Source organism: Sminthopsis crassicaudata, chromosome 2, assembly GCF_048593235.1.
Source record: "Sminthopsis crassicaudata isolate SCR6 chromosome 2, ASM4859323v1, whole genome shotgun sequence".
In the NCBI taxonomy this organism is placed as follows: domain Eukaryota; kingdom Metazoa; phylum Chordata; class Mammalia; order Dasyuromorphia; family Dasyuridae; genus Sminthopsis; species Sminthopsis crassicaudata.
In genome coordinates this window covers 137393941-137527035 of record NC_133618.1, presented here as the reverse complement: position 1 = coordinate 137527035, position 133095 = coordinate 137393941, and the positions used below count along the sequence as shown (strand labels likewise).

At 36.1% G+C, this 133095-nt stretch overlaps 2 protein-coding genes and 2 long non-coding RNA genes across 5 annotated transcripts; 3 read left to right on the top strand and 1 right to left on the bottom strand.

Annotated features, from left to right (window-relative positions):
- Nucleotides 1-11633: 11633 nt before the first annotated feature.
- CHRNA6 (cholinergic receptor nicotinic alpha 6 subunit) lies at nt 11634-18454 on the top strand. Its single transcript, XM_074285041.1, has 4 exons — nt 11634-11675; nt 14042-14151; nt 14253-15237; nt 16211-18454. Exons 1-4 carry the CDS (start codon nt 11649-11651, stop codon nt 16340-16342), a joined length of 1254 nt encoding a protein of 417 aa, XP_074141142.1. The 5' UTR covers nt 11634-11648; the 3' UTR covers nt 16343-18454.
- Nucleotides 18455-22383: 3929 nt separating this feature from the next.
- LOC141553275 (uncharacterized) lies at nt 22384-34148 on the top strand. Its single transcript, XR_012485364.1, has 3 exons — nt 22384-22444; nt 28916-29159; nt 33812-34148. It is a non-coding gene; the product is annotated as an uncharacterized LOC141553275 (long non-coding RNA).
- On the bottom strand, nt 29153-67572 carry CHRNB3 (cholinergic receptor nicotinic beta 3 subunit). The gene is made up of 6 exons (XM_074285040.1): nt 67429-67572; nt 50487-50638; nt 49698-49742; nt 34675-34784; nt 32565-33447; nt 29153-29771 (listed from the first exon to the last, which is right to left on the bottom strand). Exons 1-6 carry the CDS (start codon nt 67481-67483, stop codon nt 29637-29639), a joined length of 1380 nt encoding a protein of 459 aa, XP_074141141.1. The 5' UTR covers nt 67484-67572; the 3' UTR covers nt 29153-29636.
- LOC141553274 (uncharacterized) lies at nt 58303-78478 on the top strand. Of its 2 annotated transcripts, XR_012485362.1 has the most exons (3): nt 58303-58532; nt 74576-74698; nt 78327-78478. It is a non-coding gene; the product is annotated as an uncharacterized LOC141553274 (long non-coding RNA). The 2 variants fall into 2 exon arrangements; XR_012485363.1 differs by lacking the exon at nt 74576-74698.
- Nucleotides 78479-133095: the final 54617 nt, after the last annotated feature.

The following is a 133095-nucleotide window of genomic DNA, read 5'->3' as shown; positions in this document are numbered from 1 at the left end:
TCTGCTTGGAGTAGGGCTGTTGGATGATTTGGTACAAGTAGCGTCTGCCATTCCTCAGTCATATATCTTTACCTAGAAAGAGAAGTCAGAGAGTGCTTTGATAATGCTGATGGAAACGTGGCAGATGTGCCTGCTCTCTGGTCTGTATCTCTGGTTGTACGTATTCATATCTTTCTTTAAAGGTAGGTTCAGATTAACCCTCTTTGTTTCATAACCCTGATTTCAAACAAATGTATTTAATCTTTCCTTTCTCTAGATGTTTTATTTAAACATAGATGAATGAAGCATTTAAAAATTTAGTGTGTTACAATTTAAGCAAAAGAATTATCATTGCTGTATCTATTGCCAAATATGTATTAGTTTCTATTAATTAGCCAAATGTTGGGACAGAATTGGGGAAAACGGTAATATCTAATGGAATAGTATGCTTATTGCTTTTTTAGTTTTAATTTTCTCTTTAAAAAGCTTTATCTTCTGGGAATATAGCACTGAGAGGATGATTAATTCCAAGAGTTAAAAACCACAGGCTAGGAATGACGTTTCCTACTGATGTCTCTCATGGGATATATTTGCTGCTTGTCTGATTCTAGTTCTTGTTAAAAACCATTATCCAGTTGTCACTCAATCAGTTTTGTGCATGATCATCTGTGTCCGAAGTCCTTCCCCCTTACAAGGTGAAACTTTTTTTAAAGTTAAATATTAGTAAAGAAAATGAATAGGATGCAGTGAGCCCAGCTGTAATCTCATGTGCTGCTAGATTTGCTGAGGAATGTCTGTTTCATATCAATGGAGGTATCCTATAATCTTGTAGAGAAAAAGATGTATTTGCTCTAAGTAATCATGAGTTTCCTTTTTCTTCTAGTTTCCAACTTGGAAACTTCATCCTCATTATTACTTATGATGACAATAAGGAAAACACTGTGTTTATAGAGTTTTTCTTTGTTTGGAACCACCTGATTGTTCACAGCTGGCAAGACTGTGATAATTACTCATTTTATCAACAAACTTTATGAGCTTAAAAGAAAGGTTTTTTTTGAGTTATTTATTTTATATATATTTATATATGTATAATAACATTGATAAATTAATAGAATAATAATGTGTAAAATTACATTTCATAGGTTCATCTTAAAGGAGATTACTGAAAATTAATTAATCAAGCCAAAAGAAGAGCTAAAATGACTATTTGGTTTTTTGTATATGATCTTTCATGTGTAGTAATGGATTTCCATCCATTAGTCAGTCTCATAGTCAGGCATCCCTGGGTTCATGGAGAAGGATAGAAGTGGAAAGAAAGAGATGAAAAGAGAGGAAAGGAGATGAAAACAAGGGAAGGGAGAGGAGAGAGGGGAGAGGAGAGGAGGGAAGAAGAAAGAAGAGGAAATGAGGTGAAGGAAAGAAGGGAGTGGAGAGGATGTAGGAGAGAAAGGGAAGGAAGGTGAGAAGAAGGGAAAGGGGGAAAGTAAAGAAAGATGAAGAGAAAGGAAGGAAAGGGGAGAGGGAAGGAAAAAAGGAAGATGAGGGGAGGGGAAGGAGAGAAGGTGCTGAATTTCTTAGTACCTGTACTTAACTACTCAAGTATCTCTCAGAGTACCAGATCTGCATTGTTAGAGGGAATTTCCTCAGTGGGAATTTCTCATACTAATGAAATCATGAAGACAGTAACTAAGAAATTTGATGCATATTGAAAAAAAATGCTTCTAGCAATGAGTTTTTGAAACTACTGCTCAAAATAAGTAGATGTCAGGTTTTAAAAAAAAACTCTTTAGAAAATGTGTTTTTTAAAAGTAATAACCCCTTCTGTATTTCCTTTTTTTAAATTATTATTATTCTTGCAAAACTTCAAATTAATTAGATTTCAATGATTATTGTAAGAAGAAAGGACATTTTAAGGTGACATCACTTGTGATATTTTCTTTGTTTTATGACAGTATTGGATTGCCTTGCTAAGCTCCTTATTTATTTTAAAAGCAAGTCAGCCTGAAGACAAGCAAAAGCAGGACTTTTCTATGAATAATAGAAATCTTGCTATTAAAACTTTTGTGAGCTATATATAGTGTCTTAACTAGAAAATCTGAATTCTCTTAGCCTCCTTCCTATCTTCCCCCCTCTTTTAATTCCTTCCTCCAACCCCAAAATTCAGACCACAAATAGCCAGACAAGGTAAGAGAAATAAATGGATGATAGAATGGAAGGTATGAGAAGGTTCTAGTTAAAAACATGGTAAACTAAGGTGAAATTCTGAGCTAAATTTTGTAACTGGTTCAAATGCACACTAGGGTTTTAGTACATTTGAAGGCTTTACAAGAGCTACCCATTCCAAAGAAAAAAATCCTTAGTTCATTTCCTCAGCCTTTTTGGCCCCAAGTCTTTCATTAAAACCATAAACATCAGAAAACATTTAATGAGCGTCTACTCTGGGTGAGGCACTAAAATGAGTGTTGGATTTTAAAATCTAGACTTTATTATATTGCTTATTTTGTCCATGCTGATCAGCTGATTACTCAGTCCATAAATCTTTATTTTTTTCCTTGCCATGTGCCCAGTATGCTTCAATTTTTCTTGGTTCTATGATCTTGTTACTGTCTATCTTTTCCCCACCAAATAAAAATTGTGACTTCTCTATGAGTTAGTTGTTGTTAGTCTTCATAGTTACCCTGGCCAAAATACTTATCCCCTTTGTGATGGAGCCAGGGTGATGAGGACCTTCTCCAAACATGATTGGGCAGGTTGATCCTGAAATGAAAGCCTTACAGTGTCATTGGGTTCAAAGTCAAAGCCTTTTTGGCTTAGCAGCTGAGGGAGTTTATATTCTACAGGTACAACCTTCAAGAACCCAGTTTTACCTCCATGCCTTTTCTGCCACGATTAACTAATGGAGAAGTGAGTGGAGCTTGTATGCTAGTAGAAATAGTCTGATGAAAGAGATTTTCTTTTTCAAAGTATTAACAAAAGTATACTTTAAAAAGATTAGGATTTATGATTACCCAGATTACCTCGTTTGCTTCAGTTTCTTCATCTGCAAAATGGAGATCATAATAGTATCCATCTCCAAGGTTGTTGTGAGAATCAGATGAGATAATAATTTTAAAGTGCTTAGAACAGGGCCAGCTAGATGGTGCTGTGGATAGAGCACCAGTCATGAAGTCAGGAGGACCTGAGTTCAAATCTGGCTTCAAACACTTAACACTTCCTAGCAGTGTGACCCTGGGCAAGTCACTTAACTCTAATTGCCTCATTAAAAAAGAATTAATAAAAAAAATAAGGTGCTTAATACAGTGCCTAGTACATGCTAAGTCTTTTTTTTTTAATTTTTTATTATATATTTTTATAATATTATCCCTTGTATTCATTTTTCCAAATTATCCCCCCCTCCCTCTATTCCCTCCCCCCGATGACAGGCAATCCCATACATTTTACATGTGTTACAATATAGTCTAGGTACAATACATGTGTGTGAATATCATTTTCTTGTTGCACAATAAACATTAGATTCCGAAGGTACATGCAACCTGGGCAGACAGATATTAGTGCTAACAATTTACATTCACTTCCCAGTGTTTCTTCTCTGGGTGAGGTTATTTCTGTCCATCATTGATCAACTGGAAGTGAGTTGGATCTTCTTTATGTTGAAGATTTCCACTTCCATCAGAATACATCCTCATACAGTATTGTTGTTGAAGTGTACAGTGATCTTCTGGTTCTGCTCATTTCACTCAGCATCAGTTGATTTAAGTCTCTCCAAGCCTCTCTGTATTCCTCCTGCTGGTCATTTCTTACAGAGCAATAATATTCCATAACCTTCATATACCACAATTTACCCAACCATTCTCCAATTGATGGACATCCATTCATCCTCCAGTTTCTAGCTACAACAAAAAGAGCTGCCACAAACATTTTGGCACATATATGTCTCTTTCCGCTCTTTAGTATTTCTTTGGGATATAATCCCAGTAGTAGCGCTGCTGGGTCAAAGGGTATGCACAGTTTGATAACTTTTTGGGCATAATTCCAGATTGCTCTCCAGAATGGCTGGATTCTTTCACAACTCCACCAACAATGTATCAGTGTCCCAGTTTCCCCACATCCCCTCCAACATTCATCATTATTTGTTCCTGTCATCTTAGCCAATCTGACAGGTGTGTAGTGGTATCTCAGAGTGGTCTTAATTTGCATTTCTCTGATCAGTAGTGATTTGGAACACTCTTTCATGTGAGTGGATATAGTTTCAATTTCTTCCTCTGAGAATTGTCTGTTCATATCCTTTGACCATTTATCAATTGGAGAATGGTTCGGTTTCTTATAAATTAGGGTCAGTTCTCTATATATTTTGGAAATGAGACCTTTGTCAGAACCTTTGTTTTTAAAAATATTTTCCCAATTTGTTACTTCCCTTCTAATCTTGTTTGCATTAGTATTATTTGTACAAAAACTTTTTAGTTTGATGTAATCAAAATCTTCTATTTTGTGATCAATAATGATCTCTAGTTCTCCTCTGGTCATAAATTCCTTCCTCCTCCACAAGTCTGAGAGGTAGATTATCCTCTGTTCCTCTAATCTATTTATTATCTCCCTCTTTAGTACATGCTAAGTCTTACATAAATGTTCCTTGTTATTATTAAGAAGACACTAATCTTGTTTATAATGATCTTATAAACTAGTTGTGGAAACAAGACATGTATACATAAAAATGATAACTAATAACAGAATTTTGTTGTTGTTGTAATATTTCAGTCATGCTTGACTCCTTATGACCACATTTGGGATTTTCTTGGCAAGGATATTGGAGTTGTTTGCTTTTTCCTTCTCCAGCTCATTTTATAGATGAGGAACAGGGTTAAGTGACTTGCACAGGGTCACACAGCTAGTAAATATTCAGGCTACTCTTGAACTCAGATCAGCTCTATGTCCATTATACCACTCAGACGCCCTAATCACATAAAGCCATATAAAACTTTTGACTATCTGCTAAATGACTGGTTAACAAGTGCTACTTTTATTTGGATAAAGATTGCTCTGGGCTGGAATGGTCAAGAAAGACTTCTCAGAAAATGAAGGACTTGAACATGGTTCTGAGAGATGGTTAGGATTCAAGTTTAGAATGGATAAAGGCATTGTAAAAGTGAAGAGTGACAGAGATGACAGAAAGTACAAGACTGGACAAGATATTGAACCTTCCTCGGACTCAGTTTCCTGATCTCTAAAATGAGCTTTTTGAACCAGATGAGAACCCTTTCAATCTGAAATCTATACAATGCTATGGTTGAGGGAAGTGAATAAATCATTTTGGCTAGAGATGCAAGTTTGTGTACAGTGATAGAAGAATAACAGTTTGGAAAGATAAATTGGACATGGATTATAGAGGACTTTAAATGCCAAGGAGCTTAATAAAAACATAATATCTGACATTAACATGTTATTCTGAAATTTACATAAATTATCAAACTTCAACTAATCATAATCAAATTATTACTGAAGATCAAAGTTGGAAGAGGAATCAGAAGTCATGTAGCTCAACCTGTCCATGAGCACGACATAAAATCATGGGATTATAGATTTAGAGCTAGAAGGGTTCTCAGAGGCTATCCATTAATTTTTAGATGAGGAAACTGAAGGAGGCCAGAGAAATTGTGACTTGCCAAGATCAGAAGCAGAAGCAAAATTTGAATGTAGGTCTACTGCTTCCTAATCCAGCTGTCTTTTATATCATATATGGTCATTCAGCCTTTGCTTGAAATACTCTATTAAGAGGGAATTCAGTATTTCCTGGGATGGCCAATTTCATTTGTAGAGCTCTCTGAGTGAGGAAGTTGCACCTTATATTGAGTCTGAATTTGTCTATATGTGGCTTTATCTCATTGTTCTCCAAGTTATGTCCTCTAGGCAAAATAGAAGCAATCTAATCTCTCTTCCATGAGATGACTCTTTATATTCCCTCTAAATAGACTTTTTTTTTTTTTTCTGGTTAAACATCCCATTTCTTTTTTGATCCTTATATGACATGAATGATTACTTTCATGATCCTGATTACTCCACACTAGGTATTTTCTAGCTTACCTATCTCCTCCCTAAAATATGATGCTCCAGAGGCAGGCTATCGAAGTAAATGAATTATCCATCACTTTTCTAGTTTTGGATACTATCATCTCATTTCAGTGAAACATTCTATTAACTTTCTCTACTGCCCTGTTACATTAATGATTCATATTATGTGCAGTCCACTGAAATGTCCAGATCATTTTCAGATTGGTTGCTCTCTGGACACCTTTCCCATATGATGTGTTTGTAAAATCGAATTTCTGAATCCGTGTTAAGTAAGGTTTACATATCTCTAGTAAATTTCGTCTCATTTGATTTGGATTCAGGTTCTTACCTGTACCAAAAAGAATCAAAGGTTCTTTTGAATGCTGACTCATCATCCAACAAGTTTACTACACAGTTTTGTGTAGTGGAGAAATAAGGTATTTTAACTCATTTTTTCAAGTCATTGATATTTCAGACCCCACTCAGTAGCAGAGGGTATCCTGGAATAATTCACTAGCATTCCTATGTCCTTTTCAAGCTCTCAGAGCATTGGGTTGTCACCCAGTTCTTTGGTTTTTCCCTTTTGTTTTCATTTTCAATTCAATTTTAAAACATTTATTAAGCATCTCTAGTATGTGCAAAACATGATGCTAGGTGTTAGGGATGAAAGACAAAAATACAACAAAACAAAAGGTCTCTGTCCTCAAGAAGCTTACATTCTACTGAAAGAATAAACAAATATGCATATGAGTAAATACAAATTCTTTTCAAAATATATACAATATAATGGAGGAAGGTACTAATAACTGAAGGAAACAGGAAAAGGCTTTTTTTTTTTTTAAGGAAATTGAGATTGAAGATGAGGTTTAAGGGGAGTCCCAGAAGGCCCATAAAGTGACTTTCCCCACATAATACTGTCAACTTAATCCATATCTTTTGACTTTGAGATCTAGGGTATTTTTTCCTCTACAATATTTTTCCTACAGTCTAAATAATAGTCCATTGACATCTTCCTAACATGAGCATTAAACTTTGGTAGTTACTTGACCATCAATATTCCCTTTCTTTAGAGTACAGGTCTATCACCTCTCTTACTGAAGCATCTTTGATTTGCTGGAATTGTGATTTGTCATTGTATTGATCTAACCTGGTAGCATTCTGCAAAAGGAAATTATGTTGTGAGTTCTTGAAAATTAAGCAATGACTCATCATTTCAGAGTTATCAAAGAGGGAATTTCTGCATCAACAGAACCTAGGGTTCTATAAAATATTTTCCATTCAATGGACAAATTGTTGTAGTAAAAAGTATGGCTTTAGTAGTCTTAAAGGGTTAGAAGATGTGGCCAAGAAACTTTAATTATGGAAAAATGCCCATCATTAAAAAAACAACAACAATGCAGGTAGAGATATTTTGAAAGAAATCTGTAGACTGCTTCCAAACTCATCAACATACTTAAACTCAGTCAATTAGCACCAAGATGGCAGCTGTTCTCAAGCTGGATTTTTTCTCAATGGGATTGTAAAAATCTTGTTGCTATAGATGTGCCCTCCCAAACTCTGAAATTTTCAGGCAAAAGCAAATTATTTCAGAAGCCATTTTGAAAAACTTTGCACCATTTGGTCTTTTAACCACAAAAGCTTTATACAATGCCTTACTTAAATTAACCCCATTTTGTAATATCCTCTGGGATCTTCTGTTTATGCTATTTTACTTTGAAAGCTTGTAAAATACTGCATTTTCTTTTGTTTGGGCCAATGCAGGTTGTACCACTTGTGAGTCCGAAGAACGCTTGTTTCATAAGCTGTTTTCTCATTACAACCAGTTTATCAGACCCGTAGAAAATGTGTCTGATCCTGTCACAGTGTATTTTGAAGTGGCAATTACCCAGCTGGCTAATGTGGTAAGTGACACTGAAGGAAATAAACTTTACTTAGAGCTTGGATCTGTTCTAACTCTTTATCACTAAAGAGCTTAAAGTATTATCCAGATGTTATCACAATTTATTTAAGAGGTGTAAATTATCAAAACTTGCTTCCCTTTCTTTAGTACTTGAAAACTTTATGAGAGCACCTTCTACAACCTTCCTTGAGGTAGAAACTGCAAATATTATTATTTCCATTTTACAGATGAAGAAATGGAAGTTCAGAGAGATGGAATGACTTACAATCACCCATCTTATAAATAATGGAATTAGGATTTGAATTCAGATTCTAAAACCGTGCTCATTGCATTATGCCGAACTATAATATGAGACTAATTTTCTATTAGATATACATATGAGTTATGTATATCCTTCAAAGTTATCTTAGGATTCTATATGACTGCTGTAATAAATCAGCAAGGTGACCTTGTATATCTCCCTCACTTAAATCCAATTCACTTGCATGTTATGACATCACCTCCCTGATGCCATGGGCCTCTTCCAGAACCAAAGACAACCAACAGCAATTGTGCAGTGGAGAGAACACAGGATTTGGAGTCAGGGAATCCAGCCTCAGATATTTGCTAGCTATGTGAACCTGGGTAAGTCACTTAACCTTGCTTGCCTCAGTTTTGCCTCATCTGTAAAATGATCTAGAAAAGGAAATGACAAGCCACTCCAGTATCTTTGACAAGAAAATCCCAAATGGGAATTGTACATGACTGAAATGAATGAACAAAAACAAGAAACATGGGTTTGAATTCCACTTTTGACACTTGTGACATTGAGTATCTCTCAAGACCTCAGGTCCCTCATCTGTAAGGTAAGAGAGATGGACTGGATCAGTGAATAGAAACAGAGCCATTAAATTATACATAAAGCTCCCTAAGTCATGTGGACCAGGAAAACCACAAATTAACATCATCTGTGTTCTATTATTTTTATTTATCTTGTTAATTATTTCTCAATTACATTTGAATCTAATTTACAATATTCAGGAATATTGTGGACTCTGTGTTTGACACCTGAGGACTAGATAAGTTCTGTCGTATCTCCCTTCATAAGATTGTGGTAAGACTCAGATACAAGTTTTTTGGAAACTAAAGCATAATATGGGATATCCCAAAAATGTGAGTCAGCTGCAATAAGTATGGCAAGCCACACTAAGCCTATTGGCTTAGTTTTTGTTATTGTGTTAATTATTGATATAATGGGTAGTAAAGAAAAGATCAATTAGCTTCAGAGATCTCATCCAGTCTAAGAAAGCATACCAGATTCATCCATTCAAAGAAATTCAAATTTTTAAGTATGTAAAGCAGTATAAGTGAGTCATGAATTTTTTGGTTTTTTGTTTTTGTTGTTGTTTTGTTTTTTGTTTTCTCTTCTAAAAACTGATACTTTAGTGAGGAAGACGTTGACACAAATAACTATGACACAAGGCAGGAAGGGATCAGTGTCTTATGAATGAGAAAGAAATTAAATAATGAAAATTTCTATAGATTGTCTATAGATTACCTTTATCCCTGGAGACAAGGCATAGTTTCTTTGTTGTTTGACTTTTACTTAGTGGTAGGTAGGATAGTATAGTGGAAAGAATACAGGAATTAGAGAAACAAAAAGAGAATACAAATCCAGGCTCAGGTATACTATAGGTAAGTTACTTTTCTTGGGTCTTGGTCTCCTTTCTAATGAGTAAACTGGACTAAGGAAATTGGGGATATCTACCCCAAGCAAGTGAAGACTTCCCATAGTGGGATGGCTGGTTGAGAACAATTTATTCCAATGGCCATGAAGGTGATTTAAGCAAGTTCTGTGCAGTGCTCAGAGCTTGGTCAGACATTGAAGACTCCAAGATCATCCACTACATCTTGGGCCATTGCCAACTGTTTTGACTTTTGCCATACCACTGGACTTTGATGATTCTGGAAGAGAGAGGGAGGCTTATGACTTTATGCAATCTGCCTCACTTAGATCCAGTTCATGAATGAGTCAAGACATCACCCCATGATATCAGGGTCTTCTTCTAAAACAAAGGACAAACAATTTGGAACAGAAATTCACTAAGGTTCTTTTCCAGCCCCAAATCTATGATCTGTGATATCAGTACCAAATGCTTCTATCAAATGGTTTTGTATATTTCTTGAGGAATTTAAAATTTTAAACTAGGTGGTACAGTAGAAAGAGACGTGTGTTCAAATCCAGCCTCTGACATTTACTAGGTATATGACCCTGGTATTTGACTATTATCTGTTTTGTCCTTATCTGAAAATGGGAATAATAATATTTCCCAGAATTTTTGTGATGATAAAATGAAAATCTTAAAGCACTATATAAATGCTAGTTATTATTATTGTTGTTCAGTAGTTTCAATCATGGCTGACTCTTTGTGACCTCATTTGGATTTTTTTGGCAAAGATACTGGCATGTTTTGCCATTTCCTTCTCCAGACCCTTTTACAGATGAGGAATCTGAGACAAACAGGATTAAGTGACTTGCTCAGGGTCACAGAGTATCATTTTGAACTCAGGAGGAGTCTTCCTGACTTTAAATTCAGCACTCTATCTACTGCCCTACTTATTATCATTATTTTTAGTGGTAGTATTTTGAGTATGGAATTTCTAGTTTTTGTCACTAAAATTAGTTGCTTATTTTTAGAGAATTTAACAAGTTTGGACCCCATTAGGAACAACTTGCTCATTTTTTTTTGTTAGTGTAGGGAGGATGATTACTTTCTACTACTCTAAGTCCAATACTCCAATGGAAAAAAAGAACCTTTTTTACCTTAACTGTTTGGGAGAAATACTCAATGAACTTTTATTATATATATTGACTCTGTGCAACCCATTATACTAAGTACAATTACTTAGGGGACACCAAGAAACATGTGACAAGGTCTTTATCTTCCAGAAATTTCCTGTCTACTTGGAACTGAGACATAGAATATAAGAAGCAACTAGGCAGTATATGACAAATAATAATAACAACAGATTTTAAAATACTACTTAACATTTTTGAAAGAACTTTGAGCACAATATCTCATTTGATCCTCACAACAACTTTGTGAGGTAGGCAGGGCAAATATTATTATCACCATTTGACAGATGATAAAACTGATACTTAAGTTAATAATAGTTTCAAATTAAATGTCTTGCCTTGAGATAACATGATTACCAAATGACAGAACTGAAATTAGAACCCATTTTCATCCTAGTCCAACCCACTCTCCAGAACACTAATAAGTAGATAGATAGGTGCTTATTTTGTGTCAGTTACTGTGCAATAAAGGCACAATAAATATTAGAGAAATTTGTAGAAGGGAGAGAGTCCTGTGGGCTGGACTAGGCTGGTCAGGAAAAGCAATACTGGAGAGCTGGGATTGAAACCGACTGTACCATCAAATTTCTTTTCAGAGCCAGTGGGGCTAGAGCTACCCTTGGAGGGAGATTAATGGGAAGGAGCCCAAGAAAACTGAACTGTATATGTGTCTTTTTTCTGACTATATGTCTAGAAAAATAAAATATAAGAAGGTTTTGTACGATTTTTAATTTTATTCATGACTCTTCATTCCATTTACTATGGATAATCCATTGTTGATTGTTTTGGGGTCCTAATTCTTATGCTTATATGCATCTGCGTTCAATAGCATTTGTGATGACATGGAGGTTATTATTATTTTTCTTGCAGGATGAAGTTAATCAGATCATGGAAACCAATCTGTGGCTGCGCCATGTAGGTATCTAGGTTATTCATCTATCTGTTTCTCTCTGGATTAGCAATGTCTGCTTTCTGAAATACATTGACCCTTTCTATTCTACACCAACAAAATATTCTGCCATCCATAATTTCACCTTAAAAAACCCTAAATGTCACATATAACATCTGGTTTAATATGAACTTTATACAAGAGGCTATACATCAGCTCTAGTTCTAGCGTATCATCCTACATGAATCCTTTTGTATCCCCCCAGTTGTGAGCACTCTCCCTGATCTCTCTGCCCTTTCCAAATTACATTCTGTTTATTTTATATTTGAGCAGCTAGGTGACACAGAGGAGTGAGCCAGTAGCCAAGAAGACTTGAGTTCAAATGTGGCCTCAGACACTTACTGTATGATCCTGGACAAGTCACTTCACCCTGTTTGCCTCAGTTTTCTCATCTGTAAAATGAGCTGGAGAAGGAAATGGCAAACCACTTTAGTATCTTTGTCAAGAAAATCCCAAATATGGGTCACGAAGATTTAAAGTGATTGAAATAACTGAATAACAACAAATGATTTGTATTCATTTATCTACATGCCTGTTTTTACTTTTCTATTCAAAAGAAGGTAAACACTTTGAGGGGAGAAATATTTTTTGTCTTTATAATCCTAGAACCTTGTATGGTTGTCTGCCCATGATGGGTATTTCATAAATAATGATTAAATTGAATTGAATTAAATAAATGATTTATCTTATTTATTCCTGGTCAGAAGACTTGTGTTCAAATTCCATCTCTGATAATGAATGATATTAGGCAGGTAACTTAACTTCTCTGTCCTCATTGGTAAAACTAAGGGGGTTCACCTAGATGACCTCTAAAATCCCATTCAACTCTAAATCCTCTGGGATTTTTTTTTTTTTTTATGTGTTCTGATGTTCACCCTCAGCCCGAGTTCCTAAAACTGTCTTTGATCTTTTTGATTCTTGAACTGGGAGCAGCTGGGTGGCGCAGTGGATAGAGCACCAGCCTTGAATTCAGGAGGACCCCGAGTTCGAATCTGATCTCAGACACTTAAGACTTCCTAGCTGTATGACCCTGGGCAAGTCACTTAACCTCAGCCTCAAAAAAAAAAAAAAAGAAAAAAAAAAAAGAAAAGATTTTTGAGCTTCTTCCCAGTTTTATCATATTAGGCTTAGTGACAGTCAGCTACTTCCCTTCCCTTTGGGATTTAACAGCCTTCTTGAATAGTACAAGACAACAACAAGCATATATGACTGAACTTTTTCATTGGCCTAAAAAAATTGATCACTTTCAAATATAGATTGTTCCTAGATTTCTTAGAAAGCAAAAACACACACACACATATCAAAAATTACTAAAAATGCAATTATAAAATGAATTCAGATTTTTATAAGCCAGATTTGAAGAAAAGACATAATCTATATTTGGTGCAACATTACTGACTCAACATCAGTAGAATCATATGACTCATAGGACCAAGGAAGGAACTTTAGAGATCATCTAATCTAGCCTCTTCATTTTAAAAATGAGTAAATTAAAACATGAAGGAGAAGTAATAAGTAGCAAAGCTGGGATTGTTGCGCTATTTTTCAAGTAGTAGTATATATTATGTTTATTAGGCATGCTTTTTTTTTTTTTAAACCTGATTTTACCTGTAATCTGTAACATGTATTTGTGATGACTATCCAGTTTTCAGTGGTCATGGGGAAAAGGGTAAAAAAAAAAAGTATAATTCTTGGAAGAGTGATTGGACATAGTCTGCATAACTCCAAAGGTTAGAACTAGAACAAATTAATACATGAAAAGAGCTTTCCAACAAGTACAACAGTCTCTGGAAATGGACTGACCTTTGTGGGGAATGTTTTTCCCATCACTCCAGTTATTGTTCAATTGTGTCCAACTTTTTGTGATACTATTTGGAGTTTTCTTGGTGAGGATACTAGAACAGCTTGCCATTTCCTTCTTCAGATCATTTTACAGATGAGGAAACTGAGTCAAACAGGATTAAGTGACTTGCCCAGGATCACACAGCTAGTAAGTGACTGAGGCTGGATTTGAACTCATGCAAATGACTTCCCCTGATTCCAGTCTTGGTATTCTACCCATTGTTCTGCCTAGTTCCCCAAAAGTTGAATGATCATCTGTCAGGGATGTCAAGGGAATTCCTGTTGATCACATTCCTAGGTAATTCAGACCATGGCAGTTTAATAGAGATGAACTTCCTTTCCAAGAACTCACTTGAACCTATTAGCATCCAGACACAAATAAATACTATTAGTGTTAATACTTCTACACCGCAGTGGAAATAAAATTGATTTTGATGCTGGAAGAAAGTTTCTGAACACCTAATATGAAAAGGATCATGTTCTCTTTTAGATCTGGAATGATTACAAATTACGTTGGGATCCAGCAGAATATGATGGAATTGAATTGCTTCGTGTCCCTGCTGATAAGATTTGGAAGCCTGATATTGTTCTCTATAACAAGTAAGACATGTTTCTCTTTCCCTTTCAAAAAAAATCTATCTTCAATTTAATCCCACATCACCAAAGGCCTCAGTGTTGATGTTGCCTGGTTTCATTTTCAGTGCTGTTGGAGATTTTCAAGTTGAAGGCAAGACAAAAGCCCTTCTTAAATATGATGGCATGATAAGCTGGACGCCACCAGCTATTTTCAAGAGTTCTTGTCCTATGGATATCACCTTTTTCCCTTTTGATCATCAGAATTGTTCCTTGAAATTTGGCTCCTGGACATATGACAAAGCGAAAATTGACCTTTTAATCATTGGCTCGAAAGTGGATATGAATGATTTTTGGGAAAATAGCGAATGGGAGATAATTGATGCTTCTGGCTATAAGCATGACATAAAATATAACTGTTGTGAAGAGATCTACACAGATATTACTTATTCCTTTTACATTAGGAGACTACCAATGTTTTATACAATTAACTTGATAATTCCTTGTCTCTTCATTTCATTTCTGACAGTTTTAGTCTTTTACCTGCCCTCTGACTGTGGAGAAAAGGTGACACTTTGTATTTCAGTTCTACTCTCTTTGACTGTGTTTCTGCTTGTAATCACAGAAACTATCCCTTCTACTTCCCTTGTAATTCCTCTGGTAGGTGAATACTTGTTGTTCACAATGATTTTTGTGACACTGTCCATTGTAGTGACAGTGTTTGTATTAAACATTCATTATCGCACTCCTACAACACACACAATGCCCAAGTGGGTCAAAACGGTTTTCCTCCAGATGTTACCCAAAATCCTAATGATGAGGAGGCCTCTGGAAAAGCAAAGAGAGAAATATTCTGATAAAAATTCAAAAGGGCTTTCCAGAAAGCCTTCCAAGATCAAATTTTCTGAATGTGAAGATCCTAAATTATTTGAGGAACAGGAATGTTGCCACTGTAACAAGTCCAATGAGCCAGCTACCAACAAGAAGAGATTAAGTTATCAGTCTTTAAAATGGATGACAGAACATTTGGAGTATTCATCTGAAGTCAGAGATGTAATTGACAGTGTCCAATTCATAGCAGAAAACATGAGGAGCCAAAATGAAACAAAAGAGGTAAATGCATGACTTTTAAAAAAAATTCAATTTTATTTTATTTCAGGTCTGCATCCTCTCCCCCTCCCCTTTAAAGAAGCAAGAAAAATAACCTGTTATAAACATATATGTGTGTGTGCATATATATATGTTTATAACAGGTTTTGTGTGTGTGTGTATGGAGAGAGAGAGAGAGAGAGAGAGAGAGAGAGAGAGAGAGAGAGAGAGAGAGAGAGAGATAGTAAAGCAAAACAAATTTGGAAATTAGTCATTTATTTTCTCTTGTACCTCTCTCCCAGTACCTCAATCTGTACTTTAAATCTATCACCATTTCTCTGGAGTTGGGTAGCAAATGCAAGACTTTTTTTAGCTTATAAGACTCTCATTTAAAACATCACTGTTAGCACTGCAAGAAAGGGAGCCAGAAGCAGGCAGTTACAATCAGTAACCTCAAGGGTTCTAATCTCTCCTACACTGGGGCTTCCTGCAACCAATACACACACACACACACACACACACACACACACACACACACACACACACACACACACCCGGCTTCTACCGTACTTGGAAACAGTGAGATTCTTATGTCATCCCCTTTATGTCTGTGAGATTGCTAAAAGTATTGTTCCATGGAAGGTTGTGAATTCCTGACAGCGAAGTCAAATCACAGGGCACAGTATTGGCTGTGATGAATCTGCTGACTTAGATTTCCAAAGTCTGACAATATCAAAAACTAACTATGGAGCTGCCGTCTTCCCCTTAAATCACGTTGATATCAGAGATCAGGGACTCTAATAATTACTATTTATCTTTTTTTATTAGTCAAAAGTATGAGATATTCAACAGGAGTAGATTCTATCATTCTGGAGTCCTAGACATACAAGGCCACTGAGGAAAGGCCGTAAAAACAGATTATATTCTCTAAGCTGTTTTTATATTTAAAACAGCAACAACAACAATAACAACTCATTTTTCTTTGTTTGGATTTCAGGTGGAAGATGACTGGAAATATGTGGCCATGGTAGTAGACCGAGTGTTTCTTTGGGTGTTTATAATTGTCTGTGTATTTGGAACAGCAGGATTATTTCTACAACCACTTACTGGGAACACTGTAAAGTCTTAACTTTATCTGCTCTCCTTTTTTTCTCCCCTTTGAAATGTAGACTAGATTTGCTCAATATTAACCCCACACAAGGAAGAGGAGATGAGACCATTCCCCAAACCCCAGAACAACATATATCCTCTTTCCCTCCACATCCTTCCTGCACTGGCTCCATGAATTAGGAAAATCTATTAGTTTGAGAGAGGAGACTCTCCTAGCTGGAAGGTCCTTTTCTGCCACAGTAGAACTCCTTTGTAGCAATGGGGCCAAAAGACAGAACTCTGACCTGCTGTGGTCTGGGTTCTACTGAATTTGTGCTGCTTCTCATTGTTCTGTTTCAGGGACTAGATTTGATCCATACTATGTCTGAACCACATCACATCAAGCAGTGTTCTTTTGGGGTTCTAGCATAAGCTATTGCTGTCTGTCAATGTTGTAACACTTTCTGGTGTTGAAATCACCTATTTACCCTTCCTGAAGATTATAAGACTTGTGAAATATTGTCAACTATGTTGCTCTATGCACGTTCCTACAATATGATTGAAATAACTTAGTAGTACACAGTAAACTAACAGGCAAAACCTAGGGGTGGATAGATTTCTTCTTTGAGTTTATTATTCATTGATTCAACACCTTTCATTTATTCATTAAATACCTGGTATAGATGAAACACAATGTTGGGCCCAAAGAGGAATAACTAGAGGGATAATCGACCTACTATATGCCAGGTATTTTGCTAGGTGCTGAGGATACAAAGACAAAAATAAAATAGTACTGTCTTCAAGGAAATTACATTCTATTAATGGAGACATATGAATAAATGAACATATATATACATATATGCATTCATATGTGTATATATATGTATATCATACAGGGTAACTACAGATCGCTTGAGTAATAGTACATATATGGCCTCTTACCCTTCAAAAGCCTTTTCATATACATTATTTCACTTCACAATGACTTTGTGAGGCAGGTGATCCTGATACTGCATTTGTGCAGATGGGATGAAGGAAGATGATGGTAGTTAAGGCCGTTTGCTCAACGCAGAGAAAGAATTCAATCCCAGGACTTAGAACTCGCAAATCCTTTGTAATTTCCATGTTTGACATATAGTAGGTGCTTAATAAATATTGATTGGTTGACTATAGCAATGATACCACCGAATCTAAACAGGCTTTTTCTCTATAGACAGAAGATATTGTTTAATCAATGTCATTGCACAGACATTTCCACAAACCCAATATGAGATTCTGATTCTGGGGTTGGAGGTGATGGTATAGGGAAGCCCCATTGGAACAGCTCCAGGTATGCTACTGAGCATATAGAGTGAATAGAACAATCCCTTGTCCGGGGAGTACATAGACATGATTCCATTGTGCTGAAGATAACATTTGAATACGTCAAAAGAAAGAGATTTTGGAGTATTTTCATCTAGAAATTTCTAATTATTTCCTGTATTTAATCTTTAGAATTAAAATATTTATGTAAGAAATTATGACCTGCTTTTATTTGGGACAGTGGCTTCCTGAGGACAATGTGGGGGTGTCCCCCCTCTGATAATTAATGCTAGGAGTTTATGAGGCAAAGCATTGCTTTACAAGGTGCTTCCTCTTCCTGTCATGGTGCGGACTGAGAGACATAACATTTTATAATGCAAAAATTGATGAAGAGGACTTTGTATTAGCTGAATGAAAAGGACTGAACAGTGGTATAACTAGGTTAGAGAGGTCTGAAATTATATATGTATGTATACAATTCAATCCATTCTAGAACTAGGAGGGACTTAGAGATCATCTGAGCCAATCCCTTCATTTTACAGATGAAGGTAAAATGGGGGGGCACAAAATAGCTTTTGTTTCAACAGGAGGCAGTGCAATGGAAAGAGTAGTGGGCTTGGACTTACTAAGGTCTGAATTTAAATCTCTCCCCAGACACTTTGCTATATTGCCCTGCTATATTAACTCCCTGTCTGCCTCAATTTCCTCATATGGAAAATGGAGATAATAACAGTATATATCTCCCAGAACTGTTGTAGGGCTCAAATGAGATCATTTGCCCTCCTTCTTTCTTTTCCTATATTCCCAGAAAGCTGTCTGGGCTTGTTGCCTCCAATTTCACTCATCTCACTTCTCTACCTTCTGTATTTTGGCTTGGGAGAACTGGTTTCTATTCTTGATGACATATTCTCCTTCCCTGATTCTTAGTTACTTCTTTTATAAATATAAAGGAATTGGAGGAGATTGCCTCTAAGGCTCTTGCAACTCTAACATTTGAGGATGCTCTACTCTTGCTTTTTACCTTTTGGCAATACAAATCAACTCCCCTGAAAGAGAGGGAGAAAACGAAGTCATTTACTTGGCTTCTTGGGAAGATCCCTTTCTTGGAGACAAGGAGCTCAGAGAGGGAAAGGGAGTAAAACCTTAAGGAATGACATCAGAAACAAAACTCCTACTAACCAATCTACACACAAAAAGATGGATAGCCAGTGCAAGCAGCTTTCCTTTGGGTTTTGAGGTGTCTTGTGGGTCCTTCTCCCCAACTCCTATCCTATGGCAACGATTTGGTCTAAAGCCTTTAAACCACATAAGCTGGGGCTAATCCTTGCCTTATCCAGCTGTGCAAATGTGGGGAAAGGGGAGAGGGCAGGGAGGAGGAGAGTATTAGCATAGATAACTTTGGATAAAAAGAAGTCTTTCTGGGACCCTGGGAAAGGAGATTGGGAACCTAGCTAGAGTTATTAACTTCCTTGTGAACCTTACTCTGGGTGACCTCCTATAGCTTCTCACCTCAAGAAGGTTAAGCTCTTCCAGCAGGAGGACATACCTCAGAGCTGGAAGAAACAAAGATCAAACAATGAAGAAGAAAGTTGGAAATAAGAAAAAGGTCAAAAGGCAAACCGTTTAAAAGAGAAAGTCTGTGTGATGCCTAATTAATAAGGAGATAAATGACTTGAGAAATTCATAAAGACAGATAAAACTTTTCTAAAAGGATATGATATAATGAATAAGTATTATTCTTTGAAGGAAAGTGAACCGTGTACCTTATAGTTTGTACTTTGGGTTAATAATAATAATTTTAAGAACTAATAATAATAGCTAATTTTGATATAGAGTTTACTATGTGTCAGGTACTTTATTAAATACCTTATAAAATTTTTATCTTTTTCTTCCTCACAATCAACCCTGGGAGATAGAAATCTTACAGATGAAGAAACTGAGGCAAGTCATTTAACCAAGGCTAAGTGACTTATCCAGGGTAATACATTCAGTAAATGTTTGAAGTTGGATTGGAATTCAGATTTTACTGATTCCAATCTTACTCATCTATCTATTGCACCATCTAGATACCCCTGGGTTAAAAGGGGCTATTGAGATATGGGATGGAAAATGCCATCTGCATTCAGAGGGATAGGGAAACTAAATGTGGATCAAAGCATACTATTTTCACCTTTTGTTTGTTTGTTTGTTTGTTTGTTTTTTGTATTTTTTCTCGTTTGTTCAGGTTTTTCTTTCACAATATAACTAATATGAAAATATGTTAAAATGATTATATATACATAACCTATGTCTGATTGCTTGCTGTCTTGGGGAAAGGGAGAGGTAAAGGAGGAAGGGAGAAAAAATTTGGAATGCAAAATCTAACAAAAAAAAATTTCTGTACACAACAATGGCAAGAATGTATATGATCAGCAGTTCAGTGATCCAAGGCAATTCCAATAATTTAGATAGAAAAATGCCATCCATATCTAGAGGGAGAATTATGGAGACTGAATGTAGATTGAACATACTATTTTCACCTTTTTTTCTGTTTTTCTTTCTTTCTAATGGTTTTTCCCCATGTAAAAGATGAATATACATGCATAACCCAAATAAATTAATTTTAAAAATCTGTGAGTGCCACAGAATCTTGATTTCTTTGTACTTTTTTGTCAATTGTGTGATGGGAAGACTGAATCTGTTGTAGACAGAATTACATCAGAATTGATCATTGTATATAGTCTTGTTGCTGATACAGTGATCTCCTGGTTCTGCTCATTTCACTTAGCATCAGTTCATGTAAGTCTCTCCAAGCCTCTCTGTATTCCTCCTGCTGGTCATTTCTTACAGAGCAATAATATTCCATAACCTTCATATACCACAATTTACCCAACCATTCTCCAACTGATGGGCATCCATTCACTTTCCAGTTTCTAGCCACTACGAAAAGAGCTGCCACAAACATTTTGGCACACACAGGTAGGTCCCCTTCCCTTTTTTAGTATTTCCTTGGGATATAAGCCCAGTAGTAGCACTGCTGGATCAAAGTGTATGCACAGTTTGATAACTTTTTGGGCATAGTTCCAAATTGCTCTCCAGAATGGCTGGATTCATAAAGATAGTTTTCAACATTCATTTTTGTAAGGCTTTTTTATTTTGTATTTGATCCTTGAGGCAATAGGAACTGACTGGAGTTTATAGAGTAAGGGAGGTTGACATGAATGGACCTGTGCTTTAGGAAAATCATTTTAGTGATTGAATGGAGGATGGATTGGAGTGGGGAGAGACTTGAGGCAAAAATACCCACCAGTGAGTTATCACAGTAGTCCAAGCATGAAGTCACTAGAAGGGTGTCAGTGCCAGAGAGAGAAGGGACCATATTTGAGAGATATATCAAAGGTGAAATCATATGGTCTTGGCAACAGCTTGGATATGGAAGGTTAGAGATAGTGAGGAATCCAAAATACTCTTAGAGTATGAGCTTAAGGGACTGGGAGGATGGTGTTCCTCTATAAGGAAGATGGAGGAGAAGGTTTGGGGAAAGATAATGAATTCCATTTTGAACATATTGAGTTTAAGATGGTACTGTCTGTGAATTCAAGATATCTGAATGGCAGAAATATGAGAATGGAAGTCATCCAAAAGGTTAGGGCAGATTTGAAAGTCATCAACATTCAGATCATAATTAAATCCACCATAGCTGATAAGATCACCAAGTGAAGGAGTAAAACCACATCATTGGTTATGAGATTGGTAACATCACAGAGTTAGGAAATTACGATTGTTACATTAATGAAGGTAGGCATAGGCGTATATTCAATGTCCACCCACTTCATTCTCTAAGGAATATCTTTGTGAATTTGTGGTGTCTAATTGCATCTCAAGATCATACATACCAGACAAGAGTACCAGACTTAGAGACACCTGGCCATAAAATAAAACTACTTGGAATTTATAAGGATGGGGGCTTAGGATGGGACAAGGTCAATTTAGCCTGGTTCTCAGGATGGCTCACAGATCTTCTCAGAGACTGAAGTTATGTGAAATAACAAGCCACCTTTGACAGAATTAATTTACAGGTGGTACCAAGATAATAATTTCCACGTTCAGAGTTTCTCTTTAATTAGTAGTATTTATGGGAAAGTTATAACCTATATACTAAACCACAGAGAGGAAGAGTAAACTTTGGAACTTACGAGCTGCTTTGCTTAGAGATAAAGAATTAGGCCTATTACACAGAATAGAATTATTACAGAGCGGAATATATTTTATTCCATGTATATGAATATACAATTCCAAATATCTACTTCTTTCTCTGTCAGCTGAATCTCTGACTCAAGTTCAGAGACAAAGGGTCATTACTGATAGAGTTACAGGACAAAATCAATTTTGTGTATAGAATCAATAAGGAAATGAAATAGGATTGATTTTTAATCTTCTCTGTAAGGAGAGAAAAATTATGAATCAGTTTTTGAATTCATTGAGGAAGGAAAGAGAATGATCTGAAGGTTTGTAGACAACTTCAGTAGCAGGAATTTGGGTGGTGGAAGAAAACATCGTGAACCTCAAAAGAAGAAAGATTACTGAGGAATGAAAGAAAAGGGAAAACCTTAAGGTATTGATAGGGAACAAGGACTATTCCATCTCCCTTGCTTTGAACAATGAGCTGAGAAGAACAAATAAAGGTGCAGCCAGTATTAGAAAGGGTGGCTAAGGAGACTGTCATTGGTGGGCAGCCAGGTTTCAGTAAAAACTAGGAGTAGGCAAGGAACAGATTTAAGATGAAATAGTTTGCTGCTTATGGAGCAGGCCTTCCAGAGGGCACAATGGAAGTACTGGGCAGAATTAGGGTGAAATAGAGGTGAGAGAATTAAAGGGGAGAGAAATGAGGAATCAGATTATGGATGGTGGTGGTGGGGTTTAGATGAGGAATTGAGAGTCACTGGCATGGGAAGATTATAATCAGGGGGCCACTCCTTTTCCCTCAAAAGACAGGTGCAACGGGAGATAGGAGGCTGAACTTGAAGGGAGGGTTGTCCTTCTTTTCATGGCTCAGAGAATACCATATCTATGTAGGAGACAGTAGTCAGGTAATTCAGAGAAATGTAGTTTGAGGAAAAGCGTAAAGAAAAACATATCTTAAATGACACAGACATAGAAATGCATCATTCAAGGCAGTAAATAGCTCTTATGAGTGCCCTCTGTCAGTGGTAAAGAGAAGTTAGTAAAGATAAATTCTTAAAAGAACCAATTTTGGTGACTGTAGGTCAAAATAGTCAAGGAATAAGGGTCTGTTAAATACTTGCTATGTGCTAGATACTGGAGATACAAATATAATGAATGAAACAATTCTTACTCTCAAGGCATTTATATTTCTTACCAAGATATGAGAGCTCTATGTTCTAAGATGAGAAAAGTATATGGCATTAGAGGCAGAAGAGATATTAACAATCACTTAGTACAACTCCTGCATTTTACAGAGACCCAGTGAAGTTAAGTGACTTGATGTAAAGACCCCAGGAGCTCCCCACCTTGCTAAGATTCCAAGGAAGCTCAAAACTCTTGGATTACTCTGTCACAGTAAGATCTGTAGTCAAGGGCAAAGCCCTCTTTCTCTAAGGGTGAAGAACGCTGACAGGGGGAGGGAGAGGAACAGAGTTTGAATATCAACTGATCATGATTTGCCAATCAGGCTTCCCTCTCCACACTAACCCACCTACAAAAAAGTTAGCCCCAGTCTCTCTCTTTTCTCTCACTTCCCAGTTTTACTCATATCAGACTCTTCACGATCCTTTTTGAGGGTTTTCGTGGCAAAAATACAGGAATTGATTTTTCATTTCCTTCTCTAGCTCATTTTATAGATGAGGAAACTGAGGCAAAAAGGATTAAGTGAGTTTTCTGAGGCCAGATTTGAACTCAAGAAGATGAATCTTTCTGACCCCAGACCTGGTACTCTATCCATTGTGGCCTAAGCATTCTATAAAAATCCAACAGATTTTGTTGGTTTGGGGAAAAAGGGTACCCCATTTCCTCTTGTGCCCCAATAGAGTGCCTAATTCCATTCAGATCTCAGAAGGTCTGACCTAGTTCCAACATCTTACCTGATTATTCTCCACTTAACAAAGCTGGCTTGTTTTGCTGCTTTATTGTGTGTTCCATATTTCTTTCCCTTATTCTAGACTATTTTAACTCTGTATTTTCCTAGGTCTACATCAAAGCACTTTGCAAGGTCACACAAATAATTAGTGTTCAAACCAAGATTGGAACCCAGTTTTCTAAATTCTTATCCAAATAAAAGAGATATAAAAATGATTCTATAAGGGTCCATAACACACTTTTTAATGTAAATACAACTTTCACATAATTATGTGCAGTTTGCCTAAAATTATTAGTTATAATAGGTGTCAAGAAAGCATTTAATTAACATTAGTTTTATGAAATTTTTTTCTTTTTAAAATATTTATAAGGCATTTGGAAATGTGTCTTTAGTTTTAGGAAGTTTGAATACACACTTTTTCCTATGATAAATTTCACTGTAATAAAAGATATCCAAAATAATCTGACTCATTTTTCTTTTCAAAAGCAGCCATTGGAAAATTACTGTCAAGATATTAGGAGACATCTTGTTTTCTAGGCTTAAGGCCCAGCAAGCAGGCTGTTCTCAGAGCTTAGCACAGCAACAGTCCTTTGCATTCATCCTCTGGATGATCTCAGCCATAGCAAAACCCCAGAACTAGGATTTATGATTTCCCTTTTCCCCAGAGAATCCTGACCTGAGAGCTGAACTACAACCAATTGCTATAGCAGAAATTGATCAATCACATCTCCTTGCATTCTAAACAGTCTTGAAACTGCTAAGTGAACTGAACCAAGTACTGCACTTCTATTCCCACCATGCTAACTCTGATTCTGTCCCCTGCTAAATAATCACAAGACTCAATGACCCAAAAAATCGCAAGGCTCAAAAATTCTAATAACTTAGAGAGGGGTTCTGAGAATACCTGTGTTGTCCCCAAAATGCCAGCTGTGGAACTTGTTTACTCAAATTGTTTTGGTTCTACCTTTTTGTGGTTTGCATGCTTAAAGATTCTATCCTAAGCCATAAGTCCTCCTTTTTGAGTAGGGAGACTTGCTTGGAAGAATTTTCCTCACTTTGAGATTAAACTTCTATTTGATTACTGACTCTCCTGTCTCTAGCCTGCTTTGTTTGGCTCCAGTTCCCACCGGTTGGAGGTTCCGTCAACCCTACTTATTTAAAAGCTTTAGTGAGGAATTTTAGTTGTGAAGGTTTAGAGAAGAAAAATCACTATTCTGTTTATTTTTTCTTTCCTGATTCCTCCTTCTTTATAACCTTCTGACATTAATGTCAACTTAAAATTTAAAAAAGAATCCTTAATGGGAAAGCTTGAGGTGTATATACATATATGGTAGAAGTTCTTCTAGGGAAGTTGTACTTTGTTTTGGTGATTGGTTGACTGGATAATTTCCTCCTGTCTTCTCTAAGTCTTTGTCCTATCAGAGCCCAGAAGCAGAAGTGAAGAATGGATGTTAATCAGATAGCCCAAGGATAAAAGGAATGTCTCCTTTTTTCTTTTAATATTTTTTTTCCAGGGGGAGGCAACCAGAGTTAAGTGATTGGCCAAAGGTCACACAGCTAGTAAGAGTCTGAGCTGGATTTGAACTCAGGTCCTCCTGACTCCACTGCACTACTTAGCTGACCCTCATTTAGGTCTTCCTTGAATGAAACAAGTAAAAGAAATTCTTTTGACAAACTAACAAGATTCAGAAAAAAATTTAAGGCAGTTCATTTTATTTTAATGTCTAATAATAAACATAATTTCATTTTTGTAAATAATCAAGTTTACATGTTTATTAAATACATTAAATGTATAGTACACTCGAATGTACACATAGTCAAACATGGAAGCTTACAATATGTGTGGGAGCTAACATGTACAGGTACATGCTAGCACAGATATTTAAACACATATATGGGAGCTAACATAAGTTGTTAGGTACAGTATATGAATTTTACCACTGCTGTTCAATGGCAACAGATCTATTAGTTCTGTTTTGTTGACACCAAAATCAAGTTTTCTAAAGTCTCAGTACTATGAATATATCTGAAAAAATTACCTTGCAGCTTTTTTATGGTTTCAGATAGGGCAACTCACCCTTTGGCACCCCCTATTATACTATTTATTAGTCCCTTTCCTCAAGTCTTCCTGAGAGTCCTTAGACTCTCAAAGGAGAATACCGATTTTGGCAGATGTTACCAAGCTGGAAAGGTTTCCAAGATAGGTCCAGAGGAATGTAGGTCTGTCTTGCCAAAGATCAGTTTAGCTCAATTCAGATTGGCTGTGGTTGATGATTTCTTTGGTAGTTGCAGCAACTCTCCAAGATTGTTTACTAAATCATGTAGGCATTGTAGTTTTACTCAAAATTGAAAATTTTATAAAAAATATTTTTTAAATTAAAGTAACTGAACATTCCTTGGATTCCTTGGACACTCAGGATAGTCTGTAGAAAATCTCCATATTGAACTATCTTTTTTTGTGATTTAGTCAGCATCTTTTTCACCAGGTTTTTATTTGATTGGAGGGTTTTCAAATCAATGCCATAGGTAATGGTAATCAAACCTCTTTGAGGGAATCAATATTAACTTGAAAAAATTGTGTTTACAGGCAAATTAAAACAGAAAAAATTTCCAGAACCACAGATTCATGATCATATTAAAATTTATTACACAATTAATAAATGAAATTAATTCTTTTTTTTTTTTTTTTTTAAGGATACTAGAATTTAGATGCAATTAAGTAAACATCACCACCTTCCCTTTGGATGCTATGTGCATGTTCTAACAGTTGTCAGTCAAAGCAGTTTTTTTTTTTTTTTTTTGTTTTGTTTTGTTTTGTTTTTTTTTGCTGAGGCAATTGTGGTTAAGTGACTTGCCCAAGATCACACAGCTAGGAAGTATTAAATATCTGAAGCCAGATTTTAACTCAGGTCCTCCTGACTTCAGGGCTGGTGCTCTATCCATTGCACCAACTAGCTGCCCCTCTCAAAGCATTTTTAAAACTTCTGTTGGAATTTTTTTGAAAGCTTTTCATGGCACAATGCAGAGAGCACTAGATTTAAAGACCTGAGTTCAAATCTCATCTCTGTCCTTTTCTACTTGTATGTTCTTGAGGAAATGGATAAAATTCATGTGCTGTGAGTTTGGGAGGAACATCTCCCCAGTAAAAGTAACAAGAAGCTAAAGGAAGAGAGTTATAGGGTAATGTAAATAGACATACCCTCATTCTCTATATATATTTTTCAGCAGAATAAGCTGGGGTGAGAGATGACATCTTGAAGGAGATCTCCAGTAAGTTGGAGACTTCTGGTCTTACCTAGACATTCTGATTGGATTTAACAAAAGACCTTCAGTCCCCACCGAGATGGTCAGAAAGGATTCATTATAAACATCTCCTCCAAAACGTACCTGATCTTTAGCAGGTTAATAAATTACAAAATCAACGTTAATACATTCTCTTCCAACTCCAATAACCTAATATTTTGTCCTTATCACTAACCCTACAAAATAAGGAAAGTGACTTAGTAGCCTCATTTGTCAGACTTCTTTTGTGGTCTGTAATGTTGCCTCAAGGAATAATTCCCCAAGTGTGAGACCTGAGACCTCAATTTCCTCCTCTATAAAATGTGGGAGTTGGAGTAGATGGCCTTTATGGATATTTCTAGGTCTAAATCTATGATCCTTTAGCAAATTCAAGTTTTTTGGCATTTTCTCAGCAGTGACAATTAGTTCGTCATCATTAGAGGGTAGATTTGATTTGGAAAACAATCAAAACTCATAGAAGGCCAAGTTTAATGAAAGGAGGTGGGAACAGGAGGAGGTAGAAAAACCATCTTAGAGACTACCATGTTGGATCAGGGGTGAATTTTTCCTAATTTCCAAAGGTGAGGTATAAGAACACTTTGGGGAATGATGATATTATTGGAATAGATTTACCAAGGTATTTGATTTGAAGGGCACCAATCATCAGGATGTATATGTTCTAGTATGTATTTAGAATGGGGAGACCTATGGTCAAGATTTAGCTCCAACACTTAGAATTTTGTATGACTTCTAGAAAATCTCAACTTCTCTGAGTTGCATTTTCCTGATTGGAAGGCTAGAGAGTAGAGCACTAAACTCCTCCCAAACCTTTCCTTTAGAGATGACAGAAATGGGACTTTCATTCCTCCACTCTCCATCTGCAGCTCAGTCTGGTTTCAGCTCCACTGAAGAAGTACCTTGCCAGTACTTCCTGGTGTCTCTCTTCCTTTCCAGCTTCCTTTGATATGTTGTCTTCCCCCATTAAACTTTTTCTTATTTGTATCTCAAGTACTTAATACAGTTCCTGGCACATAGCAGGCACTTGGTAACATTTTTATTGAATTAAATTCTTTATTGGTAAACTATGTTGGTATAAGGAAAGATCTTTGCAAACTATAGATAAAAATTTGTGCATATAAATATATACACATATATATGTGTATGTATATATGTGTATATAAATTCATGTCTATATATGTATATGAGAGAGAAAGTGAGAAAGAGAGAAATAGAGAGAAAAAGAGACAAAGTGAGAAAGAAAGAGAAAGAGAAAAAGCAAGACAGAAAGAGAGAGAAAGAGAGAAAGGGAGAGAAAGATATTGAGGGGGAGAGAGACAGAGAGAGAGAGAGACAGAGAGAGAGAGACAGAGAGAGAGAGACAGAGAGAGAGAGAGAGAGAGAGAGACAGAGAGAGAGACAGAGAGAGAGACAGAGACAGAGAGAGAGAGACAGAGAGAGAGAGACAGAGAGAGAGAGAGAGAGAGAGAGAGAGAGAGAGAGAGAGAGAGAGAGAGAGAGAGAGAGAGAGAGAGGGAGAGAGAGGAGAGAGAGAGAGAGACAGAGAGAGAGACAGAGAGAGAGAGAGAGACAGAGAGAGAGAGAGAGAGAGAGAGAGAGAGACAGAGAGAGAGAGACAGAGAGAGAGAGAGAGGAGAGAGAGAGAGGAGAGAGAGAGAGGAGGAGAGAGAGAGAGGAGAGAGAGAGAGAGAGAGAGGAGACAGGGAGAGAGAGAGAGACAGAGAGAGAGAGACAGAGAAGAGAGAGAGAGAGAGAGAGAGAGAGACAGAGAGAGACAGAGAGAGAGACAGAGAGAGAGAGACAGAGAGAGAGAGACAGAGAGAGAGAGAGAGAGAGAGAGAGAGAGAGAGAGGAGAGAGAGAGAGAGATGAGAGAGAGAGAGAGAGAGAGAGTGAGAGAGAGAGATCATTCCTCAGGTTCTTGGTTCTTTATCAGGTGACTACACTTTGGACATCTATATTCCTAACCTGTTTCCAATATCAAACTGCTTCTGGGTAAGAGAAAAGAACTTAGAAGTGGAAGCAGAAAGATGACTGGCAATTTTTTGTGTCTGCGATAAGCAGAACAAAATATACTCTGAAAATGCCTTCAATTCAGTTCGGAGGAGATAGAAGAAAATACCAAGGCTACTGCTGGGGAAGGAGGATTCTTGCTGATTGAGCAGGAGTGAGCAAATAAGGTAAGGAGGAACTGAAGAAGAGTTCACCTTAACCACAGTCCCCATGGGGAGGTATTTGGTCATTTAGTAGCTTATTGTTTTAATTAATTCTTCCTACTAGCTAGATAGATGTTCAGCTCAGTTATTTTTATGCTACTAAAAAACTAAAAGTATTATTAGTGTTCTTCTAAGTCTTGCTATTCTTGACCAAAGTTATGGTTACTCAGTTTTAGTTTTAGCTTTGCCTGGGTGCCTGAGGAAGTTTCCTCCTTTTTGTGCCTACTTCAGTCTAATAGGGATCCAAGAATATGAAACCATTTATTGGTAAATCCAAATTTGGGAAGCTTCTCTTCTGGGCAGGAATTTATTCTGAGCTTAGGATCAGGGCCATTTTATAAGTATGCTCATTATGCTGCTGAATACATGCTAATTAAATATTGATTCTAAGAGATAGCTCCATCCTTATAGCATTATTGAAACTACCACAGAAAATGATTTCTAATGATAACTGTTTAGCCACATCTGCAGAGCTGGAGTGAATATCAGAACAGAACCTGTTATTGATACTAGCAAAAATAGCCAAAGGAAGATACGATCAAGGACTTGAGCCACAAACTTCCAGTCTTGGACAACCTGTAAGAGAGAAAAATGACATTTTAATAGAGTGAAGTAACTTGCCTGACTTCATTTACGGGATATTTGACCGTAAGTTTCAGATTTAAAGTGCATCTGTTTGCAATGAGCAGCAGAGTGACATAGTAGAGAGCGTGCTGGACTTGAAAGTAGTCAATAAATATTTGTTAAGCACATACTGTGTGCCAGTCAGAAAGGCAAAGACATCCCCTAGTCCAAAGGACCTCAAGGTCTAATGAGGAAGACAAGCAAACTATGTACTAGCAAACTATGTAAGCAGGATAAATCGGTGATAATTAATAGCACATTAACAGGATTAAACCAGAAAGGTTTCTTGTAGAAGATTGGGATTTTATCTGAGATATGAAGGAAGTGAGTGAGGAAGAATCTTCATGAGTTTCAGGTTGCTCTCTCAAATCTCAGGTTTTAGATGGATAGTGGATGAGTTATAAATGAGCCTGTTTTGATGGAGGGATTTCCCATCATGGTTTGTAATTTATTTTCTTATATTTAGTATGCCATATTGTGAGGCAGTTAAATGGCACAGTGGCTAAAGCACCAGGTCTAGAGTCAGGAATATCTGAGTTCAAATTTTGTCTCAGATATTTACTAGTTGGACAAGCCACTTAATCTCTATTTATCTTGGCTCTTTATCTATGACTCTGGAAAAGGAAATGACAAGTCAATCCAATATCTTTGCCAAGAAAACCCTAAGGACAACATTCATGGGGTCACATAGAGTTGGACACAATTGAATGACTGAACAACACCATATTGTATTGGCTTAATCTAATATTGTATATTCAGAGTTTATGGCACTGGATTCATCTGAAAATACTCTGCATAAAACAGCTATGACCAATGGAATTCAGTCAATTTAGGCCAGAATTTTTTTCCTGTTTTAATGAGATGTTCTTCTAAATATGTTAACAAAATAATGTTGATGGAATGAAAAAATTCAGAACCTGGATTCCTGTTGAGTTCTTAGTTTTAAATCCCGTTGATGAAATAACTTGTTATTCTGTGAAAAATGAGAAATCACCAAGGATTTGGATAACCAAGTTAACATGTAAAATTAGATTATTTAAAATTAGAATAAGGATTGATCAAAATAAACAATTCCTAACCTTAACCTTTTCACTTTTCCTCACATTGGTTTTGGAATTTTGAGCTTAAAATTCTTGGGTTCATCCTATATTTTTTCAAGTTTTACTTGATTTTTAAAAAAATACTATTTCAGGCAATGGAAATTATAATGGAATTATAATAATTGGCACTGCTATGATCCTTTAAGGTTTGCTGAGTGCTTTTCATATATTAAATCATTTGAGGCTCAGAAGAACCCTGTGAAATGGTACAATGAATAGTCTGGAGTCAGGAAGATTCATGTTCCTGAGTTCAAAACTCCTAGGCAAGTCACTTAACCCTGTTGAACTCATCTGTAAAATGAGCTGGATGAAAAAAATGGCAAACTACTACAGTATTTTGCAATAAAACTCCAGATAGGATCACAAAGAATTGGACATGATTGGTCAACAATAAATGATATAAGGGCTCAAGGACAGGCTTTGGAGCCAGGGAGATGTCTTCAAGTCCTACTTTCAGAAATTAGCTACGTGAGCAAGTCACTTAGGAAGTGCTCTGATGTTTTCTACACTGATAAAATCATAGGTATTATTCAAATAAAACCAGTATTAGTCATTTTATAAAATTTTGTTTGGATTATATGAGGTAGATATATATATAAATAGTGAAGAGTGAATATAGTTAGGCAACCTGAGTTTAAATTCCAGTTCCAACATTCCCTATAGTACTTGTGTGGCGTTTTTATTCAGTTATTCAGTCAGGTTTTTGTTGTCAAAGATAACAAAGTGATTTGCCATTTCTTCTTTCAGCTCATTTTACAGAGGAGGCAACTGGCAAATAGGGTTAAGTGATTTGTCCAGGGTCATCGTTAGAAAATGTTTAAGTCAGAATTCAGGTCAGAATCTCACATCTCCTTCACTGCGAGACCCATGCTCTATCCACCTGGACTTGTTGTTTTCCATCTATGAGAGAGAGACAGAGACTGAGACAGAGAGATGTAGACAGAAACAGAGAGAGACAGAGAGAAAGGCAAGAAAGACAGAGAAAGTGGGACACATGCACACACAGAGAGACACACACACATACAGAGATAGAGACAGAGAGAGACAGAGACAGAAACAGAAAACAGAGACAGAGAGAGAGACAGAGACACAGAGATACACACACATACAGAGATAGACAGAGAGACACAGACATACAGAGACAGACAGAAACAGAGAGTCTGAGACAGAGAGATAGAGATACAGGGAGACAGAGAGAAATTGAGACAGACATAAAGAAAGAGAGAGAAAGAGAAGTAAAGGGAGAGGGAGAAAGAGGAAAATAGAGAAGGAGAAGGAGAGGGAGAAAGAGAGGGACAGAGAGAGGGACAGAGAGAGGGAGAAGGAGAGAGAATAGAGTGCCAGGTAGAGTCAAGAAGATCTGAATTTGAATCTGACCTTGAACACTTACTAGCTTTGTGACTCTGGGCAAATCACTTTACTTCTTTATGCCTTAGTTTCTTCAACTATAAAATGGGAATAATAATAGCACCCACCTCCTAAGGTTGTTGTGAAGTTCAGATAAAAAGATAATTTTAAAGCGTTTGGCACAATGTCTGATACATATGTACACTATATAAATGCTGGGTTTTATTATTAATTATTATTATTATTAATATCACAGTCTTAGATGGCTCTGACTTCTATATTTTCAGGGTTCACTTACCTCATTGATGAAATGCTCTTTTTTCACATGCCTAGAGATGTATCTAATAGACTCAGCAGCTTTTTCCAAAAAGGCAACCAGTACCTTTTCTCCATCTTTCATTTGCTTCTGCTTCTGCTTTGTGGGCATTTTTGCTTTAGCTTCTGGCTGGCTTTCTACCACATCTGGGAATGGGTCGCGATCAATAGGGCCCTTCATGCAGAGAAGTTTTGGTAGTTTTTGGAGAAACAATCTTTTTACCCAAGGGGCCATAGGATGGTAAGTGGAAGAAGAGCGGTGGTGAACATTGATAACAAAGACTGTGACAATTATGGAAAGGGTGACAAAAATCATGATGAATAGTAGATATTCTCCAATCAGAGGGATGACCTTTGAAGACGATGGAATGATTTCTTCAATCACTAGTAGAAAAACTGTCAGAGAAACTAGAACTGAAGTGGAGAGTGAGAGTTTTTCTCCTTCATCAGAAGGCAAATAAAAGACAAGGACAGTTAGAAAAGACAATCCAAGACAGGGGATGATGAGGAAAAGGGTATAAAATAGAGGCAGGCGCCTCAGAACAAAAGAATATGTAATGTACGGGTAAGAATACAAACCCTCCCTTCTGTTTCCTTTCATGCCTTTGGCATAGAGTATTTCCCATTCTCCATTATCAAAAAAGTCATTCCTGTCAACGTTTTCATCAATTAAAACAAGGTCGACCATAGTACCATCATAAGTCCAGGAACCAAACTTCATCGAACAGTTCTGTCGGTCAAATGGGAAAAATGTCACATCCATTGTGCATGAGCTTTTGTAACTGGATGGAGGAGTCCAAACAATGGTTCCATTGTGTCTTATTATGACCTTGGTCATTAGAGAACCTTCAAAGCGTCCATCAGCACTGAAAGGGAGACAGTTGCTTTTAATTTGAAGATTTGTCATGTGTGGAATGATTGATTTTTTTCTTTCAACATCATCTGAATTGTGAAATTACTCTTCCAACTATGTAACTGAGAACCTGGCTCTACTACTTGCTGTGTGATCTTATGCAGCTCATTTTATTTCTTTGGGTTTCAGCTCTCTTCCTTGTAAAATAAAGGGGTTAGAATAGATCAAAGAATCATGGAATCTTTAGGGTCACCTCCATTTCTAAATCCTCCTATTTTTTTCATAGAAGCCTTCTCTTCTTTTTAAAATAATGAAATCATTGTTTTGCAATTATTTTAATAATGAGAATAATTTTCTTTTTTATTTTCTCATTTCAGATTTAGCTCCTGTAAAAAGTCAGTCCCTGAAGAACATGACTGTTGAGATTATCCTAGCCCCCAAGGATTATGTTTGAGTTGGAGAGCTTACTACTGTTCAGAGAATAAACAGAATCCAGTGTGGCTGACTTCTTATCCTGTTGAGAAGAAGCCCTGAACTTGTACCCCTCCATTAGAATTTAGGATGACCCCCTTCATTAAGGAAGAAACCAGCCAGAGTACTCTGGATGAAGATATATTCCTCTGTCCAGATTATTAGAGACTGCTGAGTCTCATGATCAAGCCATATAGTCAGCAGGAAGAGCTGAAGACTTCTAGCCCACCTCCTCATTAAATGTGCACCAAATAGGATTTTCAGTTGTCAAGGGAATTCCTTCAAGTATTATTTAAAGCTTTCAGGCTCTTCATTTCTTTTACCTTTGATTACTCAGGGAAAGCACTGACCAGCAATTTATTGATTGCTGGTTAGCCTAATTAATAAATTGATTATTAATTACCCATAGATTCGATTTCTTGCGGTTTTTTCATTTGTCACAATAAAGCTCAAGCATCATTTCCTACAGGAAACCCTGATCCCTCCAAATGCTAGTCCCTTCCTTCTCAAACTACCTTGTGTTTAACCATTTTGTATTTATTTTAATTTATTCTGTATATACTTATACAGGGTGTCCCAAGAATCTTAATATAGTTTTAATCTATTAAATCTTATGAAAATTATGAAAAATATATATGGGCATATTCATATTTGTTTTTCTCTTGAAAAATAGGGTAGTGCATTTTACATTTTATATTAGTAGAAAAGCAACTTTCCCTTTTAGTATTGAAATTAATCTCTTTAATCCATTTCCCTGTAAGATACTTACTTTTCAAAAAGAACTATATCAGGAAGCCAAAGAGATTCAGATGGCACTTTAATGGAGCTGATTCCACCATATTCATCAGGGTTCCAGCGTAACTTATGATCTATCCATTCCTGTAGAGAATCAATGAAAAATTAATTAGAATTTTGACCGTATTGATTATCAATCCTTCCCTAAAACACCTACTGGGGACTCCCATGATGTGGAGGAGAGCAATTTCATGATGAGACCTGTCTAAGCTCTAAGGAAACTGAGAAGCCCCTATCCTTGTCCTGAATTTCTAAAGTTTTTAGAATTGTCATATTTAGCTACGAATTTATTTAATGGTCATATTTAACTAAGTAATGTGACATAGGGAATAGGCTACCAGTATGGGATTCAAATCTTGACTCTGTTACTTACTATGATCACAGACAAGTAAGCGCTCACTATGTGTACCAAGGACTATGAATCTCATGGGGTCCAAAGTGACTTTTCTAAGACAATAAGTCACAAATTTCTGAGAATGTAAACAACTTGAGGCCAGAGACTGTTTTTGCCTTTCTTGTTATCTGCAGTACTTAGCACAGTACTGGTGTTTAGTAAGCACATGATAAATATTTGTTGATATGCTGATCAATTGATCTATATCAGGGGAAAGATTTTTCATAACAGGATTTCCAAACATTGATAAAACCATAGATCCAAATTAAAAAAAAAATTAGTTGTAGTTTAAAGTGATTTTTATATGGTCAGCTTTCCAATGGCTTACTCAACAGGATTGCAAAGCATAAGTAGATGATGGATGGATATCACAATTATTATGCATGTAGATTTTTATAATACTTTAGATACAAAATCTCATAGAATCTGACCTGAAAAGTAAATTCTTCTGCATTTCTGACTATTGTCTGGACAGTGAGCAATTATATAGTCTCTGTAGAACGACATTACACTGAGTTAAAGAGAGGGGCTCCATGTGATTCCATCAGAATCACTGTGACATAACCCTTTATAATTGAGTCCAGAGTAAACAAATGGATGATAGAACTGTGATAGTGAAATATTCATGAAATCTGAAGTCTGATAAGAGCAATACAGCCAAGTCATCATCATGATTAATATACAGTATGTCTTGAAATTTTCATGGTGCTCTGCTCCATCTTGGACAAACAAAGTAGAGTAGATGCAGTCCCTTAAAGAACTTGTAATTGCAGACATAAAATTTGCATGACTATGGGAAAGGCCTTCCCTGGGACTGGCAGTTCTCTGGCCCCATCTCAGAGTTTTCTGTGCTTCTTTGAGATGACAGGACACACGGCATACTTTTTTCTAATTTTTACTGAAAGGATTTTCTCCCCCTTTTCTGTAGAAGTGATAATACTCTGGTAAAAATATCTCATTGATGTGGACATTCTCTCTAGTGATGGAGATTACAAGCTATCCATACCTACTTGTCTTGTAACACTTCTCCACATCCATCCTTAGATTTATCACAAGTAGTTCCCTCAATGTGCTGCAGTCCTTCCTTGCATGTACTCAACATCTCCCTCTTCCATGTCAATGTACCATAAAGATAAATTATTCTTCATTGTCTCTATGTGATCACCCCATCCTTTTTAATGGCCACATGAATGAAAATTCTCTTTAAAAATCTAATCTCTTGGATCTAGATATGGGCTAGTTCTTATGGGCAAAAAGCTCAAATATTTCTCTCATAATAATTTAGGGTGTTATGAGCGAGGTGTCATGATGGATAGAATACTGGGCCTGGAGTCAGAAAACTAGACTTCTTGAATTCAAATCTGGTCTCAATCCCTTTACAAGCTGTTTGACCCCAAGCAAGTCACTTTTACCTGTTAGCATTAATTTTCTTATCTGTAAAGTGGGCTAGAAAAGGAAATGGCAAACCATTCCAGTATCATTGCAACACAAAAACAAAAAAACCCAAATGCGGTGGCACACAGTTGGACATAACTGAAAAATGAATCAACAACAACAGATTTACAATGAAGCCTCTTCTATTTGGGGATTATATGTGGGTAGTTTTTAGGGCCCTTTGAAATTCTCACTGTGCTAGTGGACCCTTTGGGTACTTAGTTACTCAGTATCTAAATCTAATTCATAATCAGGAATGTTGATTCAACATTTTTTTTTCTCAGTAAAAATCTTTGTGTTTATATTTGTTTTGTTTTTGGAGTTGAGTCCTCAGGGAGATAATATATTTAGAGGAATGAAATTCAGAAAATTTAAAAAATATAACCTTTACTCACACCTCCTTAATCACAATAACATAGCCAATTTTCAGGGTTTACTATAGTCAGGATAACATCTCCCCTTCTCTTGCCTTTGGTTTAATAAAGAAAATGTCTATCCCAATCCAAAATGGGACTGGGACATCTAGTTGTATGCTCCACAGTTACAAGATTGGAAGACAGATGGTTGGAATGTAAACTAGTCTTCATTTAATTTCCACATAAGTAGTTCCTTAAAGCAAGTGGCATTTCAGAAAACATTTGGTAGAATGTACATTTATAGGATAGTTTGATTCAATTCAACAAATATTTTTTGACCACCAACTAGATATAGGACATAACCTAGTAATAATGTTTAGCCACATTACTCAAAGAAGAAACAAAGCCAATCTCAAGGAATTTATAGTCTAATGAAAGAAAAAAGACATATTCATAAGTAATTGTGTAGAATGAGGGAAAGAAGTTCTCTTTAACCCATTAATGAAATCATAGAATAGGCAACAGAAAGATGAGTTATTAATGGGTTAAACAAAATATACAAATATGTCTATCCTTGTTACTCCTTTATAAAGTGTGAAGGAGTTCTTCCTAATGGCACCAGAGGGGTAACTTACCATTATTAAGATTTAGTATTTAACCAAAGATCGGGCATAATTTTAATGGTTTGCCAATTTGAAAGTTGAGTTAAGAGTCCACCACAGCAGGAAATAGTTTTGTGGAATAGAACTTCTGCACTTTTATCTGAGGAAAATGGAGGGAGAAAGAGTATCTACTTCTCTTCCTCCATTGATCATGGCATCAAGTAGCAAAGCTATGCATCTAGTAGGAGGTGAAAGGGGATGAGTTTTGAATCAGTAAAACTGTCTCCAAGGATGTGACCCTTAGTTACAGACAAAAGGAACAATTATGGATTCAAGACAGAATTAACTTTTCCAGTTATGATGAAGAGAGCAGTAGAACCACATAACAACTGAGCAAACTACCCTTTCTTTATGCTCCATCTACGGGGAAATAAAATGAAAATACCAAAAGGGAATAGACATGTAAGTCCTATGGTACCAGAGGCCTTGGCCATCTGTGTTCCCTATTTGTATGCTTTACAACCAGTGTAGCCTAACTTTGTGCCCATTCTTCCCACTGACAATGTATGTTTTTGAGGGAAAGTGTGTCAAAAATTTATGGAGAAACATCTTGTAGGTACCATCATTTAAATGCTTTTGCTTTAAGCTAAATATGTCTATTGGCTGACTACTAAAGGTAAATGCACCAAACAGAGGTCTTGTAAAGACAATTGTCCCCAAAACACTTATTGCTACTTTGAGGGGCATATCTGAGTCACAGGTCAGTAGAAAATAGCAGAGAAGAAGAAAATAGTATATAATAATGAGTTCCAAATACTTTCAAGAAGTGTTGTCATATGGATGGGATTTCAACTTTTTCTGCTTTGTGTCAGAAAGCAGAACAAGCAACAGTGGGTAGAAGTTAGAGAATGGTAGATTTAGATTTAATGTAAGGAAATATTCCTAGCCGTTATAATCATCCAAGAATGGAAATGTTTGTCTTAGGAGGTAGTTGGTTCCATTTCAAGCAGAGACCAGTTAAGGATATGGTAGATGAGTTTCCCAAACAAGTATGAGTTGGACCAGGTGGCCTCCAAGTTCCCTTTCAGCTAAGATTCAAGATTTGGGGGACTTTGACTCAAAAAAATACTTTAGTTCATGAATTTTAGCAGGATGAAATATCCTTGTGTCATGTTCCATGATGGATATTCTTCCCGTCAAACTCTGTGTTCCACTATCTAAAAGTCTAAGTTGAACCCTGGGCAAATCTAGTCATGCTAGTAAGTCCCTATATACATTTAAATTTAATTTTCATTATTAACATTTTCTCCATGTTCTCCTAAGTCTCTAGACAATCAACAAAACAATACATCAAGACCCATTTGAATCTTTATTGATTTTGTTGTAAATAGTAACAATGTAACAATTGGCTCTTAGGAGCCAAAAACCTTTGTGGAAGATTAAAGAGGTCAATGCAGAATGACCAGTGTTACAGTAGAGTTCTTGGCACCTTATAGGGCTTTTCTATGGGGTCTACATGTGGTCAGAATGTAGTAGCTGGCATTCACCACAGAAGGAGCAAATGAACTCTATTTACTTACAGCCAGGGGCATGAGCATTTTGTTTGTCTTATTTTAAATTGTGTTAATAATCATTTCCTATACAATTCATCAGATCAACCTTGCTATTGATTTAATTGAGCAATTATGGTGGCTAAAAACTCTGGACTGACTCCTTTTTTGATTCAAAAATTTTTATTGCATAGACTCAACCACTAAGCCTCTTTAGTTTATTGATGTTCTGAACCCTGTGATTGATACTCAACTAAGCACCTTGAAACACATGTAGAATTCTATGATTTCATGTTAAGCTGAAAAATCTTAGAGATTGATTTTAGATTGGCAGTATCCATGTATCTGGATTTCAGAAAATTATCCTGGAGAAGCTATTTTTTAAGAGGAGAGAGTTTCATAGTCTGCCATCTTGAATTCAGAATCACAATCTCTTAATCATTTGAGAGTTCGAAGTCGTCTAGTACAATCTGTACATGAAAGAAATTCAGAATAATTTCAGAAAGATTCCTTTTCTGAACTAATTTACCATTCTCATCCCCAATCAAAATGTCAAAATATTTACTTAAGAGGGGACTAAAATTTATGAGTAGAGACACTATGAAGGCAAGCGTGGACAGTGAAACTTCCACCCATTTAAAATTCTTGAAGAAAATAATAGTAATATGGGTTTGGGTCAGCACAGTTCAATTGATAGAGAGCTGAATTTGCAAATCCTGCCTCAGACACTAGCTGTGTGACCCTGAGCAAGCCATCTCTGTTTGCCTCAATTCTTCTTCTGTAAAATGAGGAGGTTGGCTCGAATAGTCTCTAAGGTTCCCTTTCACCTCTAAAGCTATAATGCTATGATGATAATCCACTTGGTAATACTGTGCAAAGGACTACCAGCAATAGCACTGTCATTCTTGCTACCAACCTATCCACAATGGTGGTGAAGAGACTTCAAGTCACAACTCCCCAGGACCCATTCTCTTAAAAGCCCCAGGAAATTGTTGGCAATATCCCTGCTCCTGACCCTTGATCTCCTACAGCTCTGGAACCTCAGGAGGGCTCCTCTCCTTGGTCTTCTCTCTTGCCAGTGGCACCTTAAAAATAACATCCCAGGTTTGTGCAGCCTGTTCCAGTCAAGACTCCCAAAACTCTTTTCAAATATGAACTCAGGGCTATTTAACACCAGCCACAATAGGAAATGGAATAAGGGAAGAGGTGGCTAGACAGTAGAACCAAATATTAAAGTTAATCCACAGGAAAAAAAAATCTTTGATTCTAAATATGTACTATAACATTTCCACCTTCATTTTCTTTCCTTGCACATTTACATAAAATAACCTTTGCCTGGTGAGGTTATGATGATCTGAAACAATATTCCACTTAAACCCTACTAAATTGGATTTTTCTCATTGTAAATAACTCAACCTTTAAAATTATTCAGTTTAAAAGTTAAATCAAATATGGATGAGGATCAAATATGTAATTCAGAGTCATAATATCAGCACTTTAGAGATAGATGAGACTTTAGATATCAACTGGCCCAACACTCTTATTTTTCAAATGGCAAAAATGAGGACTAAAGATGGACCCAGAGACTAGAAATGATTCATCTAAGATCATATGATGGAGCTGGGATTCAAATAGTGATGCCAGAACTAATGATTCTGTCTCCCTTCTCCCTTCTACAATGAGCTCTCTCACTGATTCCCAAACTTTGTAATCTAATAAGGTGACTCAGTTTATAAGAGGGTAAGTGCATTGTGAATTTCTCAAAATAAAATTAATTTTGTTTCACTTTAGTTTTAAGGTAAATATCTGCCAAATGGCCTTTGGGCCTATCTGGGGAGTCCATCCTAGATGAGATAGTTGAGCTGTCAGTTTAGGAAATAAGAATTATAAATAGCCTTTGTTTGTGGTAAGGAGAAGGGGCAGAACCAAAGGAACCATGTCAAGAACCAAGGAAACATGTCAAGATGGTCACAGCTGAAAATTGAAATGATTTCAATCCATTCCATTAAATAAAAGTAGGAAACTCTGGATATATTCTCAAAACCCTTTGGTTTATTTCTAAAAGTCAGAAGGCTTGGTTTTAAATCTAATTGAAAATTGGTTTTGAATTTCCTTATCTGTAAAAGGAGGAGATTGGACTAGATGAATTTCTGAAAGGTCCCTTCTAGTTCTAGAGCTGTGGTGATCCAATGATTTTAGAGGCAGATGACTGGGTTACTTGGTTCTATCTTGTTTTGTTCCTCCTTACTAAAAACAGTTGTTATTTATGTAACACTTGATATAACTTGAGGTAGAATATCGATATTATTGTATATTATTTGGATATTATTACCACCATGTTACAGATGAAGAAACTAAGTCTCAGAGAGGTCTCACTTATTACATTGTGTGACTTTGTCCAAGGTTACATAGCCAGGGGTAGCATAACTCCAAATCTTGTATTTTTTGCATGATGGAATTTCCTCCATTATATATTTTTATAGCATATCACATTTTAGTACATGTGTGTTCAGTTTTTTCAGTCATGTCTAACTCTTCCTGACCCCATTTGGAGTTTTCTTAGCAAAGATTCTAGAGTGGTTTGCCATTTCCTTCTGCAGCTCATTTTACAGATGCAGACAGGATTAAATGACTTGCCCAAGTCATACAACTTGTAAGTGTCAGAATCCAGATTTGAACTCAGGAAGATGAGTCTTTCTGATAGCAAGCTCAGAGCTCTATCTATTGTGCCACCTAGCTGCCCACATATTATACTATCCTATCCTATAACAGTTACATATTACAATTATCTAATATATGCATTTTATTTTCCAACTAGATTATAAACTCTATGAGGGCAGGGACTATGCCTTGTAAATTTGTATCAGTCCCAGCTCTGGGCATACAATAAATTTGGTAAGATCAGGGTTTCTTATTTTCTGCAATTATTTTCTCTAAAAAACAACAGAGCTATTCCTAGAATTTGATTCACCCTTGTCTCCTTTGACATACCTTCCTGGTCACCTAAATGCATAGAAACTCTGATTTGTTGGATTTCTGAAGACCACATGAATCATAATATCCTTTACCATAGACTACCCTAATGACTAAATGTATTTCCATATGTTGAAAAGTTGTGTGTGTTCTGGTGCACTCAGAAAAACTAAATATCTTCTGTATCCTTACGCATTTATTTGTGCCTGAGCAAAGAAATCTATCTTTTTGTTAACTGCTCAGTGATACTTAAGCATCTCATTTCATCCTAATGTCAAACTTGAACTTGAAAGTACTCATATTAGTCACCTTCAACAATAAACCCTAATAAATGTTTTATTGAATTAAATATTCTTTGTACTCTTAGTTGATTTAAAAAAAAAAACAGTTATTGGAGAAACAATTCTGACTTGAAGTACCAAGCTTGACAAATAGCTAACCAACTTTATTTTTCTTAAGATGGATGGAGATGATAAATGACCAAAGCAAGTCTCAGTTACAATGGTACCAAGCTTGCACAGATTCCCCAGAGGTAGTTTGAAAATTCCAGTATAAAGACCCTAGGGCACCTAGGCTTTGCCATAATATATAAGGTCCTTAGCTGGGACTAGAAGGATGGATGATGTACTCAAGTGACCATGATGGCAAGTGATCCAGCTTCCCAGTTTTAATGGGATTAGATCTGAGGAAAGAAAATGATTTCCAAGTTTTCTGTGACTTCTGACACAAATATTCTGAAAGTATAAGGAAAGACTCCAAAGTTGTAGGCAAGTTTGTGACACAGTCTAATTGTCAATCCCATAGTGTGCCAAAGTCCTCTAAGCAGTTTACTTTATCATAGAATACATTAAAACTTATTCCAGAGACACATTATACACACCACAAAGCAACACAAACACAGGGAAAGTCACAGATAGTAAGATTCCATAAAGTTGTGCTTGTTTATATGCCAACATAAGGCTTCAACCATCTTTTTTGCTTCCCCTGAATCAATCAATCAATCAACATTTATTAAGCACCTACTATGTGCCAGGTTCTGTGCTAAGCCTTCCCATTAATCTACTCAAGCTTATGTTATAAGGGCTACTTTAGGAACTGCAATCCAAAGATCCTAGAACCTTCTTGCTATTATTTGCTGCTAATAGATGGCCTTAGAATGAGAATAAATCTAATTCTCTTCTTAGAATACATGTTAATAATAATAATCATAATAATAGCGGACATTTATATATTGTGCTTACTGGAATAGTTAAGTACTTAATTGCTATCTCATTTAATACAACAACTCTGGGAGGTAGGTGCTATAATTATTTCTATTTTACATATGAGGAAATTAAGGCAAATAGGGGGTTAAATAACTTGTCCAGGATCACAAGGCTAGTATCTGAGTCAAGTTTTCCTGACTCCTGGCCCTGAGCACTATTCTCTGTACCATATAGCTGCCCTCTTTTTAAAGGCAGAGCACTGAAATGAATATAGGAATACACACACATTGGAGCTGTCTTTAAACCCACAAACCACTTGGTCCTATTAGCAATAATCGCTGCTTTCCTGTCTCCTCGAGCCCTGCTCCTATAACTTATATTAATAATAATAATAATAATTCTTGCCCCACTTAAATTCTCTAATTCTCTAAGACTAAAACGAATTTTACATATAGAAGTGATATATTCTACAATCATAGACTATTATCATTAATCATCATCGTTATGATTTTAACTTGTGGTAGGAATGTTAAGCACATTGCAGGCATCTGAGAAATTACTAGCATAGTGCTTAAAGAGCATCCATTTACCTTGGAGGACCCTTCTCCAGTCTGCATTTTTAACTCTTAACTGCTGACACATCTGTGAAAATTTTCACAGGGATAGAGGAGTCATATATCTATAATTACACTTACCTACTGAACTGTAAAACTTGGTGACTCAGAAGATGAATTTTTTATTCTTGCTGACCCTTGTCCCCTTAGGAAAGCTGTCTTATAAAGTCTTTCTTTCAAGTTTGTTCTTACCCAATGCTTATTTAACTCCTTTAGGCCTTAGTTTCCTCATCTCTAAATCAACCAATAACTATTAAGCACCTACTATGTGCTAAGTGCTGGTAAAATAAAATAAGCTTTGAGCTTGGGGAACTTGGATTAGATGACTTTTGGGGTGATTTCTGACTCTAAATCAATGACAAATACTAATCTACACATTTCTTCCATTTATAAAAGGAAGAGCTTGACCTCAGTGAGCTCTAAGGCTCTTTGATATCCATAGTTCTTTGATGTGTTCCATAGTTCCTGTCAAAAAGAGCCAGATTTATGTCACTGAAGGAAAATTGGGTTCAATTTCTCATTTGCTTCTAATAGTCTCCCTGAACTAAGGTCTTTTTAACCTTGGAGTGGAGGGAGCAGAAATCAGGAGCTCAGGACATTAAGTAGTTTCTCGTGCTGACTCAGTGAGTCACTATTAATAATATATTTATCGTTTATGGGTTTTGATTACTTCGTAGAGTGCAAAGGAAAGAGGAAAAAGTATATGCAAAGTAAAATCAATATAAATAAAAATAGCTCCCCATTGAAGTCTGCTTTGAACATTTATCTAGGCCTTGATGAAGGTCTTTGGTGGGATGACTCTGGACAAATCATTTAACCTTGTTTACCTTAGTTTTCTCATCCATAAAATGATCTAGAAAAGGAATCAATAAACTACTCCAGTATCTCTACCAAATAAACTGCAATTGCAGTTACAAAGTATTGGACACGACTGAAATGACTGAACAAAAATAAAAGTCACAGAATTACAGACTCTCACCTGGAATCTGTATTCTGGGTCTTGGGTCTCTAGAGGAAATTCCTATTCATAGAACATTAGCACTTGGAAGAAACCTTAGAAATAACTTACACAAAATCCTTCATTTTGGACATGAGGGAATGGAGGCTCACTTCCTTTCTGATGTGTGCATTTTGATTTGATTTGTGAAAACTGGAGGAGTTGAGTAATTGCAGCCAAAGTTACATAGCTATTTTCACTAGGATTTGAAATAAGGAAAGGCTGATGAGCAATTATTATCTCATTTGATCCTCACAGCAACCATGGAGGTAGGTGTTATTATTATTCTCATTTTACATATGGGAAAACTGAGGCAAGCAGGCTAAGTGACTTGCCAAAGGTCACACAGCTAGTGTCTAAGGCTGGATTTGAACTCAGATCTTCCTGACTCTCTACCACGCCACCATCTATCTCTTACATTAGTCAAATCTCTATATAATGACTCCTAAGTCCAGTATTTTCTGAACTCTTCTCTACTGCTGCTGTCATAGGAAAATACATTTAAAATGAGCACAGAAATATTATCAGTGGTGATTGGCTGTAGATAAAATGATATAATTAGTTCTCTACTTAAGCAAAGTAGGAAAATGAAGGCAGGATGTGATCATTGTCTCTAGACAATTGGTTGTGAGAAGGATTAGACTTGTACTGCTTGGCCCTGGAGGAACAAGGGAGATAGATACTTCCTACAATATGGTTATATTTATTTAATATATTTATATATATTTTACACTTAATAATACATCTGTACATGCTGTTTCCCCTGATAGAATGGAAGTTCCATTAAAGCAAAGATTTTTTTCCTTTTTTTTTTTTTTTTTTTTTACAGGCATTGTAAATAGTGACTGAAACATAATAAATGCTTGTTGATTGGCTAGATATGCTATGGCCTACTTATGTCCACCATCTGTTTTCTCAGTGCCCTTTGAGTGAACTGCCATTTTAATTCTTCACATGATGTGGTATTTCATGATTTATAGTCAACATTATCCTTGGATGAATACCAATATTAAAAAGATGCGTCTCTGTTTCAGGGAGAATCCAGGAGTCATTAAAAGCACAGGACAATTTCCCAAAAGCAATCTAGGTTCCTAGCTTTCTCCTATTTAATTGTAAACCCAGTTCACTTTCTTTTTCCAGAGTATGTAACAGATTTGAGTGCATGATAGACTAACTCTTTGAATTGCACATCAGTTGTACAGCTGAGACAACAAACATCCTTCATTTAATTATTTCTTCTACTGAATCTCAAATATTTACCCAGGGACATAATATATGATAGTTGAATACTAGGATAAACTCTCTGAAAGATAGGATATGGTCATTTAAATCAGTGGTGTCAAATTTAAATAGAAATGGGGGGTCACTAATTTGTACATAAGAATCCCTTAGATTTTAAAATGTAATTTTATTTTGTTAAATGCTTCCTATGCCTTTGGGAATTTTGCAGCTGAGCCCCTGTGTTTAACACCTCTGGTATAGATCCTGGGCACACATTAACTCTTTCTGGACAACTTTGGTTGTGAGTAAACTAATAATCAGTTTTGACTATTAAATCTTTTCACTTCTTGCTAGCAATGCATGCAAGAACTTTTTTTTTTACTAATCTAAGTAGGAAAGGACCCCAGGGTTCATGCAGGAACATTTTTTCTGTAGTATTCTGTAGCATTCCTGACAAACTCTCTTCCAATCTTTGCTTGAACACCTCCAATGAGGGGTATTGATAGAATATGCCATTGACTGCTTATACCAACTATATGTTTTGCCAGTGCCCCTAGAGCCATTTGCAACCCAAGACAGTTTATTCTTCTTGGAAAAACTTTAACTCTTGGGATACTTCTCTTGATTTGATTCCAACTCCCATCCATTGCTCCTAATCTAGTTCCATGAATCCAGGAAAAGTATTCTTTCTTTTATGGAGCCATTCTTTAAAAACTTGAAGACAGTTATTGTGTTTTCTTTGCATCTCCTCTCTTCAGGCTAAAAATCTCTAGTTCTTTCAACCTAACCTCAAAGAACATGAATTAGAAGTCCTTTGATATCATGGTTACCAAATTCTGGGTATTCCTCAGCTTATCGATGTTCCATACTAAAATGTGCCACCCAAAACTGAATACAGTGTTCCAGATGGAATCTGCCCAAGTCAGAGCAGAGCTGGATGATCTCGCTATACCTTTCTTAATTCAGCCCAAGATTGTATTAAATGTCTTGGCTGCCATATCATGTGATTTACTTACATCAAATTTTCAAATGACTAAAACTGCAGATCTTGTTCAGAACTTACATATAGCCATGCCTCCCCCATTATGTACTAGCAAAAATGGGTTTTTTTGGGAGGTCCAAGAATAAGACTCCATTTACTCCCACTGTCTTTAATCTTATTAGATTTTGTTCAGCATTCTAGACAACCATGATTTTTTTTTAATCCTGATATTTGCTTGTGTATTTTTTTAGCTAGTCCTCTAAGCTTTGTGTCATCTGCAAATTTGACAAGCATTCCATAATTTTATCCAAGTCACTAGTAAAAATATTAAACAGCATGATATGCCCAGCACCATGGTGTCAAGCACAGATTCCTCTACTGGAGATTTCTTTCCAAGTTGTCACAGTTCTATTAATAACAACTCTTCTCTTTCCAGCCATTGAACCAATTCCAAAGCCTCTACTTTACCTTTTTTAACCTACATCTCTCCATCTTGTTCATAAGAAAAGCATGAGAGACTCTGACAAATTCTTTGTAAAATCCAATTAAAATATATTTACAATGTTCCCTTGATCTACCAGTTTAGTAGCCCTGTCAAATAAGAAATAAGGTTAGTTTGGAATAACCTGTTCTTAGTAAAGTCATATTGGCTCTTTGTAATCATTGTTTCCTTTCTAGAAATTCACTAACTCTGCCTTTAATAATATGTTCTAGAATTTTCCCACGAGTCAAAGTCAAACTCACTTGGCCTAGAATTTTAGACTCTGTTCTCTTCCAGTTTTTGGAAATTGAAGCTTTATATGTATGTGTGTGTGTGTGTGTATATATATATATATATATATATATATGTATATATATGTATATATATATACACACACATACATATATATATATATTAGCCATATTTTAAAAATCTGATATATATCTCAGATTAAAATAATTATATTCCAGGATGTGTTTCATCTGGGTTAAGAATCCTAGAAAGACAACATGAAAAAAAAGGAAGGTGAGAACAATAGTCCTTTCACTCTCCAGTTATGTCACTGACTGACAGAGGTATCAGTCAATAACAAGTCAATCAGATGATTGATTATAGGATTCAGAGCTAGAAGGGATCTTGGAGGTAGACTAGTCATCCTACTTTTTTTTTTTTTCATATGAGAACAATGTTGCTCAGGGAGATGAAAAGATTTGTTCAATACTATATAGCTAGGAAGTGGCAGATCTGAGATCCAAACCCACATCTTCTATCAATCCTACCTACCACAGTGTGCATGCAACTTTGTGGCTTGTAAGTAGAAATAATTGAGCATAATGACACCAGAATATCATTTATTTCATTAGACTTAAGTGATAGAAGAAGTTAATGTACTACCTTAGTATTTTTTCCTAAATATTTGTTTGCAAATGATCTGAAAAAGTGAGAGGGAAAGAGAGAGGGGGGAGGGAGGGAGGAAGTGAAAGAGAGACACACTGACTGAGACAAAGACATAATGAGAGAAAAGAGAAAAGAAGGGAGGGAAGGAGAAAGATGAAGGGAGGAAGGGAGAAAGTGGGAGTGTAATTGAGAGAAAGAGAGAGACAGAGATAGAGACAGAGACAGAGAAGTGGCAGGGGTTGGAAGGAGTGAGACTAAGCAGACTTTTTTATTTTAAAGTAAGTTCATTTCAAATATTTGAATTTTAAACATGTTATTTTATGGCTTGTTAAGATACTCCTTGGTATAATGGATAGAAAGTCAATCTGGAAGCCAGCTAGGTTTGAGTACAATTCTGCTTCTGACACATACTCATTGTGTGATCCTGGGCAAACTACTTAACTTCACAATGATCTGGGTAACTCTCTCAGACTATATATAATTTATTTTTTTGCCTTTCAAAAAATTCTTATTTTTAGTTCTAAATTGTCTCTTTCCCTCCACCCCCTTCCTCACCCATTGAGAAAGCAAGAAATATGATATATGATATCTAAGATGATTTATTATTTGCAGAGAAGCTGCCACCTTGTATTGGAAGAAGGAGTTTCCACATTCTTCAGTTCCCCTAAATGAGTGAAATCACAGGTTTGGACCCATTCCCTAGCTATGCATTCATTATTGGGTAAAGCATGAAATCTAATTGAATTTCAAACATAAGAGCATAGTCCTATTCAGGGATTTTCAACTCTATTTAAATCCTGACAATTCCCTATCCTGGTATGAGATGTTTTATCATCTCTTCTCTAGTTGAAGTGCTACCCAGTCCTTTAAAACCAATTCCAATGCTACCTCCTACAGGAAGTTTTCCTGATTCCCTTCTTACCTCAGGAATAATTATGATTTTTCACGGGCATGACACATTTATTATGTAATGTTTGCATTATTATCTCTGTTGTGTTTATATCTGTAAATTCCAAAAGGGTAGGACTGCATCTTATCTAAATGTTAAATATCTCCCTTCTCCCTCAGTGCTCTACACAGAGTTAGCACTTAATAAATGCTTATTGAGTTTTACTGAAATGCATTGGGAGAGCATTCAGATTTAAGAATTGGGGCAAGTACTTAGGCCAAATGGTCTCAAGGCTCCCTATTAGCAATTTTTCTTTCCTTTATCCTAAAAAAATCTAATTATAAATTCTTCCATAGAATAATTGACTTTCTTTATTTGTTACCTTTTTATTTTTAGGTTTACCTGTTTAAGCCATACATTTGTTGTCATCAGCTGATTCTTTTCATCCTAGAAAATTGACAAGAAAAAGAACATGTCAATTGAAACAAAGAACATTATGTGAGGTCATCATTTGTCTAAGATCACTTTCTATTTAAATGACATCTTTGGAAGGGTCTAGACAACTCCACAGAAATAACTATTTTCATTCTCAGTAATTTGCCAACTGCTAAGATGCTTGAGTTTGAAATGATGAAAAACAGCCATCATGAGCATACATCCCATACCTAGCACCTATTTCAAGGGAAGAAAATGTGAACAAGGTTTTGCCAAAGGAATACCTTTGTTACACCTTGTGTGCCAATTTATAGGCCAATTTGGAGTTCAGAAAATATGCTCTTAGTAGTTACAGGGAAAAGCAAAGATATAGGTTAGCGTGTTCTTTGAGTAAGAGGGATGTCTTAATTAAGAGTCTCTAGAAGATGAGCTAATAGAGCTGAGGGTCTATTAGAAAGTCTTACTTTCTAGGATAATAACTCCAAATGGGACCCTCACAACAGATAGTGCTCTGTATATTATCTACCCTAAAATAGGAAAAATAAAAATGTCTCTTTCCCTATTTTGCTCTGCTCTTTATTTTGGACTAATTCCTAGCAAAACTAACAAAAGAAAAAAAAAGTTAAAAAAAGTCCCTTCAAGAATTTTAATGAACCTTTTTTTCACAATTTATTTTTAGATCTTAGTCAAATTACCAGGTTAATGAATCTATTTTGGGGAGAAGTGGTGGTAAGATTTCCAATGATAGTTACTTACCACATCTACGAGCTGAGATATTTTTAACCCAAAATACACTTTTATGGTATCATTGGCATTCAATACAGGGCGAACCCATTTCTGGTACCCTTGGAATAAATTCCTCAGTAGGGCATCTTCAGTTTCTGCTATTGAACTGAACCCCAGAGAAGCTATAAGGACAAAGGAAAATTCAGAATTAATTAATACTGAGTTTAGTTTTCAAAGTTTTTTACAAAGAAAAGGAGGATGGTGGGTAAGAGTTAAGTTAATGATATATTAATAACTACATAGTGAACCAAACTTTCCTTGATGCTACCTTGCCATATGAAGGTGACGGGTCTCTCAAAGGCTCTCAAAGATGACTGGCTTATCAAGCTTTGGTAGCTACTACTCAGTTAAAGTAAAGACCCATTAGTGATTGTTGTATCTGTCACCTGAAGACCATGCCCAAGAAGCTTGTCAGCAAAAGACTGACTTCCAGAACTTTTTCCAACCAAAGTCATTCACAATTACAATCAATTAAGGTAGGACTGCTCTAAAATTCTTTTTCAATGTCCCAGATCTCTTTGACAGTCTATTGAGGTCCATAGAGGCCTTCTCAGAATAATGTTTTTAAATAATAGAAGAAAATGTTGAATTTTGGTTGGAAATTTGTGAAAATAAAGATATAATCCCTTTCCAGCCTCCCCCCCACCCAATCCTCGTCTACTTGATGACTTGCAACCTATACATGGACTGTGCACAAAAAGTTAAGAACCTTTGTTCTAAGGTATAGTGGTCCCACAAATCAAAACAGCTACATTTGAATTTTGGAAATATAATCAGTCAGTTAATAAGCATTTATTAAGTACCTACTGTGTGTCAGCCACTGCTAATCTCTGGGGATATAAAGAAAGACAAAAGATAGTACCTGTTCTCAAGGAACTCACAATATAATAGCTAAGAGATCATACCACCCTAATCCCCTAGTACCATCAAATAATAATATAGCCAACTTTCACAATGTACTTTAAAGTTTGTATTATGTATGTATGTTTTTGTATTTGAATTGTTTCAGTTGTGGGCAAATTTTCAAAAATCCATTTTTTGGTTTTATTGGGAAAGATACTAGAGTGATTTGTTATTTCCTTCTTCAGTTCATTTTATAGATGAGAAAACTGAGGCAAACTGAATTATGGTTAAATGATTTGCTCAAATAGCTAGTAAGTGTTTGTCTGAGGTTAGATTTGAATTCATGAAGATGAATCTTCCTGATTCCTGGTCTGTCACTCTATCAACTGGACCATATAGTTACTTCAGTGGTAAGACATGCTCTTTAAGGAAATTCTTTTGGCAACAGAATGGAGAATGGATTGGAATGAAAGTCATATTTGAACTCACTCTATGCAATCTGCCATCTAGCTATCTATACACATACAAATATATACATATACATAAGTATGTGATGTGTATATGTATTTTAAATATCATTATTATTATCCAGAGAGATGGTTTGCTCTGAGTCAGTTAATATGTGTCAAACTCTGTCCTTCCTGCCTCTAAGTCAAGTATTCTGTCCATAATATCTTTTAGTTGTCTCTCCAAAGACAATAGGAATATCTTACCATCACTCCATACTACAGGATTTTAGAATTATAATGGATTAATGATATAAAGGGCTTCTAGACTTTTTTTTTTTTTTTTTTTTTTTTGGTGAGGCAATTGGGGTTAAGTGACCTGCCCAGGGTCATACAGCCAGGAACTGTTGTGCCTGAGGTCAGATTTGAACTCAGGAACTCCTGACTTCAGGGCTGGTTCGCTATCCACTTCGCCACCTAGATGCCCTTGATTTTTTTAATATAAAGAGATACAGTGGAATTTTTTTTTCTTGAGAATTTATATGTATACAAAACATGAACTGCTGATTACTAACCCTCTCAGTGATTCACCAAGGTTTGGGCTCCCTTTATAAGTGGGGCAACCTAATTGTACAAGTGTGAATGTATATGTGTGTACAGATATCTCTTTGTGCGTGTATTATGCCAGGCGTGATGAAGCTTCTTAATAAACAGATTCCCGATTAATAAAATTTTAAAAATTGGAATTCCATATTAATTGATTTGTCCAAATGTCTTTCTTTTCTGATTCTGAATATATTGTAAAGACTTCAATTTTTTTTTTCCTGTCATATGATAATACTGGGACAGAATCTGGGCATTCTTTTCTCATCTAATCTAGTTGTTGTGAGAAATCATACTGGATAATTTGAATAATTTCATTCTGTTGGAGAGATAATTAGGGAAAACTTATTTTGTTAAACTTCTAGAAATATCCTTCCTCAGAGTTAAGGAAAAAACAGAATAGCAGAGTCATACAAAGCTGTATTCCATTTGTATTATGGTCTCTGTTGATTTCAGGTCTCCCACAAAAGTTCTTCAGGAGGAGGAATTAAGAGTTCACACTGCCTCTCTCATCTCTGAGCCGAGGATACAAGACTGAACTTGAGAGCAAGAACTGCCTTTTCCTTTTGTTTTTATTTTCAGCACTTAACAGAATACCTGACACTTTTTAAATGTTATATATCAGGGCATTTATGTAAATGATAAATTTCTCAGTACTCCTTAAAGTTCCTTGTCTCTTTTCATTTATTTTGGTTTTGGTTTTTTTCAATGCAATTTACAAATTGATGATATACAGATTTAACTTTCCATAAAAATCCTTGAAATATTTGCAAAAATCAAATGGTGCAAAATATAAAATCAACTAAAGAGCAAAAAAAAAAAAAAAAAAAAAGAAAGAAAGAAAGTTTTGCAAATCAATGAAAACAAATCTAAGTTCCTAGAGCAAAGCTGTTCACTAATTGCTTTGAGAATTTTGTCTCCTTTCACTAATATAGGTAGTTTTCTAATTAGCAGCACTATTATGTGTCAAATGAGTTATCATGGAAGTTTCTGGTCTTCCCTAAATGCTAGAAGAGCATTCTGAAGGCAATTGGACCAAGAAGCTAAATGTTCCAGTAGAACTCCCTTTACATTAGCCTCATGGATATATATATTCTCAGAACCAAAGCCTTCCTTCTAGTAGGGAGATTTCATAGAAATAATATATAGCTCCTTAGTATTATCTCTGAATAATTTATTCAGAAGATGGGATAGAGCAATTTCTAAATAATTTATTCACTAATCAGTCATTGATGGAGTCTCTTTTAGCCAGAAGAAACCACTTGCCTCTTCCTAAAAAGATTTTACCTCTTTTGTTCAGATAGTGCCAGGTCAGTACCAATTAAATGAAAGGACCACAATCTACTATATTCTATTATTTCTTTCCTCTCTTAATAGCTGTTTTAAATTTTTTTCTATTTTTTGAAAAGGAGTTATGATACTTTGATTCTGTCTAAACCAGTAAAAATTCATCCATTTATTTTTCTTTGACCTTTTGTGTTTTTTGAATGAGTAGTTTTGGGTCATCTGGGCTTCCACTAAAGCGTAATTCCTTTTTCATCCTTTCTGTGTTTTTTTTTTTTTTTTTTTTTTTTTTTTTTTGTGAGGGGGGTTTCTTGAACCCTTGCATTCATATCTGTCTTCTGCTTTGAGTTTTTGAGAGAAGCTTTAGAACAGAAATTTTTAACAAAAGGCCATGAACTTATAACTTTTTAAATTTATTTGTGTTTATTATTATTATTATTATTATTATTATTATTATTATTATTATACATTATTCTTAATTCCCCTTCCTGGAGAACTTTTTGTGGGAGACCTGAAACCAACAGAAATATACATATATATTATTATACATGATCTCACGTGTTTTATTTTATGCATTTAAAAACAAAATTCAGAGAAGGGGTCTATAGGCTTCATCAGATTGCCAAAGGGGTCCATGACATACACACAAAATGCTAAGAACTTCTTTGTAGGATAGAACTTTCCCAGATTTGGAGGTCTGTTGGATGGTGTTCATTATTCTAGCTTTAGCTATCTATTCCACATACAAAGCAGACTCCTCAATTTGATCTGTATCTCTCTTGAAATTCATTTAAGCGTGTTTAATATCAATCAACTTTTTTTTTTTTTCAAGAATCTATGTACTTCTCTGGTTACCTTTTCCTTTTGAAAGATTAGCCTCCAAAAGGATAACCAGTCTTTCTCCTGGTTGAGCATATTGGATTTTTTATCTATAATTCCTTCCATAATGATACATAGCCCATTTCTCCTTGTCACTCAGAGCAAAACAGACTTTCCCTAAGATTTAGAACTGTCCCAGAAATAGCCTTGGGTAGACTGCAAGACCATCCCTGGTACAATTTGGCAGTGCCAAATTCTTGCTTATAGGGCTCTAGGAAGCCCATCTCAGTGCCAAGGAACAGGAAGGAGGAAGCAGTTTTGACTTAGCTTTGGCAGGCAGGCAGAGGGAGAGAGATCTATAGGGCTAACATGCCCAGACACCTAGTGCTTCCAGAACAGCAAGGGCTCACCTCTTTTCGTTTCATATGTTCCAAAATCTTCAGCAGCATCCTATTAAGTAAAATTCCCATTTCTTTTTCTAGCATTCAAGGACTTTCTTACCCTTTGAGTTTCATCTTATACTACTCCTCTCCCATTTACTCCATATTCTGGACAAACTGCCTAATTCTGTCCCTGAATATTTAATTCACAATGATACAACAGTTTTAAAATATCTGTGGATATAGAATTAAAAAATAATAATCCCTGTTCTCAAGGAGTTTGGATCTACTTAAGGACTGGAGTATTGAGATATATATATATGCAGATAACTTCAAGATGACAAGGAAAAGGTGAAAATTAACAATTGGATGATCAAGAAAGAGCTTGTAAGGAGGAAGTCCCTAAGCCGTGCCTTCAAGGAAACTAATTAGGTACTCTAAAAAGTAGAAGTGAAGATGGAAACAATTTATGTAAAGAAGTAGAGATGGGAGATGGGAGAGTTATATAGGCAACAACTGGCAGGACAATTTCACTGTAATAGAAAATATATGAAGGAAGAAAATAGGAAATATCTGGAAAGGTAAGTGGCAGCCAGATTGTAAAGGTGTTTAAATGCCAATGTGAAGTTCATTCTAGTGATAGTAGGGAACCACTGAAGGCTTTTGAATAAAGGAATGACAAATTCAGGCTTGATCCTTAAAAAGATTTTGATAGGGATGAGCGAATATAATAAAGATGACAATACTCCCTAAACTAATCTATTTATTTAGCGCTATACCAATCAGACTCCCAAGAAACTATTTTAGTGACCTAGAAAAAATAACAACAAAGTTCATATGGAAGAATAAAAGATCGAGAATTTCAAGGGAATTAATGAAAAAAAAAAGTCAGATGAAGGTGGTCTAGGTATACCTGATCTAAAGCTATATTATATAGCAGCAGCAGTCACCAAAACCATTTGGTATTGGCTAAGAAATAGACCAGTCGATCAGTGGAACAGAGTAGGTACAAAGGATAAAAAAGGGTACAACTACAACAATCTAATGTTTGATAAACCCAAAGATATCAACATTAGGGATAAAAATGCATTATTTGAAAAAAACTGTTGGGAAAATTGGAAATTAGTATGCCAGAAATTAGATATGGATCCACACTTAACACCATATACCAAGATAAGATCAAAATGGGTCCATGATTTAGGCATAAAGAATGAGATCATAAGTAGATTAGAGGAACAAAGGATAGTCTACCTCTCAGACCTGTGGAGGAAGAAGAAATTTATGACTAGAGAAGAAATAGAGATCATTATTGATCACAAAATAGAAGATTTTGATTACATCAAACTAAAAAGTTTCTGTACAAACAATACTAATGCAAACAAGATTAGAAGGGAAGTAATGAATTGGGAAAATATTTTATAGTTAAAGGTTCTGATAAAGGTCTCATTTCCAAAACATATAGAGAATTGATCCTAATTTATAAGAAATCAAACCATTCTCCAATTGATAAATGGTCAAAGGATATGAACAGACAATTCTCAGATAATGAAATTGAAACTATATCTACTCATATGAAAGAGTGTTCCAAATCACTACTGATCAGAGAAATGCAAATTAAGACAACTCTGAGATACCACTACACACCTGTCAGATTGGCTAAGATGACAGGAACAAATAATGATGAATGTTGGAGGGGCTGTGGGAAAACTGGGACACTAATACATTGTTGGTGGAGTTGTGAAAGAATCTGGCCATTTTGGAGAGCAATCTGGAACTATGCCCAAAAAGTTATCAAACTGTGCATACCCTTTGATCCAGCAGTGCTACTACTGGCCTTATATCCCAAAGAAATACTGAGGAGGGGAAAGGGACCTGTATGTGCCAAAATGTTTGTGGCAGCTCTTTTCATAGTGGCTAGAAACTGGAAGATGAATGGATGTCCATCAATTGGAGAATGGTTGGGTAAATTATGATATATGAAGACTATGGAATATTATTGCTCTGTAAGAAATGACCAGCAGGAGGAATACAGAGAGGCTTGGAGAGACTTACATCAACTGATGCTGAGGGAAATGAACAGAACCAGAAGATCGCTGTACACTTCAATGTTGTATGAAGATGTATTCTGATGGAAGTGGAAATCTTCAACATAAAGAAGAGCCAACTCACTTCCACCTGATCAATGATGGACAGAAACAACTACACCCAGAGAAGGAACACTGGGAAGTGAATGTAAAATATTAGCACTACTGTCTATCTACCCAGGTTACTTATACTTTCGGAATCCAATACTTAATGTGCAACAAGAAAATTGGATTTACACACATATATTGTATCTAGGTTATACTGTAACACATGTAAAATGTATGAGATTGCCTGTCATCTAGGGGAGGGAGTAGAGGAAGGGAGGGGAAAATCTGGAAAAATGAATACAAGGGATAGTGTTATAAAAAAAAATTGTTCATGCATATATACTGTCAAAAAAGTATAATTATAAAATTAATTTTAAAAAAGATTTTGATAGGCTAGAATGGAGAGAAAATAGGCTAGAAGAAGGGAGGTTGCTTAAGAGGCTATTGTGATAGTCTAAATGAGAAAAACCTGAGCTGCAAGAAAGACCATGTGAATAGAGAAAGAGGTAAATGTAAGGGATGGTGATGATTTATCATATCAAATATTTTATTATTATTAGAATGTGATTATTATTCATGAGAATAACTTGATTTATATTGCACTTTGATGAGATGTTACGAAGGTAGAATTTATGACTTAACCACTGATTCCATAGGGTAGAAGGAAGGATCAAGGATAATTTCAAAGTTACAAAGCTGGTGCTGCCATCAATAGAAGAAAAGTGGATTTATGGGAGAAAAATGTCATTTTGGACATGTTAATCTGAGATGCCTAGGAGACAGCCAGGTAGAGTTATCCAAAAAGTGATACAGAACTAGAATTTCAGAGAGATTAAGGCTGAATATAGAGGTGGGCCTGGTATTAGGAAGGAAATTCAAATCTAGCCTCAAAAACTTTGCCAACTGTGTGATCTTGGGCAAGACCCAATCTCAGGCTGCCTCAGTTTCCTCATCTGTAAAATAGGAAAAATAATAGTACCTACCTCCCAGGATTGTAGTACAGATCCAATGAGATTACAATTAGAAAGCACTTAGCACAGTACCTGATACATAGTAAGTGCTATGTAAATGTTAACTATTATTATTTTAAAATTATATTTATTTTTGCTTAGAAATGATCATTAGAATTGATGAGGTCATCAAGAGAGATTGCAGAGAAAAAGGGAAGCAAATTTAGGAGGAGCTTGAGGGACACCCAGCCCACCCTTCATGAGAGGAAGAAGAAGGGTGATCTGACAATGAATTCTGAGAAGGAGCAGTCAGACAAGTAGAACAGGAACTAGGCTAGAAGAGTGTCATGGAGACTCAGAAGTGTATGAAGAATAAATAGAGTTTTCAACAGTATCAAACAGTGAGATCCAGAAGAATGAGGACTGAGAAAAAGACCTTGAATTTGGCAGTGGAGATGTCTGTGACTCTTGAAGAAAAGAGTTTCATTGAGTAGTGGGACCAGAAGCCAGACTGGAAGAGCTGAGAAATGAGTGGGAGGAAAAGAAATTGGAAGCAATGGTAAGTGGTTTTTTTCCTAGAATCTGGCTACAGAAAAGAAAAAATATATAGAACAGCTAAGATTTCTTTCTTTCTTTCCTTTTTTGGTAATTTAATAGTATTTTGTTTTTTCCGAGTGCATGTAAATATAGTTTTCAACATTCATTTTTATAAGATTTTGAGTTTCAAATTTTTCTTCCTTTCATTTCTTTCCCCCATCCCCAAGACAACAATCTTATATAAGTTAGACATGTACAAGCATGTTGAACATATTTCTCCCTTAGCCATGTTGTGAAAGAAAAATCAGAATAAAAGGAAAAACCATAAGAAAAAAAATTTTAGAAAGCAAAAACAGTTTGCTTCAATCTGCATTAAGACGCCATGATTCTTTCTCTGGATGTGGATAGCATTTCCATCATGAATCTTTTGGAATTGTCTTGGTTCATTGTATTGTAGAGATGAGCTAAGTCTACCATGGTTGAACATCCATATAATGCTGCTGTTACTGTGTACAATGTTTTCCTAGTTCTGTTCACTTCGCTTAGCATCAATTTATATAAGATTTCAGATTTTTCTGAAATCTACCTGTTCATCATTTCTTATAGCACAATAGTATTCCATTACATTTGCATATTACAACTTGTTTAACTAGTCCCCAATTAATATATATCCTCTCAATTTCTAATTCTTTGCCATCACAAAGAGAGCTGTTATAAATATTTTTGTACAAGAAGGTCCTTTTCCCTTTTTTAAGGATCTCTTTGGAATACAGATCTAGTAGTGGTATTACTGGATCAAAAGGTATGCACGATTTTATAGCCCTTTGGGCATAATCCCAAATTTCTCTCTAGAATGGTTGGATTATTGTGCCACAGTTCCCATTTATTGTCCTGTCTCAGTTTCCCCAATTACCCTGCCTTAGTTTCCCTAGTACCTACCTCAGTTTCCCTGAATTGTTCTACCTCAATCCTCTTGGTTTCAACCCCCCCCCCTTTTCCTGACCATTAGGACTGAGATAATTAGGGCTGTAGAGATTTGACAATCCAAAAGAGTCATAAAACTCCAGATGTCCTATCTCAAATATCCTAATTGGCACCCTCTATCTCTAAGTCCCAGACTTCCTGGCTCTAGTTGGACACCTCCTAAGTACTCCCAATTTGGAAGAATTTATGGTCCTACCCCCAACCTGTCAGAACCAGATTGATGGTCCCTCTTGGAGATTTCCGGTCACTAGAGTTTGAACTCCACCCCGCCCCGCTTTTGTCTACCCAAGCTTAGAGCCACATGTATATATATTTCATGGGAACTTCACATTAGCTGTTGGATTCTTTGAAACAAAAGTCTGATTCAGCCCTGGAACCAAAAATGAATCCTTTTGGTCCCAGAAAATCTTTCCCTCTCAGAAATCCAAATAAAATATTAAAAACTCTCTAATATCTATCTTGTCTCAATTTCTTCAGCATTAGAGGATCAGTTCACAACTCTACCAACAATGTATTAGCATCCCAGTTTTCCCACATCCTTGAAGAGAACCAATGACATCAGAAGGGTGATGTCTTTAGCTTATAGAGGATCGTTCTGTTTTACCCATAGGATATAGTCTACTGTCTCTTGGGTTGAATAGAAGATATAGATTTAGGAAGGTTAAGTGACTTACCCAAATTCATATAGTAGTAAGCATCAAAGGTGGGATTTGAATTTAGCTCTTCTGACATGAATGCTACTACCCTAGTAAACCACATAAAGGTTACCAGACTATCAGTTTCATGTGGACAACAGGAGAGCAGGAACTAAATATGAATGAAACTCATGTAACAATAGACTAGTGCTGGGCTCAGTGGGCTACTTTTTCTTACTAAGGAATCCCTATCTCAAGTTCTAGCTCATGCAAACTGTGTTCAATCCTAGGGGAGCTTGACTTCTGAAAGGGAAGGGTCAGACTCTTTTGCTTCACTGTCTCTCTCTTTCCCTCCTTACTTTAACCCCCCCCCAATCACTTAAAACTTATGTTTGCTTCCTATCTGTGATTTCCCCAAAAGGAAATAGAAAAGGAAATATTTAAAACACAAAAGATTAAAAAGTACACACTAGCAAAGACTTGAAATATCATATAATAACACTCAAATCTCATTATACTCTCTCAAAATATCAGTATTTAAAATATCAAAATATAAAATATATCATGGGACTACTGTACAATCATTTCACTTTCAACTCAGTTCTGTACTATTTGAATATCTACCTCAAGGTCTATGCCTTCTGGCAGGCCAGGGCTTAGCTTGGGCTCATACTCCTAACAATAGGAGTTTTCCCGTAGAAGAGTCAAAAAATTTCCCTGTACTGGCCAGAATTTAGAAGCTGAAGGACTCAGGATTCCCATTTATGGGGCTGCATTCATAGAAATCCATCTCAGGAACAATGTTTGCTCACCTATGCTTGGGGAAAGAAATACAAAACAGAAGGGGCAGCCAAGGGTCCAAAGTCCCTCAGATGCAAGCTTAACTAGATAGCACATGTGGTTATTGCCATATCTGAGTATCTACCAGATGTCAGAGATGAAAAAGGAGAACAAAATCTTCTCTCCACTATGGAGAGTTGAAGGGAATTTTCAAAGTTCCCATATACTCAGAAAAGAGGAAGAAGAAATCAAGAGCAGAATTGATTTTTCCCTTTGAGGAAAATGGTGATTCAGTGACCAATCCTTTTTGACTTACTCTCAAACCCTAAATTAATTCTGCGTGTGAATACCTTAAATAAGAAGGTTAGGTATTCCAAGTTCAGATACTATTAAGAGCTAATATTTACATAATGTTTACTATGTGCAGGTACTGTGCTTTACAATGATTATCTCATTTGATCCTCATAACAATTCTCAGAGTTAGATGCTATTATTATTCTCATTTTAAAGATGAAGAATTGAGGCAAACTGAGATGAAATGATTTTCCCAGAGTAACACAAGTAGTAAATGTCCGAGGTCAGATTTGAAGTCAGGTTTTCCTGACTTCAAGCTTGGCATTCTATTCACCTAGCTGCCTTTAATTGACAATTGCCTCTTCCCTCATGGAAGCCAACTGTAAGTTTGCTGGTGAGAGTATCTTTTTTTTTTTTTTTTTTTTTTTTTTTTTTTACCATTAGGGAAAATGCCCTGGATATATACATCTTACATCTACCCTTTTCAATTTAATTTAAAAAAAAAAAAAAGATTTAGTCAAGTCAACAAAATTGAGTCTTTTTTTTTCCCCTGAGGCAATTGGGGTTAAGTGACTTGCCCAGGATCACACAGCTAGTAAGTATTAAAAATTGGGTCTATTGTACAGAATTATTTACAATACAAAGCAGTGATTATTCAATATCTCTGCTCACTCAGGTTGACATAACTCTTAAATGACGGAGAGAATGCTGAACCACAATGCTATGTGTACCTGAATGAAGGAGACATCTTTTTTTCATGAATCTCTCCAATCCTACAATTTTCAACTAAGACAGTGACCTTTTTAGATTGAGGGAAGTGGTTGTGAGAGAGAAATGCCAACTTTAAAATAGCTAGCAGAGGTATATACATATAAGAGCATCAGCTCCACCAAATGTCCTCTGATTTCTAGTGCTTAAACCCCTGAAACTGGTACAAAAATATATTCTCCAAGGATAAAATCTAAGTTTGTTCCTTTTCCTGATTTGAGCTGAGATTTTTTCTTGCTTCCAAAGAACCCATTTACTCTAATGAGTTCTTGAGTTATTTGAATCTGCATAACCTTAATTTTTCTATATACTGCTTTGTTTGATAAATATTTTTACCAGCTATTTGTGAGTCCTTTATGTAACACCATAGGAGGATTACTGGTAATAGCAAGCTAGATAATACTTTTGCCCTTGGGGATGATCAGGGAAACTAGAATTTATGCTGTGTCCTGAAGAACTGTACCCCTAGACTATTAATATTCGAGGTATCAGTGGATAGATATAATTCTAATCTAAGATACCTTTTTGAAGATAGATGAGTAAAGAAGAAGTGCATAACTCCAGCCTTCCTCCTATTTCCCACAAAATGGCAATCACAGCATTTTATGGAGAAAGGTGAGTGGGATCCCAGATTAGATATCTATCCATCCCACATATGAGCTAATCTGTGGGGTTTTTGAGACAGCAATCACACATATCTATTATACATTTAATAAGGTATGTGCAAACATGGTCAGCATATGCCAATTCTCACATGTAGAATCTCAACTGAAAAATGATCTGCCACTGCTGTTGTAGTAGGTGTTGATAAGCTGTGTCATGCTGATTACTATATTTGAATATGTAGTATATAAGCTTGAAGTCAGTCTGTGGAAGTTAAAAATACCTTAATTTGTATTATATTTCTCAATGTCCTTCATTTTGATAAGAATGCCACAATAAGGTCTTTTAAATTCTATGACTTTTTTTTAATGGAAATAATTAAAGTATGATTATGGTAATCAGTTATAATTTTTAATGATTTAAATTATAAATTTTAATTTTTCTAAAAGATTTTTTGAGGGGATAATAATTTTTTTGTTAAAAAAGATGGTTTTCTTTGATCTCACAGTGTCTCTATTGAGTCTGTATCCCAAAGAGATCATAAAAAAGGAAAAGAACTCACATTTGCAAAAATGTTTGTTGCAGCTTTTTTTGCAGTGGCAAAGAAGTGGAAACTAAGTGGACACCCATCAGTTGGGGAATGATTGAATAATTTATTGTATATGAATGCGATGGAATATTATTGTTCTATAACAGGATGATTTCAGAAAGGCCTGGTAAGACTTACATGAACTGATGCTAAGTGAAGTGAATAGAACCAAGAGAACATTGTATACAGCAATAACAAGATTACGTGATACTCAACTGTGATGGACATAGCTCTTTTCAACAATGAGGTGATTCAAGGCAATTCCAATAGATTTGTGATGGAGAGAGCCATCTGCATCCAGAAACAGCACCATGGGAACTGAATGTGGATTGCAACACTTTTTTTGTTGTTGTTTGTTTGCTTTTTTCTTCTCATTTTTTTCCTGTTTTGATTTTATTTTTCTTGTGTAGCATGATAAATGTGGAAATATGTTTAGAAGAATTGCACATGTTTAACCTATACTGGATTGCTTGTTGTCTAAGGGAGGGGAGTGGGGGGAAAGGAGAGAGAAAAATTTGGAACACAAGATTTTGCATGGGTAAATATGAAAACTATCTTTGCATGTATTTTGACAATAAAAATATATTATCAAAAAAAGAGAAGATACTGCTATTTAATTTGGATACCACTGTCTTAGTTGAAAGTTGTATGATTTGAGAAACTCATGAAAAAAGAGATCAGCTGCTAGCTAACCTTCTGGAAATGAACCTCTTTCAACTTAGGTAGACTAGTCCTAGATGTTAGACATACAATCTGTGTCTGGGGATGTACTTGGATCCTTTCCAGTTTGGTAAAATCTGCTGGTATAGCCTTTGAGAACCAGTGCCTGCTCTAAATAATGAAAAAGCATTTGAGATTCCCAGTGCCTGGTACATAGTAGATGCTTAATGAAATCCTTGATTGATTGAAAGAAACTTTAGAAGTTGTCAAGCACTTTTCCTTCATTTTTTATTCAGAGAATATGATCACCATGAATCATGGGAATCCCTTTGTCTATTTTTTTCCTTATAATCTCCCTGTTCTGCTCCCCCATGCCAAAATCATAACTAGGTATTCTTTTATCTGAGGCAAAATCTGTTGAATGTAGTGGGGATCCAAAGAGAGCAGAAGTGACAATTCAGGTAAGTGTCTGGACGAGGGGACTAACAGTCCCTTAGAGAACCTGGATGTCGTCCCTATGAGGCTTAGAAGGAAGACAAGGCACCATGGCAATGATCTCCTATGGATGGCAGCCAAGGAATAGTTATAATACCCAGGGACATTGGACAGTGAGGGACCTAAGAGTATAATTGCAGATACAGTAATCACCACTAAAGAAAACGTTCTAAGTTTGCATTTACTCCAAATAGTCCAACATAGAACCATCTCTTGGTGAGCTTGTCTCCATTCCCTATATACTCCACTCTTCCTTCTCTTCCCTTGCCTCTTATCTGAACTGCATTTTTACCTATTGGTGGATTCCTTTAGGACCCAGCCTGGCAAACTCACAAGCTTCCCCAGGAAACAAAGCTCTCTTCTTCCTCTAGGGAGGTCACAGGCTTAGAAAATCCTCTGCCTGGAGCACCTGCTTCCTCCAGCAAGACCCACCAGGGCTCAGAAGGCTTGGCTGAACTGCCAAGCTTTTCTCTCCAAAGAATCTGAATCATGGAATTATTTAGTAGATAGCCTCAAGAGGCAGGATGCTGAAAGGCAGAGTGGGTCGTGAGGGGTGTGCCAGAGCTACTTTTATGGTTGCTATCCAGCAGGAGTTCAGCAAGCTTAGCTTCTGGAAACTTTCTCCTGGAAGCCAGCTGCTTTTGACTGAAGTGATAGCTATGGCTGGTTTTTCTTTTAGTTTTGATTTCGGTAACCCTAGCTACTTTAAGGAACATGGTGCGGTAGAAGATAGAAACCAGGCCTTAGGGTGATTCTAAATCTGCCTCAGAAACTAGCTATCAATGACATGGGGTAAATCACTATATCTTTTTGTGTTTCAGTTTCTTTATCTAATAAAGTGAAAGACCTATTCTTGAACTCCAAGGTCTCTTCTGGTTGTAAATCTATGCTTTCTCTACTGGACTACCACTTCCACCTTTTCCTGATCTTTCATTTTGGACTCCACCCTAAGATCCCTTCACTCCTTATAGGTGAGTTTTCACCTTACTTTGCTGGGATCTAGTCTTCCACTAACTATTATTCACCCTTCCTCCCACCTCTTTATGTGCTGTCCTCCCTTATTAGAATAATAACTTGAACAGCTTGATTGATTTACATGTTCATATTTGTGTCTCCAGAACTTACTACTATAACTGATACACTTTAAATGCTTAATAAATGGGAGAGGATTGGTTGAGCTAGATCATTTCTAAGTAACTATATAGGAATGTGTGGTTTGTGTGTGTGTCTGTGTAATGTTTAGCTGGGTGTCAGGCTGGAAGGGCATTAGCCCATCTTGAGCTCTATCCTACTATCGCTCAGCATGGAAGCTTTGATGGATTTCATTTTTCTGGCTTGGATCAATTAATTCTTCCCTCCTTCAGAAGGACTTTCCATTCCTGGGGGCTCACTATTTTGGCCACAGACTTAAGTGAGATCACCCAATTGGATGTAGCCCTACTGAGAGTCTGAACTGAGCTCAATTGATTTACCAGGGCCAGTCTCCCCAACAGCTGGATCTTCAAGCTTGTATTACCATGCCTACAATTCTATATAGTTCTGAAATTTTTATTACTTCGTGTACACAATGATGGCAGACACTACCTCAGATAACATCTCTAAAGGTCTTGGTTCTCCCATCTAGAGGAGATCATTCCTTCCTCAGCTCTCTCCTGCCTCTCTGGTCTTACCACTGGATTTTTCTCATCCTAATTCACATAATAGATAATGCTCACATGTCTCAACCCCCTTATTAAATTGTAAGCACCTGAGGGCAAGGACTGTGCCATTTTTCATCTTTGTACTCCTAACATGGTTCCCCTCAAACATCCATGTTTTCTTGATTTGAATGAATACAAAGACTAACTCCAGAAGGCAGTCCCTTCCCCCATTATAATGGATTACATTTATATAGAGCCTTAGGGTTTACAAAATTCATGCTGGAATGGAATAATCAAGATACTTCCCTAGCCTGATGGGGTCAGTAACAATGGACAACCCAACTCTTAGATCAAGTGCCTATGAACCATTTCTAATGTTCTTATGTAATACCTATTGTACAGAGGCATCAATATCCAAAGGTTTGAATTTTCTGTTATTGCTAGCCACAATACAATTTTCCCCCTAAAGAAAAAAAAAGCTAAGAATCTAGTTGTTTTATAAAATAGATAAACACCTAGGAACTTAGGAGAAAATTTATCGGAAATGCAAATAGCAAATTTACCTTAAAATCCACTTTTGATTTTGAAGGGCTACAATACAGCAAGTAAATACAGAAGTTGGCCAAATTTGATGATGTTTGAAAAAATAGAAAAAGTGATTTAGTTTTAAAAGTCAAGACACTGGAATATTAATAATGGCCTCTCCTCTTTTTCTCTCCTCCTTTTGCTTCTTGCTTTTCTGTTATTTTGCCTTATAATCCTCCCTCTTTGCCTCAGTGCTCTTCTGCTTTCAATAAATACGTATGCACATATGTGTAATAATTACAATAATAGGAGAGGGGATTTAAGTCAGATCTTTCTTACTCGAGGTCTATCACTTCATCTTCATTTATAGATACATGCATATCTGTGTTCATGTGTAACATGATACCCAACACACTTCAGATGTTTACATAGGTCTAAAAATAGATACAAGAAACCTACTTCTATGTCCTCACATAAATGGAAACAGTTATAGCCAGTAGATAAGTTACTGTACCAAACATAACATTCCAGCTTTTGAATGTCATTAGCATTTTTAGCAACTTTTGAAAAACTTTTTTTTAGAAAATGCATTATTGATTTTTAACATTATTTAAAAGATTTTTAAAAATTCCTTTTTAGCAACTTTTTTTTTCCAGTACAACCTCTCCCATTAAATTACCAACCCTGATTTAAAAGAAATATCATGAACCCAGGTTTCCCCAGGGCACCACAGAAGTTGTCAGAATTCTGGAATGGTTGATGATATCTTAAGAACAGTTAGGTTCCATGATACTGGCAATAGGATCCACACTTAACAGCTGCCACTCAAACTTCCTAGTAAACACATTCTAAGTACCCAACAGCATACATGCCAAAATGCTGCCTGCTTCCTTCTTAAACCATTCTACCATCCCACCCTCCTTTAAATGATCAAGTTACCCTTACCTGAGGGGTTGACAGCCAGGATGAGGAGTACCGGAAAAAAATCTGGTAACACCATGATATCTTCCAGTTTTTGGAAGGTAATCTTTTTCCTTTTCCCAAATCATAAATTCCCTTCCTAGAAAGGATTTTGAATAGAGAGTACTATCATTTCCAGTCAAAAGAGGAAGACTTGTACCTGAACAGATGGGTAAGAGGAATTCAAACTGTATCTCCCATCAGTCTGATGCATCTTAAAGCACATTTCATTGATTTCCAGGCAGCTGTCACGTCCTCTAAGTATCCCTGGGTCCTAACTCCTGACTTATTTATTTATTCCCTTACAAGGCTCTGCTGGGCAGGAGACCTTGTGAAGTTGGGAAAAACAGCTGTATCATGAGAGCTGGAAGGGGCATTACAAACCATCTCAGACTGTGGGATTTCTTCTTTTGGTTACAGATGTCTGAAGAGAGAAACAGAGTCTGTTCATCCTTTAGGAGTCCTGGAAGGAATGTCTAGGTAGTGTTCTTATATTAGCTTTTCTATTTGAGCTGGATTTTAAAAATAACTACTAAGTGTATGAGAATATGCTTAATACTGCTTCACAGTTCTGTGCTTCTCAAGGATTTTTATCCTATAGCCCCGCCCTGAGGTTCCCTGGGATTTCACCATGATCCCTTGCATTCCTTTTTTCCCAAAAGGAAAGTGGGTGATATTTCTACACTTTTGATAAGGGGAGAGTGATAATGAAGTCTTTCTATTTCATGTATTTCCAATTCTCACCTACTGCATGCCAGAACTGCAAGCACTAAAGGAATGAATGTTGAATGAATAAATGGGGTCTCTAAGTACTGACTGGTCCTAAAGGCCATACCCAAAGTTGGGGCTGGGAGAGGACCTGTCAATTTGCCAAAGAATCTCCTCCAGTTCACTACTAATTCCCTCTCTGGCCTCCCAACAATGACCTCTCTAAGCGTGTCTAATGCATAGGATGCTAGGCCTGGAATCAGGAAGGCCCATCTTTCTTGGGTTCAAATCTGCTCTGAGATGTTTACTAGCTGTGTGACCCAAGGCAAGTCACTTACTGCTGCTGGCCTTTATTTCCTAATTTAGAATAAAGAAATGGCAAACCAGTCCAGTATCTTTGCCAAGAAAACCCTAAATGAGGTCATGAAGAGTTAGAAATAACTGAACAAGCATGGTAAAGGGAAGAGCTATTATGCATTTAATGGATTTTAACACTCCAAAGATAGCTTGAGCTGTAGCTATTATATCAAAAAAAATGTGTACGGAGGGAATCTTGAACAGTATGAACTGAAGGACTCCACAGTAGGTGTGGAAGAAAGGCAAAGACCACCTGGAAAATAACAACATAGGGAAAGGATAGAAAGTAGTAGCTGGTCATACAGAGCGAATTAAAGAAGACATTGGCTGTTTTTCTGGGGACCAAAAGAAGGGTAAGTACAAGGATGGAATTGAATATGAGGAAGTAGCGAAAAAACATGGCCTGAGATTAAGAATAGTTAGCATTTGTTTCTTGCATTAAGGTTTGCAAAATATTGTACATGTCATCTCATGTTTTTTCCTACAACAACTTTAGAAAGGAGGCATTATTATTATTCCCATTCTATAGGTGAGTCTGTTACCCACAGTCACACAGCTGATAAATTTCTGAGGCAGAATTCGAACTCAGCTCTTCCTGACTCCAGGGCTGTATCCATTGCACTACTTAGCTGCTTGAACAGTTTTCTCCTTGGTAGGATAAATAGTTTCATACTAGGATAACAGAGAATATCTCACGAAGTTTACAGTTTTCAGTATTCAGTTTCTTACTTTTTTTTTCTTTTTTTTTTAAAGCTTTTTATTTTCAAAACTTATGCATAATTTTCAACATTCACCCTTGCAAAACCTTGTGTTCCAAATTTTTTCTCCCTCTCTTCCCCCACCCTCTCTCCTAGACAGCAAGCAATCCAATATATGTTAAACATGTGCAATTCCTCTATAAATATTTCTACAATTATCATGTTGAATAAAAAATATCAGATCAAAAAGGAAAAAATGAGAAAGAAAACAAAATGCAAGCAAACAAACAACAAAAAGAGTGAAAATACAAAAATATTTGTGTGGTTGTAGTTCACATTCAGTTCCCACAATCCTCTCTCTAGACATAGATGGCTCTCTCTATCACAAATCTAATGGATATGATCTGAATCACCTCACTCACTATTGAAAAGAGCCACATCCATCAAAACTGATCATCATATAATATTAATTTGCCATGTACAATGATCTGGTTCTGCTCATTTCACTCAGCATCAGTTCATGTAAATCTCTCCAGGCCTCTCTGAAATCATTCTGCTGATTGTTTCTTATAGAATAATAATATTCCATAGCATTTGTATATCATAACTTATTCAGACATTCTTCAACTGATGGGCATCCACTCAGTTTCCAGTTCTTTGCTGCTACACAAATTTTCGCACATGTGGGTCCTTTTCTTTTTTTCTGATTTCTTTGGGATACAGGCCCCATAGCGATTGGATCAAAAGATATGCACGAACTAGGAGATCATTATACACTTCAACAACAATACTATATGAGGATGTGTTCTGATGGAAGTGGATATCTTCAACTTAGAGAAGAGCTAATCCAATTCCAAATGATCAATGATGGACAGAATCAGCTACATCCAGAGAAGGAACACTGGGAAATGAGTGTAAACAGTTAGCATTTTTTGTTTTTCTCTCCAGGTTATTTTTACCTTCCCAATCCAATTCTTCCTTTGCAACAACAACAACAAAATTCAGTTCTGCATATATATATATTGTACCTAGGATATACTGTAACATATTTAATATGTATGGGAATGCCTGCCATCTAGGGGAGGGGGTGGAGGGAAGGAGGGGAAAAATTCAGAACAGAAGGGAGTACAAGAGATAATGTTGTAAAAAATTACCTATGCATATGTACTGTCAAAAATGTTATAATTATAAAATTAATAAAAAAAAGATATGCACACTTTGATAGTCCTTTGGACACAGTTTCATATTACTCTCCAGAATGGTTGGATCAGTTCACAACTCCACAACTAATGTATTACAGTTTCTACTTCTGTATACAAGTTCATATTCATACTTTTTTCATATTCATACTTCTTTGTTTGATACAAACCTACCTTTTAAATTGGCTCCTATTTTAGTAATGCCCAGTGGTCATCCTCAAATCAAAGGAAACTCCCTTCTACCCCAAATGGCTAGTTCAGAATCCAAATATTACTCAGGCATAAAACCATAACTCATGAGCCCCCACTCATGTCTTTACCTTTAATACCCAGAGGACATGATGAATGCAAAAGCAAATATATTTAAGAAACTAGTACAGTAGGAAAAGCAACAATAAAACATTTCACAGGAATAAACCATTTCCCTTAAATCAGAGGCAACACAGTCTCCCAAGTTGCACAGTGTCAGTTTGAAGAGTGGATACTTGTAGGGAACACATGTATAAAGGCACAGCAAAGGAAACCTTGAGAGGGGACAACTAATATGGTGGGGTATTGGTGATCAGGAAAAAATGTGGAAAGAGCACATACCCGGGAGGCAATTCACTTCTCCACAGGGTTACAGACATCTGCTATCTTGTCCTTCAAAATTCAGTCTCCACTTGATAAAACTCCATCAAGCACATTATCCCTCTTAGTTGCTACTACACTGCCAAAAGTCATCAGCTGGACCCACATTCTCCATTGAACACTGCTCAGTTGGATGCATAGTAGGATTTCTGGTTCAGTTGAAATTTATGGTTCTTTCTTTAAAGAAAGGGCAAGTGCAGCCAGTTCTTTCAGGTTCTATAAAGCTTGTAAGGCTTTGTCTAGTTCTTTTAGAAAGTGCAGAAAACTTCTGCCTCAGGGCCCTAACAGTCTTGGCTCTAGAGACTTCTCCCACCTCCCCAGTAGGAGATTGTCAGTCCCAGGTGCCAAGTTCTTTAGAACAAAGAACAGAGAACTCCTCATTTCCAGCTCTCTAATAACCTTAGGCTTAGTTTTTCCTTTGTTTCCTCCCTATTCTAGGGCCTGGATCCCTCTGCCCAAAACCTCAGGCTAATTTATGACAAGAATTTAATATACTTCCTAGTTTTTAATCCAGCATAGGGAGGAAACACAAGCCACTTGAAGGCTATGTTGTAATCCATGTAATAGTTATTTGCTTAACAATTTCCAAATATTTCTGGGATTCAGTAACTTCCAACTTTCAAATTTTTACTTCTCTTCCATTTTCCCATGTGGGTGAATAGACAAAGGGGCACTAGGCCAGGGGCAAGGTCACTGTGTCTCCTACCAACCAAATCTGTATTCTTGGCCTGTCTGGTATATACAAATTTAAAAGCCATCTTAAAGCTGCTCAGATATTCTATACCTATGATATCTTTATCAGGTGAGAATGCCTCTTTATAGAATCATTCCATCATCCAATGACCAGACACCACTGATTTAGTCAATCAAAATTATAAATTAGATCTAAATTAAATGAAAGTTGAGGAAACCACTTGGGAAATATCTAATGATTAATTGTAGAGAATCAATCATAGTTGGTGGGATTTTAAATAAAATAGCAAGCTGTTTGGGAACAAGAAATTTCAATAACAAGCCCACCTAATGGTGGAGCAGCTCTAGCCAAGCTCCTGAGAGGGAATTGGTTGGTAGAGATAAGCAGGGAAAATCTTTCTTTTCCTGTTGGTAAGAGTGTGAAACTGTGTTCCCTTTAATCTGTAAAATTATTACTCTGAAATTGTATCCCCTTTTGATTTGTAAAAGAAGAGAGATCTGGGTCTCCCAGGCTCCAAAGAATCTAGAAAGAAGGCACATCTTCCCAGATGGAGATAAGCAGTATCATTCACATTGATCTTTTGAGGAGGCGCATCCTCATTCTATTTTCATTCATTTGGGAGATCCTGGTCTGACAATCATTTCAAACTGCCTCCAGATCTGCTCATAAAATAGGTTTTTGTTCACTCATTCTTTGCAGAATGTCCAAAGTAGTATGCTTTGTCTCTTTGGCATAGTTGCCAGGATTCCTGCAACATTCTTTTCTTAGGGCCAGCCTCCATTTCCCTAACAGGACTTTGCCACTCAGAAGTCAGTCTTCCTAGCAAAGCTAAATTCTCATCCAACAATAAACTTCCCTTTTTGCCACTTAATATTTCGGGTTCAGGGGCAGCTAGATGGCGCAGGGGATAGAGCACCAGCCCTGAATTCAGGAGGACTGGAGTTCAAATCTGTTCTCAGACACTTAATACTTCCTAGCTGTGTGACCCTGGGCAAGTCACTTAACCCCAGCCTCAGGGGGAGAAAAAAATATTTCCGGTTCGTGAATTCTTTCACGAAGGACCTGCACCTACCAGAAAAGGATTACCACAACTCTCTGCACTGCCACTAAACTCATCATTCTCTCTCCTTTGGTCAGAGGAAAACCTTGTAACCTTCAAAAGCTCAGAATATTCAGACTTCTCATGGCACCCTAGAATAGTGATAATTACTAGCAACATCTGCACTGGTATACAGGGACAAACTAAATACCAAATATAGGCAGCCTCAGGACTCTATAAGGATGCAGAAAGTTAGGGACATATCAGGAGTATTTCATGAAAGCTCCCCAAAGAAGTACTTCCATCCAGGTAGGAGCTGGGGGTTACTCTTTTCCAAATAAGCTTTTAGCTTGGATCCACTTTCTCTGGACTCTATATACTTTGTTTTGTTTTGTTTTTTTGAGAAGCAATTGGGGTTGAGTGACTTGCCCAGGGTGACACGTCTAGTAAATATTAAGGGTGTGAGGCCGGATTTGAACTCAGCCCTGACCAGGTATGGCGCTCTATCCACTGTGCCATCTAGCTGCCCTAACTCTATATACTTGTGAAAGAGTGTGCCCTAAATTTTGGGGGAAATGATTTTGTGCCAACTGTTCTTTCTATACTACTTTAGTAAATACCCATCTCTAAAAGTTAGTTAACTGGCTGACTAATTGATAATTTATGAGGAGCTCAACATGGGGAACTTGTGAGTGATAATATTACTTCCCTGACTCTTCAGAGTTACCACTAATTCCTGAGAGGAGACCTAAGAATTGGCCCAATCTACTCATCTGAATAGGAGTTGGAGTACCAAGCTCAGAGTTGTTGCAGTAGGAAGTTAAGGATTCAGAGTAGGAAGAAATGAACTCTGGGCATGGGGATGTAGAGTAGGGAACCACCTGTGAAATGATGGAATGTTGGGTATTGGGAACATCCAGCAGATCAGCTGAAATGGATATGGTTTAAAAAAGGGCAATATGAAATTCAGACTCTAGTAGAAAGGTCAATTGGGAGCCATATTGTAAAGGACTTTAAATGTATTTTATCCTAAAGATGGCATAGAGACTGAGTAAATATTTTTGAATAGGAGAGTGACATGGTCATGTTTGTGTTTTAGAAAAATACAACTGGCAACTTTGAAAAGATGAATTGAAGAGAAGAATGAACAGAAACAGGGATACTCATTAAGAGATTAATTAACATTATGTAAATCGCAAGAGTTAGCTGGCCTTTGCAATAAAAAAATAAAAAACAAAAACAAAACAAAAAAGGAACACAGAAAACATAAAATTCAGAATTGGAAGGAATTTTAAGAGAAAAAACCTGGGACCTAGAATGATCATATACCTGATAATGCACCTTTTCTGCTACATATCTTTTTGCTTTATGTAATGAATCATTTTTCTGAACTTCTCATGGTTAGATTTCATACTCCATTCCCCAAACCTGAGGACAAATGGATAGACTTGCAAGCATGATTTTAAAGCAAGCCCAACAATTAGCTCTCCAGAACAAATAAATAAATAAATAAATGTACTTTATCGTGTTGCTCCAGGTTTAATAACCACCTCCCTGATATGCTAACTTTCCCTAACGAAACGTGTAATTATTGGTTAATTATATACAATCCTGGGCTCAGAACAGAAACATTAATATAGACAATCCCTATATTATAGTTTATAGCAATGTACAACCTACCCATTATAAACTGTTTAATAACAAGTCAGTGTCCAGTAGACAAGGCTGCCACTTTTAGTCTATATTTTCTTCAATACTTCAAAGTTTTAAAATTTAATCTGTGTGGTTATTTCCTTCACAATCACAGATCACAACGTCCCTCCACTTTTGTAGAAGGTGTCTGAGAGCTGCTTTGGAAGAAGAACTCATCACTGTATGTGCAGGCTGTGACATGAACACTTAGCTAAGTTAGTCCTTGGACAGTAAAAATGTATGTGGTCATCAATGTCCATGTTTTTTTATGATAGCTTTTTATTTTTCCAAAGACATGCAAAGATAGTATTCAACATTCACCTTTGCTAAACCTTGTGTTCCAAATTTTTCTTCTTTCCCACCTCCTCCCATAGACAGCAAGCAATCCAATATAGGTTAAAAATGTATAATTCTTCTAAACATTTCTATATTCTTCATAGTGTGCAAGAAAAATCAGATCAAAAGGGAAAAAGTGAATAAGAAAAAGAAAACAAGCAAAGAGACAATACCACCACAATAAAAGGTGAAAATACTGTTCTTTGATCCACATTCAGTCTTCATACTTCTGTCTCTGGATATAGATGGCTCTTTCTATTGCAAGTCGGTTGGAATTGCCTTGAATCATCTCCTTGTTGAAAAGAACCAAGTCCATCACAGTTAATCACCACATAATCTTGTTGTTGCCAAGTATAATGTTCTCTTGGTTCTATTCACTTTACTTAGCATCAATTCGTAAATCTTTCCAGGCTTTTATGAAATCAGTCTGCTTGTCATTTCTTATGGAATGGCGATATTTCATTACATTCATATACCATAATTTATTCAACTATTCTCCAACTGATGGGCATCCACTCAGCTTTCAGTTCCTTGCTACTACAAAAAAGGCTACTACAAACATGTGGGTTCTTTTCCTTCTTTTATAATCTCTTTGGGATACAGACAGCAGTAGAAAAACTGTGGAATCAAAGGGTATGTACAAACTTTGGGCATAGTTCCAAATTGCTCTCCAGAATGGTGGGATCAGTTCACAACTCCATCAAGAATGTATTAGTGTTTCCAGTTTATCATGTCCCCTCCAACATTTATCATTATTTTTCCTGTACCTTAGCCAATCTGAGAGATGTAAAGTGCTACCTTCACTCTACCTCAGAGTTGTCTTAATTTGCATTTCTCTAATCAATAGTGATTTAGAGCATTTTTTCATATGACTAAAAATGGCTTTAATTTCTTTGTCTGAAAATTGTTCTGATGGGAAATGAACATGCAAAAAATGTACTAACAAGTTTTATACAGTATTAAAAGAAAATAATTTTCAGAGGGAAAGCACTGAGAATAGAAGGCAATTAGGAGACAGCCGTGAAGAGGGGGACAACTCCAGGCATGCAGAGCAACCAGAGAAAATGATTAGAATTGAGAGAAGGTAACTTTGGTTAAATATTTGTGTTTGTCTGTCATGCACAGAGCCAGCTTTCTTTTTCTTTGACAGTTAATAAAATCAGGAAAACCTAAAGTTAAAGGGAGCTTAGAGGTTATCTAATCTAATTAGATTTGATTAGATTAGATAACCCTGATTTGAATCATAAATTTCCCCTTTAAAAAAAAAAACAACACATAGAAGTTCATCAGCTTAGAATAAGTCATTCTCCCAGTCTCAGAAGTATATTACATTGCTGTCAACATTAATTAAGTAGATGAAAATGAAGACTTAGAAGCTGTAGCTATGTTAGAGTATACATACATTTTTATGGAAAAAGTATAAGATTTATAGAATATTACAGGTGAAGGGGTCTCAGAGCCCATTTAGTTCTAACTACTCATTTCTTAGAGGGGAATAGAGTACTAAATTTAGAGACAAAACGAATCCTGTTCACAGTAATATTGTGCAATGATCAACGATGATAGACTTAGCTTTTCTCATCGATGCAATGATCCAAGACAATTCCAAAAGACTCATGATGGAAAATGTTATTCACATCCAGAGAAAGAACTATGGAGTCTGAATGAAGATCAAAGCACATTATTTTCATCTTTTTGTTTTGTTTTGTTTTGTTTTCTCATAGTTTTTCCCTTTTGTTCTGATTCTTCATTCATAATAGGACTAACATGGAAATATGTTTATTGAGATTGTATGTATATAACCTATGTCAGATTGCTTTGCCATTGGGGGGATGGAAGGGAGGGAAGAAAGAAGAAAAATTTAGAATTCAAAATCTTACAAAGTGAATATTGGAAATTATCTTTTTAAAAGTTAATTAATTAATTAATTGATTTTTTTGCTGAGGTAATTGGGATTAAGTGACTTTCCCAGGGTCACACAGCTAGGAAGTGTTAAGTATCTGAGGTCAAATTTGAACTCAGGTCCTCCTGACTTCAGGGCTGGTCCTCTATCCACTGCACCACATAAGTTGCCCCTGGAAACTATTTTTACATATAATTTGGAAAACAAAACAAAATAAAACATCAGTAAGTGGGGAAAAAAACACAACAAAATACTGAGTTTTTATCTGCTATTTCCTATCTGTGTGACTTTGAGAAAAAATTAAACTTCAGTTTCCTCTTCTGTAAAATAAAGATTTGACCAGATATTCTTAAATGTCTGTTCCTTCCAGTTTTAGAACCTGTACTCCTAGGACCAGAGCCTCTTGATTTCAAATTTACTACCATTTTTGTGAGAGGCTTCCCTCATCAGCAAGGAGGAGCACTTTAAATTTCTTATAATGACCAGTGATTTAAAAATACATTTTTGTTCCTATCTTTTGTTTTTATTTCACCTATATTTCTGCCAGAATCCATCCTCCTATCAGCTTTTAGAGACCAATCCCTTAAAAAAAAAAAGGATTTTGAGACTCACTGGGTTGCCTAATAGACACAGAAATATGGATGAAAAAAACTGGGTCAAAGGTTGCCAGAACCAACGGCTCTATCAGGCCCTTGAGAATCTTGTCCCAAATTGATTTACATATCATCCAGGGAAATTATGGGGGCTGAAAAGAAATTTATCTTCCTAGCTCTATCTCCCCTTCTTTGCCATTTTTGTTAAGTGGAGATTCCAAGGTTATTTGAAGGGATTCAAGCTAATAAACCGGGATAAAGCAGGAGATGACAAAATATATGTAAAGAACTTTGCAAAGTGTGAAGCTTACTTACATCATCATCATCATCATCATCATCATCATCATCATCATCATCATCATCATCATTGTTATTGTTATTTTTAAACCTCAAGTCCAATAGGACACTGAAATCAGGGATTCTAACCTAGTAAGAGATGAGGCTGCTAGGTAGTGCTGGAGTGGTGGAGTCAGGAAGACTCATTTTCCTGATTTCAAATCTGACTTCAGATTTTCCTTCCTTCCTTCCTTCCTTCCTTCCTTCCTTCCTTCCTTCCTTCCTTCCTTCCTTCCTTCCTTCCTTCCTTCCTTCCTTCCTTCCTTCCTTCCTTCCTTCCTTCCTTCCTTCCTTCCTTCCTTCCTTCCTTCCTTCCTTCCTTCCTTCCTTCCTTCCTTCCTTCCTTCCTTCCTTCCTTCCTTCCTTCCTCCCTTCTTCCCTCCCTTCCTCCCTCCCAGATACTGGAGTGTTTGCTTTTTTTTTTTTTTTTTTTTTTCCAGTGGCTCATTTTACAGATGAGAAAACTGAGATAAATAGAATTAAAAGCCTTGCCCAGAGTCACACAACTAATAAGTGTCTGAGGTCACATTTGAATTCGTAACTCCAGACCAGGTGCTCTATCTATTGCATTCCCTAGCTGCCTGTTTACTTATATACTTTTTGCTTTGAGAAATAATAGGATTGCAGAACCACAGATCTACAGTTGGAAAGAAATTTAGGAACTTTCTAATCCAATTTCTTCATTTTTTTAATTATAGAAAACAGACTCAGAGAGGAGGAGACTTCCCTGAAAGTCATAAAGTGATAAGTGGCAAAACTGAGCTTTGAACCCAGGTCCTCCGAGCTCCGATCTGTCAGCACTTCCTGATGGGGTCTCTGATTGGCTGGTAAAATAAAGACGTTAATGAGATCTTGTGAGCTGTGGTTTTACGTTGCTACTGACTCTTATTTGCAAAATATCTCAGACCCGATTAATCAATTAATTAATTAATTAATTTTTTTTTTTTTTTGCTGAGGCAGTTGGGGTTAAGTGACTTGCCCAGGGTCACACAGCCAAGAAGTGCTAAGTGTCTGAGGATAGATTTGAACTCAGGCCCTCTTGACTTCAGGCTGGTGCTCTATCCACTGTACCACCTAGACAACCCAAGCCATCGGTTTCATTGAGAGGCAGCTGGGGGACATAGTGGACAGAGACTGAATCTTGAGTCAGGAAGATTGGAATTGAGATTTATCTTCAGCTCTGTGGGAATAACTCACTTAGACTAATTTTCCTAAGTTCAAATCTGGCCTCAGGCACTTACTAGCTGTGTAACTCTGGGCAAGTCACTTACCCTACAAAGTTCAAGTTTCTCATCTTTAAAATGGGATGATAATATTACCTCCCTCCCATGGTTGTAGTGAGAATAAAATGAGAAAGTGTTTGTAAAGTATTCAGCAAACCTTAACGTTCTTCTAAATAATAATTTTATTAATTTAAGAGAACAGGTTTTTTTGTTATTTCTTGAGTATGATCTTATGGGACTGGGGCTCAGATGTAAGGGGAATAGAATTTAGAGCTGGAAAAGGCCTTAGAGGACCAACTCTCCATTTTACAGATAAGAAAACTGAGTCCCAGAGGTCAAGAATCAAAGCCAGGTCTTTCCCTCCAAACTGCATTATCTCCAAATTGATTTCACTGGATAAACATGAGGGTGTTTCCTTTATAATTTTGCTTAGGCTTTCCTTAAAATTTCATTACTATGGAAGAATAAAATGTGAGAAATAACGGAATAAGAAAAAGGTCTGCCCTGTGGGACTTGGTTACCACCTAGTGGTTTTTTGTTGTAACTACAAATATTCACATTCCCCCTTCACATATCTGTACTCTATGATTCTGGTATCATTTTAACAGAACAAACTCCAGAGACAGAACTTCTGGGTTTGAGTTAGCAGACTAGCCCTCCTTCTCCAGTGTCTGTCAGCTGCTTTCTCTCTCTTGCACACTTTCTCCATTAAAATTTTTGAGCAAATATATTATTACTCTTTTATAACTTAAATTCTTGGTTCCACACAAGCTTGATCCAAGTCAATATTTTTAAAAAGCAAATTACACATCCAGGACACTCTGCTAAGCACCTGGGATACAGACATCCTAAATTATTTTTCTTTGCCCTGAAGATAGAAAAAAGTTTGTAACTTATCTGGGAAGAACAGAGAATACGAGATATAACTTAAAAACATGCAAGATCATAGGATCATAGATGAAGGGGACCACAGAGGCTGTCAAGTCCAAGCCCCTCATCTTACAGATGTTAACCGACTTGCCTAAGACCATAAAAATAATAAGGGAGCCCTGAATTAAACAAATAAACAAGTATTAGGATAATGATACAAAATAGAAATGCTTTAAGATTTAAGAAAAGAGCTGGGCAAAGAGAGGTTTATGGAGAAACTGGACATCCAGAAATTCTGAGAAGGATAAATATCAAATATAATTGGAGTTATAATGAGGGTAGGGCAGCTGGGGCTTTGTCCCAGGTGCTCCAAAACTGGAGAGTTGTGTTTTCTCTCCTAGTGGTCCTTACACACTTCATGGTTGTCTACCAGTATAGCATTATAATAATCTTTACTCTCTTTCCTGGTCCCAGACTATTGTTGTTATTGCCACTGTTACTCATGCTCAACTTTATGTGATCCAATGGACTTTTGTCCCTGGGGTTTTCTTAACAAAGATACTGAAGGGGTTTGCCATCTCTCCATTTTCTGTCTTATGGATAAGGAACTGAAGCAAATGGGGGTTAAGTAACTTTCCCAGGCTCACACAGCTGGTAAGTGATGACCAAATCTGAACTGAGATCCTCCTGTCTCTGAATGGAATTCTCTATCCACTACACCACCCTAGTGTCCCAAGCTACTAGCCTGTGAATGGGTCATGTTGATATTTTGTCCGCTTCCTAGGACCCACAAGGTAGACTATATATACCATTAGACATTCTAATTGGCTTAGAGTTATGGGAAACAACTGCTTTTGAAACTCTTCTCATCATCATGTGCCCGGGCTGCTGCTTCCCATCTCTCTATCTCTTGAGAATGAGGTCTTGGTGTATGGGGAATAGAACACTCCTCCCCCAGTGTGACTACATTAAACCAGGGAAGTTTTCCAGTTATAACAAAAGCTTTCCCAAATTGGAGTATAAATTTCTTAAGGATTTCTTCTTTTCCTTGCAAGCTTGGGAGCCTATGATAAATGGTATTTTTTAATATAATAGAATAGAACAGAGAATAATATTATTACATTATTTTCTTTGCTATTTATTGTTTCCAATCAAATGCTTTACTTTTTTTTAAAATCTGTGATTGCTATTCCTTCTGTTGGTTAAAAAAATGCACTTAAAGGAGCTGAAAATTAGTTAAAAAGAGAGAGAAAGAGAGAGAGAGAGAGAGAGAGAGAGAGAGAGAGAGAGAGAGAGAGAGAGAGAGAGAGAGAGAAAGAAAGAAAGAAAGAAAGAAAGAAAGAAAGAAAGAAAGAAAGAAAGAAAGAAAGAAAGAAAAAGAAAAGAAAAAAGCATACAAAAACAAAAACAAAGAAAAGAAATCATCTAAACAGACTAAACTTGGGTAAACAAGAGTTTGCAGAGATGAATGGAACCTCTGTCACCTTTTGAGGAGATTTTCATTCTGGGTCATTATATGCTTCTGAAGCATTTTACTACAACCACACTATGGAATCAGAAGACCAATAGAATAATTTTTTTTTTTCTCCAGCAAGCAAGGTGACTATAGGAAGCTACAAGGTGAAAGTTGTAGTTAGGAAATGTTTCTTTTGCCTTAATGGGAACAGTAAAAATAATGCAGAAATGATCTTCCAACACTCCTATATGTATCATCAGCTTTGGTTTAGCATATAAGTGGACAACGCTGGGCGCCATTGATCATTTCTTCATGCCAATATAAGGATGAGAGGAGGGATCAATTGAATCAATAAATCAATCACTCTGTCTCACTTAAAGCAACAAGATAATCTAGACTTTATAAGTTAAGTTGAATCAGTCGAAGCCATTAAACTGGGTGCAATAAAAGGTGTTAATACATTTGGAAGGAGCAAAAGCCATTGAGGAAATGAAATGACACTACTAAGGAAGTGTATTGAGCTTAGTTGAAGAGATTCAGTCTTGTCCTGTGATCTAGGATAAAATAATAAGCTATTTTGGAATCTGAGTATTCAAATATCAGTCCAGCATGACAAGTAAATCCCCAAGGACAAAAAAATTGCAGAGGTCTAAGGGAGGAGGAGAGAAGGAACTGCTGTCTTCTTCCTTCCCTCATCTCTACCTCTTGGCCAAAAGATGACCTTGTGAACTTCGAGAGGTTGAAATATTTTGGACTCCCATGGCCATCCTAACAGTGTCCCTGAACCAAAAGTGGCTGATATCAATGTTTGCTCTGGGAGCCAAGGGCAAAATAGACATAATGAAGGAAATCAGCTTTAAGGACTCTAAAAGAAACCCAGCAGAAAACCATGTCAACACTGGGCAGGGCAATCTTGGAATCAGGAGTACCTGAAATCGGGTCTCAGGTGCTTACTAATTATGTGACCCAGAGCATGTCACTTAACCCTGTTTACCTTAGTTCCCTCATCTATAACATGAGCTACAGAAGGAAATGGTTAATCACTCCATTATCTTTGCCAAGACCCTGCATGGGGTCATGAAGAGTCAGGTATAACTGAAAAATGACTGTACAAACACAGAAATAATCAATAAAGGAAGCACACTGTGGGGGACTATGAGCAATAGTAGTAGAAAAAAACACTCCCATTTCTACAAAGTCACTTCTAGAACTCTGAAGGGAAAAGCAGCAGTTGCCCTCTGGAGACCTAACCTAATAATACAAGTTAGAGTTGGGACAGTGGTTTTAGATCCTATATATATGATTTAAAATTTTCAGTACCCAATCACTCCCAATTACTGTGAATCTGTTCAGTCTTAATAAAGGGTATTTTGGAAAGCCTCTATTGTTGATTTATCTACTAGATCTCTTATTATACTATTCTATACATCTATATCTACGTACTATATTTAATATCTACTACATTCTTTTCAGATGGGTCATAACACAGTCTTGAGAATCCAGGGTGTTCTTTTCTATGGAGCAAATCCTAAAAATAAAGAAAAATTGGAAGATAGAAGAGTAATTGTAATGATACTTGCTTTCAGTTTATATATTTGGATTTGAAAGCCTCAACAGGCAGAGGTTCTATTTTTTCTGATTTATATTCAAAATTTAGGTAGTTGTCAGCTAGTGTACAATGTTGCCCAGACATGGCTTCAAGAACCAATAGATTATATTTGTGCCAGGCATAGTATAAGAGAAGAAAAGGGTATTGAACATATAACAAGCTAGTCTGTTATACTTTTCAATGAAACAGATTCATATTAATGAATGAAAAAAAACACTAATTGTTTCAAGAAATTAATTTTTAAAAATATTTATTAAATATCTACTATGTTCTGAGATACATAATCTTAGATACTGAAGGTACTGGGAAGATAGCAGGTGAAAAAAGCCTCCTTAGACGTTCTCTGTGTGTGTGTGTGTGTGTGTCTTTGTGTCTCTTTGTCTCTCTCTGTCTCTATCCTTTCTTCCCTTACTCTGTCTCTCTTTGTCTCTGTCTCTCTCTTTATCTTTGTCTGTCTGTCTGTCTGTCCTCATTTACTGATCTGAGAAGTGTACTAATACTGATAAATGGGTTTGCCCAAAGGAGAGCAATTACTAGAAGTATTTTCATGATTCTAGAGGCAATCCTATGTGAAAAGGGTATAGCATACTAAAATAATGCCTTAGTCCCTACCAGTGTGCTTCCCTTTAACAAATCTACCAAGGATCTCAATTAATTTTTAACAATAGCATTTACTCAAATAGCAAAGCAAGAATTACACAGTATTCTTCTCATTAACCCAAGGTGTGCTTTCCCTCTAATGCACAGTGCTCTGAGTAAGGACTTTTTCCTGATAGAGGTGAAGGGAGTGCTGCTGTCTCTCTGAAAAGGCAAAAACCCTTAGACTGTGATTTGCAGAAGCTTCTCCAGTGCTACTTTTTTTGGACTCTTGAGTTTCCACTCTCAGGTAGCAGGTTGCAGTATAGACAGGTATTATCTTTCTTAGAGCAGCACTCGGGCAGCAGGTGGCATTGCAGGAAAATATTCTGTATGAGTTAGAGATTTTTTTGTTGTTGTTGTTAAGATTATCTTTTTTGTGCCCAGGGCTGGTTCCTTTCAGGGAAAAAACTCTTGCTTATGGTGACTAACCAAGATACATTATTACATTCTCATCTTTGCTAATCAAGCTATAAACAGGGAATTTATATTTGTCCAATAATCTCAAAACAGTTTTAGGGTACAAAGCTACCCAGTGATAATTCTGAATTTCTTTTTGGTTGTTTGTAAGTGAACAGCTGGAAAACAAAATATTAGGGGCAATCATAGTTCTGAGTAGGTGCATTACTTCTGGAAGCTGTTTTTTCTTAATTTTTAAAATTTTTTTTATGCAAATGACACATTTGTCTTTGTCTTTCTGACTTGCAGTCAGCAAAACCACAAGACTCTGAAATAGGTACACTCTTTTACAAAGATTTTTTTTTAAATGACACTCCCTAAAAGGAGTAAGGGTGGTTAGAATGAAACTTGTAAATAGATAAGTAAAATACAGGGTAGGAAGTAATAAAGACAAAGAAATCCAGATACAGTGCTCTGGAAAAACTTGAGGAGGGAAAAAATTTGAGGAGGGCATTTCATGGGGGTGGGGTGGAGTGGAATAAAGGAAAAATTCATGCAGGAGGTGATGTCTGGGAGACAGAACTGCAAAGGATCTTTCATTAGGAGCACAACTCTTCCTACCCTGAAACATAAGGGTTTTGAGTAGCATTTCTTTCCCCAGCAGCATGGGAATTTGTGGGATATAATACCACCTCTTGTAGGGGGGAATGTGGAGCTGAGAAATATTCTGTTACTTTATTGTCTTTGTAATTTAGTTTGGGATTCTGCCCCAATTCACTGCTTTGCTATTTGACTTTTTTACTTGATCTGTTAGCAATAAATCCTCTATATGAGGTTTAAATCATGTTTACATAACTATGATTAGTAAAACACCAGAGATTGAATCTTGCGTAACAAGGAGTTCCAGAGTTGTGTGAGACCCATGCTTCATTGTGAAGTTCATACAGGGTATTTATATACCATAAACCTTGGACCTAGGCTTTTAGCATTAGCAACTGAGTTTAGACAAATCCTTGAAAATATTAAGGCAGGTAAATAATTACATGTATTAGAAGTAAAAGTAAAGATAAGAGATTTCCATTTATGGGGAAGACTTGAGGGAGTCCCTTTGACATGATTGCTTTGATTTGTAAGGGCTTTGTCCTGGATCTTCTGTTTCTTTAATAAAGTGAAATTCCCTTGTGAGAATAATCTTTTGATAGGGTTACCTGTGTCCTCCTGAATTAACTGCATCCTTTGATAAGGAAGTTGATGGGCAGTTTCTAATAGATTTTGGGCAGAGAGAGGACTCCATGAAGAAAGGTAAATCTGAAATCTACTCAGCTCAAATTTTCTTAACAGAGAACCTCTGGCTCAAGAAATGCTAAAATGGAACAACAGTAGCAGGGCAACTTAAACCAACTGGGAGAGTTCCTTAACAGAAAAAGAACTAAGGCCAAGGAACTCCAAGAAACAAAGCCGTAATAGGGAATAGCAATTTTAGATAGTTACATTTAATTTGGTACCCTGAGTTATGTAGACCATGCAAATCTAGGTGAGAGATATCACTCTCTATCATCTATATTCTCACCTCATTTGGGAGGCAAATTAGTTGGTACTATGAGTTTAGAAATATTTGTTGATGTCTCTGGGGAGATAGGGATTACCAAAGATGTAGGTTGCTTGATTTGAGTAGCATCATCTGAAGTATTGTAGATTCAGCTCTGGATATCACAATTTTAATATCTGGAAAATGATAAGACAAAATGATCAGAGGGCAACAATGATTGCAGGGACTTGATTCCATATCATATAAGAATTGATCAAAGGAACGTGAGATGTTTAGCAGGGATAAGAAAGGATAAGGGAATATTCTTGCTTTCTTCAAATATTTGAAAAATCTGTTATGCAGAAAAGGAATTACGCTTGTTCTGTTTGGAGAACTGAGAATAATGTTATAAAGTTGCAACAAGGAACATTTAATCAATAGGAAAAATTTCCTCATAATTAGAGCTGTCCAAAAGTAGAATGGGCTACCTCAGGAATTTGTCAGTTTTTCCTCATTACAAGTCTTCAAGAAAAGATCAAATGCTGAACAAGCTATGGTATATGAATGTAATGGAATACTATTATGATATAAGAAGTGATGAGCAGGCTGATTTCAGAAAAATCTGAATTGATACAAAGTGAAATGAGCAGAACCAGGAGAACATTGTACACAATTGTATGATGATTAACTGTGAATGACTTAGCTATTTTCAGCAATATAACAATCCAAGACAATTTCAAAGGACTCTTGATGAAAAATATTATCCTCATCCAAAAAAAGAATTAATGGAGTCTGAATGCAGATTATACTATTTTTGCTCTCTCTCTCTCTCTCTCTCTCTCTCTCTCTCTCTCTCTCTCTCTCTCTCTCTCTCTCTCTCTCTCTGTGTGTGTGTGTGTGTGTCTTTTGGTCTGATTCTTCTTTCATAATATGACTAATATGGAAATATATTTTACATGACTGCACATATATAACCTATATCAAATTGCTTACTATCTTAGGGAAAGAGAGGGAAGAGAAGGAAAGAGAAAATTTGGAACTCAAATTTTTTTAAATGAGTAGTAAAAACTATCTTTTTACATGTAATTGGAAAAAACAAAATACTATTTCAAAAGAAGACGAAAAGGGCCAATGACATTTTTCATCACGTCCTCTGGAATTGTCTTGGATCATTGTATTGCTGAAAATAACTAAGTCATCCACAGTTGATCATCATATAATGTTGCTATTACAATGTACCGTGTTCTCTTGGTTCTGTTCACTTCACTCTGAATTAGTAGCCACATGGCTACTTATAATGAAAGATTGGTTCCTTTTAAGTATGGTTTAGATTCAATGGGCACTAAGGTCTCCTTTTACCTCTGATTACCTCTGAAATTGCATGATTCTATGATCCTATAATTCCAAGTACTAGGACCTCTTTATATTAGGGTAAAGATGATGGGTTGTTATAGTTCCCTGGTGAAGATGGAGACCCATTAAAGAAGGAAGAGTTATCAAGTGTGTCCTTTGAGATTTGTATGTTTTTCCTTCCCCTCAACTCTGAGTCAAATAAATCTTGTCTTACAATATATATAGACTAAATGTTTGAATGGGAGCTGAGGAGTCTATCTTTGTTCTGTAAAGGCCTAGACATGAGTCAAATTTTGATATTCCCAGAGAAAGCGTAGGCTGGGGCATGAGCCAAATAAAGTTATTTATGTCCCAAGACTGACTTAGTCTATTATAAATCCAGTTATTGGTTCTAGGCCAAGAGTTACATATAAATATATCTCTTCTTCTTTGCTTCTAGTTTTATTTCCATTTAAAATGTTTTTTGATCTTGTCCTCCTATCAATTACAAATAATTTCTTATCATTGTGGACACCATTACAGATGGTCCAAATCAGGGGTGACCCTTTACTTTTGAGTATAGACTACAACTTTTCATTACGGTCTTCCAAGATTTCCATTACTGTTTGACAAAATATATTCTCATCGTTTTGCTGACACATTTTATATCTGTCCACTTCCTCTTTTTTGCTCCTCCCTCTATTTTTCATTTCCTCCTCCCTCTATTTTTTTAATTTCCTCTTGCCCATTTTCTTGTCCAGGCATTTCCCCATGTTCCCTTCATCTGCCTCTTCTCCATTTCAAGATCCGGGTACCTGATCTTTTTTTAACATGGATTTCCTTTTTTAATGTCAAAAAATTTTTGAGGACCCGAACATATAAAAAATATTTGTTCTAATAGCATCTGATGATTGAGAAAACATGATGATTAAAAGGCTACTATAATTTTTAGTAATACATTTAAATAAATATATATATTTTATTAATCATGGACATACCTATGTGCCTTTGAAAGTACTAGCATATATATGTGTGTGTGTGTGTGTGTGTGTGTGTGTGTGTGTGTGTGTGTGTGTGTGATATATCATTCATTTGGTGTTTTTAAAAAGGATTATTTTGCTCATTAGTAGATTTGCATATAGACTTGTGGAGAGGCTCATGACCCAAAGATTGGAAACAACTGATATAGAATATTCCAATTTTACCTATATAGTAAGATTCTTCCTCTGCAAGTCTTTCAGAAATCTTTCTTGGATAGACAACCAGGGCATGTCTGAGGAGATAAATGGCTTCATGAGCTGCTGCTATTCAACAAAAAGAAATTCATTACCTGGTCGATAAATATGAGGTGAATGAGCATCTTCTTACTTAGCGAGGATCCTTCTTAGATGATAAACACAGTCTACTCACTAGGTTCATACTCCAATTCTTTCTAGCCTGGGCAGACTTTCCAATGCTTACATTCCATTGGTACAGTCTCCAAGAATCCAGGCTTCCATCCAAAGTCCAATGAGGTCTTGGAGAAGAATCTTACCAAGACAGGCAGTGCCACAGAATGTGAAAATGCACTAAATTTGTAATCCAAGGGGCTGCTTTTCAGTCTTAGCTCTGCAAGTTAACTTTGCTTGTTCTATTTTCCTCATCTGTAAAGTTAGAATAACAAATATCATACCATCCATCTCACATAGTTGTTCTGAGAATTAAATGAGACAGTGTATATATACAAAAACACTTGAGTCTAATGTAAAAGATATTATAATGACTGTCCATGTTTATTCTATCAAATTACTTGCCTTCTCAAAGAGGGAAGTAGGGACAGGGAATTTGGAAATCAAAATTTTAAAAAATTAATATTAAAATTTTTTGTTTATATGTAATTTTAAAAATTAAATGTAAAAAAGGATGATATATAAATGTGAACTATCACTTTTGCTTTATTTTATTAAGCTTTTTTGTTAATTTTTTAAAATTAATAAAAGTATTTTTTGATTAAAGTTTTTTATTTTCAAAACTTATGCAAGGATAATTTTCAGCATTCACCCTTGCAAAACCTTGCGTTGCAAATTTTTTTCCTTCTTTTCCCCCACCTCCTTCCCTAGACAGTAATTCAGTATATGTCAAACATGTGCAATTCTTCCACACATATTTTCACATATTTACAAATATAATAACTCATATTGAGTTATCATGCTGCACAAGAACAATCAGATCATAAAGGAAAAAAATGAGAAAGAAAACAAAATGCAAACAACAACAAATACTATGTTGTGATCCATACTCAGTTCCCACAGTCCTCTCTTTGGGTACAGATGGCTCTCTTCATCACAAGATTATTGAAACTGGCCTGAATCACCTCATTGTTGAAGAGAGCCATGTCCATCAGAATTGATCATTGATATTGTTGTTGCTGTGTATAATGATCTTCTGGTTCTGCTCATTTCACTCAGCATCAGTTCATGTCAGTCCCTCCAGGCCTTTCTGAAATCATCTTGCCGGTCGTTTCTTATAGAACAATAATATTCCATAACATTCATATACCACAACTTATGCAGCCATTGTCGAATTGATGGTCATCCACTCAGTTTCCAGTTTCTGGCCACTACAAAGAAGACCACCACAAAAATTCTTGGACATACAGGTCCCTTTCCCTCCTTTAAGCTCTCTTTGGGATATAAGCCCAGTAGAAACACTGCTGGGTCAAAAGGGATGCACAGTTTGATAGCCCTTTGGGCACAGTATCAAATTGCTCTCCAGAATGGCTGGATGTATTCACAATTCCACCAACAATGTCTCAGTTTTCCCACATCCCCTCCAACATTTGTCATTATCTTTTCCTGTCACCTTAGCTTCTCTGAGTCTTTCAGGGTTTTACATTTTTACAATATTGTTATTGTATAATCTGTTTTACTGGTTTTCCTCATTTTGCTCTAAATCAATTCATACAAGTTTTCCCAGGTTTCTCTGAAACTATCTCATAATTTTTTTATGGCACAATAATATTCCATTACATTAACATATCATAATTTGCTTAGTCATTCACCAATAGATGGGCAATCCTTTAGTTTCTATGTCTTTTTACTCCTATAAAAAGAACTGCTGTAAATATTTTTATTCATATTGGATCTTTCCCCCTTTGTTTGGTACACAGGCCTAGTAGTGGTATCGTTGGATCAAAAGGCATGCACACTTTAGTGTCTTTGGGAATATAGCTCCAAATTCTGAATTACAATTTTCTGTTCTCTGAATCTCCCCTACCCAGACCAGTAAGTTTTATTAAGTATGTGAGAGCACATTGGAGTGGCAGAAAAGGACAGTTTACTTAAAATAGAAATACAGGCTAAAATTAGGACAGTACATCAAACCCTCTCAAAGTCTACTTACAAAACAGGCCCCAGGAAATGATGCACTTAATAAGGCATTGTAGGGTATTAGCAGAGGTTTTTTTTTTTGGGGGGGGGAGGAGAGAAAAGAAGGAGAGGAGGGGGACAGGAAGCATTAAATTGTTTCCCCTGACATAGTAACCAGGTGAACAGGCTCATCAGGGATAGCTCTCCAACACCTTCTCTTTCTTATCCCTCCTGCATTTTTTTTCTTGGCTTGAATCCTTGCCTCTCTCCAATGGGCTTCCAGCTTAACCTTCTCATTAAATCTGCTCACAACCACAAAAGTTGAACCATTTGCCCTTTTGTCATAATTGTGGTGGAGGAATGGAAATGACCAAATGAATTTTATTAAATTAATTTTAAAAACTATTCAGTATTGGACTAATGCCTATTAGTCTCTGAAATAATTATTCTAGAACTGGAAATTTCTTAGTCATTAAAAAAAAAGATTTTTGAAAACTGTAATTATAACTGTCTATTTTTGTAGAAAATAATCATTTTCTACAACTCAGGCCTATGTTTGGTCTGAAATGTGAATGTTTCTGAGATCCAGTATAAACAGAATTAAACTTGCATGTATGCAAATCATTATTAAACATAGAATGAAATTCATTTTTTAAAAATAAGCTTTTTATTGATGGGTTTTGTTTTTGCATCACTGCCAATTCTGGATATAGCCTACCTCCATTGTGTTCTCCCTTGTAACTAAGAAAAGACAGTTGAATCAAGCTAATTTAACCAGGGCACTTGCCATTAATAGCTATGTTCTGGGAGTTTGTAATTTTTGTGAACCTATTTCTTTAAGTGATTGATAATACAAATTAAAAGAGAATTTTGTTTTAGTGTTATTTAATTTGCATTACTAAAGTAATCATATGGATAGTTCTACTGATTTTGCTGAATTCCTCATACTTTTTATCTTTTATGACACAATAATATTATATTATATTCATATATCATAATTTTTTCAGTTATTCTCTAATTGATGGGTACCCATTTTGTTTCCAGTTAATATACCTAGTAATATACTGATTAGTATATCAGGTATAAATAGATATGTGTATATATATATATATATATATACACACACACACACACACACATATGTATGCATAAGTATATGGACTATATGAATCATAGAAATATGTATACATTTGTGTGTGGGGGGGTCTATGTATGTAGATATGGATATATAGATATAGAAAGCCTTTCCTTCAATTTTTGACATTTTGGGGGTATATTTGAAGAAAATGATCACTGAGTTAAAAGAAATGACTTTTTTCATATAACATGATACATTGAAAAGAGTATTGATTCTAAAGTTAGAGGAGCTGAGTTCAAATCTCACCTCTTATAGCTACTTATCTGTATCACCTTAGGCATTTAACTTCTCTGAGCCTCAGTTTCCTCATCTATAAAAGGAGACTACTGGAATAGATGAAGTCCCTTTTGAGGTCCCTTTTATCTATAGATCAATGATCTTATAATTCAAATTATTTTCCCAGAGATCTAAATGGATTCATGGTGCTACTAATAATATATCGTGACTATGTTTCCCACAATGCTTCTTTTTAAAAAATTAAATTTATTTAAAATTCAAATACAAAATATAAAAAGAAGAAAACAATGCAGTGCTAATAAGAAAGGATTCAAAATATGAGACAATACATTTCCATTTCTTTCTTTTTAAGATTTTCAATAGTTTTTTAAAAAATTTTTTCCAAATACATGTAAAGTTAGTTTTCAACATTTTTTTTTCTTTCAATGAGAATGTTAGGGTTAAGTGACTTGCCCAAACACAAAAGCTAGGAAATGTTAAGTGTCTGAGGTCAAATTTGAATACAGATCCTCCTGACTTCAGGCTCAATGCTCTATTCACTGCACTTTCTAGCTGTTCCTCGACATTCATTTTTGTAAGACTTTGTGTTCCAAATTTTCTTCCTTCCCTGCCTTATGCCCCTCCCCCCAAGGTAGCAGGTAATATAATATAGGTTAAATATGTACAAGTCTTTTAAACATATTTCCATATTTGTTATGTTGTGCAAGAAAAATCAGACCAAAAGGGAAAAAAATGAGAAAGAAAAAACAAATGAAAAACAACAACAACAAAAAGGGAAAATACTATGCTTCAATCTATATTGAGTCTCCAGAGTTCTCTTTCTGCATGAAGTCTATAGGAATTGCTCTGAATCACTGTATTGTTGAAAAGAGCCAAGTCCATCATAGTTGATCATCACATAATTTTGTTGCTGTATACAATATTCTCTTGGTTCTACTCACTTCACTCAGCATCAGTTCATGTAAGTCCAGGCTTTTATGAAATCAGCCTGCTCATCATTTCTTATAGCACAATAAGATTCCATAACATTCATATACCATAACTTATTCAGCCATTCCCCAATTCATGGGCATCTATCCAATTTCCAGTTCCTTGCCATTATAAAATGGCTACAAACATTTTTGTATATGTGGGTCTTTTCCCCTTTTTTATGATTCTTTGGGATATAGACCCAGAAGTGACACTGCTGGATCAAAGAGTATGCACAGTTTTTTAAACCTTTGGACAAAATTCCAAGTCGCTCTCTAGAATGGTTGGATCATTTCACAACTCCACCAACAATGCATTAGTGAACCAATTTTCCCACATCCCCTCCAACCTTTAACATTATTTTTTCCTTTCATCTTAGCCAATCCAAGAATCACCAAGAGGTGATTTAGAGTATTTCTCCATCAGACTAGAAATGGATTTAATTTCTTTATCTGAAAATTATCTATTCTTATCCTTTGACCATTTATCAATTATGCCTACAATACTTCTAATAGTTGATATATCCACTACAAACATTTATTATGCATTTTTCATGTGCCAGCTATTGTGCTATTAAAAAAAAAGACAAAACTGGAACAATTCCTACCTTCAAGGAACAACATATACACAATTATACAAATAAATACAAAAAAGTTAATAAGGGTAGGGAGGAGAAAAGGGAAAGGTAAAATCAAGAAAGACTTCATGTGGAAGTTTAGTAGAAATTAGGTTTAGACTAGAACCTTCCACCATATTTTATAGTAAGTGCCTAAAAATACTTTATTCTAATATAAAAAAGATTGTTAGTAAAAATAGATGAAAGGAGGTAAATGGTTAAAAAAAGAAAAAGAACTTAACACTTCCTATCTGTGTGACCCTGAGCAAGTCACTTAACCCCAATTTCCTCAGCAAAAAAAAAAAAAAAAAAGAAAAAGAAAGAAAGACCCCATACACATCAAAATATTTATGGCAACATTTTTTATGATATCAAAGAACTAGACACAAAGTAGATGCCTATCAATTGGAAAATAGTTAAACAAAGGTTGCATTTGGATGGAATAAAACATTATGATGCCATAAGAAATGATGAAGATAGAGAAGTATGTGGGAAGACATGAATAAAGGAAAAGGGAAGTATGGGGATTAAAATTATCCCACTCACAATAAGAGAGACTGAGCCAGAGCTTTGAGCCAATGGCACTTTATTAAAGGGTCCATAGTTTCCTCCAATGAAGCGAACTTCAGTTCTTCCTCATGATACCTCCTTCTTCTAAGGCCCAATTTTTATAGGGCTAGATGTCCAGTCATTCCAGAACAGTTATATTGAATCCTGAATAATTCCATTGATTGACAGGTGACACATAAACTAAAATAAGCAAAATAATATATCAGTAGGGTCATAAGTTGGGTGAAGTAAGGAATATCTCTACACAAGATGGACAGGCTTCTCTTTAATTTGGACAGGAGGAAATGACACAAGTTATCACAATCAGTGACCTAAGTACTCATAAGATGGTCACTTCTATAAGACAAGTGATATAAAAATATTTTGGGGCACTTTCTATGTAGTTGTGATCTCTGCCATGCTGAACTTCGTCTCCATCACAAGGCAAAACAAGGATAGAAGCATTTCAGTTAATTTCCTATGATCAAGCAAGTGAACTTAGAATCTACAGCTCACAACTTTGAGGCTGTTTGATTTGATTCTATCATATCGATTAACACTGATTGGAATAGAGGTCCAAAATGAATTATTTCTTATAGGAGAAGAACTAGAAAAGCAATTTATACAATGACTGCAACAATGTAAATGGAAAAAAAAAACAATAACCGAAACAGAATTCTGTAACATTATAATGACCCAGATTGGTCAGATTGGTAAGAAGATATGGGAGAAGGCATTTCCCTTCACTCTTTGCAGAAATTGGAGAACTAAAAGCCAGAAAATGTCAGGTTTTTTTTTTTTTTTAATGTAAGGACTAATTTTGATTAACTTTTTCCACTCTTCTAAAATTTTCTCTTAAACGGAATGTTGAGAACAGGTGAAAAGAGCTACCCCTTAGGAAATATAAGCTATATAAAACTCAATAAAATCTTATTTTAAAAATTAGGGGGAAATTAAAGGAAGCACCTTTCATGACTATGAAGGAGGAAAATTTTTAACAAGAGATTGAAATGATTTGAAGATAAAACAAATATTTTCAATTACATATTTATTTCAGTCTTTTATTATCTTTGTAAATTTGCAAAACTTTAGAATTATTTTAATTTACATTTTTCTTATTAGTGGTTTAAAGCTTTTTTTATATGGTTATTAAGAATCTGTCATTCCTTCCATGAAACTATTCATATCTTTATTAATTAGAAATACCCCTTGGAAAAATAGGTGGGGGGAGGATGGTCAATTTCCTGGATATTTTGATTGGGGCACCTTTTCTGGCTCAAAAATTTCATTTTTATTATACCTGCATTGATTTTCTTGTTCATTTGAAAGTATATGCTTTTATGATTGCCTCAATGTTTTATTTGGTTAAGAATCGCTCCTTTCCCCTACTACCATAGTTGTAAAAGGTATCTCCTTCTTTTCTCATCTACTTTTTTTTTTTTTAATCCCTGACCTTTCATATTTAGGTCATGTATTTCTTTGGAATTTGTCATGGAATATAGTATAAAAAGCTGATCTAAACCTGTTTTTTGACAAATTGCTTCCAACTTTCTCAGAATTTTTTGTCAAATAGGAAATCATTCCCCCTAGTAATTTATATTCCTTATATATCCATGAACATTGGCTTAGTGTTAGATTGTTTCCAGGTCTCTACTATCTAATGTATTCCACTAATCTGCATATTTTTTGAATCAGTACAAAACATATTTGAAAATTACTAATCTATAATTTCATTTGAGGTCTGAAAATGCTTTCTCTTTCATTCTTAATTTTCTCCATTATTTCCCTTGAGAATCTATACCTTTTGTTCCTCTAAATTAATGTTATAACTGTCTTGTTATCTATAAAGCAATAGTTTTGTAGTTTGGTATATCATAAAATCTGTAAGTCATACTAGGTAGTATCATTTTTATTATATTGGTACAGCCCAATCATGAACAATTCACTTGAACAAGCAATATTTTGTTCTAGCCATAGCAATAAGCATTCAAAATACAAAGACAAAACCCAATCAGTATCTATCTTCAAGGAATTTGGATTCTACTGGATGGATACAATGTATATACAGATAAGTAAATATAAAATATATACAAAGTGAATGTAAAGTGATTTTTTTTTTGGAGGGGCAGGGAGGAGAGAATGGGGAGAAGACAATAACAACTGACAATCAGGAAAAGTTTTTTGTAGGAGATACTTGAGCTGAGCTTTGTAAGGAATTTAGGGTTACAAGAGGAGGGTATGAAGAAGCAAAGTATTCTAGGCACCTGCAAAACCTAGGCAATAAAATGAGGTGAGATGGAATTCTGTGAATGTGAATAAATCAATTTGCCAGGAACAGAGTGTATGAAAGGGAACAATGTATAGACAGCCTGGATAAATATAGTAAAATCTGTGAAGGCCTTTAAATTTAATTTAAATTTAAAATTAAATTTAAATAAAGAGAGGTTTATGTTTTATCCTAAAGGCAACAGGGAGCTATTGAAGTTTCTTGAGCAGGGAAGTAACATTGTCAGACCTGTGATTTTTGTAGTATGAATTTGGAAGCTTTGTGGAAGATGGATTAGAGAAGGAAGAGATTAGATGCAGGAAAAACAATTAGAAGACTATTAAAATTAATGAGGACCTAAATTAGGCAGATAGCCATGTGAGCTGATAGAAGGAAATAGATGGAAGAAATAAAAATATCCAAATTTGGTCACTTATAACTGATTGTGTATATATATAGAGAGAATTTCTAGAAAAACGGTGATGCCCTCAGTGAAAGAAGGGAAATATTAGGAGGTAAGATAGGTTTAGTGGGAAAGATAATAATACCTACTTGGGATATGTTTTTCCTAGGCTGTAAAAATCTTGTTTTCAGTAGCTTTCTTCCTAAACTCCATGGGCACAGATCTCTTTCTGCCATGTGCTTCTTCCTCAACAATGACGATTCTTCCAGTTATTTGTCTTCCTATTTCTGTAAAGAGTGCTTTGTTATTGTATTTATGTTCTAGTCCACTAACATGGCATAGTGGATGTGTGCTAGACTTGGAATCTGAAAGATCCCACTTCTGACACTAACTAGCTACGTAACTATGGGCAAGTTAAATGTAAGTCCTGCTTCAGCCTCAGTCTCTCTCATCTGTAAAATGGAGATACTCAACTCTTCATTCTCTATTTTACAATGTTGTTATGAAGAAATTGCTTTGCAAATCATAAAATAGCTTTTGAAATGTGAGCTTGTGAAACTAGAATTGCTCTAGAATTGTGAAAAGTGCAATAGAGAATTGTGAGAAACTAGAATTGGTCTAGAATTGTGAAAAATGTAACTAGAATTGTGACAACCTACCTCACTGATATTTAATTGTTAACTAGAATTGTGATGTTTTACCTTGTTGACTTCCCACCTCAGTGTTGACATCCTACCTCATTGGCATCCAACCTCTTTGGCTTATTATCTGCTTGAGTATGACTTTAATGAATGGGTTGAACACTTGGGCCACTGTTGAGCCTAGTTCTCATTGTCATACTCATACTTCTGTTTACTGATCTGCTGCTTCGTAACTCCTTGGGCATAACACTGTCATCTCATGGATCAAGTGAACTATAGCTGATGCTAAAAGTTTAGCTTGATGAGATGTGCGGTTCCCTCAAAACAAGAGAAGGGAATTGTAAGGGTCCTTTAAATGGGGGGGGGGGCGGGGCGCCAACAACACAACAGGAGATTGAGTGCCCCAGGAAGTAATCTCTGTGGATATAGGACTGCCCTGTGGATGGGATCCTGGCCATATAGAGATAGCTTCGTAATGGGTGACAGCTCTCTCACTGGTTGGCTGCGTGTGTGTGACCTCACAGGCTCTTTATAAGCCCACTTCAGACAGAGTCACTCTCTTTAATCTGGCTCCCTAGCCTGGGGTAGCTGAGCCACGCTATGGATAGCCCAGAGAGGTAAGGAGTTTAGTAGTAAACAAGTGGGTCTTCAGACCAGGTGTTCACTAGGGAGCTAACAAGTCAGGGCATTATGTGATGAGGTATAATAAAGGCTTTTAAGATTACACGTAGCTGTTCTTGAGTGCGCTACTGGTTATTAAACTATAGATTCAAGAAATCGTGGCCAGAGACCTTTGAAGGTCTCAGAGGAGGCGAGCCAGGTAGAGTTGACACTGCAAAGCTCAGTGGTCAAAGGTACTCTGTTGGGCATAGGGTAGACTAGTAATTGTAACTGCTAGGAGTGAATGTTATATGAGCTAAAGTTGGTTATAATGTGTGATTTAGCACCAGATCAAGAGATCGATATTGGGAGTTTGGTCATATGAAGAATTCACAATGGCCATTCTCTTTGGCAAAAGGCAATTTTATTTAGGAGAAGAGATTACAGACAAAATGAAGAGATACAATAGATATCACAAATGGTAAGTATGAAATAGATTTGGGAGAGCATATAGTTAGCAAGGAAAGGGATTTTAACAATTAACAATGGAAAAGATAAATTCCCTAGTGGAACTCACAATTAAACAGGAAAAAGGAAATATTTCATGAGGTGGGAGTATACTATTGACTGGCAGGTTAAATCCTAAAAGGGATTTAGCACCTTAAAAGAGTTAGTTAGCTATAAGAAGGAGAAAGACAACATGAGACATGGGGGAAGGGTGAGAAGGAAAACATCATAAAGCAGAATGCTAAGGCGGGCTTAACCCAAGAGGGATAGAGCAAAGATGATATATCCATCCATCAAAGATGGACAGATTTGTAGGGGAAATTTAACCTCAGGGGTTTGACATAACTTGAATTTCTGACTGGACACAGCAAGGTGGGGCTACCCACAACCTCCACAGAAGGTAAGACTATAAAGTTGAATTGATCTCCATCAGTGTCCTTCCCTGCTTCCTTCAGGGAATAATTTTATTAGTACTTTAGGCTTTCTCTGCCAACCCCAACTGATTTACCAGAACCTCATTATATATTGTTCTTATTCCATATATAATATATATATATATATATATATATATATATATATGTGTGTGTGTGTGTGTGTGTGTGTGTGTGTGTGTGTGTGTGTGTGAGAGACTCTTTTCTTTCCCTCTCAGTCAATTCTTATAATGAATTAAAGGAAAACAAGCAAAAAATAGCCACTTCATTGAAGAAATTACATTATGTACAATACCATCCACGCCCAGTCCCCCATTTTTGCAAAGAAAAAAGAGAGGTATCTTTTCATATCCTTACTCTGGGGCTAAGCTTGGTCATTTGGAAAAATGTTAAAAAAGAAAAACAAAAAACCCAACAATCATATTTATTCAAAAATAGTAAGAAATAATTTTTTCCAGTTGAAAATTCTTTCCAGACTTACTTAAAGGAAGGAAATTTTATCAATACTTGATCAAATTTCTTAGAAAATAATGCCCTACATTAATTTTTTTTTTACTCAGGCTTAACCCCCTTCTTCTAGGAAAGTGTGTAAAAGGTCAAAAAAAAAATGTGAAAGTCCTGGAAAATGAATTAAGGGAAGTTCCCAAACTTAGAACTAGAAAAACTTCTTGTCAAAATAAGATCATGACCTTCCCCATTTATTGAAGGGACTAGAATTAGGTCCCACCTTAGGGTGGTACCCTTTTTTGCTATTCAGAAGGGATTAATTAGAGGAAAGAGGTCCTTTTGCTTTTTTTGAAGAGAGAGGAAAATGATTCCTGTGGGGCATTCTGGAAAACTTAAATGACTATTGTTCTATTTTGTTGAATGCTAACTTAAAAGTGTGTTTTATCATATTGGGACATTTTTCTTATTTAAGATGTCTTTAAATGTTACTTTAATAGCTCTAAGCTAGAAATTCTTGGATTCAGAATAATGCTAAATTAATAAAATTTGATTTTGTCAGACTTGTGCCTAGAGAGTACAATATTAATATTTTTCAACAGTCATTAAAATTCCGCAGCATTCTTTTACAATAGTTTCGCTACTATTCTTTTAATTTCCATTGTTGTCATTGGTTATATTGTTTTTCTGGTTCTCATGCTTGTCTATAATACTCATACCCAACATTTCTTATTGCCCAATAATAATCCATTATAATTAGGGGTCTGTAATTTGTATGTATGTCATGGATCCCTTTGGTGGTCTGGTAGCCTAAAAACTTCTCCAAATCATGTTTTTAATAAATAAATAAAATAATAGAATTATAAAAGAAACCAATTATATAGCAATGTAATTATCAAGATTTTTAGAAAAAAAAACTTTTTAAACTCACAGACCCATTGCATTCATGTACTACAGTTGACTATCCCCAGTGGATAGAAATTTACTTTGTTTCCAGTTCTCTGCTACTACAAAAAGTGCTACTATAAATATTTTGGTCTATATAGGTCCTATAAGGTCAGTGACCTTATAATTCTTTTTTTTTTTTTTTTTTTCTTTTTTTTTTTTTAATTTTTTTATTATTATATATATATATATATTTTTTATAATATTATCCCTTGTATTCATTTTTCCAAATTACCCCCCCTCCCTTATTCCCTCCCCCCGACGACAGGCAATACCATACATTTTACATGTGTTACAATATAGTCTAAGTACAATACATGTGTGTGAATATCATTTTCTTGTTGCACAATAAACATTAGAATCCGAAGGTACATGCAACCTGGGCAGACAGATATTAGTGCTAACAATTTACATTCCCCTCCCAGTGTTTCTTCTCTGGGTGTATCTACCTCTGTCCATCATTGATCAACTGGAAGTGAGTTGGATCTTCTTTATGTTGAAGATTTCCACTTCCATCAGAATACATCCTCATACAGTATCGTTGTTGAAGTATACAGTGATCTTCTGGTTCTGCTCATTTCACTCAGCATCAGTTGATTTAAGTCTCTCCAGGCCTCTCTGTATTCCTCCTGCTGGTCATTTCTTACTGAGCAATAATATTCCATAACTTTCATATACCACAATTTACCCAACCATTCTCCAACTGATGGACATCCATTCATCTTCCAGTTTCTAGCTACAACAAAAAGAGCTGCCACAAACATTTTGGCACATATATGTCTCTTTCCGCTCTTTAGTATTTCTTTGGGATATAATCCCAGTAGTAGCGCTGCTGGGTCAAAGGGTATGCACAGTTTGATAACTTTTTGGGCATAATTCCAGATTGCTCTCCAGAATGGCTGGATTCTTTCACAACTCCACCAGCAATGTATTAGTGTCCCAATTTCCCCACATCCCCTCCAACATTTGTCATTATTTGTTCCTGTCATCTTAGCCAATCTGACAGGTGTGTAGTGGTATCTCAGAGTGGTCTTAATTTGCATTTCTCTGATCAGTAGTGATTTGGAACACTCTTTCATGTGAGTGGATATAGTTTCAATTTCTTCCTCTGAGAATTGTCTGTTCATATCCTTTGACCATTTATCAATTGGAGAATGGTTCGGTTTCTTATAAATTAGGGTCAGTTCTCTATATATTTTGGAAATGAGACCTTTGTCAGAACCTTTGTTTTTAAAAATATTTTCCCAATTTGTTACTTCCCTTCTAATCTTGTTTGCATTAGTATTATTTGTACAGAAACTTTTTAGTTTGATGTAATCAAAATCTTCTATTTTGTGATCAATAATGATCTCTAGTTCTCCTCTGGTCATAAATTCCTTCCTCCTCCACAAGTCTGAGAGGTAGATTATCCTCTGTTCCTCTAATCTATTTATTATCTCCCTCTTTATGCCTAAATCATGGACCCATTTTGATCTTATCTTGGTATATGGTGTTAAGTGTGGATCCATATCTAATTTCTGCCATACTAATTTCCAGTTTTCCCAACAGTTTTTTCCGAATAATGAATTTTTATCTCTAATGTTGGAATCTTTGGGTTTGTCAAAGATTAGATTGCTATAGATGTACCCTTTTTTGTCCTTTGTATCTAATCTGTTCCACTGATCTACCGGTCTATTTCTTAGCCAATACCAAATGGTTTTGGTGACTGCTGCTATATAATATAGCTTTAGATCAGGTACACTTAGACCACCTTCCTCTGAGTTTTTTTTCATTAGTTCCCTTGCAATTCTTGACCTTTTATTCTTCCATATGAATTTTGTTGTTATTTTTTCTAGGTCATTAAAATAGTTTCTTGGGAGTCTGATTGGTATAGCACTAAATAAATAGATTAGTTTGGGGAGTATTGTCATCTTTATTATATTCGCTCGGCCTATCCAAGAGCACTGAATGTCTTTCCAATTATTTAAATCTGATTTTATTTTTGTGGCAAGTGTTTTGTAATTTTTCTCATATAATTCCTGACTTTTCTTTGGTAGATGGATTCCCAAATATTTTATACTATCAACATTTGTTTGGAATGGAATTTCTCTTTGTATCTCTTGCTGTTGCATTTTGTTAGTGATATATAAAAATGCCGAGGATTTATGTGGATTTATTTTGTATCCTGCCACTTTGCTGAAATTTTGAATTATTTCTAGTAGCTTTTTAGCAGAGTCTTTGGGGTTCTCTAAGTATACCATCATGAGTGACCTTATAATTCTTTGATTCTTGAAAATGTGGCTTGTGGGACAAGAAGGAAAGAAACAGTTGAGTTTTATATATATATTAAAGGTGTTGCATTAGAACAACAGAATTTCTGCTATTCAAGATAAAATCTTGGGATTCCATTGATCAAGCATTTCTTGAAAACCATCCTAGGTCTAGATTTGTAGGAGGTATCACGTTAAGCAGGGTCTCTGTTCAGGGACCTTAAAATCTTCTTTGAGCAGACCAAAAGAAACAAAGACTGTGTTATCAAAATATCTCAGGCTAAAAGTGCCAGCAAAGAGAGAGAGCATTAGGAGTCCTGAGTATAAATAATGATATTATTAATAATTATGATAACAATTGGCTTAGAAATACATTGATTTAGCACTTTGATGTTTGCAAGGAGTTTTACAACTGATCTTCACAACAACCTTGTGATGTAGATGCTATTATTATCCCCATTTTAGAGATGAAGAAACTAAGGCAGACAGAGGTTGAGTAACGTGCAGGATCATACACTATAGATACCTGAGGAAGGATTTATACTGAAATCTTTTGGACTCCAGGTTCAGACTCTATCCATTGTACTACCTAGACATCTTCCTAAAAAGAAAAGCCAGGCTGTCTCCTGGCTGGTCCTTGGCTGTTAAGAAAATTGTGAAGTAGGAAAGAAGATGAAGGGAAGAAGATAGAAGAAGACAGAGGAGGAAAAGAAAGAGGAAGAAAAGAAAAAGAGGAAGTTGAAATAGAAGAGGAGGAAAAGGGAGCGGAAGAGGAGGAGAACCCTGCAGTGTCCTTTTCGGTCCATGATATGAGATAGTACCATTTAAGATGGAGAATTTCTTTCAAAGAAGAATGCAGGAGAAGTAGCCTCCTTTAACTCTCTTAAATACATCCCACTAAGTTTCTTCTTGTGATCAGAGTTTGGGGACAACTTCTCCACTAGCCTAGGTAGTTGCCATCCCAATTATTCCCCTTCCCCTGCTCAGAAAGGCCTTGCCACAAGGTTAGTCATGTTGGATCTCAAATAAGAACTACTCAATTTTCACTCCAAGAGTCATGCTTTTGCATGAAGACACTGAGGATAGATCTGTATAGAATGTGACCTTTGAACTTACTTGGACCTCATTTTTATGCTGTCATTCATTTCTCTTCTCATCCCCTCTTCAGAAAGATAAGTTATTTTCTAAGTGTGGACATTCCCTCCAACAATGCAGACTGCAGCCTTAGGTAGATGACAACACCTTTCATGAGTGACTGTGGCTGGAAATAAATATTCAGAAGGTAAATGATCTTGAGTGATGAGCTCCCCAAAGTTGGCCAGCTGTTTCTTGAATAACAGGCTTGTGGTTCTTCTCTGGGTCAATACAGAAGCCTTTCTAGCCTAGTGGAACTAGTTCTACCTTGCTGACTTTAAGAATTCAGGGTCATCTCTTCACCTCCATCACCCCTATGATTAAATCATCAGAGGAATACCTTTGGATATGTGACAGGGCAAGCCAGCTATTATCAAAAAAAAAAAAAAAAAAAAAAAAAAAAAGAAAGAAAGAAAGAAAGAAAGAAAGAAAGAAAGAAAGAAAGAAAGAAAGAAAGAAAGAAAAAAAGAAAGAAAAAAAGAAAGAAAAAAAGAAAGAAGGAAAGAAAGGAAAAAAGCTGACTGTGGACTATCTTCATGGGAACAAGCATATGTTTCACATGTAACAAGGAAGAAAATTGAGAAAAAATACCATTAGGCATAATTATATTTCATTAAGACATAATAGAACTAGAAATGGGGGGAGGAAAGGGGAGTAGAGCGAGATGTGCCAACCATGGAGGGCTGAGGGTGACTTATCACCAAGAAAAGTTGTAATTAAGAATATAAATATTTCTTTCTGAAAAATCTGGATCTGTAACTGTTTACAACATGAATTTCTTGTACTTCTAATTGGGGGAAAATCAAGAGCTTGAAGGGACCTTAGAGGTCAGAAGCACTTTACAGATCAACTAGACCAATCAGTTATACAGATAAAGAAAATGAGGTCCACAGAAAGGCTCGCTTGCCCACAGTCACTCACACTAGCCTGGGATCACTTGTCATCAAAGACTAAACCTTTTAATGGGGTCAAACATGATGCTCACATATATCTGTGGAATATGCATAATCCATTCTCATACAGAGAAAGATAAAAGTGTCTCTCTCCCTCTTTTTAATTAATTAATTTAAAACAAATAGAAAAAGGGGAAAAAAAACCAAATAAGTAATATACATTATGTTCAGAGCTGTACATCTTTTCTTTGTTTCTTTATAAGTTTTCTTTTGTTATTTACTGTGTTTTACTTTAATTCTTTTCCCCCTTTTCCTCCACTTTATCAAAAAAGCTACAATTAAGCATGGATCTAGCTATCTACCTACCTATCTATTTATCTATCTCTGTGAATAGATTTATATACATGTATATGTTTATAACATATATACACATATATACTGTACACACATATATATGATACACACACATATATATACATAGATATCTATAATCATATGTGTGTATATATGTACACCCCCCACACACACATATATATATATACTTATATAGTCATATACATCTATGTGAGGCCATACTACACTTGTTTTTCCTGTTTCCCTGAAGTGAATAACATCTTCCTTCATAAGTTCAAATATTTCCATATTTTTAAAAATTCACCTACTCATTTCTAACACCACCACAATATTCCAATCTTATACTGTCTAGTTATTTTAAATAGTCTAAAACAACATTGATTAATGGTGACATAATATAGTTTCCCTATTTTTTTCTTCTGATTAAATTCATTTTAGCTTTATCTTTGAGATCAGGATTACTACCCCTGTCCTTTTTTATCTAATAAATTCTACTCCTGGTCTTTTTTATTATGTTTATGTTTATCTCTTGTTTCCTATCCCTGCTGATTCCTCTGCTTTACATCTACCTATATTACTTTGCCCTCCTTTTACTTGATCTATACCCCATCCACAGATCTCTCCCTTGTCCTCTTCTCTGATCTTTATCCTCTTTCTGTTACTCTATACATCTTACCCATTTCCATTATTCTAGATACCCTTCTATATCCCTTATCCTATTCCCTCACTCATTAATTTCTTTATAAATTTAGAAGATTTTTATTCTCTTATAAATATGTATATTTTTCTTCCTTTAACACTGATCTGATATGAGTAGGGTTCCCTCTAAAAGTCCTGACCTTATTCCTTCCCCTTTCTATCCTATTCTATCTTATTTCTTTCTGAATTTAAAAGATTTTTAAAATATCCTTCTAAATATGTATATGTATGCATGTATATGTAATCCATTCCCAGAGAGAGTAGGGTTCCAGAACTACTAAGTGCTCTCTTCCCTCATTTTATTCCTCTATGTTTCCTACATGGTTTTGCTTTTTAGAATCATACCATACTCAGCTCTACCATAATCTTTTTTTTTTTTTGAACTACAGAATTACAGAATTTTGAATTTCAGAATTACAGAAAATGAGAATCTTAGGCATATGGTTTATAGGTATAAAACAAACTCTTTGTTTTTATTGAGTCTTTTGTAATTAGTCTTTTATGTTTACTTTACATTTCTCTTGGATCTTGCTTGTCAAATTTTCTATTAGGTTCATGTCTTTTTGCAAAAAAAAAAAAAAAAATCCTGAAGGTTTGACAATTCATTGAGCATCCATTTTTTGTTCCCTTTAGAATTATGCTTAATTTTGCTGGGTATGATATTTTCAACCACAACCCCAGTTCTTTTGCTTTTTGTTTGCAGTCTTTTAATGTAGCTGCTGCTAGATCTTGTGTGATTCTAATTATAGCTCCACCATATTGTAATACACCAATTGTATTTCTCTTATTGATCATAATATTTTCTCCTTAATCTGGAGAATTTGGCTATGATATTCATATGGAAGTTTTCTTCATAGGATCTCTTCTATTTTCTATTCCTATTTTCCCCTCTTGTTCTTTTTTGTTTGTTTGTTTTTTGGGTTTTTTAAAATTATTTTTTAATTAAAGCTTTTTATTTTCAAAATATCCACATGGATATTTTTCAATATTCACCCTTACAATCTTAGGTTCTAATTTTTCCCTCCCTTCCCCCCACCATCCCTCTAGATGGCAAGTAATCTAATATATGTTAAACATGTGCTATTCTTCAACACATATTTCCACAAATATCATGCTACCCAAGAAAAATAAGATCAAAAAGGAAAAAAGAAAAAGAAAACAAAATGCAAGCAAACAGCAACAAAAAGAATGAAAATTCTTTATTCAGTTCCCACTGTCCTTTTCTCTGGGTATAGATGGCTTTCTTCATCATAAGGCCATTGAAACTAGCCTGAATCATCTCATTGCTGACAAGAGCCATATCCATCAGAAATAATCATCACATAATCATAATCTGTGTATAATGATATCCTAGATCTGCTCATTTCACTTAGCATCAGTTCATTTGGGCTCTCCAGGCCTTTCTGAAATTATCTTGCTGATCATTTCTTATAGAACAATAATATTCCATAACATTTATATGCCACAGTTTATTCAGCCATTCTCCAACTGATGGGCATCCACTCAGTTTCCAGTTTCTTGCCACTCCAAAAAGGGCTGCCACAAACATTTTTGCACATGTGGGTCCTTTTCCCTCCTTTAAGATCTCTTTGAGATATATTGCCTGCTCATTTAAAAACAAATGTTTATAGCAGTTTGTTAGCGCAAATACTTGTAGTCATGGGATGTGGGGGATGGTGCCTCTGGCCTTAGGTTCTCCTTCAGTTGTCCCCTCTGGCCTGGTACCTAACTCTGCCTTTTGTAAGTGTCCACAGCTAATAGGGTCCCTGCAGCTCTGCTTATGGATTCACCAGGTAAATGTGAGCTGGTTCCATCTCATCCAGGTGCATTTGGACAGGTAACTGGGTCTGGCAGCAGAAATTCCCTCAGTCTTCTCCTGCTTAGACACTGGACTCGACACCCTGTCTGGGATTTACAAATTCCTGTGGCTGGGGCAGAGGCTGCCTCTCAAACCAGCAAGTTCCAGGGTTCACCACCCTTTCAAATGAACCTACCTGGAGGTGTTTATACTTCACATAGGTCCAAACCTCTATCTTGGTATCTTCAGATCTCTTTTGGTTGTCCCAGAGGACTACTGTTCTGCCCCAACTCTTGATTGTTCTTGCTGCTCACCTCATCCTGAGGTTCTATGTTGTTTTCTTTGTGGGGGTGATCTGAAGAGCTTGGAATTTTTTGACCTACTCTGCCATCTTCCTAGAATTCTCTCTCTCATTGTTTTAAGGATTTAAAAAAAAATCTCATAAGGGGTGCTGTGCTGTTGGTTACAATGAAATGACATTTCTCTTATGATTCAGATTTTAGGTTCAAAATAATTATTTCATTAGGGAAGAGGACAAGACAAGGGAACTAGTTGGCAGAGTGGTCCCTGGTTTATTGTCAGAAAGACCTGATTTCAATACTAGCCTCACACATTTACTAGCAGTATGACTCTGGGCAAGTCATTTTATCCTATTTGCTTCAGTTTCCTCATCTATAAAATGAGCTGGAGAAAGAAATGGCAGATTCTTTCAGTATCTTTGCCAAGAAAACCACACATGGCGTTATGAAGGACACAACTGAAATAATTCAACAACATTCAAAGGAGAGAAGACAGAGGAAAACCAATGAGGGGGTGGTGATGTATCAAGCTTAGGAAGAATGTGATACTTGTGAAAAAGTGGTATGTAGCTCATGGATGGTTTGGAACATTATTTTCTAGTACACAAAGCATTGCTGCTGAGCAAGACTAGGCAGGGCATAATGATCGGCTGGAATCAGATGAGATTGGGGGAGGGAGGAGTAGAACAAAAGAGAAGAGAAAGGGTGATATAAATACCATATGTGAAACTTAGATTACAAAGGGAAGGTTGGTGTGGTTAAATAAATCAGGAAAGGAGACTGATATAGGGTAAAGATGATTAGTTTGGTTTTGGATATGCTGAATTTGAGATATCAGTGGAATTTTCAGCTGGAAATGTCTGGTGGAAGATTCAACTAGTTATGTCTATCTAGCAAACTAGAAATTGGGAGCCAGGTTTGAATTAGAAATTAAAATCTGGGAATCATCCATAGAGAGGTGATAATTTTGATTATCTGGTGATTTGAATAAGATAGCCAAGGAAGAGAGAGTAGAGAAAGCTTAGGGCATTTTGAGGAACATTTGTGGTTAGTTGAGTATTCAAGGTATTCCACAATCTTGTTCCAACTTGACTTTATATATTGAGGTGCTGGACTTACTCTCCCAGAGTAGGGCTTTTCACATCTCCCCTTCAGAGTTCTAGGCAGTCCTTCTCAATGCTATCATCTTGAGCCCCAATTTTGGCATGTTCCCCTACTGTTCACCACAGTGATTAGCAACCCAATTTCATTTTGCCAATTAGTTTTGCTTAACTTTTACAAAAAAATTTTTACTTCGAAGTTAAATCAAGAACAGAAGTTAGAAACATTTCCCCCCAATAACTGGCAGGTACACTCTCCCAAATACCTTGGTCCTGGGGATAGTGGGCTCCAACTTAATGTTGTTTCTACAAAATTTCAGCCCATCAAGTTCTCCCACAAATTCAAAATGGATGAATTATTGCTTCTGCCTCTTGAGGGCCTTCATTCTAACTTGGGTCATACAAGTCACATGTTACTTTGACTTTTACCATCTGGCTTGTGAACTTTTTCTTGGTCTTATCACTTGAACACAGCCAAGCAGGAATGAGAAAGAACCAAACTGCCTTTGCTTTTTGAATTCAGGCCTGATTCTGGCTCAGCAACTAATCACAAAAGTTCCTCTTCTTCACCCAGTAAATAGATCAGAATCTGTTACAGAAGCATATGCTCCAAATCAGAAAACAGCCCTTCATCCTAATGCTTTTTTTTGGAAGCAGATTCCCTAGTAATTGCCACAGGATAGCGTCAGAAAAACAGTATATAGGAATATAACACTTCTTATTATACATCTAAAACATTATTCTATCTTGAGTAGACTATATTCCCACCCAACAGAGTGATTTAACATTCCTGTAATATATCCTGTTCTTCACCACCTTCATGCCTTTGGGATATATCCATATTCTGTCTTATTCATTTCTTGACATTCTTTAAAGTCTAGTGCAAATGTTACCTTCTCCATGAAATCTTTTTACAGCTAATAACTGTAAAAAGAAAAAAAGTAAAAAGAGCTCTTTGTCCCATAACTGCCATAACATTTCATTTATTCTTTTATGCATCTAGGATATTGTTTTATATTATAGATATTTATCTATGCATCTGTTTCCCTACTAGATTGCAAGCTTCTTGAATGCAGGGGCAATGACTTTTTTGTGAGGCAGTATTATAGTGTGGAAAGAGTCCTAGTTTAAAAATGAAGAGACCTGAATCTGAATCCCCGTTCTGCCACTTGTGACCCTGAGCAGTTGTATTTATCTCACTGAACTTCCTCCTTTGTAAAACAAGAAATTTAAACTATATCAGGGCTCCTTAAACTTTTTCCACCATGACACTTTTTTGCCAGAGAAATTTTTACGTGACTCTATCTTGAAAACAAATCGAGATGTTTCTGGCAGAGTTCATGTATTCTCAGTACAAAGTGCATATGTTGTATGTATGCTCAGAACCAAGGCTGCAATGAAGTTGCATGATGCAATATGGGCAAACACTGCAGAAACACCTTGGATTCATTATGTGTTTGATTTGGAATTAATTTGTGGCTACTGCAATCAGAAACCTTTTGCTATTGCCAAATTTTTTGTGACCCCCCACTCAATTATGTGACTGTATTTAAGAAGCTTTGGACTAGATGATCCCATATGTCCCTTCCAGCTCTAACAGCTATATGGCACAGTGGAGAAGAGCAGTTCTAAAGTAAAAAAGACCTGAGTTCAAATTTGACCTCAGATATTTAACTAGCTAATCATTTCACCCTGTTTGCCTCAGTTCCTCATCTGTAAAATTACCTGGAGAAAAAAATGGCGAGCCACTCCAATATCTCTACCACAAAAACTATAAATGGGGTCATGAAAAGTCAGACCTGATTTAAAAAAAAATGCTTGAAGAACAAAAATGGGGATAATAATAGCTTCTTTCTCCCAGGATTTTGTGAGGATCAAATGAGATAATATTTGTAAAGCACAGGGACTGGTATATAGTAAGTGCTATATAAGTTAATTACAATTATTATCATTGTCATATTTCTCTCATTACCTATGACAATGATTTGTACAGTTCCAAAGAAAACACTTGAGAAGACATTCATTCTACCTTTTGCATAGGTGGTAGGCCCAGGTATGGCATATTATACTTATTTTCAAACTTTTCAATGATTAGATCAGTTTTGGTGATTTTTCTCCCCTTTTTTTTTTTTTTTTTTTTTTAATGTTATGATTTGGGATACCTCCCTGGGAAAGGGAGGGGGATTGATACTAGGAGAAATTTTGGTGATGGAAAAAAAAATCAATGAAATTTCTTTTTAAAAAGGTGATTTTCAAATAAGATTAGAAGGGAAACAATAAATTGGGAAAACATTTTTACAGTTAAAGGTTCTGATAAAGGCCTCATTTCCAAAATATAAAGAGAATTGACTCTAATTTATAAGAAATCGAGCCATTCTCCAATTGATAAATGGTCAAAGGATATGAACAGACAATTCTCAGATGAAGAAATTGAAACTATTTCTAGCCATATGAAAAGATGCTCCAAGTCATTATTAATCAGAGAAATGCAAATTAAGACAATTCTGAGATACCACTACACACCTGTCAGATTGGCTAAGATGACAGGAACAAATAATGATGAATGTTGGAGGGGATGTGGGAAAACTGGGACACTGATGCATTGTTGATGGAATTGCGAATATATCCAGCCATTCTGGAGAGCAATTTGAAACTATGCTCAAAAAGTTGTCAAACTGTGCACCCTTTGACCCAACACTATTACTACTGGGCTTATATCCCAAAGAGATCTTAAAAGAGGGAAAGGGACCCGTATGTGCAAGAATGTTTGTGGTAGCCCTCTTTGTAGTGGCCAGAAACTGGAAACTGAGTGGATGCCCATCTATTGGAGAATGGCTGAGTAAATTGTGGTATATGAATATTATGGAATATTATTGTTCTGTAAGAAATGACCAACAGGATGATTTCAGAAAGGCCTGGAGAGACTTACATGAACTGATGCTGAGTGAAATGAGCAGGACCAGGAGATCATTGTATATTTCAACAACAATACTATATGATGATCAATTCTGATGGACGTGGCCCCTCTCCAACAATGAAATGAACCAAATCAGTTCCAATAGAGCAGTAATGAACTGAACCAGCTACACCCAGGGAAAGAACTCTAGGAGATGACTATGAACCACTACATAGAATTCCCAATCTCTCTATTTTTGTCCACCTGCATTTTGGATTTCTTTCACAGGCTAAATGTACACTATTTCAAAGTCCTATTTTTTTTTGTACAGCAAAACAACTGTTTGGACATGTATACATATATTATATTTAATTTATATTTTAACATATTTAACATGTATTGGTCAACCTGCCATCTTTCAGTCTTGAAAAATAACTTCCTAATCAAGTCAAAGTACATCAGTTTCCCTGGAATCCTAAAGTAAGTCTGAAGTTTCCTGGAGAAGGAAGACCAATTGACACGACCAATTTGGAGGGACATTTCTTTAGCAGACAGGTGGAATGCTGAGATCTGAGTTACTTGGGATTCTACTGTCTCCTTTTTTCCTGGAAGAGACAGAAAAGGACATCATGGTGAAAAATTGAACTTTGTGATAAAGTCTTTGCTTGGTATAATGCCTGTTAATTCGGCATTATAGTGTCTATACGATCATATTTTGCTTTGGCTTTCCTGGGCTTGTGCCCTAGAAAAGGAAGCAGTTTGAAGAAGGAAAAATATATCAGGGAGAAGATATTTCGATCTTTCCTTTCTATCATAGGGCCTCAACGTGGGGGCCCTACATTATTGTCTGAAAAGTGATGGCAAAGTTACTGATAATTAGATCATAGGATTTAGAGCTCACTGGGGCCTTGGAAATGGCATACAACTAGGTCTCTAATTAATGTGATGAATAAATCCCATGTGTTGGTCACATTATTTAAATTCACATTCCAATGTACTAGAGCCAATGAGTACATTTTACATAATTATAACTTCAAATTTAAATACAAGTGACCCCTATAGAAAATTCATTATTTACACTAATTTGGCTGGAGTCCAAAGAGGTCAGTTGACTCCCTGAGTTGATAAGTAGTCATCCTGAGATTTGAATCCAAAAAGTCTAACTCCAAAGCCTCTACAGTTTACATTATAACACAGTTTTTTTCACACCTTATTCTTATTCTTCTTGAGATTACTATCTCAACTCCTTTTCATACATGTACACTAGCTCTAAAAATGTGCAGTACATTATGTTCACTTCAGCTTGAATAACAATGATAAAATAAATGAGCTGCTCCTTTTCTTTGACCACAAATACTTGATTTTATCAGAATTTGCTCAACATATATCACAAAGTCATGCTTAAATCAGTATCCAAATACCAGCTGTAGATGACCATGATAGACCCTCTAGGTTACAAGTAGATATAGCCTACATGAATTGTTGTAACTGAAAAATTTCTGATTTTAGTTAGGTTGATTAATCAGTCAGTCAACAAGCATTTGTTAAACCCTTTCTTTGTACCAGGAACTTTACTACACACAGTCTGTTGCTAGGCCCCTCCTCAAATCCTTTCCATCTTGTTTCTGCTGACATGTCCTTCAAGAAACCAAGGCACACAGGACTTTTTTTCCCCTCGGAATAGGACTTAATTTTAAAAACTGGTAGGATAAAGAATGCACATTTGATTTCAATGACTGAAGTTACTTCCAGATATAGAAATGTCTTCTCACCAAAACAGGTTAGCACATTCTCCAGAACTTACGGTCTTAGGGAACTGTCTAGAACCCTGAGAGATTGTGACTTCTTCAGGGTCATACATGTCAGAAGGAGGACTTAAACTCAGATCTTCCCGGCACCTGTATTCACCCCACCACACCACCTCTCTTTTAATTGATAGCTTTTGTTCTTGTTATCTTCACTCCTAAGTATATCTCTCTTCCTTCCCAATACAGCGAGTCAAGCCTTCTTATAAAGAAAAAAAAAATCAGTAAAACTAATAGTTTAATCAAGTAGGACAGCATATAATAATAGCTAATAAAGGGAGCTGGGTGGTGCAATGGATAAAGTGCTGGACTATAACTCAGATCAGGAAGATCTGAGTTAAAATCTAGTTTCAAGATACTTACATCTATATGACCTTCGGCAAGTCATTTGTTCTCAACCTCAGTTTCCTTATCTATAAAATGGGAATAATTATAGGACTTATCTCTCAGGGGTGTATTGAAGACCATTTGAGATAAGATTTAAAAAGTATTTAGTCCAGGGCACATAGATGCTACATAAATATGAGTTATTATAATTTTAATTATATAAATGCTAGCATTTGTTATACATTGCTTTAAGATTTTTAATATATTTATACATACTATCTCATTTGATACTATAGCAATTTTATGAGGTACAAGTTACTACCATTTTCAATTTACAGATGAGGAAACATACAGAGGTATGTTCAGTGAATTGTTCACAATCTCACAGCTAGTAAATGTATGATATCAAATTTGAACTCAGCTTTTCCTGATATCCAATTTAACCCCATACCTTCTACTCCCCTAGATGTTATTAGGAATGTTCCATGCCCATCTGCCTTCTACCACAGAACCCCTTCAAAGAAGATTGAAAGGAACTCTTCTTATAGAGAAAAAAACCCAAAACAAATTCTGCTGCTTTTATGGAGTTAAAGGTCTAAGAGGAGAAGACAATATGTGTGCAAATAAGTATAGCATATGTCTAGTCTCCCAACCCACACAGACTGGCAGGTTGTATACCCAAAAGGTAGTTGCTGTATTTTGAGGAGGGGCAGCTAGATGGCTCAGTGGATAGAATGCTGGTCCTTAAGTCAGGAGGACCTGAGTTCAAATCCAGTCTCAAACACTTAATACTTCCTAGCTGTGTGACTTGGGCAAGTCACTTCACCCCAACTGCCAAAAAAAAAAAAAAAAAAAAAACCACACACACACACAAAAAAAACCAACTATAGTTAGGGCATTTCTCCCCTTATGGTTCTAGGAGATCTTGAGAGACCTTGGGATGTGGAAATATGTCTAAGTCTTGTTCACACCTTATATATATCTTCTCAGGTGAGAAGTCTGGAGCTACCCACCCTTATCAAAGGTAATACAAAAATTGTTAGCATTAGTAAGATAACATAGCCAATCAATCAACAAGCACTTACAAAGTATCTATTCTTCAAGACTGTAATAAAGACTAGGGAAAGACATTTAAAAGTGAGACAGGGCTAATCTCAAGGAGCATACATTCTCACAGATAAGTAAATCCAGGATACATATACAAAAAGCACAATGATTGGTATGTAAGTGGGTGAGGGGAGCCAATTGACAAACAGTAGGAATCAGGAAAGTCTGTTAAAGGAGGTGGCCATTAAATTGAATCTTAAATGATAACTGAATCTTAATTATGACATACTTCATTTTATGAATGTACCTCAATGTATTTAACAACTCCCCTACTGGTGGACATATAAGTTATTTCTAATCTTTCAATTACACAATGAAGCTAAATGAAAATCTTTATACTGAGACCTATACTTAAAATTTACTAAGTACTCTTCTCACTGTATCCCTGGGAAATGGATAAGTAGATGAGGAAATATAGATAAGGAAGCCAGGCTCTGAGAGGTTTGAGTGATATGGTTTAGGGATGGCTGGTTTGACAACACTATGGCACAACTCCTTCCTACTCAACATTGCAAAAGACACCACTGAATACTTATTAAAGGGACCCAAAGAAGACAATGAAGGCAAGCTCAGTAAAGAGATTTTAGAACTGATTGGTTGTTGTCCCTCTTTGTTGAAGAGAATCAAAATCTCAACACTTAGAATTAAGTTACAATGTATCCAACTGTAGTTGAATAGAACTATATGAGAAATGTGTCCAGCTGTGGTTATTCAGACCTATACTAGCTCTGAGTGCTCTGCCTCAGATCTGGCACAAATAGTCCATGTGAATATTTGGAGTGGATTCTCTAACTTTGCACATCTTATATTTCCTTTGTGCTACTTCAGTTCTGCTTTGCTCATAGACAGCCCGGTACCTTCTCTGATTCATCAAGGTTAACTACTGTACTGATAGATAGTATATTCTTCAACTTAAAAAGGCTACAAGCTAAGACTAAAGTGGAGGTAGAATTTGTTATAGGGTTTTTTGCTTTGAGATGCACCAAAGTATGGATCTCCATGCAGGATCTCCATGACCTTCCTTCTCTTCCTCCTCTTCCTCTCCCGCCAAAAGTGACTCCGGCTAGTCTTACTCCACCCCCTAGTCCTTCCTACAATTCTCTGTATACACCAAACGATTGAGCCAGCACAAAATAGTGGGAAGGACCAATTTCCAAGCATATTCTAATAGAGTATTGTCCAGTAAGTATTAGCCCTAAGTGTTAGGTTGTCCAAGTGCACCTATTCAGAGTTTCAGCCCTTTACAGTTAACAGAGGAAACGAAAGAAGTTTTGAATGCTGTGGGTAAGTTCACTTACTGTGGCAGTATACTTTTCAGTGATGTACACAATGATAATAGGGTTGACACACGTTTTGCCAGAGCTAGCTCAGTGTTTGGGAGGCTCGGAAGGAAAAGCCTTAGAACTAAGGTGAGGTGTTTTGGATCAAAAGGGGTTTTGCTACATAACATTGAAGCTCCAGATAAAAGATTCTGATCACACCAACATGCTTTAGCAGCATAGAAATGACAGAACTTAGCATCTAGTTAGGAAAAGAGATTCATTAAAAATATGGAAATATATTTAAAAGAATTGCTTGCCGTTTGGGGGAGTAGGGAAAGAAGAGAAGGAAGGAGAAAATTTGGAACACAAAGTCTTATAAAAATGAATGCTGAAAACTAATTTTACATGTATTAGAAAACTAAAACACTATTGAAAATTTAAAATGAGATTCATTAAAACACTAAGCAAACTACATGGTTAATATAGAACTATGTTTTGCATGACTTTACATGTACAATTGATAAATTGCCTTTTCAATTAGTAGTTAGGGAGAAGAAATTTTAGAACCCTAAACTTTAAAAAGATGAATGTTAAAAAATAAATTAAAAATTAAAAGGGAAAAAATAAAATAAAATACCAAGCAAAATCACCATCTGATAATAGCCTGCCACTAGTGGCCCAGGATCTTTGTCCTCTTCCTCTGTCTCTCCCAAAGAGGCAGTTTCCCTTCCCCCTTGTCTGTTGAGGGCCAACTTCATGCTGCTTTGCACTAGGCAGCAGATTTGATTTCTGGTACTTGCCCCAGGCTCAACAAGCCCTATTTCTGAGTCTGGTGATATATTCTGAATAAGGAAATGTTTGCGTGGGAATATTTTCTTTTTCTTTTTCTTTTCTTTTTTTTTTTTTTTTTTCTGGCCGTTTATTTACCTTTTATTTAAAACTCCAAATGCCATTTCCTCCCCTCATTATACAAAACTGGTTCTTTCAGAGGCGTTTTTCAGCCAAAGTCAGTGTTAAATGAGAGCCACTGCCACATGTTTGGAAACAAGCTGCACAAATGTGGGATGTTATTTCTAAGCTGCTGCTGAGAGGGAGAAGAACGGACAGGGAGGGGAGCTCTCCTGGGGTTCCTTGGGCAGCAGGACATCAAAGGTCAGGGGAATGAGGAAACTACTAACAATTTCCTGGGGCTCTGGAGAGAGCAAATCCAAGGGACAGGGAGGGGTTGTGGCTTTGAAGCCTCTTCACTGCCACTGTAGACTAGAAGTAGACATCAGCAAATAGCGTGTGATGTGTATAGCCTGATAAGAATTTCAGAGAGATTCATTTCCATGAGCATTAAGACATCAGGGACCCAGACCTTGGACACATGAATGAATGACCATTTATTAAATGCTTAATAGATGTCAAACACAGAATATAAATACAAATTCAATAGTCCCTGTCTTCAAGGAACTTACTTACATTCTAAAAGGAGAAGGGACAAAGGAGGGATACTTGACTAATTCAGTCGCTTCTGATTTTTTTCTTTTCTAGTCTGTTCCATGTAGCGAGCTGTCGTCTCCAGAAGCTGCCAGATCGCTCTCTGGGAAGAGATCTGCTATGTCTACTCAAATCTCTCAGACAGATTCTTCTTCCTGTAATGAACCGTTGTCTCCAGGCAGTTGCTGTTAACTCTTGTCCATAGAAGTGACTTCCCTTCCTTCAGAGAGCCCCGTCAGGCCTGATGTAATGCAGAGACTTCTCCTCTTCCTGGAGTGCTGTCGTCCAGCCCTTGTCCTTCCCCAGGCAGACTGCTCTCCAGGCCCACTGTTGCCTCTTTTATCCTCCCAGAGAATGGGCGTGGGATAATGCAAGGGCTTCTGGGAAGAACCACTTCAACCAATGAGCTTGCTCCTTCTAGGATTCCTAAGGTGTAAACTCCCTTTACAGGTCTGAGCCAGAGAAGTGTCAAGTCAACCTGAGTTCTCACCTTGTAATTGTCCAGACAACCTGAGTTCTCACCTAGTAATCCTAACATCTCCCCCTTTCTTTTGATTTAGAACACAGGCTAGTCATGACCTTGAAACATAAATCCATCAATATGGGAGGTATTACACATAATTACATAAATTACATAAGCACATAGTAACATAGTAACATAATACATGCAAAGTATATAACAAATAACATGATCAAATAATCATAAATTGAAAATTTATAAATGTCCATAAGTCCATTGTCCGTAAGTCTCATCTTGTGTTAGGAAATCCAATGATTCCTGCTGGTTTTTAAAGTTCTTTAACAGTCTTCTTATTATCCATGCTCTTTCAGTGTCAGATGTTTCTTAGATTTTTTTCCTTTATTTTGAGATCTTTCTCTTTTTCTGTCTCTCTCTGATGGACAAGGCGAATACGACTCGTTGGCACCCATCTGATTCCTTCTCCTGCTGAAGAAATACAAGCAAACCCTCTCCCCCAGGCAGTTAACCTATCTGGTCCCTTCCATTCACCACTTTCTGGATCTCTCCACAGTTCCATAGAGTTATTTTTTTTCTTTTAAAACAAAACAAAACAAAACAATATTTTTGAACATTATTGCTTTAGAATGTGCTTAGGGTTCTGGAAATGTCATTCCTCATTGATTTTTACTTTCTAAAAAACATTTGTTATTTAACATTGTGTTTGTGTTTTGTTTTGTTTTTTTGTTTGTTTTTTTGCTGAGGCAATTGGGGTTAAGTGACTTGCCCAAAGTCACACTGCTAGGAAATGTCTGAGATCTGATTTGAATTCAGGTCCTCCTGACTTCAGATCTGGTGCTCTATCCACTGCAACCAACTAGCTGCCCCATTTAACATTGTTTAATAACATTAAGATTCTGGATCTTTTCTTTCTCCAAATAAATTAATTTTTTTGTTGTTGTTGTTTAGCTCTATAAAGTACCCCCTTGATAATTTGATTGGCATAGAAGAACAAATCATATTCAAAATAAAAATTATAAACTATAAATGAAAGTGTGCTCCAAATCATCATTAGGAGAAATTAAAATTAAAATAATTGAGATTTTCCCTCATGCAAATGAACATTGGCAAAGATGATACTGATGGGGGTTGGGGTCCCTTTAAGATTCCTTTCTAATTGCCCCACCCATGGCTGACCTTGATTCACAAATCCTGGTCAAAGGCACCCTTTGAATATCCAGGTCCAGCCCCACTATCAGCTCAGCTTCCCCCAGCCCTCACCTGATCTGAGCTAACTGAAAAGTCCTTGAGAACTTAGGGGTACTGCCCATCATCTTCTAGGTATAAAAGAAACGAGCCAGAGCGCTCTCATTGCAGGAGCCCTCCCAGTCAACACATGGTATCCTTCCAGCCATGTAAGGGTTCCTGCCTGCCCAGTGGCCACCTCTGGCCCTGGCCTCTTTCTAACTGAACTTTACTTCCAAATTTCTACAATAAGCCTTTTATTTATCAATCTAGGTTTTCAGGCCTGTAAATTCATTTTACAGGGGACACTGCGTCTCATGGGATTTTCTTACTATCTATGCAAAGAGAAATGGGGTTCCCACTTTCCTTTCCCTCATTAGTTGGTGGCCTGTACCGGGACCCCGAAAATTATTACCCTGAAAACTAACCTTAACCTTTTCAGGTCTCTCAGAAACAATTTTCGTCCTTAGCAGTTTCAAGCAGCTTCCAGGAAGAATATCTGTGTTCCTACCCTCATCTCACTCTATCTCTAAAACATAGGGCACCCAGAACAGGTTTGGGGTGTGAGCCAAAAGTCTCCCATGGAGGCCGCTTCTTCTAGAGACAAGATCTTTTCCAAGGCGTTTCTAATACCTTTATCTCACCAGAAAAGCCTGCCCTCAGGCTGCAACTCTAACACCTCTTCACCCCTCCCCCCACCTCATGGCCATCCCTCTAGGGTCCCAGGCCGGCCATATCCTTGATCTCTTCTGGGGGAGATATGTGTTTGAGCCCCTCTCGCACTCCACTGTAGTGGTCAGGCTGTAGCCACGAGGAGACAGTCAATGGATTGGGGCGAACTTGGAGATATGTCTCTACCCAACTGTGTGAGCCTTCACCTTCCCCACCCGAGAAGCACTGGGTAAGATAACATCTCTCCCTTCTCCCATCCTCTCTCTTTTCCAACCTCTCCCATGTGGCTTAACCTGTCATTTAAATGCTCCCATCCTGTCTCCTTCTTGGGGTACAGTGGGGAGATTTGGAGACTCTTTTCAAGATCTCTAGGAACACCCCTCCCATAGCTTCTACCTAGCTCTTAAAGGAGTCAAGGCTTCCAGTGCTCTCAGAGAACTAATTTGTCCCATACCTTTTAAAATGGGGCTGATTTAGTCATCCTGCATTAGACCATGCTCTCTAGGCTGGATATAGGATTTTAAAACTGCCCATTTGCTTTCTAAGCCTCAGGGCATACTTAACCTGCTCTCTAAAGCCTAGACAGAATTTAAACTAGCTGCTCAAGCCCTTTACTCTATCTCAGCTCTCTCCTATTCTTCTGGATTGGCATCCTATGCCCCCTATACCCCATATGCCAATAATTAAGAGCTTCTTTTCTGAAATGCAACTTTGGCCACACTGTCATTTCATAAAGGAGATCTTTGTAATTTTGGCTGCGGAACAAATTCTAAATCCAGGCAAATTAATTGTTAAGAGAGTGAAAATAGTTTTTTGATTTTTCCTTTTTTCCCCCATCCTGACTGCAGGCAGGCAGGGGTGAATTAAAGTGATTGAAACTATTTAAACATTCCTTAACTACTTTTAATTTGGCGCCTCTCTAGAATCTTGATCTGTTCTGGTGTGCGACAGTTCTTTTTTTTACTGCCTCAGTTTCCTTATACTGTCTCTCTCTTGCTTCAATTTATCTGGCTTCAGTCCAGGAAGTCCAGGGATATAAAATAATAGACTCTCCCTCAAGCTGCCTTTTAGAGAATCACTAAATTAACACTTGAATTCTATGTAGAGTTCCAATCTCTCTCTACTCGCCCAACCCCCAACTTGCTTCAGGAATCACTTATCTCCAATTAGGGTCTGACCTTTCTAAATGCCCCAAAGGCCCCTACAGCCTAGTCACTAGAAGATGGGTGGGGGTAGAGTTGTCAGAGCTGCAGATCTGTTTTCTCTAGGCTTCACACTTTGGATTCTCATCTGGCCTTTCAGTCTGGAGAACATTGACTGGGGACAAGTGACTGGGGACAACTGACCGGGACACTCCCTCGATGCCCTGCTGCCATCCCCCACACCTCATGCCTTACCTCCTAGCATGGAACCCCAAATCTCTACGACCCTTGTCAGCTCAAAGCAGTTAAAGAGGAGATCGAAGTCCCTTTTCCCACATGCATCTGGAGGCGATGGTTTGGGGGGGGAACAAGAGAGGGGACCCCGCTACTCTGAAGATCTTTGGAGAAAATTTTCAACCTTGCCTTAAATGAAGGACACTGCCTCAAATTTTCTTTTTTCTTAAATGAATTTAAGTCTCAACTGTTTAAGGGGGGAACTGATGGGGGTTGGGGTCCCTTTAAGATTCCTTTCTAATTGCCCAACCCATAGCTGACCATGATTCACAAATCCTGATCAAAGGCACCCTTTGAATATCTGGGTCCAGCCCCACTATCAGCTCAGCTTCCCCCAGCCCTCACCTAATCTGAGCTAACTGAAAAGCCCTTGAGAACTTAGGGGTACTGCCCATCATCTTCTAGGTATAAAAGAAACGAGCCAGAGCGCTCTCATTGCAGGAGCCCTCCCAGCCAACACACGGTATCCTTCCAGCCATGTAGGGGTTCCTGCCTGCCCAGTGGCCACCTCTGGCCCTGGTGTCTTTCTAATTGAACTTTACTTCCAAATTTCTACAATAAGCCTTTTATTTATCAATCTAGGTTTTCAGGCCTGTAAATTCATTTTACAGGGGACACTGTACCTTATGGGATTATCTTATTATCTATGCGCTGAGAAATGGGGTTCCACCTTTGCTTTCCCTCATTAATACAACAGGGAAAGTAAGTGTTGGAGGAGAAGTGAAAAGACAGGTAAACTGATGAAGCTACAAAATGGATCAAATATTTAAATTTGTATTTAAATTTGGAATTATATAAGAAAGATGATTAAACTGCTCATGTCTTTTACAGTGATCCCACTACTGTTCATACATTCCAAGGAAACCAAGCACAGGAAAAAAAAAAGTCCAAAGCAGAATATTCATAGCAGCATGCTTTGGCTTAGAACTGGAAACAAAGTAAGTACCCCTTGATCACAAAATGCTGAAAAATTAGTGGTATATTCGTGTAATAGAATAGAATTAAACCCTACACATGATAAATATAAAGGATTCTAAGAAATATGGGAAGATTTTGAAAAATCTTAATTGATATCTTCTGTTTTTATAGCATTTTCATTTCTGAATGTCTTCTTCCTCTCCATTCCCAACTTTCATCATTGAGCTATGGAAAAAATGATGAGACACAGAATGAAATAAGCATAAGCATGAGAACAATATACACAAGGACTACAGATATATAAATGAGAAAAAAACACTAGAACAAAGTCAAACTCCATAACTGACAAACTAACAAACATGCCTGAGAACAGATAATGAAACTTATCTCTTCTCTCCCAGCAGGAAAGCTAGAAAAATACTTGGACAGAATGTTTAGGCACACTGTTAGATACAGTCATTGTGCTGGATGTTTTTTGTTTAATTATTTTCCTTTTTGTTATTAAGGGTTCTTTCTTGGGTATGCAGTTTAAGTGAAGGATACAAAGACAAAGGGCATCAAAAATAATTTTTTATAAAGAAACAGTGCTAAGTGGAGCTAAATGGGGTAAAACTGCTGTTTCTAGTACTTTGTTATCACAAAAAGAAGTGCTACAAATATTTTTGTACCTTTGGGTCATTTTGCTTTTTCTTTGATCATTTTAGGGTATAGATCTAGTAGTAATATCATTGAGTAAATATATTTATTTAGTGTATTAGCACACATTTAATAACAAAGTAACTTGCTTTCCAGAAAGACTGGAACAATCCATAGTTCCATCACCCATGAATTAATGTAAATCACTTTTGCTATGATGTTTATCTTGAAAATGTGAATTTATTTAAACATAAATGATATCTTAGGGAACAATAGGAGTATAACATGAATTTAGAGTTTAATTATATTCATTTTGTCATCTAGCAACATCAAGAATGCAAAAAACTTCACCATGTAACTATAATTCACAAGTTACAACCCTTCAGACTTCTACTTCCTGAGCAAAACCCAGATCTTTTTTTAAGGTTTAATGTAGTATTTATAGATTCTGATGTTCTAGTGCAAGGGAAGAGGGTTCTAGCTGTAGTAGAAGAGGGTTGATACCAGCTTATGCATTTTATCCCCAAACCCCATCTTCAGTTCAGCTGTTCTTCCCACTCACCAATCTTGGTAGGCTTGTTTTTTGTTTTGTTTTTGTTTTTTGCTAGTCTCCTGCTCCTTAGGAGCCATGACACAAGTGGAGTAGCAGCTCAAGACCCTAAATATAAGTTTTTGAGTGTTGTCTCCTAACCCCATTTTCCCTATAAACCCTGTGCCTAATTTTGGGTTGTTCAGTAATTTTTAGGAATGCATCTACTGTATTATAGCAGAATTGACCTGTTTTCCCATAGAACCTCCAGCATTTGTCATTTTCCCTTATTTTGTCAGCTTTGATATTGAAAACTTTTCTTTTTCTAACTTTTCTCATGTAAATTCTTTTTAGTAGGATTATTTCATCAAAACCCCTTAATTAGTTCTGAAAAAATGGAGGAAAATCACCATCAGAATGAAATTACTTTCCAAATAGAGTCTTGAGATTTTGAATCCTATTTCACAGGGCATAGTGATAAACTTGTCCTCCTAGTTTAAGGTGCTAATATGAAAATCCATTAGCATATGGACTACCAAACTAGACTAACATTGTTTCTGAAATGGATGTCATTTAGTACATGGAAAATTTATTTAGAGCCCTACCCCTTCTAGCATCAGTCCCCAAACCACTGCATAATTTATGGGGGTTCATATCTATGATTTTACATGAAGAAATCCTGGTATGAAAACACTCAAACTACACTTAGTAGATCATTCATTAATTAGTAATTTATAATCCTAGAGTATTGTCTGGGCTGCTGAGAGGTTAAGTGAATTACTAGATCTTCTCAACTTCAAGCCTGGCACATATTCCCCACTGTCTCCATACTTCCTCTACCTCATAATATCAGTTTGTATCTACTCTTGTAACAGTCATCACTGATCATCCCTTTAAGGTCCTCTATGTCTAAGACTTCAAGCAGTTTACAGCACAGTCCAAATGTACATCTTTCTCCAGAGTCCAATGCAAACTCTAATTCACCAGAAACCAAACTCCCCAGAACTGCATTGCTCTACCTAAAGAAGTATCACTTGGATTTTTTGCTTTCCTGCCAGTTCTCTCTTCTTCCTATCTTTTCTCAGATATCACACTGCATAATAGGCCAGCCCATAGACTCATGCTCTTACTATTATTATCCACTGCTGTAAGCAGCCTTGAAGTGAGAAAAATGCTGGTGATCTCATTAGGGCTATTAACAGAAGTTGATACCTCCCTGTAATAAAAGTGCAAAAGTGTAATAGAATACTATTAAACCAGAAACATTATATATACAAAAGATTCTAAGAAACATGGAAAGATTTTGAAAAATCTTAATTGATATCTTCTGTTTTTATAGCATTTTCATTTCTGAATGTCTCCTTCCTCCTTTCCCAACCCTCATCATTGAGTTGTTGTTTTTTTTTTTGTTTGTTTGTTTGTTTTGTTTTTGTTTTTTGAGTCTGGGGTTAAGTGACTTGCCCAGGGTCACACAGCTAGGAAGTGTTAAGTGTCTGAGACCAGATTTCAACTCCGGTCCTCCTGAATTCAGGGCTGGTGCTCTATCCAATGCGCCACCTAGCTGCCCCCCATCATTGAGTTTTGGGAAAAAAACGATGAGATTGTCTTTTCTGAATGTAATGCCATTGTCCAGTATAATTGTTTAACTATATCTGGGCCTTGGTTTGTATAATTGGATTAATGTTATTAATGCAATTTTTGTCTTAATGCACTTTTAGGGGAAAGTCAAGTTCACTAATATGATGATTCTTCTTTCTCTTTCTAACTTCTGTATTTGATATAAATTCTTCTTGCTAGAGATTATTTGATCTAGTTCTTTTAATTAGGTGTGGAAAATAAAAGGCAGCTAGGTGGCACAAGACCTGGAGTCAGAAAGATTCATCATCCTTCACTATTTGACAAAAATTCAAATTCAACCTCAAATACTTACTGGTTGCATGACTCTGGACAAGTCAATTTACTTTGCCTCATTTTCTTTATCTATAAAATGAACTGGAGAAGAAAATGACAAATGACTCTAATATCTCTGCCAAGAAAATCCTGAATGAAGTCAAAGGTTAAACATGATTGAAATGACTGAACAACAAATCTTTTATTCTTGGTATATTGATTCATAGAGAATATATTGTCCTATAGATACTTTCTCTGTTTTTTATTTTGCTATTAACTTAGCTAAATGAGTTTATTGGCAATCAGTATTCATTATGAAACTCATGCTGCTATGCTCTTCAGCAGGATGTTTTCTAGGGAGTTGTTATATGTCTTTAATGAGGATGAAAATGGCATTAAAATCAACTTCTGCATATTTAACTTGAAAAGGCTACAAGCCAAAACTAGAGGGGAGGAAGAGCTGGTAAAGGATTTTTTGGTTCACAGATGTTTGTACACTTGTAGTAGCCTCTGAGGCTGAGATGCAACAAAGTGTGGGTTAGTTTTCTGCCACTTGTGCCAATTTTGACCTAATGGTCAACAGCAAAGTTAACAGGGTTCTCTGCTAGCCAGTACTGTACCATTCATATATGGAACCATCAGTAATGGTATGGAGAAATATTGAAAGCTGTGGGTAAGTTCACTTACCTTGGCAGTGTACTTTCCAGGGATGGACACACTAATAATTAGGTTGACACATGCATTGCCAGAGCTAGCTCAGCTTTTGGCAGGCTCTGAAGCAAAGTGTGGGACAGGAGAGATACCAAGCTGCTTATCTAACTGAAAGTCCACAAAGCCATTGTGCTGAACTCACTGTTGTATGCCTCTGAAACATGGACAGTCTACCAGTGTCCTACCAGAAAGTTGAAACTCTTTGATTTTAATTATTTTAGGAAGATTCTAAAGATCATCTGGCAGAATAATGCCCCTGAGACCATTTCTTTTTAATAGCTTTTTATGTATAAGACATATGCATGGGTAGTTTTTCAATATTGATCCTTGCAAAACTTTCTGTTCCAACTTTTCCCCTCCTTTCCTCCACCTCTCTCCTCTAAATGGCAGGTAGTCCCATACATGTTAAATATGTTAAAAGTATATGTTAAATATGTTGAGACTATTTCTTGAGAGGAATTGCTAAATATTCAAATTCTACTGTAGAGACTGTAACTCCAATGGGCTCTCCATGTTGTTTGAAAACCAACTCCATATTTGCCTTAAAGATTATTTTTTCAGAGAGCAAGTACTTACTTGGAGGACAGAAGAGGCAATATAAAGACACTCTCAAAGTCTCTCAGAAGAACTTTGGAATTGATTGTGAGACGTGGGAGATGCTGATATAGGATCATCCAAGCTTTTATCCAAGAAAATTCTGTGCTCAATAAGCAAAGCAGAATTATGGTAATTCCAAAAATAGGACAAATTTAGAGCCATCTCACTCCCAAGTGATCATATAGACTATTTGTACCCAACCTGTGATAGAGCTTTTTGAGGCTATATTGGTGTGATTGGGCACAGCCAGACACACTACACTGACATGGCGATGTCATTTTGATCTTCTTTGAGCATAAAGGACAAATAATAATAATTATGGAACTACTCTTTTGTGGGAAGGAAGTCAAGCCTAGAAAATGAAGCTTGGGGCTCTCCTTTTCCTGTTTAAAAACAATGATCAGCAATTTAGCTTGAACCTGAACATTATATCCCTTAGAATAACAATATTTAAAATAGCAGACAGACAGAAATAATTCTAGCCCAGTATCTCCTCTCTCTAAGAAGAGCAAAGGGGCCAGCTTTTAGTCTCTAACATGTTTCCCCTCCAAGTAGAAATTAAAGTCTTCCCTGGAGAAAAATATGGGGAGGAGACTGTAGATATGTATCTAGTCTGGCCTATAGCTTCATATTACAGGAACAAAACCAGTTTCCTAAGAAGAAGGCTGTGAGTAAAGGGGGAGGGTTGTTTAGAGAAAAATTAACTAGAACTGAATAAGAAGAAAACCAAGAAAGTGATTTGGAGGACTGGAATAATGAAGACTAAAGTTCTAATTTGAGATAATTTAAGTGAATGTTGAAGGACAATGACTTGAGTTGAAGGAGACAAATAGGAAGAGCTCAATTTGAAGGAGGAAAATGATTAAGGTAAAGAATCTGACAAAAAAGAAGGGGGAGGAGAGACCTAAGAACAAGAGCAAGTAATTGAAAGCCAAATGAGTAAGAAAAAGAAAGTAAGATTATAAATAGATAAGAAGTTAGTTAGGGAGAAAGGAAAGAAAGTTGAACATGGTTATCTACTTACAAATCAAGTTATAATAATCTACTAGTCCTTCAGATTTAAAATTAATTGAATAGCTAGATCCAAAGATAAGATAATAATGGCTAACTGTGGGAGAAATTTTTCAGTAGGATGCCCCAGGAGTCTGTACTTGTCTCTATGTTATTTTAGAATTTTTATTTGTTACTTGGATAAAGGCATAAATACTATCTTATCGGTAAGTATAAGTAATGAGTTTGAATGATAGTAAGTATCCAAAAAGAGCTTGATAGATTAAAATACTGAACTAAGTCTAAGATGAAATTTAAAGGGACAAATATAATATCTTTCATGTGTGTTCAAAAAATAAACTTCACAAGTAGAAGATTGAAAACAAATGGTTAGATAGGAGTTTGAAAAAATTCTGGGGGTACAGAATATAAAATAAACCCACATAAATTATCAGCATTTTTATATATTACCAACAAAGTCCAGCAGCAAGAAATAGAAAGAGAAATTCCATTTAAAATATCTGTAAACAATATGAAATATTTGGGAGCCCACCTACCAAAACAAACCCAGGAACTATATAAATTCAAGTATAAAACACTTCACACAAATAAAATCAGATCTAAAGAATTGGAAAAATATTAATAGTTCATGGTTAGGCTGAACCAACATAATAAAAATGACAACTTACTTAAATTAATTTACTTAATGCTATACCAATCAAACTATCAAAAATTATTTTAAAGAGCTAGAAAAAATAGTAACAAAATTCATCTGGAAGAAAAAAAAGTCAAGAATATCAGGAGAATCCATGAAAAAAAAAAAAGATCAGCAGCCTAGTAGTTCATATCAAACTGTATTACAAAAGTAATAATCAAAACAATGGGGTATTGGCTAAGATATAGATGGATCAAGGTAATAGATTAGGAATACAGTACACAGTAGAAAATGACCATAGTAATCTAGTATTTGATAAATGAAAATATCTTAACTTTTTGGATAAGAATTCACTATTTGACAAAAATTGCTGGGGAAACTAGAAAGCAGTTTGGCAGAAACTAAGTATAGACTTACATCCCATATTGTATACCAAAATAAAGTTAAGGTGGGTACATGATTTATACAACAGTGGCTTTCTATCTCTTATTTGGTCATATATTCTTCCTTTATCCATGGGTATGACAGATAAAATATTCCCTTCTGACCTAATTTGTTTATGTATAATTTTCTCACTTTGTTTTTCTTGCTTTTTTTTTTTTCTTTTGGTGACATAGCTAATATGGAAATACGTTTTGCATATGAGAGGAGTTGGAGGAAGAGAATTTAAAGCTCAAAAAATTATTTTAAAGAATGCAAAAAATAAATAATTTTTGAAAAAAAGGATAAACAAAACAAAACAAAAAACGATCAGAGACATCCAAAAGCCTAATGGGCTTCCTCTGGAAAAAGGGCATCCTTCACCTGTCAGGCATTTTCTAGAAGGGTATCTTATTCAAGTATGGGATGGACTCCATGGTTTCTGAGGTTCTTTCTAACTGTGCAATTCTATTATAATTCTATAATTTTACCAGAATTGTGGAGCTCTTGGTGGTTTAGAAATCAAACATGTTGGTGTGGTATTGATAGTGACAAGTTCATGGGAAAGAGCTAGAGGAAAAGCCATCTCCTATTTGATATGAAACACATACACAGTGCACATTCATCAGTCAATTATATGTGGTAGCGACTTTTCAAAACACTTCCTTTCCCTCCTAATGAATATGTACTATGTGGGGAACATTGAATTCCCCTCTTGGCTTTCAATAAACAATCAACAATGTCTGATGTCTATAATTTAGCATTTAACAGTCTATAATTATGATTAAATTGTGGATGAATTCACAGCCCCATAATCCTTAGAAATTACACAATATTTGCCACCATTATTACTTAGCTCATCATTCATCAGAATGATCCAAGATCCCAGCCTAGTTGGCGAGTCATGCCGTGGGAGAACTGATGATGGGAAGCAAAAATCAGGATCAAAAGGTCATAGTTGTAGAGCTGAGAGAAAGTTTAGAGATCATATAGACCAACTCCTTCATTTGATAGATGAGGAAACAGACTTATAGAGGGAAGTGATTTATTCAGAGTTATATCAGTAATAAAGAGGTGGTTAGGATTTCAATTCAGATTGAATATGTTTTAGTGGAACTTATTATATTTGCTCCTAAAGCCACTTTTCCTCCAGATTTACCCCTTTCCATAGAGGGTGCCACAATCCTTAAAGGCAGATAGATTCTTTATTCTTCCTTTTCCACCATATCCAACAATTGCCAAATCTTGTTGATTCTACCTCCACAGCATCTTTAGTGTCTATCTCCTCTTGATTCACATGGCCATCACCTCTTAGTTTAGGCCCTTAGTGTTTTTCACCCTAGACAGTTCCAATAATCTTGAATTTCTAAATTCAAATATCTTTCCTCTCTTATTCATCCTGCACACACTAGAAAAATAATGTCCCTAAAGTAAAAGTCTGGACCATGTCATTTCTCTGCTTAAAATAATTAGTGGTTCCCTATTGACTCTAGAATTTATTCTAGAGTTTTTTTTAACACTATTTTAACACAAATTTCTCAGCTTAACCTTTAAAGTTCTTCAATTGATGTGTTCAGTCTATTTTTCAGACTTAAACAAAGATAGTGAGAATAGACTATTTTCCCTGTACTTCTTTTAGGGCACTCTATGTTACAATCAAAGTATCCCACTATCCCCAGAATCTAACCTACTATTTCTTGCTCCTGGTTTTTGTGTAGGCTTTCTCACATCTTGGAAAACACTTCCTTCTTACCCACATATAGTAGAATCCTCATTTTCTTTTAGGGTTCAACTCAACTGTTGCCTCCCATGAAAATGCTTTACTTAATCCCTCTAGTTGTTAATGTACTTTTCCTTTCTCAAATTATATTGGATTTACTTATTTCTTAAAAGCTATTTCATCTGATATGCAGGTAAATTTCAGAAAAAACATGAAAAGACTTATATGAACTGATACTGAGTAAAGTAAACAGAACCAGGAGAACATTGTATATAATAACTGCAATATTATGCAATGATCAACTATGATGAAATTAGCTCTTGTCAGCAATGCAGTGATCTAATACAATTCCAAAAGTCCTTTTGAAAAATGCTATCCACATCCAGAAAAAGAACTATGGAGCCTGAATGCAAATTGAAACATACTATTTTCACTTCTTTTTTCTTTCTCATGTTTTTTTTTTCCTTTTGTTCTGATTCTTCTTTCACAACATATCTAAAGTGGAAATGTTTAATATGATTGTGCATGTATAACATATCAGATTGCTTGTTATCTTGGGGAGGGAGGAAGGAATAAGAAAATGTGGAACTCAAAATCTTATAAAACTGAATGTTGAAAATTACTTTTACATGTAATTGGAAAAAATAAAGTATTGTTTAGTGCAAAAAATAAAAATAAAGTTGCTTAATTTAATATAATTTAATTCTCTTGAGGATAGACATCTAATTCTTTTGTTTGTTCATTTTTTAATCACTGAATCTTCAACACCTAGCACCATAAATTCTTCATTATAGGTACTTAATACTTGAAATGAATGAATGAATTCAATTCAACCAGTATTTTTTTTTTCCTCCTGAGGCTGGGTTAAGTGACTTGCCCAGGGTCACATAGCTAGGAAGTCTTAAGAGTCTGAGACCACATTTGAACTCTGGTCCTCCGAATTCAAGGCTGGTGCTCTGTCCACTGAGCCACCTAGCTGCCCCTCAACCAATATTTCTTAAAGATGTCTGGAAGGTTTTGCCAGGCACTAACTTTAATACAAAGATATATCTATCTATATCTATATCTATCTATGTAGATAGATATAGATATAGATATATGCTTAAATGCCATTTTTCCTGTTCTTTGGAAGATTACAATCTAGTGGGCAGTAAGGAAGATAAGGTCCCTACCCAAAGGAGGGATTCAAACAAAATGCTCTAAAAGAGAGAGAGAAAAAAAAATCAAGATACATCAAATGCTACAGAAAGGTCAGGGAAGAGGAAGACTAGAGCAAAGCTATTGATTTTGGCCACTTAGGTCCCTGGAGATTATGGGAGAGAACATTTTCAATAAAGTAGAGGTAAAAATTGTCCATTAAACACCTGGCTTGGCTCACTGTACTCCTTTCTAGAAGAATGGGAACTTTTCAAAGTAAATCTAAAATTCAGTTATTACCATTCTAATAGAAACCTGGACAAGTAACATCATAGAATCAAGAAAAACTTTTAATTGGAAGAGAAATGAAGACAAAACAAGAGAAACATTCTCAGCATTCTTTCCTAAAATGAGTACCCTCTGCTCTTCTCTTTTATTTTATTTTGAAAAACTTTTATTTTGAAAACTTTTATTTTATTTTGAGCTTAAGAAATAAAACAACATTTCCATAACATTGTAGAATGGGGAAAAATGATTGCATATGAAACTGCAAGTCTCTTATATACAATTTGTTATTCTTTTTAAAATATATAATAAAGGTATCACATAAAGATATCATGGTATTTCTTACTTTTTTTCTTCCTTCTCCCCTCCCCTATCATTAGACACAAATATATATGGAAAACCATACTATACATACTTCTATTTATCTTTTCTTTCTCTGCATACAGATCACATCTTCCTTCGAAGCTCCTCCTTTGTAGTTAATCTGGGTATTTATAATAGTCAAAATGTCACTCACAGTTGTTCTTAAAACAATATTGCAGTTATACAATGTTCTCTTAGTTATGATCATCTTATTCTTTGTTATTTTGTGCAAGTCTATTCATGTTTTTCAAAGATTAACATACTACTGAACTGTAAGACATGATGAGCTCAATGATCTTCTTTTTTAATATATTCCAGGATGGGCAATTACTCCTTCCAGATAGATTCCTGCCTGCAAATGGGCTAAAACAGAATAGTTTCTACTTTTCTCTACTTCAGGAGAACACTCCTGAAGGATCTCATCATACATCAGGATCAAGTTTCTTAACATGTGTGTTAGACACCTTGGACAGTCTGATGAATTATCTGGAACCCTTCTCAGAATCATGTTTTTAAATGGATAAAATACATAGGATAGTAAAGGAAACCATACTGAAATAGTTATCAAAAGAGTCAAAGTTTCTTCTTGACTTCCTCCTGAAGTCTGGAGGACCTGAGTTCAAATCAGACCTCAGACACTTAACACTTCCTGGCTTTGTGACCCTCGGCAAGCCACTTGACCCCAATTGTCTCAGAAAAAAAAAAAAAGAATAAACGTTCAAGTTCTTCGATTCTCTTAAGGAACTAAACACTTCTATAAAATTTTAGTTTAAGCTCCAAAAATATCACTTCAACCTTGGAGGCAATGTTCCAAGTTATTTCTCAGAAGGAGTTGGCTCTGGTATTTTTTTATAGCCCTTTTTATGGGCTCCCATTTTCTTCATCGTTTGGCCAATAACTTGCTCCTGACATCTCATCCAGAGTCCTGCTCCTAGTTGGTTCTCCAATTTGGGACCCACTGCCATTCATAACTTAGCTTCTATTTCCTCCTTCTTTGTCCACTCAATTTAGTGGCACTTTTATCTCTTGGAATGTGAAGTATTTCCACTCCTTCCCTTCCCCATAATCTGGCTCAACTCTTAGGGAGCCCTATGGGAAGTATAGTTCCTAATTGAATGAGTTAATGTTTGCTGGAAAGCATAATGGAAAGTATAGGCTGGTTTGCATCTGACCCCATAAAAATAAAATACAGATTTCAAAGAGGTGAGAAATAAGAGTCACAAAGAAACAAAGATAGTGAAAATAGACTATTTTC

Coding starts and splice junctions, on each gene's coding strand:
- CHRNA6 (XM_074285041.1), top strand. CDS start 11,649: ATGGAAACCAATCTGTGGCTGCGCCAT. Junction 11,676..14,041: donor CCAATCTGTGGCTGCGCCAT/GTAGGTATCTAG, acceptor GTTCTCTTTTAG/ATCTGGAATGATTACAAATT. Junction 14,152..14,252: donor GATATTGTTCTCTATAACAA/GTAAGACATGTT, acceptor TTTCATTTTCAG/TGCTGTTGGAGATTTTCAAG.
- CHRNB3 (XM_074285040.1), bottom strand. CDS start 67,483: ATGGTGTTACCAGATTTTTTTCCGGTACTCCTCATCCTGGCTGTCAAC. Junction 50,639..67,428: donor CCTGGCTGTCAACCCCTCAG/GTAAGGGTAACT, acceptor TTGTCCTTATAG/CTTCTCTGGGGTTCAGTTCA. Junction 33,448..34,674: donor GATATAGTTCTTTTTGAAAA/GTAAGTATCTTA, acceptor TCTCCCTTTCAG/TGCTGATGGACGCTTTGAAG.